Here is a 120,467-nt window from a genome sequence, read left to right on the forward strand (position 1 = left end):
TAAAATGTCCAAAATCCCTACATAGTAGAGTTTGATGTTGTTAACAGTAGAGTTAACAACATTAAAAATTATAAACACAATCGTTGCGTCCAAAATTGTGTACTGCCCAAGTAGGTACTACATTTGAATTTACTTTGTGACCGTTAAAAAAGTGCATTCTATATACTATGAATATGGGTAGTATAAACAATATTCAGACATACTAAATCAGGCAGATCCATGTTGTTACTGTCACGTGACCTATCAGCCTGTCAGTTGCGTCGCTTCACTTCCATTCATAAATTCTCTCCTGTGGCCTCGTGGGATAGTAAAGTGATCATCATATGCACACTTCAGAAGTAGTAGGTCATCCGATGTCTTTTCGCCTACTGTTTTTTCGAAAACTATGTATTTGCACATACTACTCTTCATATAGTACGGAAGTAGTATTTAATTTCAGACGTATTTTAATTTCATCTCACTGCTGGTTTTGCATTAATAGATATGTAAGTTAAATCTTAAAAAATGTGACTGTTGCATGACTATATTTCAATATGTCAGTAACTCTGGGGTGGAGGGGCATGCCAATTATTGTTCCAAAGAATGCTGTTATTAGAAACATAATATGGTATAAAAATGTTTTACACTCAGGTACACACATATGGTGACTCTGTGTTTACATTTATTGCAAGTGTCTCTGCCTTGACAAGTTGTGTATAAAATCTTGAAAATCTTAGAGTGGTTTTTCAGGAGGGGATTAGTTTAAGGCAAGTTTTTTAGTATCCATTGATTTATGTGAACCCAAGTTTGAGACTCAGTCAGTTAGGTCGCAAAATGAGTTAAAAATGACTTGTCTGCTTAGCATGTCAGCTTAGGGCTTGCAATTCAATGACCAGACCCAAATTACAACCCAAATGGCCTTGAACATATTTCAAGTGGGCCATCTTTTATTTTTGTTTATTTACCTCTATTCATTTTTTAAGTAAATGTGTAATGTACATATGTTCAGTTTTGCTTTCTGTTTTTACTGTGTTCTGTCCCTGTTTTGCCTACCTGTGTTCCCTAGTTAGTTTCCTTGGATGTTAATTAGTTTCACACACCTGTTTCTTTTCTGTTGATTACTCTCCCTGTGTATTTAAATCCTGAGTTCTTTTCTGTTCTGTGTTTGGTCTTGTTTATGTTAGACATTTATGTTTCCTGAGCTTTTTTTTCCATTACTTCTCCTATGTTCCTTGTTGAATTTATTAAAGGACACTTTGTGTGACCTCATTTGTGATCATGCACTTACTACAGTCATCATACGCTGACAAAATTATGATTACCTCTTTTATTTTTTTATTTTTTTAAAAAATGAATTAATATCAGGGGCCTCTTTTCTACCTCTCACACTTGTTTCAACACACGTATGCCTCTCTGCCTGTGCTCTAGAAGATGGCAAGCGACAGTTGAGGTCATTAGCAGAAGAGGGATGAAGGTAAACTTGACTGCAGTTTCCTCTTATCTTAATTCTTTACACTCACGCTTTTGTTTCAAGGGCTTTGTTTACACCTGGCCCATTAATCAACTACTGGGTCCTATCTTTTTCTCTGCAGGTAACAATAAGGACAGACCAAACACCCCCCTTGAGCACTTTAAGCCGACTATTTATGTTAAAACAATAACGCAGAAGAATTGCAGTGTAATTCTTTCCTTTGTTAGCTTTTGTTATATGACTGACAGTGAGGGTATTCAAAGGGTCTTGGGTATCTATTCATTGGATCTTACTAGTCAAAATAAAACTTTGAATGTTTTTCAAGAAATATAGTAATTTCCATTACTTTTGTTGTTGCTACTAGTATTGATACATGGAAACCTTTGCAAAGTACTCTGGTCACTGTTATTTAGTATGCAAGGGAAAATCATTTGAAGCACTTTGAGAAGTTGGCAAAAGCTTGATTTTTAATTAGCTGCTGGCAGTTTTTCATTTAGGTCTGGTACAGCATTGAAAATGAACTGAATGATCTGTCAGGCAGAACAAAGAGATGTGCTGTGAGTTTGTGTGCAATTTATCGCTACAGAACAGCAGCGGGTCTGGAATGTGTGTGTACATGCATGCCTCACAGTATTCAAGGAATAGTTCAACCAAAAAATTATATATATTTTTTAATTATTTACTCATCTGCAGACACTGCTGCTGGTTGTTCTTTTCCATGTAATTCCAATGATTATGGACTGAAGCTTTTATTTAAAAAAAAGATTGTAAAAGCACCATGATGGTGTTATAAAAAAGTCCACAAAAGTTATTCTCTATATTCCATGTCTTCTGAAGCTGTACAATAGAAGAACATACTAATATTTGAGACATTATTCTGTATGAAGTCTGAATACCAAAAACAACTTGAATATGAATATAACATGAAATCTTTCATCATGTTCATAAACATGAAGGAGATTTTATATTAGTCTGTGAGAATGACTTGTGAATGACATGCTCTTTGTTTGTTTGTTAATTAATTTATTTATTTTTTTATTTTTTTATTTTTTTTGTCTGCATCTTTAGGGAAAATGAAGACAAAAATGACTAATCATAATCCTAAGAAGTACCTACAGTACTGTGCAAAAGTCTTAAGCACGTTAGTATCAACAACATTAGTTATAGTAAATCTATAACAGTAAATTGAGAATTATAACTACATGTATCATAAATGTTTACTTTTTATCCATACTTTCATAAACTTGTTCATTATGCTCCTTTAAGCAGTAATCAATCTTCAAACAAGACATGTCCCACAACTTTGGCATTTGCTATTAATAAATCCAGACACACAAATAATCTCAGTCGTCCAATATACAGCAAACATGTCAGTTCACATGGGCCACAGCTGGCTTACAAACAATGTCTGAACAACTTGAGCCTGTGGCAAGACAGACCTCTTCAGATGAATAGACACTGAACTTTATAAGCTTTTTGAAGTTCATATGGAAGTTTTTGACACGCTGAAACCAATTAAAGCCAATTCCACCCACTAAATTACAATAGATACAAAATAAAACCTTTAAACAAAGGGAATCCAGATATTAAAAGAAAGCGTTCAGTCACCATTTACTAAAGCAATAAGCCCTGTGAAGCCATGGTTTACAGTGAAATAAAAACAGCTAAGGGGTGTTGTTAGGCACGACACGGAGCAAGAAAAAATATAATTAGATTGATAACAAGTGTATTCTTCTGTTAAGCAATGTAGTTCTTCAGAAACAATTCAACAAAGTGGTTGCCAAGCAACACAGATGCAGCAACAAAGATACAGTGGAAAGCATGCTTAAAGATTGGGGTGATTATTAACATTTATCTGAATATTGCCATTAAATGTGTTAATAAAAAGTTAGTTATCCTCTTTGCTGGATGAGGAGTTTTTAACGCTGTACGGGTGTGCTTTAATTGTATATTGTGTGAAGTATGGGGGGGTCAACTGAGTAGTTTCCACCTGCTGTCTCAGCTGATTTATACTAACATGGCAGACAAAACAAATTTAAAGAAATGAAAAAAACAAAATGAAAAAAAAATCAGGTGCTCCAGAAGTACTTTAAAGGTGCCCTAGATTATGTTTTTAAAAGATGTAATATAAGTCTAAGGTGTCCCCTGAATGTGTCTGTGAAGTTTCAGATCAAAATACCCCATAGATTTTTTTTTATTAATTTTTTTAACTGCCTATTTTGGGGCATCATTATAAACGTGCCGATTTTATGCTGCGGCCCCTTTAAATCCCGTGGTCCACGCCCACAGAGCTCGCGCTTGCCTTGAACAGTGCCTTAACAAAGTTTACACAGCTAATATAACCCTCAAATGGATCTTTACAAAGTGTTCGTCATGCATGCGGCACGCATGCGTCGGATTATGTGAGTATTGTATACTGTTATATTGTTTACTTCTGATTTTGAATGATTTTGATAGTGCTCCGTGGCTAACGGCTAATGCTACTCTGTTGGAGAGATTTATAAAGAATGAAGTTGTGTTTGTGCATTATACAGACTGCAAGTGTTTAAAAATGAAAATAGCGACGACTCTCTTGTCTCCGTGAATACAGTAATAACCGATGGTAACTTTAACCACATTTAACAGTACATTAGCAACATGCTAACGAAACATTTAGAAAGACAGTTTACAAATATCACTAAAAATATCATGTTATCATGGATCATGTCAGTTATTATCGCTCCATCTGCCATTTTTCGCTATTGTTCTTGCTTGCTTACCTAGTCTGATGATTTGGTTGTGCACATCCAGACGTTAATACTCGCTGCCCTTGTCTAATGCCTTTTATAATGTTGGAAACGTGGGCTGGCATATGCAAATATTGGGGGCGTACACCCCGACTGTTACGTAACAGTCGGTGTTATGTTGAGATTCGCCTGTTCTTCGGAGGTCTTTTAAACAAATGAGATTTATATAAGAAGGAGGAAACAATGGAGTTTGAGACTCACTGTATGTCATTTCCATGTACTGAACTCTTGTTATTTAACAATGCCAAGATAAATTCAATTTTTCATTCGAGGGCACCTTTAAGCTTGATCTTAATCAAAAGTCTGATATGACAGAAATCAAGTATTCAATAAAAGTAAAAAAATATTTTATAGTACAATTCCAAATTTCGATATTAATATTTACATTTTAATTTCCTAATTTACAGACGTTAAACCAACCATCAAGCATATTGACATGACAGCATCACGCAGTTGCTGCAGATTTGTCGGCTGCACACCCATGATGCGAATCTCCTGTTCCACCACATCCCAAAGCTGCTCTATTGGATTGAGATCTGCTGACTGTGGAAGCCATTTGACTATAGTGAACTCATTTTCGTGCTCAAGAAACCAGTTTGAGATGATTTGAGCTTTGTGTGTTATTCTGCTGGAAGATGCCATCAGAAGATGGGTAAACTGGGAATGGACATGGTCAGCAACAGTACTCAGGTAAGCTGTGGCATTTAAAAGATGCTCAATTGGTACTAAGGAGCCCAAAGTGTGCCAAGAAAATATCCCTCACACAATTATACCACCATCACCAGCCTGAACCGTTGATACAAGGCAGGACGGATCAACGCTTTAATGTTGTTTATGCCAAATTCTGACCCTACAATCTGAATGTTACAACCTTTTTCCAATCTTCTGTTGTCCAATTTTGATGAGCCTGTGCAAATTGTAGCCTCAGTTTCCTGGTCTTAGCTGATAGGAGTGACACCGGTGTGTCTTCTGCTGCTGTAGCTCATCTGCTTCAAGGTTCGATGTATTTTAACAAAGATGTGTTGTAACCAGAAGCCTGGTTTCTCCCAAGGTTTTTTTCTCCATTTTAACACCTATTTGCCACTTGTTTGCCACCTGATGTCATCTGTTGGAGTTTGGGTTCCTTGCCGCTGTCGCCTTTGGCTTGCTTAGTTGGGGACACTTGACATTTGACTTGACATTGGATATTCAACAGTGCTTTGATCTGCCTGCATTGACACTATTCTTTAAGAGCTGCTGTGCAGCCAATATAATGTACCAGTTATCAATGTAAAGCTGCTTTGACACAATCTACATTGTAAAAAGCGCTATATAAATAAAGCTGAATTGACTTGACTTGTGCGTTCAGAGACACTCTTCTGCAGACCTCAGTTGTAACAAGTGGTGATTTGAGTTACTGTTGCCTTTCTAGCAGCTTGATCCAGTATGGTCATTCTCCTCTGACCTCTGGAATCAACTAGGCATTTTCGCCCACACAACTGCCACTAACTGTATATTTTCTCATTTTCTGACCATTCTCTGTACACCCTAGATATTTTGTGTGTGAAAGACCTTTAGATCAGCAGTTTCTGAAATATTCAGGCCAGCCTGTCTGGCACCAACAACGTTCAAAGTCACTTAAATCACCTTTCTGTCCAATTCTGATGCTCACTTTGAACTTTAGCAGATTGTCTGGACCTTGATGTCTACATGCATTGAGTTGCTGTCATGTGATTGACTGATTAGATATTTGCGTTAACAAGCAGTTGAACAGGCGTACCTAAAAAAAAGTGGCCAGTGAGTGTACAAGTTCTGTCAGTTCATGCATTCACTGGGAATTGAACCCATGACTTAGGTTTTGCTAACACCATGCTTTACTGTTTGGGCTACAGAAACACCGGAAATAAAACATTTTGACTATGTCCACAATCTATATAGCTTCTAACATAGTGGTTCTTAATCCTGGTCCTTGGGAACCCACTGCATTACACATTTTGTAGAGCAATTTTTAACACAACCTACTAGCATAAAAATATAGCACACAAAAGAATCATATTTTAATGAAATAACAGTCCTTTTGTACTCATTAACATTAATGGATGACTGGTATACTTCAAATTACATTTTTCTGGTCTTTCCTAGTGCACATCACAAATAGAATGTTGAATTTTTTTTACACAACTTTTTTCCATACAGGGTCAGTTTAATATAATTATGTCCATATGACACAATACTGTCATATGGCCTCCGAAGACTAGAAACATTGTAGTACAGAAGTCATGCAGTATTTATGGTGCCTTTCTAGTGGTTATAGAGTCCTATTTGGAGCTTGATAGCCTTTGCTCGCTGTTCTGAATTTTATGGAATACAGCGTCAATTGTGGAACAAAGTGTAACAATTCTTTTGTTATGTTTTATGAAAGATTAGGCCACATCAGTTTGGAATTATGTAAGGGTGAGTAAATGATGACAGAGTATTCATTTTAAGGTAAATTATTCCTTTAACTTTCTGCTTCCTTTTCAACAAACCTGACACACCTAAAATAAAATGATTGCAGTTCATGAACCCATGGTCTTTTCTGAAAGAAGACTCATGGGCTTTTCTTGTCCAAAAAAGAGACTGTAAATACCACTGCACTCAGCCTGAGCATGCTAAATAGATTATAATGATTTTGAGGGGAGACTTAAATTACACAAGCTAGTTACGAACAGTCCCAATGACAAATGAATTTACTTCTAATATTTCACTAATGAAAGTGTTATTAAAACTGTTCATAATTGCATATATCATCTCCGTAGATTTTTAGCACCACTTGTCTTGGCAAATGTCATAGAAAAAAAAAGCACACACAATGATATCTCTTATCTCAATTGTTTATATTTGACAGCAATGGAGAAGAAATCTATGCTCAGATTTTCTAAGTCTCCTCAAATATAAACTCTCTCTCTCTCACACACACACACACACAGAGAGAGAGAGAGAGAGAGAGAGAGAAACACACTGAGTGAAAAGATTGAATACACTTTGAGTTTTGCCAAACAAGCCATTTGCACACCAATTGTTTTTTTCTTTTCTGTGAAGGCAGAAAGACAGAAGGGGTCCGCCTCATTCCCCTCCTTCTATTTCTCTCTCCCTCACCCATTCTGCATGGATCACTTCTTTACTCCTCCCATTCAAGAACATGTGAATAGGGAGTTGGAATGAATTAATGAAAGAGTGAATGGACGTGAGAATCACACAGACAGCTTCAAAATGTTACAATAGTCTTTATTTAAGGGTAAATGTGAAACTTCAGTATATAATCACAATTTCAGTAACGTTTCCGCAGTACTACATTAAATTGCAGTACATTATAAGATGTGAGTGAAGGGCAAGTGAAAAGTAAACTATTTATAGCACTGAAGTTTAATATTTTGTTTAAAAAAAAATGGGCAAAACCATTTAACTGGTCCCATTCTGCTTGTAATTGTCAATGTATCCTCTGTAATAAACTCCTCCACAATTTCCAAGTCCCAAAATCATTAGACAACAGTAAAGGTAAAATGGAAAAACAAGCACAAAAATGTGGGGTGCTGGCCAAAGCAAATGCTGGTGCTGTCTTGGGATGCAGCGGGATGACAAGACCCTGGCTGGACTGTTACAGTTAGTCCTCTTTTCCACCTTGGGAGTATAGAGCATAGAGGAGCGTAGAAGCGTTAACGCTTTACCAGCCGATGATCTGAAACAACCAATGTACTGAAATATTTGATTTCTAAGACATTTGGTTGCACTGGGTTGCATGCAAGGACTGTACTAATGTTCACCCCAAACCCTAGTCTCTGCAATCTTCAAATAAAGACATTGCAGACTCCACTACACTTACCTGCTGTTTTCCCTCATTGATCTTCTTCACTGATTCTACATCACTGATTTCTCTTGTTGTTCTCTGGTTGTGTTGTCCTACATGTACTTCTTCCTCTCTTTAGATTTCCTAGAATACAAATTCTGCTACTAGTTAAAGTGGACCTATTATGCCCCTTTTTACAAGACGTAATATAAGTCTCTGGTGTCCCCAGAATGAGTCTGTGATGTTTCAGCTTAAAATACCCCACAGATAATTTATTTTACCATGTAGTAAATGCCCATTTTTGAGTAGAAGGAAAAACATGCTGTCTTCATGCATGTGTCTTTAAATGCAAATGAGCTGCTGATTCCCACCCAATTGTCTTCTTCATCGAAAAGAGCCTGTACAACTCATGCCTTGGATACTGTGCCAAAAACTAACAAAACATCTCTTTGGTTTTGATTATCATCTATACGATCATGTGACATTGCAGGTCTTCATCGTCATTAAATATAATTATTTGCATGTGTTTTAAAGCCATAACAGTTTAAACTTCTGATATTTTCTAAGCGGACACATCCAAAGCAAGCGCACAGAAAGCTGCCTGTCAGGCGGAGCATCCTGCGAGTATGAAACTGATTTCTCTTACGTGTCTTATTGCACTTAAAATGTCAAATACACACAAGGTTATGTCAAAAACACACAAAGTTCACAAACGCAGTCGGAATGTGTATATTAGATCTGTCTATTATAGTTTTTTTCAACTGCTTACACACAAAATCCTTACTTGTCACACAATTTCTGAAAGCTGACACCAGAACAACACACCAAATCTGCAAAATCATACACTAATTCTCGGCCTTCGACTTAGTTTTCAATTTCATAAAACACTGCAAAACACAACACACAATTCTCTATGTAACACAAAAATCTAACAGGAAGTATCTTGATTTCCTTTTTCAAACACAACCATTGTTTCTGTCCAACTACACATGGTTGATGTATTTCTTTTCTTTCATACTGTGTAATACTGTATTCACAACCACAAATGCTTACAATAAAAAATAAATAGTTTGGTTTCAGTCTTGCTTTCGTGTTTACCATGAATTTTTCAACATATCTCTGCCAATTACTTTCAGTCTTGTACAGAAATGTACATAGGAGCTCATGAAAGAAGAGCTTTAGGTTTTGAATAATTGTGTGTATATGATATATCCGAAAACAGAATATTATGGGTAAGGTGTTTGCAATGTAAGACAAAAGCGACGAGAATACTTTTTGTGCACCATCCACTGATTCGAAACAAAAGATTAGTAAAGCTTTGAAGCAATGTTTTGAAATCAGCCATCCCTAGATATTGTTGAAAAGTCATGTTTTTTTTTGTTTTTTGTTTTTTTTTGGCACACAAAATGTATTCTCTTCGCTTTATAATGTTATGGTTGAACCACTGTACTCACAATGAACTGTTTTAAATATGTTTTGAGTACCTTTCTGGATCTTGAGATGTTCTGTGATATTGCTGGCAATAGAGGCCTCACTGAGCCATCGGATTTCATCAAAAATATCTTAATTTGTGTTCCGAAGATGAACGAAGGTCTTACGGGTGTAGGACGACATGAGGGTGAGTAATAAATTACATAATTAACCCTTTAAATGCTCTGTTGAGGAGATAAACATGGCGGACTGTGTACACTCAATCAGGGGAGGAGCTAAGCTAATAGGACAGATCATCATCAGTCATGGGCAGGGCTTCCCCTTATTGTTACATAAGAGTAGGGGGAAATCTGGAACGGTTCATTTGGGGAAACTGTTTACGATTTATAGGGATTATAAAAAAGTAGTGGGTGGATTTGTACCATTATAGGCTGGTTGTTTACACACACTGTGGACACACATCTGTGTTCAAACACCTTAAAAAAGTTAATTTTGCATAATAGGTCCCTTTTAGCTTAAAACTGTTTATATACAGATTGTATCACATTTTATCACAAACCAGTAATAAATCCCTGCAAGTGTTTTCACTCATATCTACAAGTCTGTGATTCCCTGACGGAAGACAACACTGCCATTATGAATTCAGGGAGGACTTCATCATCTTTCAATTTATGATCCCATTGAGGAAACGGTGGACCAGCTTTGTCAGGTACTCACTGCTCCAGCCAGCTTTGAAGCACATGATTTTAGTTCCTCATTCACTTCTATGCAGACACCATACACATGAGTTACCGGCATCACGCACAATGCCAGCCCCATGGTGTCATCCTAGGCTGAGATATGCAGCCGAAGAGGCTGAGATATGTAAGTTGTCAAAAGGGCTGACTCGTCCCATCCAAAACTGGAGTTCAAAACTGGAGTGCATAATTAGTAATAGACCGCTTGCCTTAGTGGTGATTGAGCTGTTACATTTATAGAAGAATCTCTAGCAAGATGACAAAATACCTCATGGAAGTGAGAGAGGAATTTGTTCAAGGATTACGTGACTGAGTTGGCCTGCTCCCAGATGGTGTTAGCTCACTGCAGTGCCTGTCCAGAGAGTAGAGAGATTATTATTATCTTAGCTGTATCCATGGAAAAGCCCTGCTGCTGCATCTCTAACATGAGTGAACAAGGCAACAGGAAACCATTACAATGCTCCGCTAAGGCCAGGGGGCTTGAATGATTCATACAACTCTCCATCCAGGTTTCTCGTCGCATGAAATCATATCTGCATGGTCATTCAACACTGCAGTTCCCGCCGATCAACCACAATGGATGGACTCACCAAGAATCTCTTTCTGGTGGGCTCCACAGCAGACATCATCCTCGGACATCTCTGGTTCCTCCAACACTCTCCAGTCATTTGGTCCACCGAAGTGCTATAGCTTCGGGAGATAACTGCTTCCAGGAGTGTCTTCATCAACCGTGCATAAGCTTCTTGGAAGCCCCACCAGGAGGACACTTCCTGCTGACATTCTGTCACAAACATCAGCACAGCTGGAGCCAATTCCTGCCCTGGGGTGAAAATGCAAAGAACTCCTTCCATCAACCAGCCACCAGACTGACTGCCTCTGTTTCCCTGGACAGCCATTGGAGGTTCCAACCTTTTTCCCTCATTGATTTCTATTATTGATTCTCCATCTTTTATCTCACTTGTTGACTCTTCATCATTGATCTCCTTCACTGATTCTCCATAGTTGATCTCATGTTGTGTTCTCCTATATATAACTGTCCCTTTGATAATCTCCTGCAAGACAAACAGTTACCCTTTAGTTCACCCAAAAATGAAAATTATCCCATAATTTATTCAATGGCTATCCTAGGTGTATATGAATTTCTTATTTCAGTCAAACACAATTGGAGTTATATTTCAAAATATTCTGCCTCTTCCAAGCTTTGTAATGGGAGTAAATAGTAACCAAGATTTTGAAGACAAAAAACAAAAAAACATCCATCCATCATAAAAGTAATCCATACAGCTCCAAGGGGTTAATAAAGGCCTTCTGAAGCAAAGCGATGCATTTTTGTAAGAAAAATAACCATATTTATAACTTTATAAACTAATCATAGCTTCCGGTATCGTCCGTTCACGCATTCACGAGACAGTCGAGTTCTGGCGTATGACGTTGGATGTAGGAGTAGAGTAGGCTTAAGAGTAGACACCTCTCGTGGTTCACACAAATAGAGCTGGGCAACAAACTCAAGCTCCTCTGACATTTCTCTTTAAAAATTCTCATTTTAGATTTCTAATTTGTTACCAGTGTTCTGTTTTGCTCTATCTTCTGCACTTCAGCATTCGTCAATATGTCATACATTCGCGTACGGAAGCCCAGTGATTCTAGTTTATAAAGTAATGAATATGAATATTTGCTGTTTTAAAGTTTCTTTTAGTCAGACAGGAGAGTTTGTTTACCTGCTTTACTAGTTTCGGCTTCTTCCTGTAGCCTTCGTCAGAAGCGTCACGTGATGTTGCTGTGACGTGTCTTGTAGGCTGCTTATGTTGTTTTGCCAGACAATAGGGAGAACTTGCGCCCCCTACTGTCTGACGCCTTCTCCAGGACCACATCCCAGGTGCGTGATAAGGTGTAGGCTCCCTCATCCCAGTTCATAGTCCTTGGTGCGCGTTTCCTAATCTCAATGGCCTCCCTGATCCAGCGGTGATACTTGTTACTGACCCTGGCATTATCCCAGTCCATGATGTGATTTTCCCTCTTGCAGTGGTCCGATATGGCTGATTTGAGATTTACCTGTTCTGCTTGTTCTTTTATTGCTCTTGTTTGTCTACTGGATGTTTCTTTTTCTTTTTCAGGAAGCTATTATAGGATAATTTTCATTTTTGGGTAAACTAACCCTTTAAGTGTCCTCTTTGATTCATCTATTCATCAGTTTACGTACCTGATTCCAGTGTATACAAAACTTGTAATAAAATTCCTTGACAGGAAACACGGATTTTGGACAGATAATTATGTTTCAGCATAGAACAAAGTTAAACTACGATTGAAATTGTAATCTATATCCATAACAATTTATAGATTGTGTTGTGTGTTATGTTTAATATGATTACAGCCATTGATTTGACAGAGGTATCGTTGATACGCTTCAAGTACATAAGCAAACAACCATTCTTTTTTTTTTTTTTTTTATGCTTCCATTTTACCTTGAGCCTTCAAAACTGTGTTGTTTGATAACTTTGCCTAAATGTGTCTGTGGTGACATAATGGTGACTTGTGCAGCAGAAAGGTTGCTCACTGCATCAAGGTTGTAAGGTGAGAAATGAAGAACAATACAAACTCTCATCAGGTGTTAATACATTTTTAGGACCACTTGAGCAGTGATCAACAGTAGAGACTGCCAAGTTATGGAATTTGTGAGTCAGCTTTGTTTCAAGTGCACTGCCAACGCACTGGTAGACTAATGAGTTGTAATGTGACTTGTTCAAATTTGTATGACCACTAGGGAACTAAGAGAAGATGTTTCCAAGGAATTGAGATACTGCCACAGACTGCCTTGCATTCAGAGAAAGAGAAATTCGGAAATGGCACACACACACAGACAAATACACACTGTTGACTTAGTGGCCAGACATGATAAATCATTGCCAGAGTAGTTGACGTGAAACAGTTTGTAAGCCTTAATGAGGCTCTTCCAATGGCCAGCTTGCTGTCATTCACTAATTAGGTTTGTTTATGCATTTGTGTTTGAGTGGGACTCATAGAGATGGATGGAGGGAAAGTGCGGAGGGAGGGGGTTGCTTGTCTTCTTCAGCAGCAGCAGCAGCCTGTGATGTCGTGACTGTGCAGTGACATGCATGTCATTCAGGAGAGGGAGAAATAAGAATAGAAGGATTTAGAGAGAAAAAGAATATTTTCCCAAAAGTATCACCCACCAGAGGCAAATAACACACAGGGAGAGAGAGAGAAAAACAGTGTGCATTTATCTGAGTTTTTTTTTTTCTTCTTTTCTTTTTTTCAAAAGTATCAGAGAAAGGAAAACAGGAAGGAAGGAAAATAAAAATATAAAATCAACAATAAATGGGTGTGTTTTGGTGATCATTTTTTACCGAAATGATCGGTTTGTACAAGAAACCGAACAGTATTTGTATCATTTTTTACCTCTAAAACACCACTATGTCCAACTGCGTTCAGCATTCGGTTAGTGAGGTCTGAATGCGCTCTGACAACTGAAGTGATGTCTTGTGCTTATACTTCAATGAGTGCGAGACATCACTGCCGTTGTCAGAGCGCGATCAGACCTCACTAACCGAGTGCTGAACGCAGTTGGACATAGTGGTGTTTTAGAGGTAAAAAATTATACAAATACTGTTCGGTTTCTTGTACAAACCGATCATTTCGTGTCTTAGGACATCAATGTGTCGTCACGACCTGCAGGGTTTCATTTGGATTTGAGTTTTTTTTTTATTATTGATAGAGTTCCCATTCACACGCATTATTTGACTGACAGACGGCAACGGTTGGAGTGAAATTCATCATTTGTGTTCTACTGAAGAAACAAAGTCACCTACATCTTGGATGCGCTGGGGGTAAGCAGATAAACATCAAATTGTCATTTTTGGGTGAACTATCCCTTTAATACTTAGATCACTTTTTCAAAACTCAGTCTCTACCTTTTTCAAAAATCTGTATCTAAAAGGCTTAGTATGATGCATTCAGCTAAACAAAACTGGCTTTCTTGTATAGCATATGCAGTCTGTGCCAATAAAGAAGTAGAACAAAAATGAAATTTGTATATAACAAACATTTCCAGGGTTGACTACCATGGTTGAAAAACTAAAATCTAAAATCAAGATGATGACAAAAATGTTGGTGGCATTGTCAAATTTACTAACACAATAGGCTTTAGGCTTTGAAGCACGTATTCATTGTTTTGGGTGCAGACCTGCAAAAAAGATTTATTTCGCATAAAACAGTATATACCACATTTGCTGCAAACAAGAGTTGAACAATAATTTGATTTAATCTGAAATTATTCAATTTAAATCTTCTCTCACTTAAATGTTGTCCCATTAAGTAAAATTAACACACTAAAACAGTTGTATGTATCTCTAGCTGTGTATTCCTTAGTTGCTGAGAACAATATTTTCAGGCATAACTACTTGCAATTGCATATAAATTTATTTAGACATGATCAAAACCTTGTTTTTGTCAAAGTTTACAGACAATTCTCTTGGAGAACCAGAGAATTGGAGAGCCAAGGCACAGTTAAAGTTTTGGAAAGCCAAGGTGGAGCCAGAGGATCAACAGACCAAGGCAGAGCCAAAAAGACGAGGGACCCTGATTTTTCGGATGAGGGACTCTGATGTTTTTCAATAGTATTACAGTACCCTTTGAGTGTATATTAACACCCTTTGTTGTTTGCTTTTGGAGCACTTGAACCCAGAAATGGATGGACATTCTAATGCATGCCATGGAGGGCAATTGAGAATGAATGGGTAACAAATGGAGAAAAGTCACATGAGAGGAGGGAATGCCTACATCACGCTTTGATTGACCTATTACATAGACTTTGTCTCCATGCCTCTGATCGTCACCTATAGTAAAAACCTGTCTGAATTTGAAGGAAAAACTTGGAAACTGGAAGGACAATAATATCTCAACTCCACACTGGACACATTGCGCTTAATCATACACTTTTTATTACTGGCAAACATGAATCTGGTAATTGTTGTAAATGTGGTTTACCAGAGACTGGAACATGCAATATTAAACTCTGTAGCTATGTAACAATGTACAAAAGAAAAATATTTAAAATCCTTGAAGTGCTTGTCACGAAATGAATAATGAATAATGCCCCAAAGCAATTTAGATCTTACAATGTACTTTTAAGTTATTTAAAATAAAGTCTGATCAATAGGATTTCTTTACATCAGTGTGTCACTACATATGTGTGTTTATGTATGTTTCAGACATACAGAAAATAATCAGATGATTTTTTTAAGCTGTATCTATGTGGCAAAGCACCTTTGTCTTGGTGCATTGGTTATGTGTTCTGAGTATGTGGTCCTTTATTGTTGTCTTGAGGCACATCAGGATGCATTAGCGTTTACACTACAAATGCAATGTTGCCATATGCATCCCTTAGCAGCGTCAAAGCTGGACATCTGATTAAGATCACAAATGCATTTGGAGGACACATTTGAACCCCTTTTACTTCTGTATTTAGCGCTGTCCATTTGTGATTGGATCCCAAAATTGATGTTGATACCACGTGTTATTGAAGTCACCAGGTCTGGACAATCTGCTTTTCCCTTGTGTGTGAAGGTGGTGTGTAAGATATAGTTCAGTCAATAGGCAGGGGAATAATTAGAAGAGAGTTAAACAGCCATTGTAGGTGCCAGATATGGTTTGATGTCTTTCATTTTGAAATTATCACTTCCAGTTTGTTACGTCACTTTGTATAGGTGCATATTACCTGTTAGTTTGCATGTGGATAGCATGGAGGAAGGGGGGTGAGTAGCTGGGACGCTCACTTTCTGTTGACCGTTTTGTTTTGTTTATTTCATTTTATTTGGTTTATTTTGTTTTCTATCTTACCGTCAACATGTGGTCATCAACATGTTGCTGTTCATTTCTACATTGTAATTAAGACCTTTTGCATCGAAACGCGTCATGGATGTATTCCCACTACTTAGCCTCTTTGTTGTTGAATACTATCCCCAGGCTGCTTGTAGTCCTGGTTGTTGTTAGTGTTGACCCCAGTTGCACAGTGATGTTGTGGTCAAATGACAGGTTTGCAGAGATGACAAGAAGCTCCATCTTCACAAAGTTGAGCTCATTCATCCAAGCAGAGATGTCTGGAAAGTAGGCAGATATATGATCCAAGGCAGTGTGATGATCAAGTTAGAATGACAGATATAGCTGTGAATCATCTGCATAGCAGTGGTAGGCCTTTATGATTGTTCCTGGTGAAGTTGTGTAAAGAGAGAACATAAAAGGAGCAAGCACTGAACCTTGAGGCATCCCAGTGATTAGCTGGTGTGACTAAGATACCCCTCCTCACCAAGAAACCTTGAAAGATCTGCCTGTGAGGTAAAACTAAAGCCACCAGAGTGTTGTATTGCAAAAGTAAGATTTAGTGTACAGGAGGATCTGGTGGTTTACAGTGTCATAGGCAGCAGACTGGTCCAGTACAATAAGAACAGATTATTTGGAGTCTGCTCTTGCCAGTCGAAGAGTTTCAGCAGAACAGACAGCAGGACAATCTCCATGGAGCGTCCACTTTTGAGGCCAAGTTTATTTAGACAGACTCTCAACCCCTCGATTTTGGCCGAGGGAGTGAGTCTACTCATATGTACACTTTAGGCAGATCCATAGACCACAATGCAACGTGACTGTGATATCACAACAGTTACACAACTTGCAGTGCTCGCAGTTAATTACCCACAAGTAATCAAGGGCTTAGCGTGTTCCATTTAGACCCATTGCAAGGGTTCCATCTGGGCTCTCATGCAGTGTAGGTGACGTACATCTGAGTGAACGAGATGGAGGGAAGTTAGCGAGGGAAGGGCATAAAAACAGTGGACTTAAAACCTATAGGGTCCTGCTTGAAGGGATGTAGTAGCTAGCACATAATGCCTGTTATTAAAATAAATAAATAAATAAATAAATAAATAAAAAAGTTTTCAACCGCATAGTATGCTGATGCCCTGTTAATTTATTGCCCTCTTTTTTGCCAATTACACTAAACTCATTTAGAATGGTGGCACGTATGCTGGTCAAAGGAATTATACTTCTGTTGGATGAAAATTATGAAAATAATTATATTTATCAGAAAGTGTGTTGGATGGTACAGATGGTGACCAATGAATTAAAATGGTTCAGAAAGCTTTGCATAAATCCGTCTCAGAAATCCCAGACAAACACACACAGACACCCAGGGGGCGGGCAGTCATCTTTGCTCAGTCAGACAGGGATGGCAACATGCCATGGGGTAGAAAGAGCACAAACCACCCCCATCCCACCGTAGAGCACTGTCTTACAACCTGGGGCTCCTTCCTGAATTAGCCCCCCACAGGGCAGAGAGATTTAGAGAAGAGGACTAGGACAGCTACACACACAACCACACTCTCACTGACCTGTGTCACCAGTACAATGTGTGGGTGTGTGTGTGTGTTGTCCTGGTAAACCTTACATTATGGGAACAAAATGTCCCCCACAAAAATGGCAATATCCGAAATCCTTGTCATTGTGGGGACATTTTTTGGTCCCCATGAGGAAAACAGCTTATATAAATGTAAAAATGCAGAAACTTTTCTGTAATGGGTAGGTTTAGGGGTAGGGTTAAGGGACATAGTAAACAGTTTATACTGTGCATGTGTGTGTGTGTGTGTGTGTGTGTGTGTGTGTGTGTGTGTGTTTCATATATTGACATATTTAGCCTATACAAATACAGTTGCGGCCATAAGTTTACCTTGTGGAATCTGCAAAATGTATGAAGTGAAAATAGTATCAGAACCTCCTACAAATGCATGCAGCTCTTACTGTGTTCCCTCACACATTCACCACCTGGCTTAATCAGGGCTTGAAATGGGAGCCATCTTGTTGTGAGGCAACAGTTCTATCCACTAAGCCACCCCTCTGCCCTATGTTTTTATGTCATATCAGAATCAGACCTACTGTTTTAATAGCCAAGTATGCAAGCATTCAAAGAAGGTGTCTTGGCATCGTGTCACGAGATCTCGCGAGACTAAAATGTGACGAGATTTCTCGTCGAGGCGAAAAGTAGTCTCATGATATTGCCATGACAGAGTGGTTAGGATGATTAGGAAAGGGAAATTAAACGGGAGCGTGCATTCGATGTCAATACCCCGCATTTTGAAAGCGGCTCCCTGCTGAATGCAAACATCTCCTAATATGTAAGCTATTTTAGGCTGGGCAGTGTAGTTGTAACCATCTCTTAGCTCTGTATCAAAGAAAAAATTGTTCTTACTTGCACTTTGAAAATTGAGAGAGTGTGATTATGGTTGCACTTATTGTAAAGTCTTACCATAAAAACGAATAACAGTTTTCTCTTAATCTTATTAAGCACAAACAATAAGGTTTCATTTGTTAACATTAGTTAATGCACTGTGAACTATCATGAACTAACAATGAATGACTATTTTTATTAACTAACATAAACAAAGATTAATAAATACTGTAGCAAAGATATTGCTCATTGTTAGTTGATGTTGGTTAATACATTAATGTTAATAAATGAAACCTTATTTTAAAGTGTTACCATTTTTATTCATACTGTTTTTATTTCTATGATCAGTTTGTGGAAAGGAGTTCAGTTAGGAGGTCAAAAGTTGTAGAAGCTCATAAATCATGTACAGTAAGGCCTGAAGAGACTGAAATCATACAGAAGAGAAGTCAGTCAGTTGAGTTTGTGGTAAAACCTTTTACAGTACTTGAGTATTGTTGTCTTTTACTGCATATGATAATTCATACTCAGAAAGTAGAACTGAAATGACATTCATTACAAAATGATTAGTTAAAACATTTCAAATACACCTGCAGAATATTTTTTCTAGTCATGTATTTTGCCATTGAGGATTTCTTAAAAATAATGTGTAAAAATCTTGTCTCGTGAGCTCAATCTCGAGTCTCGTCTCGTCTCGTGAGATACCTGTTTCGTCACACCCCTAATGGACAGTGATGACCCAACCACTCTTCCTTGATTAATGTTTACAAACAAAATCATTTCATAGCCATCCCCTTTTACTAATAATGAGACTAAAAACAGGAGACCTTAGGTAGGCTTTCAGTTGAAATTTGATTTAGCTATTTGGAATGATTATAATTTCACTTTAGTATAAAAATGATATAAGTTTCTGTTTATTTCAAAATAATTATTAGCATGTGTTTCTGTTTTTGAAAGCAGTGTGTTAGCGTTTAAAATTGTGCTGCAAATGCGGGCTGCATCCGAAAGCTTAAAAATGCTGTCTTCGGAGGATGCATTCCAAGGTAGGAAGGCATCAAGGCACGTCCAAATTCAATGTTTGCTTCATTTCCTGTCTCCTGAGCAGGGACGTGCACAGGGGGGTTGCTCAGGTTGCCCGGGCAACTGCCTATATGCCCTACTCACTTTGCCCTTCCGAGGTGGAAAAAAAAAAAAAAAAAAAATCGCAAAGCCTCATTCACTTCCATATTCGGGCACCCGTCCGAAAGTGAAAGTCAGTAGGGGAAGGGCAAACTCTGTTTATGTGGCTGCAGCGCTGCACGCGACCGGCACCTGAGCTGAGCCTGCATGAGCGGCACTAGAAGGAGATTGTCGCGGTTGTCAGGTGAGACGATTTAACGTTGTCGGAAGGTTATAATCGTTAACGAAAACGAACGAAAAAACGAAAACTAGGTGGGAAAAAACATCGTCATTAACTGAAATAAAAATAAAAACGAGGCATTACAAAAAAAAAAAAACGATAACTAACCAAAACTCTAATGTGTGTTTGGTAAAACTAACTAAACTAAAATAAAATTATAGATTAAATGTCCTTAGTTTTCGTCTTTGTCAATGTCTTTCATAGAGCAAACGTTCAGCTGCATTTCATTTCCCTGCGTCTCTCACTCACGCGTCTCTCTCACATCCTCGCGCGCGCACAGCCCCTCCCCTCCGTGCACACCACGCCTCCATGAGAACGAGTGTTGGAAGCAAGTTCGCGAAAGGTTGGTATCTCGTGAAAACCTTTACACAATCACACATTAAAAAGTGGTATAAAAATATTTTTAATTCTGAATATAATTTTGTCAATGTTAATGTCGACCCGAGAAGCGAATGCTACTTTAGAAAGTTAACTAGACGCAAGTTTGAGGTAAAATGCACTTGGGTTGGCGATGTCAAAACACTATTTAAGCTGTGATTCAAGTAAGGAATAATTGACGACGGGCCGTTGAATTATTAGAAAAATAATGCACACCTGAGGCGGTGATTCGGTCACGACTCGAAGCGGAGTCAATATACCACCACGGTTATTCTCAGTCCTTCCGGGTTGTGTAGGGGAGTGCCCTTTTTTTAAGTCAGAGCAACTGCCCCTCAAAATTCCTGTGCACGTCTCTGCTCCTGAGATATGGTTATCTCATCGATTTTTGTAGGCAGCATAGATGTATTCTTCACTGCCTTTGATATCCCACAATCCTGTGCTTTCCATTCTGTGGCAGTTGAGCTGAAAAAATAAAGATGGTGTCTTCTAAAAGTTGTGGTTAGTGGTCAGTTTGTGTAAATGTAAATTTTTGACCAACGTTTTCCACTTTTGATGTCATTTCTAGTGAGAGATTACTATTGTAGTAATTAAATATTTGCTTATGCCTTGTACACACCACAAGATAATCGGGCTGATTTTGGGCCGGTTTCTCTCCTTCCGAAAATCCTAGGTAATGTCCCGATTATCTTGATGGTTCTACAGATTATCTTATCAGATTTTACTGTGGTGTGAGGTGCACGAGTGTTTATACAATGTGTCCTGTAAAACATACCAAAATCATTCCAAACACTATCAACGCAATTTCTTCTTGCCTATCGTATGTCAATTTTATTCGGAAGTCTCGAGAGATTTTGCGAGGTTTCCTGTGTTCACAGTCGGGACTCCGGTTGAAAATCTGTTGGTGTGTGTTTGTCACATCATTATGGAAGAGGATTAGGGCCAAGCATTAATAAAAAAAAAATAAAACCATCTTGAGATTAAAGTTGTTAAATTACGAGAAAAAACTTGTTAAATTTCAAGAAAAAAGTCAAGATAAAATGTTGAGAATAAACTCGTTAAATTACGAGAAAAAACTCGTTAAATTTTGAGAAAAAAGTCAAGATAAAATGTTGAGAATAAAGTCATTAAATTACGAGAAAAAAGTTGTTAGATTATGAGAACAAATTCGTTAAATTATGAGAAAAAAGTTGTTAAATTTCGAGAAAAAAAGTCGAGATAAAATGTTGAGAATAAAGTCATTAAATTACGAGAAAAAAGTTGTTAAATTATGAGAACAAATTTGTAATTTAACGAATTTGTTCTTGTAATTTAACGACTTTATTCTCAACATTTTATCTTGACTTTTTTTCTCGAAATTTAACGGCTTTTTTCTCATAATTTAATGAGTTTATTCTCAACATTTTATCTCGACTTTTTTTCTCGAAATTTAACGACATTTTTCTCATCATTTAACGAATTTGTTCTCGTAATTTAACGAATTTGTTCTCGTAATTTAATGACTTTATTCTCAACATTTTATCTTGCCTTTTTTCTTGAAATTTAACGAGTTTTTTCTCGTAATTTAATGAGTTTATTCTCAACATTTTATTTCGACTTTTTTCTCAAAATTTAACGAGTTTTTTCTCTAAATTTAATAACTTTAATCTCGAGATGGTTTTATTTTTTTATTATTGCTTGGCCCTAATCCTCTTCCGTACATCATGGCACACCACACACTATAGGAGCAAAATGGTTAAATCCAGGATTTTTTTTGTCTTCTTGTTTAAGGTCTCTCACACTTTGAACATCTTATAAGTTTTCAGAAATCTTTTAGTGTTGTACCCAGCATTAATTATCACCAAGGCTCGCTCTATTTTGCTGTAGATCAATAAACCGTTACGCTGTCTTTAGTCTAAACTGTTAGTCTGTCTGAAATCAGTTTTGCCTACAGAGTCATTGCCTGATAAGGCAGTGAGGCAAGAAGTCAGCTGCCTATGTTTTTGAATGCATAGTGTTACACAGGTGGTGGAGTATGAATGACAAAAGAGTTCATGGATTTAGGAAGATATGGTCGTTGAATGCATTTTGTGTGAAAGCAATGAAATATTTCACAGTCTGGTCCACATGTGCACAGACTTCTGTTTCTCTGAATATGTTAAAAATTTTGGCAATATGACAAGTTTTGACCAATGCACGTTTGAGAAAAAAAATAAATAACTGCAAGACCACTGAATGTTCATGAGCCTGACCTCTACTAGGCTGCCAAACACATATATTCCCCTGTGGTTAACTGCTGGTTAAAAACCCCAAGCCAGCAGTAGGAAAAAAGAGTTCTTGTTGTGGAAAGTAGGAGATAAATGGCTTAGTGGCTTTTTTTGGGCCGTTTACATGACACTGTTTTCAACTAAAAACAGAAAACTTTTTATGCGCTTTGGCCATTTACTTATACAATAATGGCACTTTGGGAGGGCCTGAAAATGCAAACTTTTGAAAATGGGTTTTGTGCAAGTTTTGGAAAATTAAACTGTTATCGTCTCCGTGTAAACTACAAAAGCACGGATTTGTGAAAACTGTGACATCATGCGTGTTACGTGTTCAGTCTATAGGTGCTTTTCTTTACAAAGTGACATTGACAACTACTGGATTGGCAGCAGAATACAGCATTTTTAATCATTTAATCATGGATCCTTGTGAACGAGGATCATTTTGACAACGTTTTTGTCTGTACATTTTTACAATATCGTTGTCTTGTTAACATACCCTTAGACTTGCTTCCCATGTGTGTAGAAGTGCTTTGTATGTGAATGAGTCATAAGGGAAAGAAGAGTGTGAACACAGGATTTAATGGAGCTGCATATGTGGAAGTCTGGAGAAGTCTCAGACATAAAACATTAAAGAAACTTAAAAAAGAATTTATTATTATCACTTAAATATCAGTGTTGAACACTGAACCATTTAGACAGTGAAACTAGTTCTAAATGTAACTACGGTTTGAGAGGAAAAGATACACGCTGAGAGACATCCTGTCAAATGAGGCTTTAAGAGTGTATTTGGCACACATGTAAAAAAAAAAAAAAAAATGGGTAAAAGAATGCTTTGGAGCAGAGGTGAGAGTTAAGAGCATGTAAAGGAATGTGTGTATGTGCGTGTGTGTCTTTTGGGGAAGAATAAATGAAGGACTGCTGGGCTGTTGGCGGTACATTTTCCACTTTCTCACTTGCACACCAGCTGTAGATCATTAGCAATACTCAATAATCTTTAATCCATCTTCCAATATGATTTCAACTGGTAACTCTGGATTTGATTTATTTTTTAAATCTGTTCTTGAACAGAATAGACAAGTCTCAAAAACTGGAGAAAGAAACGGCAGACAAGTGTCCAAACAGAGGATAAAAGTTCTGTAGTATCTTTGGATCTCTACTAATCACTGCAGTACAAAACAACAAACCACGATTCTGCCAAGTAAGACATGTTCTTGGATCAACATATTTTGTTGATGCTGGAACAACATTCCTGCTTGTACATTTAGTCCTAACCATATCCCTACCCCTACACCTAACCCTACCGATAAGTTATCCCCAATATCAGAGGGGATTGATAGGTGAATAACACTGATGTAGAAGCACCTAACCCTGATTCTAAACTTGATATAAACTGTAAACCTGTCCCTCAAATCTGATTGGTTGATTGGAATGTTGTTCCAGGAACAACAAAGATGTTAATCCAGGAACATATTGTACTTGGTGAAATCACATTCACCAAATACAGCATTCAATCAGACACATTTATCTCAAGACAGTACTTAAAGTACACAAATATGCCTATAAATCATCAGCCATACATTATGAACAAATAGGTAAAAATGTAAGGTGCAATCAGCTAATTTGATTTCTTCTTCAGTAAAGTAAATCCAATGTGGCAGAAAAAGTGCAATTAACTTAGTTTACAAAAAAAAACACAATGCAACACTTTGATTTTACTTAAAAATTTCAAGCAGCAATTTTCAATTTTAGTGGGTTGAGTTTATTAGTTTTAACTGGACACTTTGATTTCTGATCTAAGCACAGTTTGAGACATTGTTTAGTTCTTTTATGAAACTGTAGAGTATTTTATTTTATTAAAATATACTGCCTATAGCCACAATCATACTGTAATTACAGTGCAAAAGATGCAGTGGCTGCAAATGGCATGTCATAAATCTGTAGTAGTAGGATATATATATATTTTTATTATAAATAAATATATTTAATTTTGGGGTCAACTATTCCTTTAGCTCTTCCAACCTTTTTCTGATATTTTGTGTAAACATTGTTATAGGCATCAGAATGTGTACAGCTTTCTCTGAATGAATACAGATGCGTTCACCCCCACTACTAGGCCTGCTGATAATCAAGTAATGTCATGTTGTCATATAATTTCAGTCATTTTTCTGCAGCTCAGTGTCTCAAGGCTTTGATAAACCTAGTCTCTCAAGGGTTAGATAAAGTGCAATCAAGGGATTACAACTACAACTATTCTTCAGTTTCTCTTGTGAAGTGGGCATAACTTTCATTCAGGGTTTAAGTATATTGGAGTACTCTGTGATTGTCTTTGTTGTTTTGAAACCTCTGAGTGCCTTAAAGGCTTTTTTGTAGCATTTATTTCAACTCTGATTTCTCTTCTTGGTCCTCTCTTTCTTCTGCCCACCCATTTTAAATGTAAAATTCAGTAAAATCAACCAAGAGAAAGGCAGCATGCACGAGTAAAGCAAATTCAGCACCTATGTTATTGACGCACATTCTTTTTTTCTCCCCTTTCTGAGACATTCACCTCTGGATCTTTGTAAAGCGTGGGTGGAGGGGTGCGTTCATAAGCAGGGTGGGTTGGGGGGGGGGGACTAAGGTCAACATTGTGGTATTTTCTCAAAGATGCATATCTGCCCTGAACAAACATGCTATGTATTTATAGGAATTCAGCATCCAGCTCAAGCAGCATGGGGCCAATTGGCTTTTTCGACAGTATTTGCCGTGCTGCAAAGCTCAGTGGGGTTTTTTTAATTAAATGGTTTACACTTAGACTTAATAGGAGATGTGCCTGTTGATAAAAATAACAACAGCTTACAGCTAAAGCATATGGGAAACACTTTATCATAAACTTCTTAAATGGGAGATAAACAAATTAGTAATTGACAGAGTAGTTCATTTCTGAGTATATATAAAAATATAGTAATGTTTAATGACAAAAAATATATTTTCATGATTTGTTATCACAACATTTTGTCAAATCAACTTCAATAATTAATGTGCTTCAGAAAACATAATATTTTGAGTTTCTGTTGATTAAAACAATCGCCTTCATTGTATTAACTCAAATTTTTTATTTCAATGAACTCAAAATTTTAAGGCAAGCAGGTAACTTACATTTTTTTAAGTTAAACTAACCATTCTTTTTTTACAGTGTAACTGTTAGAATTACCTTGACAAATGATGTCAATAATTATTTAATTTAATAATGTTTCCTAATATTGTTAATGTTATTATAAAATGTTATTTTTTTTCTTCTGTTTGACAGATGATGGCAAATGATAATCATAAAAACGTGTAAATAAGTGTTAAACAAGTAAAACCAAATGCCCAAATTAATTTGACAGTTATTAATAAATTTAAGTTTAAAAAATGAGCATTATTATATATATTATATATATGAGATATTACTATAATTTATTTCAAAAAAAAAAAGGCCAGTAAAATTCTACTTTATAGTAAAATTCTAATTTATAAAAAAAAGGCCAGTAAAATTCTACTTTTAAAAACTTAAGGTCATGTCAAGGTCAGTTAATGTATTTCTTTTGAGAATTAGTAAGTGGCACCTATAGTAAATACTAGAAATACTGGAATGTGCAAAAATATTTTATATAACTATAAATGTTACTTGCTACTCACAGCAAAAGTAAAACAAACAGAATTCTTCAAAGCGCAACCGTCACCATTAACATCATATTTATTGTTATTTAGTTACTCAATAAAACATATACATATATATACAATATGCAGGAAAACAGACAACTGCACTTTACATATTACTTTAAAAAATGAAAAGAAACAAAGAAAAAGGACCTCTGTAAATCTCCACATTGCCATTATGACCTTCCATCTAACCTTTTTCAGGTATTTAAGGTCAACTGTAACATTTTTCTAAAGAGTATAAGATTGCCTAAAAAAATTACATGTGCAATACCAATATTCTGGTTTCTATTTGATATCCATTTAACATCAAAAGGTTTCCTCTAGCTGTGTGGCATACCAGTGTTGAAGCATCCTTGGTGTTCAAGAAACAATCCGATGGGCTATGGGAATTTTGATTTAAAATGATACATGGAAAATGCTGTAAACCTAATATACAAGTAATGAGGGAATCCAGATTAGAGTAACCAAAAGCGTTGGAGAAAGGTGGGGGGGGGGGGGGGGGACATCATTGAATTTCTATGAATCACGTTCTAATAGGATTCCCCCTTTCGGTTCCAAAGAAGGCGAAGGCAGCAAGCAGCATGCCTGCAAGGACCAAATTTCAAAGCACTCTTGTGTCCCTTGATGACAATAGAATTACCTGCCCTGAGGGAAGGGGAGGTCTACCGTGTGGGCTAGAGGGTCAGGAAAAGACCCTAGATCTTATATAGAATCAGGGATTTTTAATAAGAAGAAGGAACAATAATTATTTCAAAGATGAAAAAAATGAGACCCCCAGAGAGGGCAAAAAAGTGGGCATGAGAGAAGCATAGAATACACAACAATGGATGAACAGAATAGCCATCAGAATGCATAGACATATGAAGAAATATTGAGGACTGGATCAGTACTGGTACACCATCATCTTGTCTTTTTATATACCATCCTACAGTAAGTTCAGTGTGACAGTCCTCATGTTTTTTCTTTTCTTTTTTTCTACAAAAAGGGCACAAATTCTCCTGACAAAGAAACACTGATTTATACTGCCTCCATATATAAAAAAAGGAAGTCCTGTTTCCTTATCCTCATCCTGGTAGTTGAAAGGTCTTCTTTTCTCCTGCTCTGTTTCTTCAAGTCAACGCAGCTACGAAGGTTCCGAAACGGTTTGAGATGTCCGAGTGAAGGGAACGCCAGGAAGGAACTGGTCCCCCGCGCCCCTTAGACTCCCCAAGTTCATCTGTGCAGTGGACGGACAGGCACTGGAGATGAGAACCCATACCTCCAGTGGTCCCCGAGGAACCTGCTCCTCCTGTGGTCTTACTTTGAGAAAGATCTACTTCTGAAAGAAAAACACAGGGGGAACAAATTCAATACGTTGATGTAACCATTACATTTTGTTAGTGAAATCTATGTAATAATTATATTATACAGCACTTTTAAAGTGTCTTGTGTTGTGATCAAATTTAAAGGATTAGTTCACTAGCCTCAATTTCCTGATAATTTACTCACATCCATGTCATCCAAGATGTTTATGTCTTTCTTTCTTCAGTTGAACAGAAATTAAGGTTTTTGAGGAAAACATTTTGGGATTTTTCTCCATATAGTGGACTTCAAGTTACCAATGGCCTGAAGGTCCAAATGTCAGTTTCAGTGCAGCTTCAAAGGGCTCTACATGTTCCCAGCTAAGGAATAAGGGTCTTATCTAGTGAAATGATCCTTTTTTACTGATATACCATGAAATTATATACTTTTTAACCACAAATGCTCATCTTGCACTGCCTCTGCGATGCGGCACACGTTACGTAATTATGTTGGAAAGGTCACGCGTGACGTAGGCAGAAGTACTGAGCAAGTGTTTACAAAGCGAGCATGCAAAGACTAAGTCAAACGGCCTTTACAAAAAAAAAGGTAAAACAACGATGTCGGACGATTTTGAAGTTGAAGGAGAAAATGAGATGGAGTACTACTACCGCGGTACTACTGCCTACGTCACATGTGACCTTTCCAACGTGATTACATAATGCATGCCGCATAGCAGTGCGGTGCAAGACGAGCATTTGTGGTTAAAAATTATATCTTTTTTTTTTTTTTTTTTTTTTTTTTTCAGAAAATGACCCTTATTCCTCGTATTGGATCATGTAGAGCCCTTTGAAGCTGCACTGAAACTGCAATTTGGACCTTGAAGCCGTTGGTAACTGCTGAAATCCACTATATGGAGAAAAATCCTGGAATGTTTTCCTCAAAAAATTTCTTTGACTGAAGAAAGAAAGACATAAACATCTTGGATGACATGGGGGTGAGTAAATTATCAGGAAATTTTAATTCTGAAGTGAACTAATCCTTTAAAGCCTTTAATGTACTTTTGAGGGAATGTTCAGTAAATATGGTGTACAGTAAGTCTTTTGATTTTAGGCATTTTGTGCACAGCTGATATATAAATGTAGGCCAATGGCACTGGTCAAAATTAAAAAATAAATAAAAACTGGATTGGCCGACCACTGGTGTCAGTGTAAGAAAGCCCTTGTCTTTTCCTGGCAATTGTGTGAATGATTTGAGAAGTGTGATCTTAAAAATCCATCAAACCACATGCATTAGCATTGGCTTTAGGACCTATTCCCCCCGTTCCACTGCACAAAAACAAAGTGACCCTTCAGTCAAGGAGTCACAAAGCTCTGGGAAAACTGACCTTTGACTCTGTTTGACCTAATTTACCTGCATAATGACCCTTCCAAAGCATTGACACACATGTCAACCCCCTGCCCCCATCTCATTTACTGCACAAAACAAAATCCATACAAAGGTTTATAAGGGGTTGTATTTGAAATGTCAATATGAGAGAAGAAGTGATTGATAGACAGAGAAATAGAGAAAATGGCATTTCAAAACACTATAATTGTATCAGTTTTGTACCCAATTAACATCCTTATTCAGATGTACATAAAAAGTGCAAGTAAAAACATCTTTAGAAATTTTTGTTTTTAATGTTGTGATTTTATTTTCAACCGTTCGAATCATATCTTTACGCAAATATGGACAAGTTCTTTTACATTTACTGTAAAAATTATCACATGCTTCCTTTATGCTACAGAATAAGTGTTAGGAATTAACATGGACTTCATGTACTTCCAGTTTAATGTTATCTGAACCGATTATGTTATACGTTTAACTGACATTAAAAATGAATGCTCACACACCAAAGACATTTGAGGTAAAATTTCAAATCTTTAGGCTAATCATTTTCTGAATAAATCTGCAAAACCCAAAATGTGTTACAATTATCCCTACAGACACAGACACACACACATGCATGCTATGTGTCAGCCATTTTGAGAGACGGGCGCCTGGTCTCGCCCTCGAGCCTGTCTGGACCAGTACTGCAGAAAAAAAAATGGTAAGGTGTAGGGAAAGGTCAATAACCCGACCCCATCCCCCAAACCCTGAGGATAGAGGAACAAAAATAAAGGGAAAAGGAATCCAGAGAGGAGGGAAAGACATTAGTGGTAAAAAACAGAGAAAAGACAGAGGTGGGACTGCATAAATGATGACACACAAATGAACATCATATCTTTATATGGTGTCTTAATCTATTATATGGTGTGAAATATATACACACACCCCACCCCCCACCCCACCTAACTTCACACGCCTAAGGCAATAACACACACACACACACACTTATGCACGCACTCAGTCCTTTTCTCTTGTCTTACGTCCTGCAGAGTTTGCCAATAGTCTGTGGTAGCTGGGCACAGCAGGCTGCACTACGGCCTGGATAAGCAACCAAGCATTCCTGACACAAACACACACACACACACACAGCCATCAAGCTGCCTGCTGCTACCCCCAACACACACACACATAGCAATGTGAGAACTGTGCAACCCCAAAACACAGTCACACACAAATGTATGTATTTAAGAGGCCCAGTGTCTATCCCAAAACACAGCTACATAGCAAACACAGCGCACACATAACCTGATACAGCACTTTCAACATTAAATCCACACATATCACAACCTTTAAAAAAGGAAAAACCTGTATGGCAAAAATAACTATTAGCCTTACAGAGATTGTGACTGGTCTTCTCTTCCTTACATCATTAGTCTCAAACAAAATGCCTAAAACTATTTTTACTGGTATTTCCATCACAGAATGCAAATCTAGTTAATGTTGTGTCTGTTAATATTGATCTAAAATATCACAGTTGTGAAAGATACATTTTAAATATCATTCAATTTCTGACAATGGCACTGGAAGAAAAGTCAGCGTCTGCCAACACATGTAAACTTTAGGTGCATCTAAATATTTTCTTCTTATTTCTATTCCTTTGTTGTTGTTGTTCAGAATTACTCCAGATTGTAAGTTTACTCATTTTCTTTGAAATATTACTCCCCACACATGGTCCCATTCATTTCTGATCAGGAAATACTACTTCTGTTCACAGCGTAATGCACTGATTCAAGGACCTTGGGATTCCACACAGAAAATATGCTAATTTTGATCTGCATGCTGGCTCTTTAATTGCTATCCACAAGAGAATTTGCAAAAGACTTATTTGAAGGTTTGAAAGCTAAAATTCCCCTTCCTGCAGGAGTCTGATGGGAGGTTTGAGTTCAGGTCTTCCTCTCTCTCTCTCTCTACCACCCTCCCCCTCCTCCAAAACACATACTTGGGAAACTAATATGTGATTTACTGCTGCAAGACACAAATCTTCAAGTCCGGCTTCTATCTCAATCCTCAGTAGAGGAAATGACAGAACTGTCTGATCTTATGTTTATATTTGAAAACATTTGTGGTCACACTTTATATTAGGTGTCTTTAACCACTACTATAACAATACTACATCAAATTAAAAAGAAAATTTGTTAGGTACAATGTACTTATGTTCATGATATATTGCAAAATACTTCTGTTGCTATAGAGGTGGGATACGGGTAGGTTAAGGGCGGGTTTGGTGGTATGATTCAGTTTAAGGGTGGGTTAAGCTGTAATTACATCTGTGTAATTACAGAAGATAATTACAGCTGTAATTGCAGGTATTTAAAAAAAAATAAGTACAATGTAAAAACATTAATTAATAATGTTTATAATTAAAATGTTAGTTTAGAAAGTTAAAGATACTTAATATAAAGTGGGACCACATTTATGTTAATAATACACAAAAATATTAAAATGACACTAAATATTTAAATAACATTTTAAATTATTTAAATACTTTTTTTTAATTAATATTACAAACGTAATTAAATTAATAATTATTATTAAAATTACAATTTATTTTACCATTATTTAAAGCAAATTTGATATACTTATTAATCTTTATAAACTTAATTAATAGTTGTACAGTTGTTCAAATTGACCAGCTCTATTTTCCTTTCCTTTCATTTTCAATTATTTAACAGCACAACATATATCAATTATCAATAGGCTTTAAATGTCTATAAGCAGAAAAGAGCATTGCATTTTTATAATTAGCCATTGCATCCTGATTAAACAGATTTCTTATTTTGGGTGCGTCTCAATCAGCTCCCTAGTTCAGTAGTCAGGGCACTGATCAGGGATTCGGCCATTTTAAGGGCTGTCACAATAGCAAAAATCAAATACAATAGCAAAAAAGTCCCACAATGCACCCTGAAAACCAGGGAGCATTGATGTTCACTATGTTTCTTTACCGGAAATTCTGAAACATAAATCACTCAAGCCAACTCAATACACATCATGACACAAGATAGATGTTTTACATAACAAATGTATAGACAGGTACAGAACAGTGCCTTATCACTGTCCCAAATTTGTGTACTATACTAATTCACGACCTAGGGAGTTGATTGAGATGCACCCTATGACCATTTATTCTTCCTCTCTCTTCTTCCTAACAATTAGCAGCTGTAAAATCACAACCCATTTGTTATTTTTCCCCCAAATTAATTATGATTCCGAGACAACAACCTGTGTCACAAATGACATAACTCACCCTGCCTGGTAACATTTTTACACACACACACATACAGTAAGAGGGCTGAAGTAAGAGAAACAAGTATTTGGAAAACACAATTTCAAAATAGAAGAAAACAAAATGTAAGCTTGTACAATGAAGATTCTTCTAGAAGCAAACTGAAGCATACAACTTGTTAAGGCAGGCTTTAAGTCTAACTGTCACGTTAAGTCAATATGTGCTCTGCTGTAGATATGTATGTGCACATCAGAAATCACATTTGTCAAACACATCCTCAAACATCTTTGCCTTTGGGAGAAAAAGGGGTGAATTTTTGGCTACATTATCATGGAAGCTTTAAAAAAAAACCTTAAAGGTATTTTTATCTATTTGTGTGTGTGTGTGTGTGTGTGTGTGTGTGTGTGTGTGTGTGTGTGTGTGTGTGTGTGTGTGTGTGTGTGTGTGTGTGTGTGTTACTCTCTCCTTTCCCATCTTAATTTTCAGAGACGAGAACAAGTAAATCATCTGAAGCTTAATCCCACCGTAGGGCTATAAAAGTATCGCTTGGCTTATTTGAGCTCTCCAACACCTGGAACTTTTTGTTATGTTTCTCAAACTATTCCTTAACTTTTTTTTTTTTTCGTAAAGTATGTTAATTGCTGATTTTTATTCAAATGTCTTATGTTCATGTATTTTAGAGCTTTTGTTTAAATGTGAAATATGTAAATGTATTTTCTTGCTTTGAAATATGGGCAAACATATTTGAAATGATTTTAAATATATTTATATTTATAAAATATATTTGCTAAAATATACAAAGAAATGGCCAAAAATGTATTTGTGGGAATATTTCTTGGATTTTGTTTTGTTTTGCTTTGCTGTGTTTTGTTTAAAAATATACTTGAAATGTATATACTTTTTGCCGTATGGGTTGTAATATTAGCAAAAATGCATTTCCAAATTCCAACCACTGATAAAATGATTGGTAAATTGGCGAATGTATACGTTCTGGAGGAAGTCAATAAGAAGCAAGCTAGTGACAGAATGAGAGCATGAGTTGCCCTGAGCTGTTTTTCCATTTTACACCAAATGTGAATCACAGCTTTGTTTTGGGTGTTAGGAATGGAATGAAAAAAAGAAACAAAAAAAAGCAAGGCAGGGAAAGTAATGAAAATCATTCATGTTTTGCAACTTGTCACAAATGAAGCATCAGTAAAGTGTTACGCTTATACGCTGTCATGAGTTAGAAAGGTTGTTTACAAAAATAAGTGTACTTTGAGTGTTTGGTCACCTGTCAGTACTCCCCACCATTATATTAAGGCATTCTTAGACACGTAAGGTGCACAAACCCAGCTGACATTAACTTTGAACTCAACCATTTAAACTGTCTACCTATCATGCAGGAGAATGCAGAAATATTGTCCGCATCTTAGACAGGCATAAAAAAACCCTGCGTAAGTTGCTCTGTCATTTATCATGTCCACAAAGAGTCCAGTGGGGGTCATTAGTACCATTTGCAGTAAACACTTCAGGGGGCCAGAAGGAAATCCTCAGCAGTGCAGCTACTGCAGTAATGACTGATGACAACCAAAAGCTCACACACAACAGTACAATGTATTCACACTTGCTGCTCAAGACATAAGAAAACCTGTCACAAAAAAACTTAAGTAATTCTAGAGTAATATTCCCCAGTATACAATCATTTTTTTTCTATAATAATTACCTATATATATATATATATATATATATATATACACAGTATAGGCAATTATTAATACAAGAAATACCACAGACCTCTTAGTTGTTTTTATATACTACTATAAATAAAGACTAATCCAATCTTAATGTGTTTATATATACCCAAATGGAGGTTTGTCAGATTTAACTCACAACGTGTAACTAATTATTTTACTGAAATATGAACCCAAAATGTAAATGTTATTCTCTGAAAAAAAAAAAAAAATAATTATAATAATAACAATAATAATTATAATTACACAGTACAAAACATACCCTGTGTTTTCAGTTCTCAGGAAGTGAAAGTTACATCAAACTAGCAAAGATCGCCTTTCAAAACTCTGCACTAAAAAGAAGGAGACTTGAGAGAGAAGCCAGAGAGAGGGCGACATTCACAGAAGCACAGGAACACCCGCTGGGAAACAAAACCATCCAAAAATAACTATGTAAGTATTTCTGTAAGTTTGTAAGTACTTCTGGAGTTTGTATACATAATAGTGACTAAGTTGAATTTTGTGATTTTGTGATCAGACGAGTCAACACTACTGGTGTTTGACAGTACACAGAACAAATATGAAAATCCTGCAACCCAGTCAAAGATGTACGATTTCAAATTCACACATCCAATCCAAAATCAAATCCAAAAAGTCTGCTGGTATGTGTTATGCATACTTGGCTATGAAAGGCTATGAAATTTCAGTGTGTGTGTGTGTGTTTGACGCCTGTAAGGACTGAGGATTTAAGAAAGTTTCAGTAGGATATTTTGCTTAGATAATTTTAACATAAAACAATATATTACGTGAAATAGAGTCATGCAGGATTTATTTTTAAATAAAAATCAAAAGATTTTATGTTAAAATTATTTTTTGCACATTATCAAAATTGATGTAACCTGTCAAGGTCTTCAAGTCAAACGGTACTTACAATTTCTAAATGTGTAGAAGTACAAATTGATGCACAAAACATTGCCGCATTGCGCTGCTAGAACTGACAGCTGAATCTGTGTATATTCCTAGGCATAATGTGATCTGTTATCTGTGGTTATTTTATGAAAACCTAAGAAAAAAACCCTAAGAAATATATATATATATATATATATATATATATATATATATATATATAATTAAAAATCTAAATATTATCAAGGATATATTCCTGAACAATACACTGTGAGCTAATACGTTTAATCATAGGAAATGTTTTTACTCATATATATATATATATATATATATATATATATATATATATATATATATATATATATATATATATATATATGCTAACTTGGGTAGCAAGTGCTTCAAGATTTAGCACTGAAATAAACTGGTTTTAACAAGTCAGAAATATTATTTAATATGACTCAATATACCTGACTACATTAGGTTACACCAAGCAAAATTTGTATTGGTCATATCTGCTAGAAATAGCTCCTTTAGTTCACAACTACACATTTTCACTTTGTACAGCAGAGTGCAATTAATTTCAAGGCGCCTTAATGATCTTGAGACTCATAAAATAAATTACTGCATCCTATAAATCCATATTAACAATGTCCTATAAGCACCTTAGTCACCTAATTAAAATTACTAGAAGCATTCATATGCTTTAAAAGTTAAGTGTTATAAAGGCCTATAAAAATTACGGTGTGAATGAACCTCTTATAGAATTTAACAGTCCCCTTGTGTGCTGGCGTGCAAAGCATCCGATGCAATTTCACAAGCCGCAAACACTTTGTAACCCTTCTCTCATCTCTGCTGTCTACGCCACTCAAATGAAAATCTGTCAAGGCTGGTGATTTGTGCTAACTAGCTATCGATCGCACCAGCACAACGTGCGTTTACAGCTCGGGGGGTTGAATGCGAGGAGGAGAGGGAAAAAAAAGGAGAGAAGGAGACTGCAAAATGAGGAGAGCAATGCACAGTTGGTGGGGGAAAAGAAAGGAGGGAAATACTGAGAGAAAAAGACAATGTTTTGCATTTGGTTTACACTGATTGCATGGACAGATGCGCAACAAATCCATTTGGCTGTGTGGTGGTGGATGCGTTTGCTAGTCTATAACACAAAATAAGTGCCAAGAGATGGGGATGGTGCACTTGACAACACTGAATGTTAAACAATGGACCTTGACTTAAGGTTGCCTTCTCTGAAAGCTCCCCCCTGCACCCTCCCACCTGCAGTTAGCCCAAACAAAGGGGCACATAATGCACACCGGGGGCGAACTATTAACACGTGTGAAAGCGCACTCCGGCTGTGGCGATTCAATTATGCGTGTCCGTCCCGCTGCCTTTTCAGTAAAGACAATTACCGTTTCATATACTGATTAAACTAAAGGACAAGTGCCAAAAGAAGGACGCACACATCAAATGTATGAGCTCATGGTTTACATAATTATGCTGCTTTATGTAAATGTGTAAGAAAGTATTATAAGTAGAGAGACATAATAGGTCGTTAAAGAAATAATCAAAAAAATAGAAGTTGCCATTAACCAGCTAACACAGAATGCATTAGAAAATGGCTTATTAAATTATTGTTATTGTTATTATTATTATTAACAGTAATCATCATCATCATCATCATCAGTAATAATAATTAGTATCAGTATTATTACACAGCTACAACCTTCATTAGTTGTTCTAACGGTCTGTAGGTTTAACACACATGGAACTTCATATGTACGTCAACGAAAATTTTTGCAAACATTTATGTAAATTATTGTTAAAATATTGGCACTTTGTGTATGTTTTATAAAGCATAACAACATTAAAGCCTTGAAAAGTTCTTAAACTATTCTACCCATCAAAGAGTGTATCAAAACAGTGGCCTAAAAAAACATACTAAGAACTCAATTATAGACATTTGAGCAGGTTTAATTTAATTAATTTAAAAATAATAATCATAATCATCATAATAACAATAACACACACACACACACATACATATATATATATATATATATATCCTTTGTTAGTTAATGTAGCGCAATATAACTGCCAATATCCTTAAATAAATGCTTAGCTTTTGCAAATGTTTAGAAAGCCACTTGCTTTTGATGTTTCTTTAAGAAAACAAAAAACAAAGGTAGGCTTGGTACTCTATTAAATTAAATGTATTTAATACATAGAAATCATTTTTGTATTGTATTTGTATTTTGTATTGTATTGCATCAATTATTTGTACTTTTTATGAAGTGTTAATATTTTTTTCCTCACAAAGCCATTTTACATGATACATTTTTTCAACTACCTTTGTTCTGTTAAATTTAGTTTAGAACATTTAAATTTAATAACATTTTTTTTTTTTTTCATTTTTCAAAGCCCTAACACAGTTATGACCTTAAATCATATCCGAACAATCTGAAAAACAAATAAATAGTTGCATCGCAAAGATCTGTATGTAATTTTCCTTTTAATGATAATGTAATGCAGAGAAAATGATATCATTGCTCTTGCTTAAAAATACTATCATGTAAAGGAGAGCATTTTGCATGTATGCCTACATGAGTATGTTTGTGTGTGTGTGCAAGACAGAGGGAGAAAGTGAAAATAAATTTTAAAAAAAGGCTATACATTTAAAAAATATTGCCACCTAACACATTTTATGGAGTATTTTACTGGCATATATAATAAAAAAATAATTCTGTACTGTAGTAAAATTTAAATATTTACCTTCTTTGATGGTTCCCTGGACTTTATTTTTTTCCCAAACAGACTTCTCCTCCTCTGAATCCTCAAGCAGAGACTTGTCACTGGGCACATACCAGGTGGCATGCTGCTCAGCCATGAGTGTGTCCAGATCAATGGTGCCCACGGAGCCCTTCCCGGCATCCGGGCTACAGCTAGAAAGCTCTCCATCTCCATTTTGACCACTGCAGTCACTGCTTTTTTTGTTATTTTTTACAGCTAAAGGCTGGTCTTCTGAAATGCTGAACTGCTGCCGTTGAAGCTGGATCTGAGCCTGCAATATTTCTAGTGGGTGAATTTCATCTTGGCCAGAGGTGCTAGAGGGTGTACGGGCTTGCTCCATACCTGGTGTACCCGGATGGCCCACTCCACCAAAGCCATCCGATGTTGAGGTAGTGTGGTTGGAGAGGCCCATGCCTTGCCCTTTCTGCCCACCTATTAGTCCGTTGTCTCTCTGCAACTTGGGCGAGCCTAACAAAGGGCTGCGGCCAGCCTTCACAGTGGACGGAGCATCTGAGCTTGATGATACCTCATCCTCATTGCTATAATGTGTGCCCACGTCATCTGTAAAATCCATGCGAGGTGAACAGACTTCAGACTTTGATACACTTTGGATGCCACTGTCAAGAGATGACATAAGGTCAGCCTGATCTCCCAGCAGCAGGTCACCCCCTTTCCCCCATGAGGGAGAGGTGTGGGGCTTCTCTTGAGGTGTGCCTGTACATCTCTCCCCGACACCAGCCGCTGAGGCCACCTGCTGGCTGGGACTTACAACAGGGTTACTGTTTTCAGAGGGGAAAAATATCCCAGGGCTCACATGGCCACTGTCTCTTTTTCTCCTCCCTCTCCCTCTCCCACTCCCTGTTGCTGCCTTCCCCTCACTGCAAGGAGTAGTGTCCATATTGTAATTTGGGGAGAGGGTGCTGGCTTCCCCCTGCACCGTATGATTTTGACCCGGTGGTTTAGTGTTGCTATTTCCAGCAGGAGGAACTTGCCCATTTTGGGGGGCAGCAATGCTTGGGAAATATTCAGTCCCAGCATTCCCAGTGCCATTAACCGCACTGTTATTCAGGTCCTGTTCTGTCTGACTCAGCTTTCGTTTCCCTTCTCCCTGAGTCTTCTTGTTGAATGTCACATTGAGGTTAGGGGCCCCCAGGCTGGCAATCATGTTCTGACAGGCAGTAGAGAGGGCTGCCAGGCAGCTCTGTCCAAAAACATTGTCCTTGCCACTCGTTTTGCTAAAATTCCCTAAGGAGAGTCCCCCAAGTTTGCTGACTGAGGAACGCTGGTTAGTGGGAAAGTCTGACTGGGATGTAAAACTCCCTGGTGAGGTGCTCACTCCTTGAGAGTTACAGAGAGAGGCTCCCTGTCGATTAGAGCCCCCATAGGGAAAAGAGGACGGACCGCCCATGGGTGGTCCCGGAAAGTCATTAGGGCGCCTTTCTGATGGTGTGTTGGGCAATCCAACACCTGTACTGGGCGACTGCATCTGTGAGAGGTTTCCCATGCCACTGTTGAATTGTGAGTGGATGTTGGGTGAAAGTAAGGGCTGCACGTGGCCCTCCCCCGGTATCCTCATAGGCTCCTGCATGCCCATTCCATTCACACCAGCTCTGAACATCATGCCAGGACCATTTTGCTGCATTTCATGAGCCCCCACCTCTCCACCTGGACCCATGCGATGGCCCAGCATTTCCCCAGGTGGATGTGGCCCAGGAAACCACCCACTCTCCAAAGCTATGTGTGGGTTCCGTCCATCAAAGTTCACCATCCTCCCACCGTTTTCTCTCTCGAAACTCGACTGAGGCATGCCTCCCACCGGGCCCCCATGCCCCAGGGGCCCTTGAGGAACATCACTGTGGTGACCCAGCTGCTGCAGATTCGGTTGTCTCATCCTCTGTTGCTGACTCCGTGAGGCCATTTGCTTGATCATCGATGCTGCATTTTGTTGCTGCTGCATTGACTGCTGCTCAGGCCCTGTAAGCTGCAGTGATGGGCCTGTTGAAAAGCCATCCGTCACAGGGGGGGTGAACTCTCCGGGCAGGCCAGGGTAGGCTGCTGGAGAGAGATTATTCTCCATTCCAGGCGGGTTATGCATACCACTGTTCCAACTGCTGCAACTCTCCCCGCCATGAGTGGCATTTGGAAAATCAAACCTGGGCCTCTTAGCCATATTTAAATAAGGAGAATCAAAGTGTTGCAGCCTCTGATTGGAAGGCTGCTGAGGAGGGGGTGGCTGCTGTTGCATGTTGAACATGGGGTCGCCATAACTATGCATCCGTCTGTTCTCTGGTCTGTGAATAGGGTATTCAAACTGATTATGCTGGCCAGGCATCATGACGCCTCCCTCCTGCATGCCGGCATTTGCGGAACCCGTCTCTGATTGTGGGGGCTGTGGGAGAGATGGTGGGCAAGTGTTCTGTCTGCCAATCAAGCCTGGCTGCTGCTGCAAGAGAGGATGCCTGGATCCAGGCTCTATCCCCACTGGTATTTTGCGTCCACCCCCAAAACGTTCAAAGAACACATTGTGCTGGGCTGAGGGCTGCTGCTGTTGAGGGGGGGCATGGGGGTGCTCTTTAGAGATGCCCTGCATTCCAGGAGCACGAGACAACCCTGGGTTTCCAGGAAAATTGGGCCCTGGCACCTGACGCCCAGGCCCAAAATGAGAAAGCTGAGAATCAGATTCAGAGGGGGAGTACACAGACACTTCAAAATGTCCAGATGAGGGCTCATTGGAATAGTTGTAGTCCAGTCCATCAACACCACCTGGTGGGGGCATTCGTCTGGGCTCTAGATTGTGACTTTCTGACGAAGAGGATGAGGAAGACAGGCCATGGAAGGAGGCAGCACGATTAGGTGATTGGTCCAAGGGAAGACATGGGGCAGGGACAGGGTGGTTTCCGCTGGGGGGTCCATGGTGCTGAAAATCAGGCATGGAGCCTGGCCTTTGCTGCTGCTGGGACTGCTGCTGAGAGAAGCCATCTGCTGACTGCCCCTCAGAGAGTGGGTCAAAACCCTCTGTGAATCCTTGCTGGAGCCCCATACCGCTGTTGTAACCCATTATCCTTCCGCTGTGTAAGCAAGAGGACCCAGGTTCAGGTCCAAAATTTCCACCAAAGTGTTGATGGTGTGAGTGTGTTTGATGTCCATGGGGATGATTATGAGGTCTTTGAGGGTTAAAAAATCCATGCATCGAGGCCTGTTGTTGCTGTTGGAGATTCCCCACATGCAATTCAGAATGTCCTCGCTGAAATCCACCATACTGTTCGCCTCCATTCATGTTAATGTTCATCTCAATCACAGGAGGCTCGTTAAGTGGGCCCATACCAGGCTCGACTGTCCCTTGTGGGCCTCCAGCATGAAAACCTGGGCTCTTGTAATGAGAGTTCATGCTCACTCTTGGCTGGTTAAAGTTTTTCTCAGTGTGGCCAAAATTTCTGTTATTAATCTGTGGACCAAACTGTTCCAGCCCAAACATACTTCCCACAATCAGTCCCGCATGACAACCAGCTTTCCTGGCTCCGCTGCACTGTCTACAGTCTACTTTATTTTCTTTCTTTGGCAAACTCAAGTAACATCAACAAGTTGTGAAATACAGGGGTAAATTTCAAATGTGATTTTGCCATTAATAAAAAAATACGCTTGTAGTGGCAAATCACAGTAATGTATAATTAATTACTGAGAAATTCTATGATATTGTAAATTAATTTTAAACTGTAATACGAAATGTTCTACAAAAAAATTAAAGTTCACGGTCTAGTCCATAATGTGTTCCATGTTTTTTCTTAACTGTTTTAAAAGTATTACATAAAATGTAAACAAAACAAAAAATTACGACGTGTAATATTTTCACAGAACAGAAAAAAAGGAAAAAAAGTTTTTTTTTTTTTTTTTGCCGAAATTTGCTCTACATAAGAGCAAAACAAGACTGCTATAAAAAACAACTCTCTTACCACAAAAACACCCTCACCTGACGATCTCACGACAGCTACAACACATATAGAAAAATATATAAAACATGTTCCATCAAATCATCCTCCACAGACTATTATTCCAATATGTTGTCAAATGTCCAGAGTGAGGTAAACATTCTATTTAAAAATCCATTTTGAACGCATATCACAACACTATCCAGAGTACCACAAAAATATCCATGTCCATATGAATCCAGAACAGCGTATTATTTGGTATCCACTTCTTTTAGAAATGGGTAAGCTTCTTTAAAATGGCATAAGTTGTAAAGAAATAGTTCCCTTGGGCTGAGCTGAACAAGCGATGACACCAAAGTAAAGGACAGGAGAAAGTCCCGTGTATGAGGGGGTAAACCCCGAACTCCCGTCTTTGTGCGCCCGTCTTTTGGAGCTCCGAGCGATAGGCAGCACATGCGCTATCCAAAGCCCGCCACCACAGAGCTGCTGGGCAACACAGTCCCATCGGTCCTGCTCATTTTCCGCGCAATCGAACAGCTTGACTGCAATTTCAATTACAGTCAACACTTGCACATTCAGGGAGTCCTCTTCTAATAGCACCAGTTTTGAGATTTGCTCCACTCCAGCTGGAAACGATTCACCGATAGATCACATACTGATGTCTGAGACGCTCAGCGCTGCGCGCAACGACCGCAAGAACCAGCAACAAGTTTTGCATTTCAGCAAGGTCCTCCGCTGCTAACATCAGCCAATGGCATACATGCCGAGGGAGGGACGAACTCTTAAGGTAGTCCAGGGTTCGTCTATTTGCGTTACGAGAAAGGGTTTTCAGGTGCTTCAGAGAAAAAATATCTGGTTTATTGGATCCAAATCCATTCAATGTAAAAACTCCTTTCAACGGAAAATAATGAAAAGTGCTACCATGCGTTTCATTTTACTGTATGTTTTTAGAAGTAAAAAGTATGATTATACATAGACGTACTTATATTTAAGAATAGGCCTGGAGTTATTTTTTTTTTATAATAATATAAGTATGATTAATAGAATTTGTGGATATTTGTGAAAACGAGGCCTATATTTAACAAGGCAATACCTAAGTTTGCTGTAAATTGTTTAAACAATTTTTTTCATAAGTAAAAATTCTGGATTGCCTTTTTTATGGAGAAAGGAGCATTCCAAAATACCCCCGATAACATCCATGCACTTTGTTGAGTTTTTTTTTTTTTTTTTTTTTTTTTTTTTTTTATTATTTTGTTTTAGTTAGGCTATGTAAATTTGAGTGCTTTATATCGGTTTTTATGTTGTTAGTGTATAGCAAAATAATAGCATTAGACTTACCGTATTTATGCACATTTTATAGCAATTATATATGGGCTAGGGTCAGTAAAACATACAGTTGCAAATAAATAAATGAATAAAAATACCATCTTATAATCAAAACATTGTCGACCCCAGCTATGATTCTTGTGCGTTTAATATCTTGATTTACGGCTGCTGATAACTGAACAGCTCCATGAGAGATTTGTGATGCTTTGACACTTATCGTAGACTTTTCGACAGTGAAAACCTAGATATTGTGGAATGAAAAAGCATGAAAAAAAATCCATTTGTAGGGAGCCTCAGTCCAGCCCCATGCAAATGCTTAACAAAAGCGCAAATGCGCGGCATAATTACCACCCGGAGTTTGCATTGTTAGCGCACTTCAAACTGCGAATTAACATTTCCATTCAGATTAATTGACCAATTAACATAATTCTGTTTACATTCGAAATGAATGCGATTTAGTTCAAAGGCAGCGACACATTTTCATCTATCTATCTATCTATCTATCTATCTATCTATCTATCTATCTATCTATCTATCTATCTATCTATCTATCCGAGTATGAAGTAAGCTTTGAATGTATCAAAGCGTCATGAACCCTATACAAAGCATTGCTGCCCACAGTAATGGATAAAGTGTGAAAACTGATTATCCTCTTTAAATGTAGCTACTAGCTACTGTCACGCTTGTGCGTAAAACTGCATGCATTTCAGTTACCCTAATAATGTTATTACGGGAGAGAAGAGAAAATCCGTCCGCATGCTGTTGTGAGTTACATCAACTGAATACATCACCATTAATAAAGATTTGAACGTACACCACTCATAGAATCAGATAGTGACTATTCAGAGTTGCTATTATTGTCTGTTTTTCTTGTTTTAATTACGAAATACACTAATAGGCCTAAATCAGTCTGAGCTTTTGAGCAACAGAGTTGTTTCTTACTTTAAGTGAACATATAAGGTATAGCATTATTTTTTCCCCATGTCCCTAGACGCATATTAAAACACAGCTGCTTTATAATAATAATAGGCTAATAAATTAAGGCAAACGATTTGCCGAGATGAAAAACCACCCATTTACTAAGCATTTGTTATTCTACACAACTCACAATGTAAATAAATGAGTGTTAAATATTAAAAACACCTTCTGTCTCTTCTAACATAACAATAATAATAATATAAGCAATTTTGCCGAGGTAAGTAGGCTATAGCCTAATCATTTACTACAAGCATTTGTTATTCTACCCAAAGGACCTTCACATTTAACTCTTAAATGAATCTTGCATGAGAAAACCACACACGATGTAAATAAATGAGGGTCAAGTGACAACAGTGACAATTTGAAACATCAGCTGTCCTTTCAAACATAACACAAATAAGAAATCTCGATGTAATGGCATTTAAGCATAGGCTACTCAACAACACATACTTGGGTTGAACAGACTGACTTTTCTAAAGTAATGCGTTTTTCTCCTATTTAGGAGGAGGCGCGTTTGAAAAGCAAATCCATTTTCCTTTGAACTGCTTTCACTGTGGAAATTCCGTGAAAAAGACACAGTGCCATCTAGCGATTAATAAACAACCTGCAAGTGTACAAAACAGTGTATAAGTGTACATTACAGTTTATGCTTGATAACAAAAAAGTAGGCTACTTTTAAACCAGCACTCATGATCCTTGAAACCCCCAAACACACCATTATTCTGCTGAATCTCTGAATATTAGCAGGTAATCCTTACTTCCTTCCATCCATCCATTCTTCAAACTGCTTATCCTCTGTAGGGTTGTGTGGATTTAGATAATGATAAAATACAAATATATATAGGCTATATATATTAAAATACTGTTACTTCATTTACTTTCATTTATTGTTTATATTTTTACAAAAACAGATGACTGAATCATTTAATTTAGGTCATTTATAGAGCATATCTAGTCTTGGAAACGTTGAGTAAAACTGCACACTGGGTTGTTAACGGAAATAATCATTTTTCCTTGCAACCCATAACACATTCTTTTGTTAAGTCTAGTGTCTTATTGCAATGTGAATACTATACAAAGTGGTTAAGTGAATGACCAAATACTACAATAAAAAATTCACTGTTTCATTTATTGTGTTTATATTTGTGTATTACTTATAAGTTTAGTCAGTACAGTGAGAATATTGTCAACGATTGAATCATAAATGCTATTTGGGTATTAGAAACAGCAGGTTATAGCAAAACAGAGAGATAAGAAATTCAAAAAAAAAAAAAAAAAAAAAAATCAAACTGGGCAAACAGGAGACAGACCTTAAATTATCACCACAAGTCTTCATTCGATGTCTGGAAGGGTACTTGGAATTGAGATTGTTGTTTTGTCCCAGAATTTAATCAGTGCCAAATGACAAGGCAGTCAAAGACAATGTTACAAGCTGTTGAGAACATAAAAAGGGAGGCAGGGGTGGGCGAGAGTGGGAGGGGTGTGGAAGAAAGACTTGAAGAGAACATGATGAAGTCAGAAACACTGGAACAACAGAACTACGCTTTTTTTTTTTTTTTTTCTTCACAGTCGACTGCAAGGAATTTGGCAAAATATGGGAAGCACAGAAAGAGTAAGACAATAGAATGAAGAAAAGCAGTGTACAAAAATGAAACGTTAACTGAAATGAAATAAAACAAAGTGGAATAGAATAGAATAGAATAGAATAGAATAGAATAGAATAGAATAGAATAGAATAGAATAGAATAATAGGACATTCCCTAACAATTTAATCATCATTAAAAAGAAAAAAAAAATACAGGTGGAAAACTGTTAGAAAATAATTGTATTGTAAATGTTTAATAGTAAAAGAGGAGAAACAATAGGTTTTGAGTCTAAGATCCATGATGGATTTTAGGTGAACATGATATTGGCTCCTAATAGGTGAAAGGAATCATCTTCAGTTATTGAATATGGACTGAAACGTTTAAACAGTTATCGCATGTTTTAGAATTGTTCTGTAAAATTAGTTTGATGTTGGATCTTACATTGAAAGCCTCCATGTCTCTTTGATCTAATCATTCTGAATTGATTCAGCACTATTTTTTATTATTATTTTGACAGTGAATAAGTTTATCATTTTTTAATTTTTTTGGATAACAAACATGCAGTTGTATAGAACTGGTTTGAAAAAAATGTGTGTATATTCTAATAAGAGGGACATGCCATGCTTAAAGGTGCCATCGAACTGAAAATTGAATTTACCTCGGCATAGTTGAATAACAAGAGTTCAGTACATGGAAATGACATACAGTGAGTCTCAAACACCATTGTTTCCTCCTTCTATAAATCTCATTTGTTTAAAAGACCTCCAAAGAACAGGCGAATCTCAACATAACATCGGCTGTTATGTAACAGTCGGGATCATTAATATGTACGACCCCAATATTTGCATATGCCAGCTCATGTTCAAGGCATTACACAAGGGCAGCCAGTATTAATGTCTGGATCTGTGCACAGCTGAATCACCAGACTAGGTAAGCAAGCAAGGACAACAGCGAAAAATGGCAGATGGAGCAATAATAACTGACATGATCCATGATAACATGATATTTTTAGTGACATTTGTAAACTGTCTTTCTAAATGTTTCGTTAGCATGTTGCTAATGTACTGTTAAATGTGGTTAAAGTTACCATCGTTTATTACTAAATTCACGGAGCCGTTGCTATTTTCATTTTTAAACACTTGCAGTCTGTATTATTCATAAACACAACTTCATTCTTTATAAATCTCTCCAACAGTGTGTAATGTTAGTTTTAGCCACGGAGCATAGCATCAAACTCATTCAGAATCAAATGTAAACATCCAAATAAATACTATACGTACACGATTAGATATGCTGCATGACGAACACTTTGTAAAGATCCATTTTGAGGGTTATATTAGCTGTGTGAACTTTTTTTATGCAGTGATAGAGTCGAGAGCTCGGGAGGGGGTGGAGAGCGCGTGATTTAAAGGGGCCGCAGCCTGAATCGGCACATTTCTAATTATGCCTCAAAATAGGCAGTTAAAAAAATTAATAAAACAAAATCTATGGGGTATTTTGAGCTGCAACTTCACAGACACATTCAGGGGACACCTTAGACTTATATTACATCTTGTAAAAAAAAAAACGTTCGATGGCACCTTTAATTTAACAGATAATAAAACTGGTGAAAGTCTGAGGGACACTATCAAGTAACCAGTGGTATAAAGTATTTGAGTAAATGAAATTAGTTACAGTATTTAAGTGTCTTTTTTTGCTACTTTACTTTGACTGAGTATCAAAGATATTAGCAACGTTTACTCTCTGCTTGACAATTTTAAATTAGTAACACATTTGTAACGAGTAATGCAATTACTCATCAAATTTTACATGGCACCTAACTTTTTCTGCAGCAGTTTATTTCTGCTAGAAAAGAAGTGATATCGCCATCTACAGTGCATTGAAGGTACTATATCTTGTGCGTTTTGCCCACAAGGCTACTTTATGGCTGCGTTCCAGTTCATTTTTTTATGCCCTTCCCTCGCTAATTTCCCTCAGTCTCATTGACTCGGACGTACGTCATTGTTTACGTTGCATGAGTGCCCACTACTGGCGAAACCTTTTTAATTGGCTGAATTGGAACGTCCTAAACCCTTGATCACTTGGAATCCGCTATGGATTTTTTTATATTTTTTTCCCTTACGAAATTGTTTAATGCAGCATTCTATATGTACATAGGTGTGTTAGGGGCTGTTTTAAATACTTAAAAAAAAAAATATATATATATATATATATATATCATAGAGTTGTTTGTGGTGGAGTAAATTAAACGCGATATGCAGTGACATCACAATCGTGTTGCATTCTGATATATGGTGCTGCCTGAAGTGTACATATGAAGTAGACTCACTCTCTCTGTTAAAATCGAGGGAGCGAGGGTCTATCCATAAACTTCCCTCGGCCACTTCAAGAAGTGGAATGCACTTCAAAATGCCGGCAGGGATTCCCCCGAGAGGAAGTGCTTAGGGAAGTTTGTGAGTGCGTGTCTAAAAGTGGAGTGGAATGCAATGCAAGTGCATTAGCAGGTAGTTGCTGAATCGCAGGTGTATCGAATATATGAAATGAGGACACGGATGCAGCCAGTAATGAGGCCGAAACCAGCACGTCCAGTGCAAGTAAGCTTTGACTATTTGATATTTAATAATATTTTATCTATCGTTATATTGAAGAGACGTTTTTGAAGGATATTGTTTTACTTATGCCATGTTTGAGCACTTGGGCTTAACTGAGACTTGACTGTTTGTAAATGTTTAAGAGGCTGTTTTGTGTCGACTTTGATTTATTGCAATATTGAGGTGTTCAGGTTTATTTCGTTTTTAGAAAATAAAAATGTGATTGCTCTTCTCACAAATCAACTGTTTCTTGTTTTTCAATGTCATGTCAGTTATAATCAGACTTGTAATGGAGTCATTTTCGCTGCAAGGTATACTTTTTCTTAAGTATAGTTTTCAGGTACTCTTTACACCTCTTCTAGTATAACAATGTGAACATTTAACTATAAGCAGGTCAATAGTCTATTCATATAGACTATTGCCTACCAGTAATTTCCTGAAATTATTTCTTGCAAAATTCACTTTCTTAAAATAACAAGACTCAAATATAAGCTGGTGAAAGAATTTGTCTCTGTGGCAGTTTGTACATGGGACCAGTAAAAATACAATTCTGAGTCTTAGAACAGAGAAGTTGGCAGTGGTATAAAGCAATGCTCATCATGACACTGTTTTGGAACTGCCTGTTTTTAAAACTGATGACATCCAAAAATCCTTTCTGTTTTTTATTATTATTTTGCTCAGAGTTGTCCTTCCTTTGCGGAGGGGAAGTAGTGCAATGCAACCCTTTCTCTGAAGAATATCCAATCCTGTCAGTCAGTAGTAGTCAGTTTAGAGCTGTAGGTCAAGGGTTTAAGTATCATCTGTCATCCAAAGGAAAGCAATTGTTCACAGAGAGAGCAACAAAAAAATGGAGAAAATGGAGGTGGAGCAAGAGTAATAGAACACTTAAGCTGCATTCGAAATAGCATCCTTCCCTACTATGTAGTACATCCAGATTACATTCATACTACACATAATTTTTTTATTGGTCGTGGAGTAATTGCCTATCCAAAACAAGTACCTACTCAAGAGAGTATGCGATTTCAGATGCAGCCTTAAGCCCGGGATACACTGCACGATTTTTGGCTGTCCCAGACGAAAGATTGCAATCGTGAAACAATCGTGGAGATTTCTGTGATCGTGGCTACTAATCGGTGGTCCTATGTCGTACAGTGAGAGAGATTCAAAGAACGGCTGTTTTCCTAGTCTTGCGACCAAAGATAGCCTACGATCATTTTCTGACAGTGTCAGAAATTCAGCATGATCATCGCACAGTGTGTTTGCTGCTACGACCTACGTCTACTGACCAGCCCTTCTCTTTTCCCTTCTTCTTTCGCCGCTTCCTTTTTATTTCCAGCACACATAAAAAACTACAACTGCCAAAGTATGATTCAACATGGTGTTTTGTTTACCACTAGCACATGCTGATGATGTTTTATTCTTCTATAGAAACTTGCACCATAGCCTGCGAGTCAACGGGTGTCATCATCGTACAGTCTACATGCATGTCGTACCCAAGTTTAAAAGATCCATGTCGCACAGTGTGATTTGTAATGACCTTACAGGATTGCTAAAATCGTGCAGTGTATATATATCTAGTTCAGTCATGAAACTCTAGAGGGCACAGGCTGATAGGTGCTTTACATGCAATCAAGCAATCACAATATTACCGCATGGCACAAACTGATTGGCCACTGCTGATCCTGCAGCCAATGAGATTGCTTGCTCAACATTTAAATAGTCTTGTTCATTGCTCGTTGTAGGCTAGTCCTGCAGCGTGCTGTCAGAGTTTCTTTCATAAGAAACCATAATCATTTAAGACATTTTGGTTTAATTAGATAGTCCGACATTCTACTAACTATAAGTAACTTTGCAACTAGCAGTCATTAGAGTATTAGTAGACTGTTTGCTTAAAATCTGCTAACTCTTTATTTTGATGCTCCACCAACAGACATTCTACTGACTATAAGTAATTTGCAACTACATGTCAACTTATTCTTCTAAACCGAACCCTAACAGTCTAATAATGCTCTAATGAGAGTTAATTGACATGTAGTTGCAAATTACTGAGAGTTAGTTGACATAGTTACTACTTTGTAGTAACAAAGTTACTCATAGTTAGAAGAATGTCTAAAGTGGGCCATTGAAATAAAGTAACATTTCTCCTTATATAGAACATTTTTGACATAAAGGGTTCTTAGGGTTCTAAAACCACACTGAACCTTCTAAGAGTGAACTGTTCAAATTTTTTTTTTGACACTTTGTAGTATTTCCTCATCTCATGTCATGCAGGAAATGTTCTCTGGGACCTGGGTTCATCCTGCATGGGACCGCAGGAAGTACATCACAGCTCTAATAGAAGGCCAAAATTAGCACAGTGGATTTGTTCATGTTAAGGGCTCGACCTTAGGACTGCAGTCAGTCAGAACCGCTATAGAGGCTTTAGTTCAGTTAATGACTGTTGTCATAGATCTATTTCCCACATAGCTGTGCTACAGTAGTTTCATTTCTCTGTATCATTATACGGTCTCTTCTGTCTCATTTAATGCAACAATTTCATGTTTATTGACATATAGTTTTTTTAAAATTAAGTAATCACACATAAAAGGATTTTGATCATGAAATTCAAGTGTTTTGAAATATCATGTGCCATGAAAAATCTCCATGAAGAGATTTTAAAGAAGTTCAATATTAAGAAGCAAGAGATTCATTTTACAAACTGTCAAGGCCTGTTTAAGGATTGTATGCAAAGGTTCCATCGAGGGGCGAGAGATCCAAATTCCAACACAAACCAGTCCTAAATGTTCCAGTTTGCACAGTGGACAGAACATGATTTCTGCTGTTGCTCATATACTACTTTAGAAACATTTTCAAACAATCTAAGGGACTGTTCTGCAGCTCAGTTTGTTTCTCTGTGACGCTCATCCAGTAAAGGGGAGATAGAGATGCAAGCCAAGAGATCTGTGGCCAGACTGAACATTCCTCCTGCTTGCTTTATGCCAACTCTTTCAGTTTTCCAAACTTATTGGATATGAGTGTTAAAATCTGACTTGATATGATCATCTAAATAATAATAATAATAAATATTCAACTGAGAATGTATATAAGAGCTGTTTAATTCGTATAAATTAATGTTTTTTTTTTTTATTATTATTATTATTTTCATATTAGCCCAATTTTCAGGAACATATTTTTAAACCGGTCATTTAAAACAAACAAATTCTCATTACTGTAACGAATGTAATCCAGTCCAGAAACAAAGAATGGAAATCAATATACACATTAATGAAATTCAGTACAACTGAACAAATACTCGGTTTACTACTATAATGTATACTTAGAATTGTACTTCACATTTAAAATAACTAAATAATGAATAATTAATGAAAAGGACTATAAACCCCACAAACCTTCAGTAGACCACTACTGAGGGGGGAAAAAAACTTACAATGAAAATAATATTTGCATAATTTTGCAAATATATTTGTTAGAAATTCTTTGTCCGGATTCTTTGTACAAATTTGTTTCAGGATGTTTTTTTTTTTTTTTTTTTTTTAAATAAATGAAAACTTTTTTTTTTAATAAATGGGCAAAATGTGAAGAATTTTAATCCTATTAATAAAAAGCTTCAATAAGCCAAAATTTGTTCAGAAATATTGGAATCTGCAACAGTCCGTCTAGATTCAATCAAATGATCCAGAAACCGTCTATACTACAGAACTGGTTTTGTGTGGTTTGATAAAGTCAAAAGCAATAATAGTGATGATTGGCTTCACAAAAATAACCAATGAGACGATGAGGCAAAATTATGTTGAAATTTAATCAACTATATTTCATTATCTTTAAACACACACAAAAAGAACATTCTCACTATTTTGAATTTCAGATGCATTTACACACATGCATTCAGAATCACATTTTAATTCCTATAAGCATTAAACAGTAGATTTCTGAACTAAACACTTGATTTGATATTGTCTATAACCAGTCCCAATATACTATTTCTTTCTCTCTCTCTCTCACTCTCTCTCTCTCTCTCTCTGATAACACATTTGTCTGAAGTCAGGAAATACAGTTAATGAGAGTAAAAGGTTACTGCTTATTCTCCCACCAGTAGAAATGTAAAAAAAAAACATCAACAAGCAGAAAAAAGATTATCCAAGCAGGTATACTTGACAGCATGTGTTTGCGAAATTTAAATATAACCATCGCATAGACAGTAACATTATAAAAGGTGCCCCTTCAGAACTCATTTAATCTTTATAACAATATTCAACTATATTTAAATGCAGTTTGCAAACACAAAGTATGGCAGATCATTATAGGATGTTAAACTATAGGCAGTTTTTAGATTTTTTTAAAAAATACTGCTTTTGTATTCTAAATGCATCCAGCATTACATTACAAAAATTTGATTTTTTGCCAGTTGGAAATTGACTAGTTTAAGAGTTTTCAATGAGGTAAAAGATACTTTTCATACACAGAGAAAAAAATAAAAAAACAAGGCAGGACAAGTCAGTACAAGCATGGAGGAACATATCTTGAAAACAGTGTAAAAGTACCTTGACAAATGTACTGTAACACTGGGTCTTTAATAACGTTCATGTAATACAGATTTACTTTTTTATTCACTTTAAGTCTTAAGATTTATTCACTCTTAAGTCATCCCAACCTCTCTGAAGTAAACGACAAAATGTTCATTTTTGGTTAATCAGTTTCTTTAGCATAGAACATAATCTTTGAACACTTTGAACACTATCTGTAATATTCCAAAAGGCCAGTGTTACAACAGATTTTGAAAAGAAGCATGCGATTAAACGCACTGAAAGCAATCTTCAACCTTAAACGTCTTAGGGGAAATCACCATACAGGAATTCGCACCTGGGAGTGTTTGCGCATCTGTGTGTATAAATATGCTTGTACAGTTGTGTTCTTTGGAGCGAAGAGTGTTTGGAAATGGGATGTTCCCAAAGTCAGCTCTTAATAAAGCCCAGGCAGGACAAGACAAGAGCGGAGGAAGTTAACGGTATGGCCTGGCCCTGCCCTGAGGGAAACGGCTGGAAAACTGCTTTAAATGATCAAGTGAATGAACAAGACCAAAAAAAAGTGCTTCAGCATTTGTGATAAAGGCACATGGGGGAGAGAAGTTTATATCTAAAATATCAGTAACAAATCTAAATGTAGAGCTCATGATTGAGTAAATCTAATGGGATTGGTTGAATTGCTTTGAGTTGGACAGGACAACGTTGTCTCTCTTCTTGAGGACAGGTTTATTATCCTCAGCCGTTGTGGTCGTGGTTGGTCTCATTCATCAGCTGCACTGGTTCCTCGCACTTGACCTTGTTTGCGAAGCTAAAAAAGAAATTGTAGAAAGAGATGTTTCTGTTTGGACAGAGTCATAGATTTTGGCTCATGGAGTCACCACAAAAACAAACATATAAAGTACATTACTTATCAAAATTTTGGAATAATTACGATGTTTAATGTTTTTGAAGGTCTCTTATGCTCAACAAGGTTGAGTGTTGATCAAATGCTGGGTTGTTTCAACCTGTTGTTTGGGTCAACCCTTGGGTTTAAAAAAACGGTTGAGTTTGTCCATATTTGACCCAAACATGGGTTGAAACAATCCAGCATTTTTAATATTGTGAAATATTAGTAGTTTAAAAAGTTTTCTATTTGAATATATATTAAAATGTAATTCTCAGCAGCCATTTTTCTAGACTTCAGTGTCGCATGATCTTTTAGAAATCATTGTAATATGCTGATTCGGTGCTCAAATATTATTGGTGCACAATTATTAATAATGGTTCTTATCAAGGTTGAAAACAGTTTTTGCTGCTTAATATTTTTGGGAACCATGATTTCTTTGATAAATAGAAAGTTCAATGTACAGCATTTATTTGAAAAAGAAAGTGTTTGTAACATTATAAATTACGGATGCATGATATATCGGCCACCATATCGGTATCGGCCGATATATATACACATGTTCATTTTTAATAAGAAAATATGGCCGATATATTAAAGCCGATTAATAATGGATTATTTCCTTCAGCTGAGACACTTCAGATGCGCACTGTTAACCATGATGGGTTTGAATTGCTTGAAATATGATTTGAGTCACTTCAAAAAGGAAAATACAGTTAAAGGATTAGTTCACTTTCAAATAAAATTTCTCATAATTTACCAAGATGTCCATGTCCTTCTTTCTTCAGTCTTCAAGGTTTTTGATGAAAACATTCAAGGATTATTCTCCTTATAGTGGACTTCAATGGCCTCCAAATGGTCTAAGGTCAAAATTACAGTTTCAGTGCAGCTTCAAAAGGGCTTTAAACACTTTAAAAAAAAAAAAAAAAAGATACAACTGTATATGCTTTATAAACACAAATGATTGCCTTAAGTGGTTCCACCAAAACCGCACTTTCATATTATTCAAAAAGCTTACGTTGTATGTTCTATGCCTTCCCTATTCTACTTGTGGAAAAAATGGAACTGGCACTGTGTTCGTTCCATAAGTAGCATAGGGAAGGCGTAGGACATACAGCGTAAGCTTTTTGAAGAATACGAAAGTGCGGTTTGGTGGAACCACTTGGAAGGCGATCATTTGTTTATATAAAGCATATACATTTACATTTTTTTTTTTTTTTTAAATGACCGAGCGTTTCGCTAGATAAGACCCTTATTCCTCGTCTGGTATCGTTTAAAGCCCTTTGAAGTTGCACTGAAACTGTCATTTTGACCTTCAACCGTTTGGAGAACATTGAAGTCCACTATAAGGAGAAAAATCCTGGAAGGTTTTCATCAAAAACCTTCATTTCTTTTCGACTGACGAAAGAAAGACATGAACATCTTGGATGACATGGGGGTGAGTAAATTATCAGGAAAATTTTATTTGAAAGTGAACTAATCCTTTAAGTGCAACATGTGCAGCACAAGTCTGTCATATAAGCTACATAAAATTATAATGAGAACATTATAATTGTGTGCTTGGGACATGGCTTTTAATGATGAAACTTTTATCTTTGTAATCAGGCTCTCAAAAATAATATAAAAATTTGGATTCAGATTTATCAGCCTATATATATATATTAGTTATCAGCTTTCAAATATAAATAATTATGAGTTATCAGTATCGGCAAAAATTTTCATATTGGTGCATCCCTATTATAAATGTCTTTACCGTCACTTTTGATCAATATAATGTGCAATTTAAAAGAATTTCTTTCTTTCTTTCTCCTTTTTTTTAACTCATACATACCCCAAACCTTTGGATGGTACAGTTTTCACCATAAATATTAAGCAGCACAACTGTTTTCAACATTGATATTAATAAGAAATGTTTCTTGAGCACCAAATCAGCATATTAGAATGATTTCTGAGGGAACACATGACACTGAAGAATACCAGGTTCTGTCATGAAACTCTAGATGATGCAGACTGATTTTGGCAGCAATCACATCACTATCCACATTGTGCAGCTGATTGGTTGCTGCTGCATCAGTGGCCAATGAGCTGCGGCTCAACATTCAAATACTGGTAGTGTTTGCTGTTAGCTGTCTGCAGTGCGCTTTCAGAAACCCTCCACCTTCCCCAGCTCCACCTGTATAGATCTGCTACAGGGGTTATTTCATGTATGTTATATGTGCAGCAGCAGCATGTCTTACATGCTCAAAGCAATGTTTTTGAATGTATTGGCAGCAGCAAGTCTCAGTACTTGCTCTGCAGCAGCAGCAGTGTAGCAGATCTATTCTGCTAAGACCAAATACATTAACATTGCCATATCCATTACCATGCCAATCTCTCTGAGAGTTGTCATGACAGAACTGGAGCAATGATGCTGAAAATTCAGCTTTGCATCACAGGAATAAATTACATTTTTAAAATATTCAAATAGAAAGCAGTTCCTAGAAATTGTAATAATATTTCACAGTATTACTGTTTTATTGTATTTTTTTTTATCAAATATATGCAGCCTTAATGAGCATAGAGACGTCTTTCAATACATTTTTGTGTGGGTGTGTATGTGTGTGTATTTCTGTGCAAATGACAGGAAGAACAGACTTGAGTTCAGGACCTTGAGCTCAAGTCGTAACAAAGCCAATTACTGGCTGAAATTGGTGGTGCTCGATAAGAATTCTTAAACAGACAAACGTTAATATCACCTGAGCAGAAAGCAGTGGGAACTAACCCGTCCATTCCTCATTTGGAATCATGGCACAGGTGCTTTTCAAGCACAGAAATCCATTTGTATGTTAATAAGTCCTCATGAAAGTTGAAGCATGCCACACATGCTCGACACACATCAAGCGCGCACAGACTGTTAGAGCCCCAGAAAACCACAGACATTCTGTTAGTGTCGCACAGAGGTTGGACTGAGTCACTGTTAGTCAATAACAGACATTCTTTTCCCAGGCAATGGACCAGATATTCTACCTTTTATCCATTCACCCTCTACAGACAACAAAAATTGCTCTCTGAAGGAATTCTATTACTTGGTAATGGGTGAGTGTCTTCTTGTTAAAAAACATGCTGCAGATACATTTCCACTGTGATAAACTAATGTCAAGATTAAAATGTGAAGTAAAGTATTATATACAGATTTTATTTATTTATTGACAATGCAATAAATAAATGTGAACTGGGGAAATTTACTGTGCATAAATATTTCTTGCTGACCTTGAAACTGTACTTTGCAGTTATTGCTTTTATTAAAAATATATTTTTGTCTGTAGGACAGTTGAATTTTTTAATTTTTTTCTTTACCTTGCATATTAGTGACAAGGATGAGCCATGGAGCCATTGTGATTTTGTTCCTCATTTATTTGTTTTGGTGACTTAATGTAAGAATTATAAAATATTTGTCAAAAAATCCTTTACGCATCCTAGATCATTTCTGATAGGAGATGATGTCGCACTGAGGTCACAACATAACAAATGTTTTCTTTTAGACAGTTTGATTTGACTGACTTGAAACAAACAAAATAAATGAATAAATATACAGTGGGTACGGAAAATATTCAGACCCCCTTAAATTTTTCACTCTTTGTTACATTGCAGCCATTTGCTAAAATCATTTAAGTTCATTTTTTTCCTCACCTCCACAGCACCCCATATTGACAGAAAAACACAGAATTGTTGACATTTTTGCAGATTAAAAAAGAAAAACTGAAATATCACATGGCCCTAAGTATTCAGACCCTTTGCTGTGACACTCATATATTTAACTCAGGTGCTGTCCATTTCTTCTGATCATCCTTGAGATGGTTCTACACCTTCATTTGAGTCCAGCTGTGTTTGATTATACTGATTGGACTTCATTAGGAAAGCCACACACCTGTCTATATAAGACCTTACAGCTCACAGTGCATGTCAGAGCAAATGAGAATCATGAGGTCAAAGGAACTGCCTGAAGAGCTCAGAGACAGAATTGTGGCAAGGCACAGATCTGGCCAAGGTTACAAAAAAAAATTCTGCTGCACTTAAGGTTCCTAAGAGCACAGTGGTCTCCATAATCCTTAAGTGGAAGACGTTTGGGATGACCAGAACCCATCCTAGAGCTGGCCGTCCGGCCAAATTGAGCTATCAGGGGAGAAGAGCCTTGGGGAGAAGAACCCAAAGATCACTGTGGCTGAGCTCCAGAGATGCAGTCGGGAGATGGGAGAAAGTTGTAGAAAGTCAACCCTCACTGCAGCCCTCCACCAGTCGGGGCTTTATGGCAGAGTGGCCCGGCGGAAGCCTCTCCTCAGTGCAAGACACATGAAAGCCCGCATGGAGTTTGCTAAAAAAAAAAAAAACACCTGAAGGACTCCAAGATGGTGAGAAATAAGATTCTCTGGTCTGATGAGACCAAGATAGAACTTTTTGGCCTTAATTCTAAGCGGTATGTGTGGAGAAAACCAGGCACTGCTCATCACCTGTCCAATACAGTCCCAACAGTGAAGCATGGTGGTGGCAGCATCATGCTGTGGGGGTGTTTTTCAGCTGCAGGGACAGGACGACTGGTTGCAATCGAGGGAAAGATGAATGCGGCCAAGTACAGGGATATCCTGGATGAAAACCTTCTCCAGAGTGCTCAGGACCTCAGATTGGGCCGAAGGTTTACCTTCCAACAAGACAATGACCCTAAGCACACAGCTAAAATAACGAAGGAGTGGCTTCACAACAAGTCTGTGACTGTTCTTGAATGGCCCAACCAGAGCCCTGACTTAAACCCAATTGAGCATCTCTGGAGAGACCTAAAAATGGCTGTCCACCAACGTTTACCATCCAACCTGACAGAACTGGAGAGGATCTGCAAGGAGGAATGGCAGAGGATCCCCAAATCCAGGTGTGAAAAACTTATTGCATCTTTCCCAAAAAGAATCATGGCTGTATTAGATCAAAAGGGTGCTTCTACTAAATACTGAGCAAAGGGTCTGAATACTTAGGACTAGGGGTGTGACGAGACGGGTATCTCACGAGACGAGACGAGACTCGAGATTGAGTTCACGAGACAAGATGAGACAAGATTTTTACACGCTATTTTTAAGAAATCCTCAATGGCGAAATACATGACTAGAAAAAATAGTCTGCAGGTGTATTTGAAATGTTTTAACTAATCATCTTGTAATGAATGTCATTTCAGTTCTACTTTCTGAGTATGAATTATCATATGCAGTAAAAGACAACAATACTCAATACTGTAAAAGGTTTTGCCACTAACTCAACTGACTGACTTCTCTCCTGTATGATTTCAGTCTCTTCAGACCTTACTGTACATGATTTGTGAGCTTCTACAACTTTTGACCTCCTAACTGAACTCCTTTCCACAAACTGATCATAGAAATAAAACAGTATGAATAAAAATGGTAACACTTTACAATAAGGTCTCATTTATTAACATTAATTAACCAACATCAACTAACAATGAGCAATATATTTGCTACAGTGTTTATTAATCTTTGTTTATGTTAGTTAATAAAAATAGTCATTCATTGTTAGTTCACAGTGCATTAACTAATGTTAACAAATGAAACCTTATTGTTTGTGCTTAATAAGATTAAGAGAAAACTGTTTTTTATGGTAACACTTTACAGTAAGTGCAACCATAATCACACTCTCTCAATATTCAAAGTGCAAATAAGACCAAATTTTTCTTTGATACAGAGCTAAGAGATGGTTACAACTACACTGCCCAGCCTAAAATAGCTTTCATATTGGAAGATATTTGCATTCATCAGGGAGCCGCTTTCGAAATGCGGGGTATTGAAATCGCGTTTGAATGCACGCTTGTGTTTACTTTCACTTTCAGCGATCGCGCGTAACTCTGTAAATATGGAGCGGCTGCGACCGTTATCCAACTGAATTAAAATGTTTTTCATTTAAATACAAAGCAAAACGACAGTGGATGCATAATGTAAATGTAGCGGTGGCATATTCTTTCCTAATCATCCTAACGACTCTGTCATGGCAACATCACGAGACTTCTTTTCCCCTCGACGAGAAATCTCGTCACCTTTTAGTCTCGTCACACCCCTACTTAGGACCATGTGATATTTCAGTTTTTCTTTTATAATAAATCTGCAAAAATGTCAACAATTCTGTGTTTTTCTGTCAATATGGGGTGCTGTGTGTACATTAATGAGGAAAAAAAAAATGAACTTAAATGATTTTAGCAAATGGCTGCAATATAACAAAGAGTGAAAAATTTAAGGGGGTCTGAATACTTTCCGTACCCACTGTACTTTGGCTACCTCTGCCAAAAACCATGTGTACATTTAACATGGAATATTTTAAAGGGATAGTTCACCCAAAAATGAAAATTATCCCATGATATACTCGCCCTCAAGCCATCCTAGGTGAATATGACTTTCTTCTTTCAGATGAATACAATCGGAGTTGGCTCTCCCAAGCTTTATAATGGCAGTAAATAGAGGATGAGATTTTGAAGCCCAAAAAAGTGCATCCATCCATTATAAAAGATAACCACACAGCTCCGGTGGGTTAATAAAGGTCTTCTGAAGCAAAGCAATGCATTTGTGTAAGAAAAACTGGCTTCCGGCAGACAGCAGTACACACGTCGACTTACGGCAAAAGAGTAACCCTTTATGCGATGTAGGAGTAGCGTAAGCTTTGATACCTCTCACTGTTCAAACAAACAGGGCTGGGCAACAAGTTCCTCTTCTCCTATATTGAAATTCTCAGACATTTCTCTTTAAATTTCTTGTTTTAGACTTTTAATTCGTGACCGGTGTTTTATTTTGCTCCATCCTCTGCACTTCCGCGTTTGTCAGTGCGTCATGCGTCAGGTCAGAGTTCACTCTTTCGCTGTAAAATGATGCATAAGGCTGTCTGTCAGAAGCTAATTATTTTAATTTTTAAAGTTTTAAATATGTATATTTTTCTTACATAAACACATCCTTTGCTTCAGAAGAACTTTATTAACCACCCGGAGCCGTGTGGTTATCTTCTATGAGGGATGGATGCACTTATTTTATGCTTCAAAATCTCATCTTCCATTTACCACCATTATAAAGCTTAGGAGAGCCAGGAAATTATTTCATATAACTCTGATTGTATTCATCTGAAAGAAGATAGTCATATACACCTAGGATGGCTTGAAGGTGAGTAAATCATGGGGTAATTTCCATTTTTGGGTGAACTAACCCCTTTAAAGTCTACACATTATCAGTCATAGATCAAATATTTTCCATCAAAATTCAACAACAAATTTGTTTATTTAGAATTTCCTTCTCACCAGTTTAATGGAGTGTGTTTGTGGGAGGATTGCTTTGAACTTAAAAAGGGACAAAATCACAAAACTATTACACCATGTTTTATTGTCCTTGTAAAAGTATCACATTTGGGGCTGGTCTCCCCAGGTCAATCTAAACTGTTTACTCTGTGCAAGTCTGAACAGAAACTCTGAATAAACATAAAAAGCCTAAACTAAATCTGTTTATCATATAAAGCGATTGTGTCTCTTTAGAAAATTTGGACTAAACTGGTCAATTCATAGTTTTTCCCTTTATTAACTTTTTGAAGTGTCAAAATGGTAGTTGCTAAGACTGTCAATGGAGAAGATATTTCATTTATGTTTCGAATATGAACAAAAGTCTTACGGTTTTGGAACGACATGAGGGTGAGTAAATGATGACAGAATTTTCATTTTTGGGTGAACAAACCCTTTAACAGTGGTCAATAACACACAATCACCAATTCCATCTGATGCATATTGCACAGACAAATGGAAAAAAGCTTTGCAAAAATTATAACTTTGTAAAAACAGCTTAAACACCATAGCACAATGCATTGTTGGAGAAACTAACTAGCTAGTCACAAATGTTTCCCGAAAACGTAGTAACTTTGTCACACATCCGTTGTTCGAACCACATTGGTTCAACAATATAGTTAATGACGTTACACAGGTGGTGGAGTAATAGAGTGGTGTATGTATGACATCAGAACCCAGAAGTTTAATTCGCCACTGGTTCGTTCGAGATTTTCCTTGGGGTTTTTCAATTTATAACCCATTATAAAACCCCATAGAAAAAAATCTCAAAGGAACCATAATTTCCATAATGACAAACGCAATATACCAAGAGCAGCGCAAATTTGCAACTGGTTTAAAACATGCTTTTTAAGCGTGGTAAATAATGGCGCAAATACCAGTAAATTGTCTAGCGCAAACTTTAGTAAATCACCTTGCATGATTCATTTATATATTCTCCTCCCATAAATTTTGCATCTGAAAGGGAAACTGCTACAAATGCATAAGCAATAAAGTAAGCCGCAAAAAAAAAAAAAAAACTGTCTATGCCTTTTCAGTGCTAATTTTGCACTGCATGTCTTCCTGGAAGTCATTTTTTAACGGCAAAAGAGGGTTTGCACTATTAGCAGATCTGGCCCTATGTTTCCAACCAAAGGTCGAGAGACTTAGTTCAAATCACACAACTTTGCGATGCGGTTTGCGAATGTTCATAGGAACTATGGTTTTGGGGAACACCAAATCTTTGAACCATGCTGGTAACGATGGAACTTGCGACCATAGTTAGCTAACAATGCCTTTGGGAAGCGCACCCCAGATTAGTTGTTTTTTTTAAACGCAATTTCCAAGAGTCAGACGTTACATCTGACAGAGTTTGAGGTTAATGAAAACGTAAAATCTTTGAAAGATATGCAAAGTTTGGGCCACTTTGAAGTAAATATTCATATACAAACACAATTACATATTTCAGATAGTTTTCAAGTTATGTCTGTGAAACTTTCAGATGGACAGAAATGCTGACTACGATGTGTACACACACCTCCCACAAATATATTTTGTAGACTTCTTTATAATGTGGACTAGGTAGGAGACTTTCAAGATATAGATATAGATCATATATAGTATTCCCACATTATATTAAAACAAGGTTTTCTAAAGGAACTGTGTACATTGTTTAATTTTTTGCCATTTTCAAAGTGAGTGACAGCATGTGCCACCAATTCTAGAATGACCCAACAATACATTGTGCAAAATCCTTTTATAGACACTACATACATAAATTTGAATAAATAAATACATTTTCAACATATATCTGAATATTGATACATCTGAAATTCAAAACAGAGTCTGTCAATCCTTTGGACAACTCCATCAAGGGTTATGAAAAACTAAATACCTCCATCTGCTCAATTTCATCTCATCTTTCTTTCCAGTTTCTTTTCTTTCCCTCTCCCTTCTGCTTTCATCTAGCCATTATTCGTCAGTGTATGGCAGAAGAACTGCATTTGGACTGCACTCCAAAGAAACTCAGCAAGCATGCTAGGTTTGGAAGCGCCACAAGACAATGCTATTTTTGTTCTGTCTGGATTCATACTGAAGGGTGGGTGGTCTCTAGGCAAACGATTACAGGCCAGTGCACAAAATCTGGCTTTTTACAAGCTTCATATGGATTCAAAGCCAAGTACGATGCGGTTACAGTTTGCAGATGCATTCAAAAGACTAACTAGTACACTAATAGTTACAAGTTTTGACATGCTGGAGTGAATTTAAAAACCTTTAAATCTACAATCTAATGCTGAAGTTCAATTTGCAGAAAAAACAAACTTTCTTTAAAAAAAGTGGATAGTTAAAGGATTAGTTCACCCAAAAATGAAAATAATGTCATTTATTACTCACCCTCATGTCGTCCTAAACTCATAAGACTTTTGTTAATCTTCGGAACAAAAATGAAGATATTTTTGATGAAATCAGTGAGGCCTCTATTGCCAGCAATGTCACCGAACTTCTCAAGGTCAAGAAAGGTACATATTTAAAACAGTTCATGTGAGTACACTGGTTCTACTTTAATATTATAAAGTGACGAGAATACTTTATGTGCTCCAAAAAAACAAATTAACGACTTTTCATCAATATCTGTCAGGGAGCGGACAGAGGACCCAAACGCAAGGTACAGAAAACAGAAAAGGTTTATTCGGTTCAATAAATAACTCAGGCAGTCTGCCGTCCAAAGGCAGAAAGGATGAAGCAGGATGCAGAACTGGTAATTAACTCATGAAAAGGCTTGGTAACTCAGGAAAAGTCTCTTGTCACAGACAGCGTACTTGAACTCGCAGCAGACAGGTAGTGAGCGGACAGCCCCAGCTGAGACACACAGCACCTCAGTCAGCGTCCCAACAGAAACACTGTCTCGACAAGACAGACTTGACTCGACTTTACTGACAGACTTCTTGAACTGCAGATAAACAGCAATAATTCCGTGAGCATAACGCGTCCAACAATAAACTGGCAAAGAGGCCAGAAACAGGGCGACATTAAGTGAAGTTCCTAAAAGTAATTTAGGGAGGAGCGAGCCCATCTAATCTTCCAATCAACAGCCAGAGTATATAGGCAGCTGCTTACCTCTCTTCAGTCTCAGCTGTTCCAGCATCCCTCCACCTCCCCAAACTCCACCTTCATCTCAGGTACCTTGTCCTATGTAATCATATCCTATATTTATTCACTGTGGGGGTATATCAGAGCTCGAGTTGAAGCTGCTTCATCAAGCCCCTCATCAGTGGACAGCAAGCCAAACTAGCTAACCTAATACCTTTAAGATTATATGGGCAAACAAACTTGTTAAATAGCACAGGAGAGGAGAACAAAGAGAAACAGGTGCAATTGCAATCAGCGAGCGCGCTGACTGCGATTGCGAACAGGTAGACCAAGTGAAGGAACGAAGCAAGGGAAAAAGAAAGGGAGAGCTGGCCGATTAAAAAAAAAAAAAGAGGTAACTAAATCGAGGCAAATTTGAATGCAAGTTTACTGTCAGTTGTGCAAGAAATATAGTCCCACCCTCTGCCGAGACATATGTCACAAAGACATCGTTGTTGTGAGGGGGAGGTTAACATTTTTGATTAAAGATTACGAGTGCACATGCAAAAAAAAAAAAATAATAATAATAAGGATGTGCACAGATAAATCATTAAAAAAAAACAAAAAAAACAACAACATTGCAACATTCTGGAAAAAAAAAAAAAAAGAATTTTCTATTTTATTTCATGGTAACTTTAACGACTGTGACACCTGTCAAAATGTGAGCATTGCGTCATGTTAAAGGCACAATCTGCAAGATTTTTGGATGAAAGTTTCCAAAAACCACTAGAACAATGTTATATATTTTGTTGACTTGTGTACTTACATTATCTCAAATATTTCCAAGAATGTTTAAATCATGAGAAATAAGCAATTTTAACCAAGAAACGGACTGTGTCCATGCGTTGTTACCCCACATACGCTCACTGCGTTACCCAACATATGCCGGAAGATGACCATATTACCATATGACCGGAAGAAGCGGAAGCAGCGACTGTGGCATAATAAAAGCTCCACTGCTCTCGAGACGTGTGTCGTGCTCGTCTCTCATTAGCAATCGCTCCTTTCAATCCTCTCTTCCATTTCGACTGCAGTCACACCTTTTCCATTAAGGGACAATATTTGCCCCCTAAATTGATTTTCCAGTGCATTTTTTTTTACCTTTATGAATAATTTTATAAAATAAATAAAGTTTTAAATAAACACTGTTAAATAGAGAAATATGCAATGATGGTAAAATTAAGTAAAACTTTTAAACATTAAACTAAAACCGCCAGCAGGTGGCAGCAAGTCACTGTTTTTATGAGTGAGTCATTGAGTCATTCATTCAGTAATGAAGCAAGTGGCTGTGAATGAATCATTGAATCATTGACTCTCACGATTTGTTAAACGTGTGTTGTAGTTCTGCTGTGGTTTTCGTTAAAACTATTATTTCATTGCAAAATACAGTAAATAGACTACTACTGTGTTTAAAATGTATGTTTTATTTTTTGACCTGTTGTATAATAATGTCACGTTTGCAGTCATGTGGATGTTTGGGAACAATTGCATTCTTGCTCGTTATCAATATTAAATACAAGAACTCATACAAGGTATGTTTTTGTATCGAAGAAAGTTTGAGTCTTAAATCGATATCAATCCACTATCTGTGTCTATATTTGTTCTTCATGCGAGTAAGTGCTAAATCTCCACTTTTACAAAGGTGCATTGTCGAGAACGACAGTAATTTAGCGTGATTTAAGGCAGCAGAATCTGCACGCAATCTATCATATCCATGCTGCTTCTGTGGATACAGTCGTTTTTGAATGCAAATGATGAGGTAATTTGATTAAATGTACTGGATTTACGACATTTTGGCATTTAGAAATACATGCTCGACTTTAATATTATTTTAAGGTAGAATTAAATTAACTACTCAGCATTTTGTTTGTGTACCGCCCCGGGGGGCGAGGATACTTTTTCCAAAGCAATAATGTTAAACAATCATAACAGTGGCTGTTTACTGACAAGTCTTAAAGGTGCCCTAGAACCAGTTTTTACAAGATGTAATATAAGTCTAAGGTGTCCCCTGAATGTGTCTGTGAAGTTTCAGCTCAAAATACCCCATAGATTATTTTTAATAATTTTTTTTAACTGCTTATTTTGGGGCATCATTAACTATGCACCGATTCAGGCTGCGGCCCCTTTAAATCACGCGCTCCCTGCCCCCCCGAGCTCTCAACTATGATACAGTGCATTTACAAAGTTCACACAGCTAATATAACCCTCAAATGGATCTTTACAAGATGTTCGTCATGCATGCTGCATGCATGCGTCGGATCATGTGAGTATAGTATTTATTTGGATGTTTACATTTGATTCTGAATGAGTTTGAGGCTGTGCTTCGTGGCTAAAGCTAACATTACACACTGTTGGAGAGATTTATAAAGAATGAAGTTGTGTTTATGAATTATACAGACTGCAAGTGTTTAAAAATGAAAATAGCGACGGCGCTCTTGTCTCTGTGAATACAGTAAGAAACGATGGTAACTTTAACCACATTTAACAGTACATTAGCAACATGCTAACGAAACATTTATAAAGACAATTTACAAATATCACTAAAAATATCATGTTATCATGGATAGATGGATCAGTTATTATCGCTCCATCTGCCATTTTTTCGCTATTGTTCTTGCTTGCTTACCTAGTCTGATGATTCAGCTGTGCACAGATCCAGACGGTAATACTGGCTGCCCTTGTCTAATGCCTTGAACATGGGCTGGCATATGCAAATATTGGGGGCGTACATATTAATGATCCCAACTGTTACGTAACAGTCGGTGTTATGTTGAGATTCGCCTGTTCTTCGGAGGTCTTTTAAACAAATGAGATTTATATAAGAAGCAGGAAACAATGGAGTTTGAGACTCACTGTATGTCATTTCCATGTACTGAACTCTTGTTATTCAACTATGCCGAGGTAAATTCAATTTTTGATTCTAGAGCACCTTTAAAGGAGCTGCTCGTTAAAAAAAAGCATATCATTCTGACAGAGGCTCAGAATGAGGGTTGAAAATAATCATTTTTCTGCATATATGTTTTTTTGTGTGTGTGATAAAAATGTTATTAACATTATAAGTGATCCTCAAGGAACAGCATTTTATGCTACGTTTTATGTTATTAAATTATTATATTTAAAAAAAAAAAAATGCTTATTATGGTAGATGTATCGTACACCCCTACAAAAGTTATTAACCCTGAAAAGAATTCTGGGAGAAAATATCTCCTAAAACAACATTACTTATCTGGATAAAACACAAACTAAAATGAAAAAAAAAAAAAAAAAATCATACTAACCAGCGCTTTTCTACATGACAGCTAACTACAGATTTGATTACAGATTTAGCACAATCTGTGCAATGTGTGAATGTGTATGAGTATACACACCTCCTCCAGCTCTTTCTGTGTCTCCTCTTCCATCCTTCTGATATCCTCCATGTTGAGCTCTACCCACTTATCAATCCAGCAGAACAGCTGCCGGTGGAAGTTGGTGAAGATTCTCTTCTCTTGCTTAGTAAATGACCAAAAAACAAAACACATAAATCCCAAACTATTCCACAGAATTATAACCCAATCCAGACAAATAGTACATTTACATGATAGAATTACACTTACTCTAAATACATAGTAAAATTTTAAGTAGGAATGTCAACATTAAAAGGATAGTTCAGAATGATTGTAACCAAGCAGAACTAGCCCCCCACTGACTACCATAATATTATTTTGTCCTACTATGGTAGTCAATGGGGGGGGGGGGGTGCAAGATCTGCTTGGTTACAAACATATATAGAATATCGTCCTTTGTGTACAGCAGAACAAATAAATTTATACACGTTTGAAACAACTTGAGGGGAGAAAATAATGACAGAATTTTCATTTTTGGGTGAACTATCCCTTTAAAATGTTAAAATTATTTACAACAAATATCTCAGAAAAGTGAAATTTGGCAGAGTTTTATTCCTAATATACAATAATAATTCACTTTAGATGGTATTAAATTAAAACCACTTCTAATATATATGAGTTAATGCATTTCTGGAGATCTTACCTTGTGAATGAAGCTTTCTACCCTGTTCTGCAGGCCCCACCATTTAAACTTGACCGTGACAAGCTTGTAAGCACACATTCGTGGGCAGTCAGGGTTATTAACCAGTTCTTTCTGTGAGGTTTCAAACATAAATTAATGAAACTCTGTCGACCATGCAGAAATTCAATTTTAACTTAAACACTTTTACAGTACATATTCTAAAAGTTTCTAAAATCAAATAATTACAGTATAGAGAGACATTATGCGGATGCTTTTCTTAGAAGATCTCCAGAATTGATGAGGTAATAATTGGGGGTAAAAACACATAGATGCTCCACAATCTAACAAGCCTTGTGAAGATTAATCTAATCTTCAGTACACAGAAGTGAAGACGGCTCTTATTCATATTCATGTGGACACGCACATGTCTTAGTTTGTGCCAATCACTGTGATGCCTTTTACGGTCCATCAAAGCGGAGTGATTCATCTTCATTAGTTCTTAACTGCAAAACACTTCCACTAATACACTCATTGGTAATTTACACAGGGGTCATTGCAGAAATAGCACTGTACATTCTTACTGAACTATTATTTTAGATTGCACTGCTGTTTAAATTCACAAGACCAGGAAGAAAACCATGCAAATTAAGTTAACTTAAAAAAAAAAAAAAAAAGTGGCCCATACAACCCGCCTGTGTGCTATATGTGTATAAGTGTGATAGCTTTATTTGAAGAATGAACTGAAATCATTATTCACTGAAAATCTTGACATTCAGCCCATCTCTCCCTGCTGTGTGTGCACATGCGCATGTGTGTGTGTTTGTGTCAGGGGTGTTTCCTCTGAAGGAGGCAAGGGAGGCAGAGCCTCCTCAAAAAAGTGGATGAGAAAATAATCCATATTACAAAGATAACAACACAAATATTACAAAATGTGACATTAAAATGATATAAATCTCTTGTTTTTCTAAAGTAACACTGTCCGACACCCTCAGGTAAAGTTATAGCAACGGGCCAATCCGCGCACGTCTCTCACAAGGAACGTCACGGCAGTGATTGACAAGCCAGAGGGCCAATCGTTTACGCGATTGGCTGATGTTTTTAAGGCCCTACCTCGTGCACAGATGATGTATATTATAGGGGTGGGAATCGGAGGGTACCTCACGATACGATACGATCACGATAAATGGCTCACGATAACGATAATATCGCGAGTCAGCGATTCTGCGATAATCGATATATCGCTAGACAATCCTATAATGATACATCGCGATATTGGTCTTAATATGAAAACAAAATGCTCGTGAAAAGGTTAAGTGCAGGTTAACGGATAAATCCGATCTTTTATGTACATTTAATAGAGTTCACGTCACCGAAAGCAAGAAATATGAGGTGCATTTTATTGACCATCAGTTAATTTCAAAATCAAAGACTGCAATAGGAGAGAGCGGCAACAGCACTGGTATAAGGTCTCATTACTTTTAATGAAGATAATTGTGTGTTATGCGTCTGCGACTTACTTTCACTTTCATATGCGGCAGTTTGCGCGTCAGCTTGCTGAAGAGATCTGCGGCGATGTGTGATGCAGTAGCGTTGTCATATCTGACTCTCACATGTTTCAGTTTTAGTATTTTTGGGAGAAGTAAAATTTACATATGTAGTTTCAACAACCAGATGCATTTAGACTGAGCATAGACAGTTTTGACTGGAATGCGTCCCAGACCATCTCCTGAAGTGGTTTGAGCGATCGGATTTAAATCCGTCTCAAATGCGTTTTTAGGCATTTAGGCATTTAGACCTGGTCTTTTCACGATCGGATAGCTATCCGATCAGAGAAAATGCATGAAGTCACCAGGTGCAAACAGACCCTTTGACGTTCTTCAAGCGCTTAGATATACACGGGAGCGTTCGAAAGCATGCAGGCATCTATCAGAGGATCCCTAATATATGCTTTCAAATGCTCCCGTGTATATCTAAGCGCTCGGTGAAGAACGTCAAAGATGTCTACGACTGTCACATCAATGGTATAAAAGTGCGTCAAGACTTTGAACTTAAACGTGGCTGGGGCATCTATTTTACTCACACTGCTGTCCGCCATCCTGTTAATAACCTCTTTGGCTAGTTAACTTAAGTTCACGTTTCCCTCATTCATGTGTCGAGCGCCGCCTTGAAGTAGGACACTTTGAGCAAAGAAATCTATATATAGCGCTTTATTTTTTTAAATTAAAATATCGATATTTGGCGCAGCGATACGATTCTCGTATCGCACAGAGAAGGATGACGATATATCGCCATATCGATATTTTGTCCCACCCCTAGTATATTAATATTATTACTTTCAGTGCACCTAATAAATAGTCTTTTATCAGTTAGTAAAGACAGTTTCAAGTAATATTGCAAAAATGTATAAAACAAAACATCCTCTTTAGCACCTTTAAGTGTGGACTTTGCCTCCTAATTTTTAGAACACCACTGCATGCTACTGTGCGTAAATATATATATATATGTATATATATGGTTGCGCTGCATTTCCCAAAAGCATTGTAAGCTAAGCACATTGTATTAAAGAACCATTTACACCAATGGTCTCTACGATCAACTTAGCTCACAATGATTTTGGGAAGCGCAGCCCGATTCAGATTCATTGTTTAACAGGCCACAAAAAGGGAAAGTTATCAGTAAATAACGACATAAATTTCACCTGGTTTATATATATAGTTTTAGTACAGAGGTCTATATTATATATATAAAATAATATATAAAATAATAAATATAAAATAATATATAATAATATATAATATAAAATAAAAAAAATAAAATAAATAAATAAAAATAAATAAATAGAGTCATATGGTTTTAAAATGAAGGGTGAGAAAAGGGGTCCCTACCATCCAATTGGGTCCCAATGGTCCTCTGCCGGTCTTGACTGATTTAAAAATAGCTGGATCCTCATCTGCCTTGTAGTCCTGCATATAACAGATGACAATCGATCTAGGCTTAGTTTATGTATCTAAAATTTTGTGAATTAGACTTGATCATCAACATCAGTGAATTAACTATAAACCTTCATTTTGTGGATACTCACACTCTTAATCAATATAGCATTTGGAAAGCTGCTGCACTTTTTTTGAAGAGCTTATTTACTCTTCAAAACTGCAAAATTTAAACTCTTAGTAAGCAGATTCATCAGGGAATATATGTCAAAACTTGAGTCAAGTACGCCCATATAGACTTAGGTTATGCCTAATAGAGCCCAAGTCATTAAAAAGTATTCAAGGACAGATGCAGTGAAGCAAGAAGTTAAGAAAAAACAGGGAACAAAAAAACAGACTTAATAAACCTGAGAGGGTGGAAACTGGGAGAGATGGTGAGAAAAACAGCTGCTGGTAAAATAAATGGACGAAAAGCATTTAATTTTAACTGGACCTCCAGGGTCTCGCAATTGTAAATAAATCATGATACGCCTCCGGCAAAATAACAACTTCTCAGTTTCTGTACAGTTAGAGAGGCAAACAGGCATTGAGGGTTTGTGCACACACACACACACACACACACACTGTCACACTGAGAACAAACCGACCTGTTTAATACCAAGTGTGCTGTCTGGAGGCCAAAGCATGATGATACGGTAACAATGCTTGGTGTGAATTCATGTAAAGCAGAGGTTTGTTTGTGTGCCAGGCTATATAAGCCCTTAATTACTCGAACCAAACTCACGGTTCTCAGCACAATGCCTGCAGCCATGCCTGAGGCCAGAGTCTGATAGGGCCCAAAGACACGGACAGCCAGGACACCAGAGAAAACTGCTTCATTAGACCATAATCCCTCTTTCCCCTCACACAAACACTCTTAACTAGCTAATCAATGGCAGAGAGGGCATTACATTAAAGTTATTTTCCACCCTCTCACATATACGCATGATTCTTGAAACCGAAGACCTTGTTAAATTGGTCTTGCTTTCTTATATTTGTCATTAACTTTACTTAATAAAATTATTAGTTAGAAGCAAAATCTAAAGTAATAAAATTGCATAAAAGAAATTATATATATATATATATATATATATATATATATCACACACACACACACACACATGCAGCACTTGCAGAGATGGAGTTTGTGTGGAGCACCACTAATGCAAACTGAGCCATTTTGAGACGCTGAAAACAAGATCAGGAGCTTCTCGCAAGTAAAAAGAAAACAGTGCCTTGCTTCAAGCACAAGCATTTTTGACAGCTTTTGGCATGCCTTTCATTGAATCCCCCATGGCTTATTGCAGACTCCTGTCGGACATCTGCATGCAGATAAACTGATGTCAGATTATCTGCCACTTCCGTGTGCTACCTTTTGTCAGGACTCTGATGTGTGTGAAAAAATCTCATGAGTTTTTGAGCAGGTTAAGGGCCTCAAAAGCCTCTGAAACCTTGAAAAAAAGTATAATAAATATAGTTGGAAGCAGCGATGAGGAGCCCAAGCACTACAGTACCACCCGGTGGATTTAGGAAAACAATGCACGATAGACACATGGATTTAACCTCTAGTAGAACTTTGGTTGTTAGCTGCCAAATTTGGAGATTAATTTTGTTGCACTTGATGTTATGTGAATGAAAATTGGGAAAACAAGATTGGGAAAGGCTAAATGGTCCCAAAAAAGTCATACTTGTATTCATGCATAGTAAACAAATTGGAAATACGGAAATAAAGAAGTGGGGAGGGGGGATACAATGTACAAATCAGCCTGCTAGCAATGTCATGTTTTTTTTTTTTCCCAGGGAATGCATGAACTGATAAAATGTATATCTTCAATGCAATAAGTCGCTTTGAATAAAAAGGTCTGCCAAATGCATACATGTAAATAATACACTATAGTACTTTATCTACTGGACTAATTCAAAACATTTGAACACTAATAAGACAAAAACATCTTGATATTTGAAGATGTCCCATTGGAAACCATTATGACATTTTTTCCACCTGATGAGTCTGTTACGCTCAACAGACTGACTGATGTTATCATGCTGGCTGGCTTGCAAGCAAGTTTCACTGTAGTCTATAATATTTCATCATCTACAGAGTATTCTTTGTAATATGTTTATAAAGAATAGAGAATTTATTCATTTTGACAACTTTTTCAGGAAATCACACCTGTAAAATTTCTTGTTAATACCAGGTTTTCTTGCTCATGGGAACCCTGATGATAAAATATGTAATAGATGTTCAAATAGGAAGTTTTATTTCTGTTTTGTAATTATATTGAGTGTAGCAGCTCAATAAAACAGGGTACTTACACCAGGGGCTACTTGTTCTTTGTCTGCAATGTCAATAGGTGTGACCTCCACAGACTTCCATGTAGAACTGTCCAATTTGTGAACCTGTTATTCATTGTTTAGAGGAAGAAGAGGAGAAGGTATAGGATAAGTTTAGAGGAGAAGCTATCCAAATAATAATCAATATAAACAATAATCCAAAATTTATATGTCAATTTTCTACTAGTTTATCGTGTATTGTTCACCCTAATGATAACATTTAAAATGGAATTTGATCTTGATATAATTTACATTGACCCTTACCCAACCTCAGGACGTAACCAGTTTAATAAGTATTCCCTCTCATGAGCCCACTGAATTCACAGATTGCATGTTTCATGAAAACATAGAATACATTTTCGAATATATACAAAAGCACTCACATTCTCTAGTGTTCCGAGGTCAGGTTTGTGCCATGTCTCAATCTTGATGAAAAAATCATCCTTCATGTACTCATTCTGGGAGAACAAAAATCAAAATATTTTATTGTCTTTACAGTAAATAACCATATGGTAGGTCTATGTGCATACAATATGAAATAATATATAGGCTAATATTTCAAAACAGATAAATTCCTAAAAGATTTCTTAATTTGATTCAGTCGCAAAGAATCATGTTTGCAGATTCAATTTCAAATGGGGTGAATTAATGAGATCTATATCAGCTATCATTCAAAAGGTTGGGGTCAGTAAGATTTTATTTATTTCTAATCAGTCTAATATCACAGGATCATGTGACACTGAAGACTGGAGTTATGGCTGCTGAAAATTCAGCTTTGAAAAATAAAATTACATTTTAAAACATACTAAAATAGAAATGTAATATATTAATTAATAATATTAATTTAAATCACATTTACACCATTACACACCATTACATTTTTACTGTGTTTTTAATCAAATAAATGCAGTCTTGTGGAGTACAGGAAAGATCAAGGTTACGTAACCCTCGTTCCTAAAAGGAGTGGTGGGAACTTAGGGCACATATCCAGGCAGGGGTCTCAAGATAATGTGAGAGTTGGCCAGCCTGAATTCCATGCATGCTTCATCAACTGATAATGCCTGCAGGTCCCCGACCCTCTTAACAGAAGCTCATGCCGTCAGGAGCACCGTTTTTAAAGAAAGAATCTTCAGTTCTACTGAGAGCAAAGGCTCAAATGGAGCTCTCTGAAGCACAAATAGAACCACTGCAAGGTCTCAAGAGGGCCCCTCTCAGGTACCTGATGATCAGGTCGTGTTTCCCAATAGACTTACCGTCAATGAGATCATGGTGAGCCGCAATGGCAGCCAACATAGACCTTCAGGGTGGAAGGAGACAGCCTTCGTTCCAACCCATCTAGAAGGAAGGAGAGCACTGACCTGATCGGCATTTCCAGGGGTCATCTTGATGAGAAGAACACGAAGTGACAAAGAGGTTCCACTTCAAAGCGTAGGCCTGTCTAGTAGATGAGGCTCTAACCGAAGTGATGGTAGCTAACACTTGAGGTGGCAGGGTACCTAAACCTTCCACGTCCCATCCAAAACCCACATATGCAGGTTCCAAAGATCGTGATGCGGGTGCCAGAGGGTGCCCCCTCTCTGAGAAAGAAGGTCCTTCCTCAAAGGAATTGACCAGGAGGGGCTGTCATGAGGAGTACAAGTTTGGAGAACAAGGTCCAGCCGGGCCAATAAGGCACAACTATGAGGACCTGCTCCTCGTCCTCCCTGATCTTGCACAATGTCTTTGCGAGAAGGCTCACTGGGGGAAATGCATACTTCCATAGGCCCTGTGGTCAGATGTGTGCCAGAGCCTCCATGCCGAGGGTGCCCTCAGTCAGGGAGTAAAACAACTGGCAGTGGGAAGTGTCTGGAGAGGCAAACAGGTCTACCTGAGCATCTCCGAAGCATTCTCAAATCAGCTAAACCTTCATGAAGACACGGGGAGACAGGGACAACCCGAATGGAAGAACCTTGTATTGTTATGCCTGCCCCCCGAAAGCAAACCACAGGAACGGTCTGTGTTGAGAAAGAGTGGAAACATAAAAGTATGCGTCTTTCAGGTCGATCGCTGCAAACCAATCCATAGGACGAATGCACAATCGTATGATCAAATTGCCCATGATCGTAGCGCGAACACCCTGAAACCAGGGGGGATGCCGGGTGAGCTGAATCGCATTGATCGATTGGATGAGCCAGCGGGGCGGACTGGGGAGCTCTAGCCAGGCCCCCAGAAACCAAGCCAGTGGGGTCAGAGGAACTACAGGCGTACCTATGGTGGGACAGCAAGGTGGAACAGAAGGCCCTGAGATGGGAGGCATAGCATCCCTTAGTGAGGGCGAAGTGTGTACACACGTCTGATTCCACATAATGGCAGAGGGGACGTGAGAAGGCTGGGCATTCTCGGGCCGGCTCTTACTGGTTACTGGCGACAAAGGAAGAGGGGGATGAGAGCTGCGAGGTGTTATGTCGCCTGCTGTCATCCGTGCCCTTTCGAGCCACGGAGGTAGAAAAAACAGCTCTTTTATTGAGAATTCGGGCGGAACAGAAAGAAAATGAGAACAAAAGATTCTCTCCCGGCCCTCCTCCAGGGGAAGGAATGGTCCTGCTACCATCTCCTGGAGAGCTGACATCTCTAACTCCTGTTCGCCTGTCTCAGGATCACCACTTCGCCTGGCGCTTGGCAGGTTTGGGAGGGGTGGAGACGGGCTGTGGCGACTTCCTGCGGCCATCTCCTCACTGCGGCTTGGGTGGAAGCTGCTGCTGTGAACGAGCGGGAGTGCAGGAGGCCGCTGGGGGGTGCCCTCATCGCCGAGCAGAGGCAGCAGCGGTGTGAAGGCATCAGCAGGCCACCAGGGCAGAATATGTTTGATCCCCTTCAGACTGCTTCTGAGCAGCTGAGAATTCTGGGCAAAACTCTTGAAGGCATCGCCGAAGAGGCGAATTGGGGAGTTGAGGAGCTGAGTCCGATCAAACTCCCTCATGTCTGACAGGTTTAGCCATAGCATTAAGCAACCTTGGTCTGATGTACTTGCAGGATGGCCATGGTGTGCAAGGCGGAAGCGGCCTGACCCGCAGCTCTGTAAGCCTTGCCCACAAGCATGGACGAGAACTTACAGGCCTTGGACCGGTGCTTGCAATCGCCACGCCAGGTGGGGGCGCTCTGAGGAAACAGCTGTATCTCAACAGAGCACTCCACTGGGGGGATCCCCACATACCTCTTGGCCACTCCCCCATCGAGGGCAGTGAAGGTAGAGGTAGCCCCAGAATGGTTTCGGAAAGTTAAAGGTGCCTTCCACAAACTGGTGACTTCCTGATGCACCTCCAGGAAGAATGGAACTGGTGGGGGTCACTGGTGATCAGCACGTACATCCCCCAGGAACCAATCATCCAGCCTTGAGCGCTCGGGACACGGTGGAGGGTTCCACTCGAGCCCAATGCTCTCAGCTGCCCGGGAAAGCATGGCCGTCAGCTCGGGATTAGAATCGGGCAACGCTGGCATCCCAGAGGGAGGCAGCGCAGCCAAATCCTCATCTCCCAAGGACTCAAGCCCGCCTTGTGGTACGGCGATCGACATCTGGTTGTCTGCCGGAGCCCTGAATGAGATGCTCAGACGAGAGGGATCAGTGAACTCAGCCAGAAGCTCCACAGCTTGTGGTGTTTGCTAGGGGGGTGTGGCCCGAGGAGGCTGTCTCATCACGGAAGCCCACACCTTCACCTTCAGATCACCCTGACCACCAGCCAAAGTAGCCTTCTTACGAGAAGAGGAACTAGATTGGGGTGTGGCAGAGGGGACTCTACCTCATTTGAATGGTCATGTTCCCACAGTGGGAACATGAGTCATCCACGAACGCAGCCACAGCGTGCTGAAAGCCCAGACACGTGAGACTTGAAGCGCCCAGGGGAGACACAGAGCTGGAACAGAAGCAGGAAGCTCTTCCAACAATCTCCGCTGAACCGCGCTGTCACACCAACACCACTGAAGACTCGTAGATGCACACTCCGGTGAAAGCACAGCAACAATGAAGTGCTCAGCTCCGAAGTGAAAGCTTGAATGAGAGCATGTTCGCACTGCTCCTTATATACCCACAGAGTGGTGCAGAGATTGTGATGCAAATTCCGCAGACCAAGGTACTCAGCGTACCATTGGCTCGCTTTGTTACCACTCAAAGGTGATTGGGCTCTCGGGCGAGACCCCATTCGTCAGTATGTTCTGATGTCAAGGGTGACCGACTGAAAGAGAACCATAGTTACTATACCATTGGGCATTAAAGACCCAGTGAAATCAAGATCCTTTTTTTTTTTTTTTAGTCAATATCTATTAACTTTGTGGCATGCTTTCTAAATGTTAATGCACTCCTAAAAGTTGACTAAAACTTGTTGCAAATATAAAACTTACAGTCTTTCAGGAAAGTGATCAAATAATATTAATGAATCATCTTGTATGCGTGTATGCAATTTTTTTGTCCAATAAAATGCCTTTTGGAATGACCACTGTCATAGCAATAGCAAACAGCAAAATATGGTTATGTCATGCAATGACATTTACTTAAGCACTTAAAGAAATTTCAAGAAAACTGTGTTTGTCAAACCATTTAACAGGGTTTTGAAATCTGGCATTTCTTACACATGATAAACAAAAAGAGGCCATTTAATTTAATACAACCAACAAACAGTTTTCAGTGCACTTACCGTTACAACTGTGGCAAACATGTATTGCAAAAAAGAGAAAAAACAGATATGATTAGAGGTTACACCAATGAATTAGAATTAAAACCGGTTATCTTAATTAAGTATCTATATATTAAAAGTAAACTTCATATGAATATAAATTCTTAAAACCTAAAAAACTGAAACATGATTGATCATACATAAAGAAAGTGCAACTTACTTAAGGTTGAATGTTTAGAATAGAAATTAACTGATGAAGCCAAAAAAAAAAAAAATGTATGATATGACTTTATAATTAACCAATTTAAAGCATAGATTTCACTGGGTGGTGCATATCTTTACTGTGCACATCTCTAACCTGACAGTCTGTGATGCATAACCGATAAGCTTGTATCAAAGTTTTCCACCCACTTGTTCTGCAGTAAGGGTAGGCATTCCAGGCCTTTTCATGGAACACAAGTGAGCCTTCAGGAGCAATCACCTTTACAAAGCCTGGTACTTTGCTGGGCAGCAGAACATACAGAATGAAAAACACAAATGATGTTCAAATTAATATGTTGTCAAATTGTACTGAAAGCCAGGCTTCTTGTGAAGTCATCACTGGTATGCATACAGGTACACCCACATCTTCATATGTATATACCTTTTGAGATGGTATATTTTGTGCGTGTACTGTCCTTTCTCGCCAGCCTTTTCATAGGGCTCATTCTTCAATATCTCTATGCCCTCTCCTCCGCCGGTCTCATTCTTGCTGGCTTCTGCCACAGAGTACAGCTGCCCTACTTGATACTGAAACAAACCATAACAACCAACAACATTTAGGCTATGTTCAGAATGGATTCTACCATACTGCTTACTGAATCTGGTGACTGTGGAGGCCATTTGAGTATAGTGAACTCATTGTCATGTTCAAGAGACCAGTTTGAGATGATTTGAGCTTTGTGACATGGTGCTGGAAGATGTCATCAGAAGATCATAAAGGGATGGTCATAAAGGGATGGACATGGTCAGCAACAATACTCAGGTAGGCTGTGGCATTTAAATGATGTTCAGTTGGTACTAAGGGATCCCCCTCATCATTACACCACCATCACCAGCCTGAACTGTTGATGCAAGGCAGAATGGATCCATGCTTTAATGTTTTTTACACCAAATTCTGACCCTACCACCCGAATGTCACAGCAGAAATTGAGACTCATCAAACCAGGCAACGATTTTTTGTAATCTTCTATTGTCCTATTTCGGTGAGCCCATGTGAATTGTAGCCTCAGCTTCCTGTTCTTAGCTGACAGGAGTGGCCTTCTGCTGCTGTAGCCCATCTGCTTCAAGATTCGATGTGTTGTGCGTTCAGAGATGCTCTTCTGAACCTCGGTTGTAACAAGTGGTTATTTGAGTTACTGTTGCCTTTCTAGCAGCTTGAACCAGTATGGCCATTCTCCTCTGACCTCTGGAATCAACAAGGCATTTTTGCCCACAGAACTGCCACTCACTGGACATACTCTGAAAACCGTAGAGATGGATGTGCGTGAAAATCCCAGTAGAACAGCAGTTTCTGAAATACTGAAACCAGGCCGTCTGGCACCAACAACCATGCCACATTCAAAGTCACTTAAAGCTGCTGTAGGGAGTTTTTAGAAAACGTTGACTTAGCCTGAAAATTTGAACAAGCACAACTCACAGGTCACTCCCCCTTGCTCTACACTGCGCTACAGCCCTCCCTCCACAGCTCCTCCCCCATCACAACGGAGCCTGCCGTGAACGCACAGGCTAGTAAGGTGGATAAACCTTTATGGCACATTCACTGGTACAGACGAAACATCAACAATATGATTTACATGGACTATGGTCTGCCCATACTTTGACTACAAACTTGGTCCTCAAAACATTACGGATTTTGCAATACATGTAATGTAACTATATGACGTTGCACTATTTCTATAAGTAATAAATAGCTAGTATGATAATATAACGGTAACTAACGTTACAGTATGCAAGTAATTATTCTATCGACATGTAATGCTAAATAAGGTTTGCTAGTACATTATTTCAGCAACATGACAAGCCAGTGAATTAGTAGGTTTCAATAGTTGCTTTAAACAGTCCGTGACATTTTATCTGTATGTTATGCGGCTAGAGTTTTGACACCGAGTCAATGGGCTCCGACGAGGAATTCACACCCACAGCGACTTCGAGGAGTCAACGGGCGGGGAGAAGAGGAAGCCGTGGTGTGCCCAGAGCATCAGGCAAGGGACGGGCAGGCCTGTTTTGAAATTATCTTAGTTGTGTAGTTCTTAAAAAATGAAACAAATCAAGCAGGGATACTTACTTGTCAAGCAGAAATGTCTCTGCATCGGTTTTTAATCCTTTCAGGACACGTAGCTCCCTCCACCTCGGAAAAGCCACTCCGATATTTACCCTCGTTTTATTTCGGGCTCTATCTAATTCTTTCTTTTTGGCTTTTTTATCATCGTCATCTGTCTTTTTCCGTTAACCGTCTTTATTTTATGAGCAGGTGCCACTCGAGGAATTGGCAGTTTGGATTGTTTGTCCGCCATAGGCAAAGCTGCAGCACACCGGTAATCTTGAATTTGAATGCCTGTACATGCTGTGCATGAGAGGGGTGTGATCAGCGCGCACACGAGCTTGATTGACACTGCTAAGACACTCCTCCTGGCTCTGATTGGTTGTTTCTTACCGGGAGCGGTGTATTTCTGCAAATGGCAATAGGACCACTGGGAGGAGCCAGAGGAGCTTGATTTTTTTCACAGTTTATCTGTCTCATATTCTACTGTCAGGACATAATGACAGGTTTAACAAATATGTAAAAAATACATTTTTACAAAAGTTACCTACTGCAGCTTTAAATCACCTTTCTTCCCCATTCTGATGCTCAGTTTGAACTTCACCATATCATCTTGACCATGTGTTAATGGGCAGCTGAACAGGTGTGCCTAATAAAGTGGCCAGCATGTGTACAGTGATAATAAAAAGTATTCACACCCCTGTTAAAATTGCAGCTTTTTTAGATGTAAAAAAAGTAGCTGATGCTATGGGGAAACCTTCTTACACCACCATACTAAAGCCTTATTGAATCACACCATTGTAAGTATGCTGGCCAATGGCGTTCAAATAGTATTAATAAAAGAGTAGGTCTCCAGACTTTTGACTGTATGCTACTGTAAATACTTCAATATGCTACTGTAGTAAAACTATAACCTATGTTCACAGTCTTTCACGGAGGCATGAGTTAAAGAATTTATAAATGAACTTGACAGTATAGATTTATATTTAACTGCACTATTTAAAAATAAAAGCAATAATAAACTCACCTCTTCAACAGTGCATGGCAAAACAATGTGGCTGAAACACACCGAGAGATACTGAAATGAGACTTACATACAGACAAAAAGACAATGCAATACAATTTACACATAGCATTCTTGGTGAGTCAAGAACATGACAGGCACAGGGGATATTGTAGCTCACCCAAAATGAAAATTCTGTCATTTACTCATGTTGTTTAAAACCTGTATGTTCTTTCTTCTCACACAAAGGAATGACTCATCAGTATATATATATATATATTATATATACTGCTGCACAGTATACAGAAGATATCAAAAGTGTATGCTATATATAGAAATATTATAATATAGACCACACTTTTCTGTTTGTCTGCACTTTCAGTTTGTTGATGCTAATTTATTCATTCTTGAAGTGAACTTTTGCCCGTATGACTGCATGAAGATTGTGTGCAATACCAGTAGCTGTATCTCATATTGAAGGCTGGTTCTCCGGAGGTCACATTTCTCGGCAGTATACGTCATCGAGAATGTCTCATTTCAGAAAAGTAACCATTATAAAATTAACTGTTATTCTTTGCGAGTCGTAATTTCAGTAATTTCTTTCTTACTTAAGATTTTAATGGTTACTTTCCTGAAATGACAAAGCCTGCATTTTGGGGGGCTGAAATTCGACATATTTAAGCTGTGAATATTTCAAGTGAAAACATTTCACACACAATTTCATTATTAAAAAAATTCAATAATCCACATTCACCTTTCAAACTTAATTTACAAAATGTTCTGTTTTTAAAAAAATACCACCTCTAATATTCAGAGGGCAATTTTTGGTCCATTTTATTTTGGCTTTACAGTAGAAATAAAATGGGATGGCATAAATGAGAGAATTTTTCAATTTTGGGTGGACTATCCCTTTAAGGAACAAAAATGTACAAAGTGTTTATATGTGTACATATGCCTTGTAATGTACTTTACAAGGCAACTTCAGATGTTCTCACTCAGTTGCTTTTTTATTGTTAACTTATCCAAGTGCTATTATTTTAAAAAATATTATTATTATTATTCAGAATTCATAAAAAATCTAATTTAAGAGTTTTACACACACATTATATATAACCACTGCTAGAGAAAAAAGCATTTGCAGACTATTGACTCAAACCATCATAGCCTATAGTCCCTGTGACAACTAGCCCCGGTCTACCTTTAAAACAAAACTTCCAAGCAGACAAAGTTACAAATGAGCTACTATTATTTAAAAAAATATTATTATTATTATTCAGAATTCATAAAAAATCTAATTTAAGAGTTTTACACACACATTATATATAACCACTGCTAGAGAAAAAAGCATTTGCAGACTATTGACTCAAACCATCATAGCCTATAGTCCCTGTGACAACTAGCCCCGGTCTACCTTTAAAACAAAACTTCCAAGCAGACAAAGTTACAAATGAGCTACTATTATTTAAAAAAATATTATTATTATTATTCAGAATTCATAAAAAATCTAATTTAAGAGTTTTACACACACATTATATATAACCACTGCTAGAGAAAAAAGCATTTGCAGACTATTGACTCAAACCATCATAGCCTATAGTCCCTGTGACAACTAGCCCCGGTCTACCTTTAAAACAAAACTTCCAAGCAGACAAAGTTACAAATGAGCTACTAATAACTCGTTTTTTGAGATAATTTACGTCATGTAATAGAGGAAAGCAACAGTAAAGGTGATGACCAACTGCATGTGTTTAGTTGCTGTCAGAGCCGGTAGGCCAGACCTGAGTTCACCGGCATCACACACACACACACATTATCACACAAACGCACAACATCTAAAAGTCACGCAAACTATGTAGAGACTCTAGCAGCATAGGTAAAGTGCAATACAAACTATTCACTGTGTAATAATAACGAAACAGAAACGTCCATAAAATAAATTTAAAAAAAAAACTGAAATGTAACACTTACTATTCTTTGATGAGCACCATCTTCACCTCCGCGGCTGCGCCACTATACTGACGTCACATGCGCTTATAAAGGCGCTGCCTCTCTCTCTCTCTCTCTCTCTCTCTCTCTCTCTCTCTCTCTCTCTCTCCCACTGAACAGCGCTTTCTTCATTACGTCAAATTCTTCTCATAATAGCCGCTTATCATCCTTTATTACAACGTTTTGACTTAAAAATGTTGACAATTAAGAGTACAGGTAGACATATGCCAGCAATATATAGGCTATATATATATATATATATATATATATAGGCTATATACACACACACACACACATAAAGATCATTATACAATGTTTCTTTTTATTTCAATAAAAAGAATGTCACAGAGATTGTTATTAATTCATTTTTAAAAAAATACTTTTTGTTATATGAAGGTCAAAAACTAACTGTCATGGAAACCATTTTTACCATGTTTTTAATCATTTTTGCTACTTTTCAAATGCCTTTAAAGCATATATTTGACTATTTCCCCCCTTGTCACACACTCAGACATGCTACCTTAAAATATTAAATGAATCATACAAATCTGAATGGTACATGTTTAAAACAAAAAAAAAATAAACATTAAACATTTCAATGATTATTATGTGAAATTTATTTACATCAACCATATATCAGTTACACTAACATTTCAGCAACAACCAACAATTTTGCCCCAAATAAAGTTTTTTGTTTGTTTGTTTAACGTTTACTTAGGAGACAGTGTCAGTGAAGATGTTAAACTTGAGATGATATATGAGATATGTGAACCAAATATTTTTATTGTGTTATTAACAATCAAGCTGAAATTTGTATAAATATTAACCTTAGCAAAATTAAGGAAATGAGTCTGTCATTTTATTCCTTGTTTTTATGTCATTTCCACCACTAATACTTCCACCTCAAGAAAAGTTTATGATTTAGAGAACAAAAAATGACAGTATTGTCTTGTGATGTATGTATATGCATTGTTGGACATTGTTAGGAGACAAATTAAATAAACTAGCAAGAGTGTGTGTGAAAAAAAAATCAATATACATATTATTGATATTATTAATATGAATATATAATATAAAAAAAATGTAATATATATATTACATGTATAGAAAGAAAACTAAATGCACAAATATCATAACCAAAATACTGTATAGGTTTACTATAAATATTCAAGTTCTCAGGAAAAAAGTAGGATACTATTAAATATAATTATTTAACATTATTAAATATTGTCCTGTATTGTGACAGACAATTCTAAGGAATATTTTGTTATCAAAGATAACAGCTAGTTGAAGTCCTTTAAAGCATGTGTTTGGAAGTCTGTTGGATGTGGAACTCTGGCGAACAAGCCGCTGTTTTTAAGAAGATTACTGTGAGCATGAAACAGAGATGCCTTTGTGAACGGACACGTCACTGTTTTTTTCTTTCTCTTTTCTTTTCATCATACAATTCATGGAGGAAAACAGTGCCTATACCTTTGACAGGACAAAATACTGCACTGTTTAGTATAACAGTTATGAAAATGATAGCCTATGTTATGAGACTTAAGTGAACTTAATGAAACTTGAATTACTGTTGATACATTTTAAGATGGAACAAAACAAACCAAGTCCTCTTTTGTGGTTATAAGAGAAAACTGTGAAATCACCTGGTAGTCACTTTAGTCCTGAGGATAATGAACTCTCGACAGTGAGTCTAGACGGTAACATCTTTTGAGCTTGTTCTCAGCAGCATCACGACAGTCTAAAACAGTGTTGTAAAAAGGACTCTTAACTCCATGAGGTTGTGTAAGGACAGAGCTATTGCAACTCTGGTATTAACAGAATTAACAGCTTTTCTGATTCTGTGTATTAACATCTTAAACATTCACAGTAGGATTTACTGTTACTACACAGGCAGTGGAGACTTACACTTATGTAAGTTAAAGGAATAGCTCACCCAAAAATATGTGGGAATGATAATCCATTCTAACTTAAGTGGATATAATGTGTTTGTGTGTTATAATCATCATACTGTTAAAAGTTATAACCACACAATGCAAAGTTTTATAATGTATGAACTGTTGGTGTGATTATGCATGAGATTATACAAGATATGTGAAGATTTTTTTAAGGCTTTTTGCATTATAAAGGCTTCATAGAAAGTGTTACCAAAGGGAATTTAAAGTAGTTTAGCATAAGGCATAACAAAATGTGAAAAATGCAGGGGTCTGAATACTTTTGCAAGGCACTCTAAATAGTCAAAATGAAGAAAAAAGTATTGTGCCATTTGGTTATCTGTGTATCTCTTATATATTTGAGATTTATTAAGTCAGCAGGTTTGCGGTAAGATGGCTGAGTAGGCAAGACAGTGTTGTAGTTGAGACCAGTGTCCAGTTGCATGAAGCTAGCTGAACAAACTCTAATCCCCAGTTTCACAGACAAGGCTTAAGCTAGTCCCAGACTACAATGCATGTTTGAGCTGTTGTAACTGAAAGCAAATTGCACTGACATATCTTAAAACATCTCAGTGCCATTGTTTTGTCTCAAGATGCACACCAGTAGTATTATATTGTTTAAGCCACTTAAACACCCTAATTCAACTAAGTTCTAATTCTGGCTTAATCTAAGCCCCGTCTGTGAAACCGGGCCTGAGTTTTAAGAGTAGGTTTGACAAAAAAAAAACTATACATGTACAACCTGGTTTAGATCAGGTTCACTCGTTAGTGTTACAAGGTCTCAGGTGTGAATGGGGAGCAGGTGTGTTAAATTTGGTGTTATCGCTCTCACTCTCTCATACTGGTCACTGGAAGTTCAACATGGCACCTCATGGCAAAGAACTCTCTAAGGATCTGAAAAAAAAGAATTGTTGCTCTACATAAAGATGGCATAGGCTATAAGATTGTCAAGACCCTGAAACTGAGCTGCAGCACAGTGGCCAAAACCATACAGCGGTTTAACAGGACAGGTTCCACTCAGAACAGGCCTCGCCATGGTCGACCAAAGAAGATGAGTGCACGTGTTCAGCGTCATATCCAGAGGTTGGGTTTGGGAAATAGATGTATGAGTGCTGCCAGCATTTGTGCAGAGGTTGAAGGGGTGGAGGGTCAGCCTGTCAGTGTTCAGACCATATGCCGCACACTGCATCAAATTGGTCTGCATGGCTGTCGTCCCAGAAGGAAGCCTCTTCTAAAGATGATGCACAAGAAAGCCCACAATCAGTTTGCTGAAGACCAGCAGACTAAGGACATGGATTACTGGAACCATGTCTTTTGGTCTGATGAGACCAAAATAAACTTATTTGGTTCAGATGCTGTCAAGCGTGTGTGGCGGCAACCAGGTGAGGAGGACAAAGACAAGTGTGTCTTGCCTACAGTCAAGCATGGTGGTGGAAGTGTCATGGTCTGGGGCTGCATGAGTGCTGCCGGCACTGGGGAGCTACAGTTCATTGACGGAACCATGAATGCTAACATGTACTGTGACATACTGAAGCAGAGCCTGATCCCTTCTCTTCGGAGACTGGACCGCGGGGCAATGTTCCAACATGATAACGACCCCAAACACACCTCCAAGACGACCACTGCCTTGCTAAAGAAGCTGAGGGTAAAGCATGTCTCCAGACCTAAACCCTATTGAGCATCTGTGGAGCATCCTCAAATGGAAGGTGGAGGAGCGCAAGGTCTCTAACATCCACCAGCTCCGTGATGTCGTCATGGAAGAGTGGAAGAGGACTCCAGTGGAAACCAGTGAAGCTCTGATGAACTCCATGCCCAAGAGGGTTAAGGCAGTGCTGGAAAATAATGGTGGCCACACAAAATATTGACACTTTGGGCCCAATTTGGACATTTTCACTTAGGGGTGTACTCACTTTTTTGGCCAGCGGTTTAGACATTAATGGCTGTGTGTTGAGTAATTTTGAGGGGAAAGCAAATTTACACTCTTATACAAGCTGTACTTTACATTGTAGCAAAGTGTCATTTCTTCAGTGTTGTCACATGAAAAGATATATTTACTTCTGTGAAATACTGTATGTAAATTTCACAAGCTTATTTTGTCCATTAGATCGAAAGATCTGAAAAAGCCCATACGTTTACCCACCCATAGACCCTCCCCTCGAAGAAATCAGAACAGAAGAGGTTGAAAGTGGACAAGACGGATTAAAACACCAGGTGTAGATGGGAATGTGTCTCCCTCATCTACTTCTGATCCGATCGACAAAAACGCATCTTAATACCAGGTGTAAACAGGGCCAATAAATGTGTGTGAGAGCAGCTGTGGCTATTTTGCACTCTTGATATTTTAGAATTCATTGTAGATTATTTGTAGATTTGAATAATTGCTCTGTATTTTCACATTTTTTCATATTTCCAATTAATTTCCTATCACAGTTCTTTTTGACTGAAAAGTGCAAATGACATAAGACCATTTAGTGTTCCGTCCACCACTTTTTTTGTTTAAATAGCAAGTACAAGTCACAAAAAAACAGAGGGTTATACAAATTTTAAAATGACAGAAAATGACTTTATAAATACTTTAGAGCTACTATTTCTAACAATACACAAGATTTACATTTTTTATTATAATTTACCTAAAAGACAACAATTTTGTGCAGTGTTTGCTGGTTTACATTCAGAAAAAAAAAAAAAAAAAAAAAAAAAAAAAAAAGTAATAAATGTGCAGGTATTCAAAGACATCCATGTGCATTTGACCCTAGACACATATAATACCAGTATAAAAAAGACATTTATTTTAAGTGTAGTATATTATGTACAGACACAATGACACTGTAACGCCCCATTTAAGCCCTGTTCACTCCACCAGCGACATGCAATAAAGCGACATGATTGGATTCATTTTCAATGGAGAGCTGCCGACTTCCAGCGTTGATGTAGGCATGCACAGCTAAGCAAAGCTGAGTAAAGTTTAACTTTATGCAAACAAACAGCGACTTTCATTTGTCAGCAAAACAAAGAAGTTAAACTACTGCATATGTTTAATTTAAAAAAATATATATTGCCAGGTGTATCAGAAATGGCTCTGTGCTTGTTTTGGCCGCATAGTCATAGCGGCAATGGCAAAGGGTGCAAATTGTTTATCTTTTTTATATTTTATATTATTTATGCACAGAATCCATCCAAATAACCCTTTCCCTCCAGAATGGTTTTTCTTTAGGGGAAAGAAAACTAATTCCATGTCAACAACATCTGTGAATGCCATTCATAACCATTACTACAAGTGACACTGGCTGACAATTATAGTAGGTCACTAGTGGGCATTTCCACTATTGATTGCCCAATAACATTTAAGGCTTTAACAGATTTCCATGTTGTTGAAATCAAATCAGTTTTCTTTCTCCTAAAAGACTTTCCGGAGGAAAATAATATTTAAAATCTAATCATAATCTAAAAAACAACATGTGCCCTTTGCCATTGCAAGTCGAGGGCTATCCGGATCCAAGAGATCATTCAGGCTGGTAGCCTGCGAGGCGAGTATGTCTGTATGTGCTGTGTAGCCTTGATTTAACATTAAAGCTTTATTTAAACAACTACATAAGCCAACTGATATGATTAACTTCTCTGTCTTGACACACATTACAGTATCTGGCATGTGATGATCACATGTGCACTGACTTCACTGCCATGTAGTTGCTCCTGAAAACCACTGCTTATTTACATAAAGTTTCTTTTAACTTTGTCGCATAGCTGGGTACACCTACATTTTGTACCAACGGTTTGAATCGCCAGAAGTAAACAGCTCACCAATGAAAACGAATAAGGTCATGTCTCCAGAGCGCTGATAATTGTGTGCAGAATACTGTTGTTGGTCAAAGTAATAAAACATGGCATGGACCATAAATATAGGAATCTTTTGAAATGGTGGGAGAAAAGTACATTAAAAACACATTCTTCCATTCTCACATACAGCCAATTAACAGACTAACATGAATTTCACAGAATATGAAATTTGTAAAACTAGGTCACATAACATGCAGATGTGGACAGTGGAATCTTTAACAACATTACACTGTTTTTGTTTTTCAAGTCAAGTCTGTTTGTGGAACAAATACAGTCTCTTGATTTGAATTCCTTGAGCGGGATGTGGCATGTTAGCTGGATGCTAGCAGTCATCATTGTCTTTACCACTTGCCCCTCTTGCTCCAGTCTTTAGGAGTGAAATGCAAACATTTGGGGTCAATACGGAGGTGACGCTTCTGCATGGCCCGCTCGTGGCCTTCCACTATGTCCTCTGATAGGGTGAGGATATACTGACCCTGCAAGGAGATCAATGAAGCTGAACTCAACTTAAGCAAAAATTAGAAGACCACCAATTGTAATGCTATATTAACATGCTACATCAAATTAGGGTGGATGGGAAATCTGAGAATGAGGAAGCAAACATCCCAAGCGATCGCTTACCTTATAATAATTGATGAGGTTGAGGTATTGAAGAGTTGATATCACATCCTCTTTCTTGACACTGGTAATCTCACTGATTTCACTGAGAGAATCAAAAATGTGTCATAACGTTAAAAACAAAACAACTACAAATTGATTTCTTTAAACGCTTCATTAAAACTGAGCCGTCAAAATGGATATGATTAAGAAGAAAGTGAGTCGGGAAGAAAATTCTGGTTCGTATTTGACAAAAGATTTTTTTTTCTCCTTACAGTAATGAAAATTGGGGGTGGGGTGGTGTCACAATACTAGAATTTCTTTGGTACAATATCTTGAAAAATATTCAAATTTAATACCATTTTTTTTTTTTCCCACAGGGGAAATTGCCACAATATTAAGACCAAATAATTTGAACAATATCTAAGCTAATTTATTTTTGACCATGATCAAAGTACTTTCTTATCTGAAACTCTGCTGTCAGATTCCTCAGGCCCAGTAGTTGTGGGATTGTAATAATTTTAATAATAATGATAATAACATTATTAATAATATTATTACTGTAGTAATAATAATAATAATAAGACAGAAATATATTACTATTGTAATACAACTGCACTGTAAAATTAGAAAAATAATATTTCATAACTATATTATTATTACTACTTTAATTAGTAAAATTACAATACTTATGACTTAATTTTTACACTTGCAAGACTTAAACCCCCAAGCTTTTATATTGGCAGAAAACTGCAGGGAGATCTTTAAGTGTCTGAGATAAGTTTACGCCCACTTCTCATTACAAATCTCTGCTATAATCATCTGCCCTCAAAAAAAGTTGGAAATCATGCAAATGAAAACTGCCACACATTACACTCCCCAATGCATGTTAAACTCAGCACTTGCAGAGTTGGAGTGTGATACATTTACTGTGAACCGGTCTGAGATTCTGAAAACACCACATCATAATCTGCTCGCTTCTAAGAATACAGTGACGCTGTACAACTGTCACACAGCTCAACAGACTATATACCTCTTTAATTAAAACACACTGCAGTGCGTTTCAACTAGAAGCCAGAGAAAGCTAGGGTGTACGCCAATTGCCAATAAAATAATGTTATAATGCCAAAAATATTAATGTAAATTTCTTTATGAAAAAAGGAAAAGAAAAGAGTGAGATTAAGTAAAACTCACCCACATACACTTTTTGGTTGTGATTTTTGATAGTGAGGTTAAAGAAGAAGATACTAACTTGATGGTGATCTGTGGCCGTTCTCCATTCTCTGATTTGAGGTTCATGAGGATCTCCAGAATTGTTTGAGACCAGTAAGAGCGATAGGAGAGCAGACCCAGATCAGACAGAGGCTTCTCTGGAGTACCTGTTTTTCCTTCCACTTTTGAGAGCTCATAACCTGACAGATGCGAACAAGGCCCAAACATTTAAGGTTTGCTTGTACTACCTTACTCATTATTCTGAGATGGCAAGCGATAACTTTGAACGCATAGTAAAAATACAATAATATAAAAATGTGATCACATTCTATGTTCCTTAGTAAAAAGACATAACTATATGATTACTCACTAAACTCAATTAGTAGTTTGCCATAGCCTCTTCTCTGGTACGGTGGTAAAGTCAAAATGCAGGCCACATTATAGTCTTCTGTTGATTCCTTTTCCTTTAATGGGAGGAAAAAGCAAAGACAAAGGAAACACAATGTAAGCAAGCCAATCATACAAAAAACAAAAACAAAAAAAACAAAAAAACAAATGGGACTAGCCATGTAAAACAATTAGAATATCAGTGCATTGATGCAAGCAAATCTACAGTTGTGGTCAGAATTATTGGCACCCTTGGTAAATATGATCAAAGATGACTGTAAAAATATATCTGCATTGTTCATCCATTTGATCTTTAATTCATAAAATTAGCAAAAAATATAACCTTTCATTGAAGGAAAAGAACTGAAAGTGTGTGTGTGTGTGTTTAAGTGTGTTTAAGTATATACATGAGGAAGCACAAAGGCCAAATTCACATAATCATTCATCACAAGGAGTAAAACCAAAGAATATAGTTCTGATGTGCAGCAAAAGATTGTTGAGCTTCACAAAATAGAAAGTGGCTGTAAGAAAACAGCTAAAGCATTGAAAATCCCCATTTCCACTATCAGGGGAATAATTAAGAAGTTCCAATAAACTAAAGATGTTACAAATCTGCCTGGAAGAGGACGTGTGTCTAAATCGTCCTAATGCACGATGAGGAGGAAAGTTTGAGTGGCCAAAGACTCTCCAAGGATCACAGATGGAGAATTGCAGAGATTAGTTGAGTCTTGAGTCTCAGGAAGCCTAAAAAATTATCAAACAGCACCTACAAGTTGTTTGGGAGGGTTTCAAGAAAAATCCTCTGCTCTCATCCGGAAACAATCTCCAGCATATTCAGTTGTCAGACAAGACTGAAACTTCAAAACGGGACCAGCTTCTATGGTCAGATGAAACTTCTGCTAGAAATCCAATAATGGGCTGTGGTTGGATCTTCCATTCAGGACAATGAACCAAACATCAAAACATATTGTATTTATTTATATTATAATGTGTATTTCACAATGTGAAATATTTATTTCATAATGTGATTTTCCCCTACTTTCAATTCTTTTCCTTCAATGAAAGGTTAGGTTTTTGCTAATTTTATGAATTAAAGATCAAAAGGATAAACAATGCAGATTTATTTTAACAGTCATCTTTGATCATATTTACCAAGGGTGCCAATAATTCTGACCACAACTGTATACTGTACCTTGGAGAAGTAGCCGACTATGTGGAATCCCTTTGAGTCATACTCTGTCATAACATAGAAGAGGAAAGGATCTGTGTCATAGTACAGGGTCTTGTGGTCCAGGAAGCATTTGGCCAGTAAACACAAATTTTGGGAATATGTCTGTGCAATAAAAAAGAAAAAAACAACAGATTTAACATGCCATCATGAAATGTATTTCCACAAACATGTCCCTCACAACCCTAACTCTCTAAATCAACATGTTCAGTTTAACCATGTGCTACGGTAAAGTAAGTGCTGGTCTGGATGCTATAGTTTGTAGGACTTGGCAATTTCAGATGACCTAGATTTTATATAAAATAGCAATTGTCTCATATTCATGAATATATTCCTATTTCCTGGAATTTATGTGTTCAGTTAAAAGGGTGATTTTTCCACCCATTCAAAATAGAAATACAAAAAAAAAAAAAAAAAAATCAAATACACTGTATACATACATATATACACACACACTTTAATCATTTCAAACTAGAAGTTACCCACCTTGTTTTTCCTGCCATCTATTTCAAAAAAGGATATAGTTCCTTTGCGATAGATCTCATTTCCTGGCGGGTGTCGAAGGTTGCATTTTGTCTGTAACAGTTATACGGATGACAGTTATCTGAGGGCATGTTGCTCAAGCCAAGTGCACACTAAAGCTTGACGTTTTAAGTGTGTCTGTGCTCAGGTGCTTGCTAACCCAAATAAGAAGTGCAAGTGGCAAACATAAAAAGGTAAATTTTCAAAAAATTAAACTGATTATGGTAATATATATTTAGAATAATATTGGGCTTTGATTGGAATCTCATTAGACTGAATTTAATTTTTATACCTGTAATGAAATCAGCTAAATAATGTAAGAACATCACCAGATGCAAGTAGACCTTGACAAATTGAACTGTAAGAATAGTTTGACCTGCACAAATAAAGGACATGAGCAATTCAAATATAGTACAGTCTATAAAACATCTGTTATATCAACTGCACCTTAGAAGCAAATTTGGTAGGCTATATACCTCAGGGTTTTTTGTTTGTTTGTACATTCTTGTGCAATATTGCTTGCAGTAAACCCTCAAAACAAAAATATGAAGAAAAAAAAAAAAATCACAACAGATACACTACTGTTCAAAAGATCTTTAAATGTATTTGTAAGGTTTGTCTGCTCTCAAAGGCTGCATTTATTTGATCAAAAAAAAAAAAAGTTAAACATATTGTGAAATATTATTAGAATTTAAAATAGATATTTTCTTTTTGAATACATTTTAAAATACTATTTATTCCTGTGATGCGTAGCATAATTACTCCAGGTTTCAGTGTCACATGTTCCTTCAGAAATCATTCTAATATGCTGATTTGCTGCTCAAGAAACATTGATTATCAATGTTGAAAATAGTTGTGCTGCTTCATATTTTTTGGAAATTATACTTTTTTTTCAGGATTATTTGATGAATAGAAAGTTCAAAAGAAAAGCATTTATTTGAAACAGAAATCTTTTCTAATATTATAAATGTCTTTATTACTTTTGATCAATTTAATGCATTCTTGCGGAAAAAAAGTATTTTCATTAAAAAAAAAAAATTCTTTACTGAACTTTAGAACAGTAGTGTACGTCATTTTTGGTACTTGTTTTACTGAGACAGAGCCAGACTCTCATATGACGCTGTGAGAGGGTTTGACATTTTTTCTAAAGCCGTCTAACATCAGTCCTTAGGTTCTTACCAGATGCCTCTGGAGACACTTGAGGCTCTTGAGGTACTTAAGACAAAATTCACAAAGGTAGAGGATGGGGAGGGTGGTGAGCTCCTGTGGGTATGGAGAAAAGTACCACGGCTTTAGCCTGTGGCGGCCCAGCTCAATACAGTCTATGTTCTTCATTCGCGTGACGATGTCATCGTGACTGCGGTCCGACACCAAACTACCAGTCATGCGAGGGGCAGAGGGGATACCATCAGAACTGTCCTGGGAATCCTGAGAGCAGACAGTAGAGTTAGAGAGATGGTGGGACGGCATCTAACAGCAGTGAACGTCCTGTGCATTAAAAAAAAAAAAAAACATCTCTGAACTTTATTATATTGCTAGGGCAATTGGTTACACACTTGCTATCACACCTGTAAATATCAGGAATTACTCATTTATTATTACCCAATTACCTGAAAAAGAAAATGAAATACTATAATCTTCCATAGCCAAAGAACAACTGACTCTTGCAATTATGAGATCCAATGACTTTTTAGCTGAACTTCTAAAGTTTGAGTTTCATACTTTTCTCTAAAAGCCTCTCCTAAATGCCTCCACTTTAACAGACACACAATCAAGGCAATGGGAAGTAAAGTAGCCGGACCTCTCCTGGCGGCAAATAGACGGTGGAGCAGCGAGGGTTGTTATTCTGGAACACCTTTACCATCTAACAGAAAAACACAAGTGGATGCAAAGCTTTGGGACATTTTACTTGAGAGTGGAGGAAAACAGGTGATAGCAAAAAAAAAAAAAAAAAAAAATCAGATAATTATGAGTAGGGAAAAAAACAAAACATTTTAAATATTTGATGATTAGGGGACGATGGGACTTGCGGCCTCATGTTTTAATTGTCTTTTAACAGCCCAGAAATGTAGTGTTTAAAATGTTAAGTAGAAAGAAAAAGAACCAAAACCTTACATTCAATGTTTTTTGATCACTTTATATTTTCTTTTATACCTTCTTTTGAAGATACACACACCCACTTTAAACACATTTATGCTACAAGATATGATAACTTTATGGCAGCCACTTTTAGGCAAATAACAATGAAAAATGTGATATTTGATCGTAAGCATGTATTTAAAAATGAGTGATAATCAATACATGTGATTCAGAAATTTTAAGATTCAATAGATTAAAAAAAAAAGTGCATCATGTAGTGCTAAGAAACATCTGTAAATCAAGTTGCAGATCCTACCTCATCAGTCCCTCCGCAATTTTTCCTTTTTCTCCCTGGCTGCGAAGGAATAAGTCGACGTGCTGTGCCATTCTTCAAGAATAAAAAAAAGCAAAAAGGGGAAAAAAGTCCAAATTAAATTTATATAGTTAGGTTTTATTTTTTCAAATAATGTAAAAAAAGAAAAAGAAAAAAAGAAACGTTCTTTGTATTCTGATAATTAAATAACAGCTATTTAACTATTGCGACATATTAAACTACCAGAGACCATGTTTTATTCGTTTCATTTCAAATTTTTTTTTACCGTGGTGAGAGAGGCGAGTGGTTCATGTTCTTCTCTGGATTTAATGCTGAAGGAAGTGTCCCTCATGGCTGGATAGACCGAGGCCTGACTTGCTTCTGCAGAACTAGGAAGTGAAGGCACTGGAGTTGCTGCAGTAACTTGTGTTGCCAAAGACACAGATTCTGCTTTTCTCTTCTGAAAGAGCAATCAGAAAGACAAATAACTTTTTCTTTGCAAAGAAAAATCACATAATTCTTAAAATAACTCCATAACAACAAATTCAAATGTCTTCATTACAACAAAATAAAAGTTTGGTCTAACTTGAAATTATTTCAGAAATTGCACAGTAAAAACATACTTATCAATTACATTAAACAATTACATTTTCAATTGATTACATTTAAATCTAAATGTATTTACTTATTTGATTACCACCATTTTTTAAATTAATTTGTACTTGTCCTTACATATTTATTTCCTGTGCTCCTGACAGTAAAATAAGATATAATAAAAGGTTCAATAAAAAAAAAAAGTGATATACGTGAATTTTAAAGTTTACTTAAGTTTATGGATTTGAACAAACCCCTAAACCCAAGTATGAGTAACAATAATCACCACTAAAAGCTGATGAATAATAATTGAGTGAATTCCAGTCACTTACCTCATGTTCTAAAATAGATATTACAGGGAGTAAACGAGTATGTTGGTAATGAATGATGAAACTATATTATGATCAATATGGAAAATGCTTTCATATTCACTACCAGTGAAAAATTTGAAATCTTTTTTTTTAATATTGTTCAAAGAAGCCTCTTATGTTCACCAACAAATATTGTATAATCAGTAATATTGTTAAATAATTTTACAATTTCAAATATAAAACTATTTTTGAAAAATTTTAAAAATAACTAATTTTTATTTAAATATATTATAAAATGTAATTTATTCCTGTGATGACAAAGCTGAATTTTCTGCAGCTTTGTCATCCAGTTGTTAGTTTCACATTATATTCTTATATGCTGTTTTGGTGCTCAAAAACATTTCTTATTATTATCAAGGTTGAAAAAGTTTTTTTTTGCTGCTTAATACTTTATAACCAAACTGTTTTTGACACTGATAATAAGAAGCATTATTAATAACTGAGCACCATATCAGTATATTAGAATGATTTCTGAAGGATCATGTGACACTGAAGACTGAAGTAATGATGCTGAAAATTCAGCTTTGCACCACAGGAATAAAATGCAAACTAAAACACATTAAAATAAGATTTTTAAAAAATATATATTTCACAATATTACTGTTTTTACTGTATTTTTGATCAAACAAATGCAGGTTTAGCGAGCAGAAGAGACTTCTTTCAAAAATATTAAAATTATTCCAAACTTTTGACTGTTGTTGTACATACATTTTGGAAAACAGCACTGAACTGATTTGCTTTAGGAGGGGAAAAAACAACAAGATACTATGAATTGAAACAGATACTATGACTATATCTTACATATAGAACTGTCTGGCATGGAAACTATTACCTTATTAAAATGACAGATCACCCCAAAATGAAAATTCTGTTATCATTTATGCTCATGTTGTTCCTAACCTGTAAGACTTTCTTCTGTGGAAGATCTTATAAAGAAAACACAAAAGAATCTTGTCCATACAGAAAGTCAATGAAGATCCAAAACAACAATGATCTCCACTGACTTTCATTGTATGGACACAAAAAAAACAACAAAAAAACAACCTTCTTTTATGTTCCACAGAAAAAAAGTTCGAAAAAACAACATGAGGTTGAGTAACTGATGACAGAAATTTTATTTCTTTGCGAACTAATCCTTTAACAGGGGTAACATTATCATTACATAAAATGTTCAAGCTGCTTGACAATCAGCAAATGTAAATTGAGTCGAGGCAAAAATTGCATCCCTCACACTTGTTGGAAAGTGTGATGAGCTTTTTCGAACTAAACTCAGCCCATTGATTAAAAGCTCTCGCTTGACAGATTGAGTTTTATTAGTGTACAATGGGCGGGTTTGTCTGTACCGGTGTGGGGAGGGTTTTGCCTCTTGATGGAGCTGAAGCAGACTGAACGTTGAGATCTAGACTCTTCCTCTGAATTTGAACAGAAAGGAAGAGAGGATGGAAAAGGATTACATGGCACGTAAACAACTGTTTGTGACACAATGTTTCAAAACAAAGGGCAACCACTGATGTGGGGGCGTGTCACATTTCATCACAGAAATCCTAACATTCTTACCACATCTCTCTCTGGGGAGCTGGGGCGAGACCCTGGCAGGCCGTTCTTCGTAGGGGTCTTTGCCTCCTTTTTGGGAAACTGGAGCTTTTTCAAGTCCAGCCGGTCTGGAGTCACCCATTCATCCAATCGCTTATTAACTTTCCAAAAAATTAGAAAGTAAATAAATGTTATTTTCTTTGCAGTTAGCAAACAGTATTAGTGAGATAAGTATTATTAATCTATCTAATTGTCAGGCAAATGGTTAATACTCACAGTCAATGTAGTGGACATAGTAGAGCTTTCTCCCAGGAATGTCTTTGACACTGAGAATTTCAGCCAACGCTTTGAAGGAATAAAAGGATAAAGGAGCATTCAAACAGGTGAAAGCTTAAAGGATTAGTTAAAAGATAGAAAAGTTACTTTCAAATAAAATTTTCCTGATAATATACTCACCCCCATGTCATCCAAGATGTTCATGTCTTTCTTTCTTCAGTTGAAAAGAAATTAAGGTTTCTGATGAAAACATTCCAGGATTATTCTCCTTATAGTGGACTTCAATGGTCTCCAAATGGTTGAAGGTCAAAATTACAGTTTCAGTGCAGCTTCAAAGGGCTTTAAACGATACCAGACAAGGAATAAGGGTCTTATCTAGAGAAACGATCGGTCATTTCCGAAAAAATACACATATGCTTTATAAACACAAATGATCACCTTGCACGGGCTTCCGCTTTCCGTATTCTTCAAAAAAGCTTGCGCTGTATGTCCTACGCCTTCACTATTCTACTTACGGAACGAATGCAGCGCCAGTTCTATTTTTTCCGTAAGTAGAATAGGGAAGGTGTAGGACATACAGCGTAAGCTTTTTGAAGAATACGGAAATGCGGTTTTGATGGAACCACTGGGAATATGTTTATACAAAGCATAAACATTTTTTAAAAAAAATTCGAAAATGACTGATCGTTTCTCTAGATAAGACCCTTATTCCTCGTCTGGTATCGTTTAAAGCCCTTTGAAGCTGCACTGAAACTGTAATTTTGACCTTCGACAGTGGAGACCATTGAAGTCCACTATAAGGAGAATAATCCTGGAAGGTTTTCATCAAAAACCTTAATTTCTTATCGACTGAAGAAAGAAGGACATGAACATCTTGAATGACATGGGGTGAGTAAATTATCAGGAAAAATTTTATTTGAAAGTGAACTAATCCTTTAATAATAAGGAATTAAACACTGCCACGTGTTCACATCACCAGCAGACCACAAAAAAAGCCAGTCTGCCATCTCTCTAACAAAATGTACTATAGTACAGCAATGGTGTTTTGTATGTGAATCTTGGAATATGTAAATCACACATCATTCAGCTGCATATCACATACAGTAAAGCATCACCTGACACCATCAAAACATTGCGTTTTATAACAATTTTATACCAAGTGATTAACGTTCAAGAGAAATAGTGCCTTATTAAATAAACCGGCAGAAGAGTTTAGCCTAATATACACTGCGAGTCCTTTGTTTACATTCTGAACGGATCCCTGAGGCTGATACTCACGCCACTCGTCTTCATTTTCTTGATTTTTTCGCAGCACGGGAAGACGACAGCCTTCAATGATTTCGACCTATTGGGACACAACGGCAACAGAGCAAGCATGTTTTAAAACAGCATTCAGACGACATAAAACCACACTGACTGAAGATGCTTACCGAGGAGTCCGCCATCTTAGTCACAGAACACCTCCAGCGCATAGAACTGTGGGTAAAAAGAGAGCGCCGGATTGTTGCTCCAGGGGGCGCGCTTGACGCAAGCCGTTTGTAGTCGAGACATCCGTATGCTGAAATGTATCGTCGTTTAAACGTATTAGCTACAATGATTTTTATAATGACAATAAAGTAAAAAGAAATGGATCCTGCAATATTTACAAACTTATTTATTTAAGCAGTGATCACAAACGATTGTGATTGGTCCATCATAGCCAGCGCGGAGAAAAGTAGCAAGTATCACGTGATAGCAAACTGTAACGTTGCTGTAGCCAGATTTCTGAAAGAAAATACGGTTTGTAGTCCAGTGGTGTAATATCATTGAAATCTCACTTGTTAGTATGCATTAAAAGACGGGCCATTCCACTGAAAGGGTGACATTTGCTTGTTGAAACCTATGGTTGAAACTCTTCAAAATTAAATTTTAAATTTTTCAACACTGAATCTAATACTACACATATTTAACTATTCAAAATGTGTATTGGTCAATCTCAGGCAACTTTATTTAATTTTTTACAAGGTTTTTTCAAAGCAGAAGATGGATGCATGTTTTCTCAGTCCTGTTACCAATACTCATGTGCTGTTTAAAAAGCATGTTAATTAATTCCTTTGCATTCACCTCAAGAAAGTGTTTGTTTTGAAGAAATTGTTGGTTATTTGTTCAAATAATTGATATTTGTGACCAAAAAAAAAAAAAAAAAAAAAAAAAAAAAAAAATCACTTTATATTAAGGCATAGTATAATGTGGGTTCGATTCTCAATGCTGGCATGAAACGAATGAGGTGCCCTTGAGCAAGGCACCTAACCCCCAATCACTCCCTAGGTGCCGCAGTGAATGGCTGATTACTACTATCTAGTTGTTTATTATCATGCATATTACTAGGATATTGGCTGTTTATTAGTAAAGCACATACTGTATTAATGCCTTATTCTGCATACTCTACATTTCTTAATCCTTCCAATACATAAACTTAACAACTATAGGCCTACCTAACTATTAATAAGCAATAATTAGGAGTTTAGTGAGGCAAAACAAAGCCATAGTTAATAGTTTTAATAGTGAGAATTCAACCCTAATAAAAAATGTGACCGTTTTATTTATCAATATTCCTGAGTAAATAACAGCAGAAGCATATGTTGAAAAATAATAAGCATTTCATTTTACAAGGCATGTCATTAATCGTGCAACCTGAAAAACAAACATAACAAACCCCCTTATAATGAACAATGGACAAAGGTTGTGTAGCAAAAATGTACATTTTTCAAATCTCTTGACCAGCAGGTGGTGCTGTGTCGAAACTGCACGTACCATCAAGTCATGATTGTGATGACAGGTACCAAGATTTGTCACAATATGTCATATCATTGCTGAATTTGTTGATGCACTATATTGAACAACTTCTTGCCAGCACGTCTGAAGATGATCAGAGCCAATTCTGGTGAAAATCAGACTAAATAGGGCAAGTTAAAAAAAGTAGGGTTTCCAGAAGATCCATATGTTTGACTCGGCTTGAGCTGAGGAATCAGAAAAAAAATAGTTTCTAGCCCTTATGGTTCAAAAGTTATTAGCATAAACACAGGTGCAACTTTGAGAAGTTGGTGGCACTAGAGGGTTTAAGTTAGACACTCCAAATTTGCTGTAGATCATGATGAGACAGTCCTCTATCTCATCTGTGTGCCAAATTTTATAATTATTCCGCAAGTGGTTCTATGGGCTGCCATAGACTCAAGAGTGGAAGAAAAAGAGGATGACTAACGGATACAATATGTGCCTTTTCACCTTCTGTGCTTGGCCCCTAATAATAATAATAATAACAATTAACAATAATAAAACAAAAAAGAACACTAACACCCTATGATGTAATTTTCCATCATAAAAATTTAACAAAATGTATGCATTACAAAAATGCATTACAATATTAATATTTATAAAGTTCAACATATTTATCAGTGTTAAACATCTCTCATTTATCTGAAATATAAATAAGATGCTAAAATTGTTATCTATACAGAAATACTGTAATTCATTGTAACGGATGACACTGTGGTGTAACAGAGAATTTGCAATACAGCGAATGACAAAAACATTACCCTGAATGATGAAACTTCTACTTCAGCTTATATTGCAGGCTATCGACTGGCCACTTATATGACAAATATTTAAAAGCTATAAACTCACTTTGCTGCAGTACCACACGGTCTTCAGGGCGTATTTTGATTATGTCACAGACTGTCGAATGGCTTAGGCTGCATCTGAAATCTTGTACTCTCTTGAGTAGGTACTTATTTTGAATAAGTAATTACTTTGTGACTGCTAAGAAAGTACATTCTATATAGTATGAATGCGTTTATGAATGTAATCTGGATGTACTACATTCCCTAGAGCTGCACGATTCTGGATAAATTAAAAATCACATTTTTTGTTTTTAAATAGCATTCACGATTCTCCCACAATTCTGAACAGACATCTAAACAAAATAAGTAATTTACCAGAGGTCCTAACAAAATGTTAATTGCTGCAGTCTATTCAAAATGTTTAACTAATTTGAATGAACAAAGAATAATAGGTTTGAATGAATGATTCAATGACTCACTCATACTTTACAGTCTTGTTATTGTTTGAAAAAATCTCTTGAATGAATGATTCACTGACAAATACATTTTATAACAGTCATTTGTCGCCACCTACTGGTGTAAGGATGTAATCGATACAATCATTATATGAAGCACCAAGTTACCTTCAAAAGGTGATTTGCCCTATTTTGATCACTAGAGTAGACATCAGTGTTCATATCTGAACTAGAAACTTTTATGCCAGTACTTCTGTGATAATTTGAATATTTGTAACACAGAAATAAAGATACTGTGTGATTGAAAAGACTGTTTGTGAAGCTGTTTTATACCTATGACAACTGCTCTCTCTGGGTCAAAGAGGAGACGTCCCCTCCCCATTTTGTGTGTGCATCAAATTACATTTACAAAAGTGATTTTATATACATAGAAAACATATTACGTCCAAGTAAAGTGTATACTTTAATGTTTTAAATAATGTTTTAAAATAAAATGTCAAAATATGGGTGAAATAATGCTCCAAACTGCAAAATTGTAATGGTCCTCACTTTGATTTTACTATTTAAATAAACATATAAAATACCAGTTTAAAAATATATATTTGTTTTCGTGGCATGCACAAATAAGTGTTGGCTGTGATATAGATTCAAAAATTGAATTTACCTCGGCATAGTTAAATAACAAGAGTTCAGTACATGGAAATGACATACAGTGAGTCTCAAACTCCATTGTTTCCTCCTTCTTATATAAATCTCATTTGTTTAAAAGACCTCCGAGGAACAGGCGAATCTCAACATAACACCGACTGTTACGTAACAGTCGGGGTGTACGCCCCCAATATTTGCATATGCCAGCCCATGTTCCCAACATTATGAAAGGCATTAGACAAGGGCAGACCGTCTGGATGTGCACAGCTGAATCATCAGACTAGGTAAGCAAGCAAGGACAATAGCAAAAAATGGCAGATGGAGCAATAATAACTGACATGATCCATGATAACATGATATTTTTAGTGATATTTGTAAATTGTCTTTCTAAATGTTTCGTTAGCATGTTGCTAATGTACTGTTAAATGTGGTTAAAGTTACCATCGTTTCTTACTGTATTCACGGAGACAAGAGCCGTCGCTATTTTCATTTTTAAACACTTGCAGTCTGTATAATGCATAAACACAACTTCATTCTTTATAAATCTCTCCAACAGTGTAGCATTAGCCGTTAGCCACGGAGCATAGCCTCAAACTCATTCAGAATCAATTTAAACATCAAAATAAACACTGTACTTACGCAATTAGACATGCTGCATGACGAACACTTTGTAAAGATCCATTTTGAGGGTTATATTAGCTGTTTGAACTTTTTTATGTTGTTTAAGGCAAGCGCGAGCTCTTGGGGCCTGGAGCACGAGATTTAAAGGGCCACACACCCTGAATCGGCTCATTTCTAATTATGCCCCAAAATAGGCAGTTAAAAAAATTAATTAAAAAAAATCTATGGGATATTTTGAGCTGAAACTTCACAGACACATTCAGGGGACACCTTAGACTTATATTACATCTTTAAAAAAAAGTTTTAAAGGACTATGTCTTACTGTTTTTCTTAACGACCGAAATGACCAAGGGACTTTTGTCCCATATGCAGTTTTTTAGAGGTCATTCAGTGTAACAGGATCAAGAAGCCATGTTGAAATCATATAAAAAACTGATAGGCTGCATCTGAAATCGTATACTTCCCTACTATATAGCAGTACTATTCACAGTACTCATAAAAGAGTGGGCAAAAACTACCCGGATGACCTACTACTCCCAGCAAGATTCTAAAGTGTGCATTGAATGAACACTTTACTATCCCATAAGGTGGACTCAGTAGTATTTCAAATCCACTGTTTGGGAGATAGTCGGGTGATACCAACAACAAACCTCTAACCAAATCAGCATTAGGGGGCGAAAAAAAAAAAAAAACTGCAGAACGAGAAATGGGACATAATACAAAAGAGCTCAAAAGAATATCACTGGAATGAATGTTTGGGCAAAATGCTCTAGGACCCGCGTTTATATTAGAAAAGCTTTCCAGCGCTGGAGAGAGCTAAGTGGGAAGGCCTGAAAACAGATGCGGAGGCTGCTTTGATCCCGCTTCTCATGTGAGTAACACTGGGTTTTGATTGTCTGGAGCTGCTTGTGCTGTTTGTGACTAACGACGAACACTTTCTATTTACTCTTGTGTACTGTATGTTCATTTTTTGTGCATCCTTGTCATTCGTTCATCATCTGCGCTTTTTTCGTGAAGCATTTTCTTGTGTGTCAGCTGTGATAAACAGACATCCACTCGCATTGTGTGTGTAACAGAGGCCAGATAGTGGGAGTTATGCAGTTAAACTATACTGCACACTGACGATAGTTACAGAATGCGGTGCTTAGCGTCATTGTTAGTGCATTTGCCTCGCATGCCAGCAGTGATCGGGTCAGGGTTCGAGACCGACTCTGAGCAGGGTGGTTAGGATTGGAGGGTGAGTTTTGGAGGCAGAGCAATGAAGAGAGGGGTGGGTTTGTTTGGGTTGATTTCAAATATCAACAATGTCCAACAGCGTAGTTCAAGATCTACTTACAGAATTTATAAATGGTAAATTCCTAATGAAGAACCAGGTAATTCTTTGCCCATAATTCTGAAAGATGTAACAAATTAATATCAGTAGAGTGGTGTATATTATAAAATATATTAAATGTAGCAAATTAATACATTTTATATTTGTATATTTTATGTATTTACAATATAATATATTGTATATAAATAAATACTAATTGTATTAGTATAATATATTCACCATTTTATAATAATATACATATATAATTGCAATTCGAGTCTCCATCGTTTAAGCATACTTGATTAAGAATAAATTTTAGTGCACAGGATGCTGTTTTTCATCGTCTGCTCTACGCAGTGCTTGTGAAACTTGCATTGCGGTTTCCTGCGCCAAATTATGTTGCCACAACATATCCTTTTTAACACTTGAGCTGCAAAGTCGATCATTGTATCCTGGCCTGGCACCACTGAACACCATGGCCTTTCATTGATGCTTAATACAAGAACCCAAAAGCTGGAACTCTGAAGTTGACCTATTGAGCTCAATTGAGAGAGATATACTCTCTCTCTCTCTCACTCTCTCTCTTTCTCACTCTCTCTCTCTCTCTGTCTACCAATTTAAATATAATAGAAAGCCAACAATAAGAATCAGATGCATCAGAAACTAAACTTTAAAAAAGTAAATACCTGACAAGGTTTGATAACTACAAAAAAATGTTAAATTTAATAACTACAATAGACAGAATAACACTGAAAATAACCTACCGTAAGAATGATCAAAGCTAAATGAGACAAAAACAGAGAAATCCTACATAGCTAAATGTCACAAAATGAAACACCTCAGGTCTCACAAACCAGTCAAGACACAATAGTGTTGTTGTTTTTTTCAGGTACATATTCATGAATGGTTATATCAGTATGTGGATTTATGCTTTGGTGGTTATTAATAAACATTTCTCAGTTTTTGTTTGTTTTTTTGGCAGATTTCTCTTCATTTTGTATTTCATCAGTCCATAGATGCACAGATTTTTTTCCCCCTCATAGAGCTTCATGGCCGCCTGTCAGTTTGTGAAACAGCTCCTCGTTCAGGGTGTCGCTCTGCTCTCGACCTCGTGTGGACATGAAGATGTAGCCGCCGATGTACTCGTGGACAATCTTACAATCTGCAGTTACACAGCTAAAGGCGATGTTCACATTCCCATCAAACTCAATGGCAACCTGGTACAGATATGGAAGGGATTTATTATTTGACATAGTGACATTATCAATCCGAGAACTTGGAAGAAGCTTTTGCACTTCAAAAATGGACCAATCTCAAAATATAGGCAGATTACCTGTTTGATGTCCCAGTTGACATTCCATTGCCTCATGGTGTTGTATCTCCAGGTTTTCACAACATCTCCAACACTCAGGTCAATACGGATTAAACGATTATTGGCAATGCCAAGCACCTCATCCTTGCGGCAACCCTTAAACCTGCATTTATGCGGACAGAAATTGTACATGTTGTTTCTGATGTCACTTACAACCTGATTGTAATTGATTATTTTGCTTAGATTCTTTTGGTAGCAATATCGTTATTATTAATAATACAATTTAAACCCTGTTTCAACCTGGTATTAAGATGTGTTTTGGTTGATCGGATCACAAGTGGACGATGCTAAATGCTGGTGTAAACGGGGTCTAAAATGTTTTAAGCTTGTCCACTTTCAACCACTTCCAGAGGTAGTCGAAAACGCATTGGACCGGATTGCTTTCGTAGTGTACGTCATGTGGTCAAATGTGTTCAATCAGCCATAAAAGAACACCTACTCTCTGCCTACTGACCTAACCCGTAAACAGTATGGGAAGCGCTGTGGCCAGATGGGATTTAAACTTTGTCGACTGAAAACCCAAGTTTGGTTTGATGAAAGATGAAAAACGTATGAAAAAGATGAAAAATGTACCAAGCACAATGTTCTCTCACCATTCCTGATTTCTACACACTCACCGTATCCATGGGACTCCAGTAGTATGCACATTGGAGACTAATATTTTGTAAATAAAATGGTAAATTAAGTTTTTTTTTGCGCAAAGCACTGGTTTCATTCAAATTGAGGTTAAACAACCGGAGTCACATGGATTACTTTAATGATGTCTTTACTGCCTTTCTGGGGATTGAAAGTGTTAGTTGTGTAGGCTGTCAATGGAGGGACAGAAAACTCTCTGATTTCATTAAAACGATCTTCATTTGTGTTCTGAAGATTATGTGGGTGAGTGATTACTAATTAATGACAGAAATTTCTTCTTTTTTTAGCCCTTTAACGATTAAATGTTTCAAGACAGACCTACCTTAAGGTTATAAATCAATGGTACATGTTTCTGTTAAAGCCATTAGTCAGCGGGATTATAAATGTCAAATTATTTTTGTACATTATATCAGGATTTAAACCCATCCCCCATGCATAATAAAAAATTATACCACTAGACTACCATGAGTCACAGTCTTAAAAAAAAGTGCATGTCAGTAGTGCATGACAGGCTCAGCCTACAAACAAGTTTTACTAAACTCACCTGACTACAATATAAGAGAGGCCAAAGTCAGGCAGAGCCTGCCAGATCTGAAGGAATTTCTGAATGGCATCTGTTAATGAGAGTTGAGCTACATTCTGATAGGCCTCCAGGATCCTCGGCGCGAGCTGAACAATTGGAGAGAAAGGGAAAGAGAAATAAAGTTCAAGAGGAACAAAAAAGCAGAAATGAAATGCCACACTAAAGACTAATAATGTAGTAATTAACCAGTTCAAGTGTATGCCAATGACCCAGAAACGTGGTACCTGTTTGGGTTTGTACTTCTTCTGGTAGCGTGGAGAGACAAGGCTGTGTGTATTAATACTTTCATCTGTTTGAGCTGTGTTATTACTAGGTGTGGTTTTCTGCATGGCCAAGAATGACTGGATGCTCTGCACTTCACTAGAGAATGAGCTGTCAGCCAAAGTCTTGCCTTTTGAGGCCAAACGACATGCTGCCATCCATCGGCTGTACTGTTGCTCCTAAGAACAAAACAGAGTCAGAGTTTTTTCTTGGTTTTTGGTACCAGACAAAAAGGATATCTTCTGATGGGATTTGGAAGAGACTGGATACAATATTCATGGAATGTCATAAGGATTTAATATTTTTGGCATAGTTGGCAGGATCTAACAAAGCCACTGGCACCAAAGCTCTACAATCTAATTAGGCTTACAATGCTTTTATATATATATACAGTACAGTCCAAAAGTTTGGAACCACTAAGATTTTTAATGTTTTTAAAAGAAGTTTCGTCTGCTCACCAAGGCTACATTTATTTAATTAAAAATACAGTAAAAAACAGTAATATTGTGAAATATTATTACAATTTAAAATAACTGTGTACTATTTAAATATATTTGACAAAGTAATTTATTCCTGTGATCAAAGCTGAATTTTCAGCATCGTTACTCCAGTCTTCAGTGTCACATGATCCTTCAGAAATCATTTTAATATGCTGATTTGCTACTCAATAAACATTTATGATTATTTTCAATGTTGAAAACAGTTGTGTACTTTTTTTTTCAGGATTCCTTGATGAATAGAAAGTTCAAAAGAACAGCATTTATCTGAAATACAAAGCTTCTGTAGCATTATACACTACCGTTCAAAAGTTTGGGGTCAGTAAGAATTTTTATTTTTATTTTTTTGAAAAGAAATTAAAGAAATGAATACTTTTATTCAGCAAGGATGCATTAAATCAATCAAAAGTGGCAGTAAAGACATTTATAATGTTACAAAAGATCAGATTTCAGATAAACACTGTTCTTTTGAACTTTCTATTCATCAAATAATCCTGAAAAAAAATATTGTACACAAATATTTTGTACAATTGTACACATTAAATGTTTCTTGAGCAGCAGATCAGCATATTAGAATGATTTCTGAAGGATCATGTGACACTGAAGACTGGAGTAATGATGCTGAAAATTCAGCTTTGCCATCACGGGAATAAATTACTTTGTGAAATATATTCAAATAGAAAACAGTTATTTTAAATTGTAATAATATTTCACAATATTACTGTATAAACAGCTCTGGCCATTTTCTACTATGAAAACCCACAGAACACAGACAGAACACAGAACTGCAGCTCACAGGAGGTTTTTTTTTTTTAATTTTTTTTTTTTTACGCAATTCTTTGTAAACTCTAGAATGCTGGAAAGTGAAAACCAGCAATATTAATGGTTGATTTATTGTACACTGATTAATGGTACACACTTGGGGAACATATTTCAGTGGAAACTAAGCAATTTAACATTTACATTAGAAAAACATTTGTTTAATTTTTATATCGAATATATTTATATGTGGGATAAGTGGGTTACACTTAAGACTTAAGATTTACAGATAGAATTTATATTTGACATTTAGATTTAAATTGAAGATTTAGATTTTGAGATTTGGGCTATTTTGGTTCCTTAACTTCTTTATGACTTCTTCATTTTTCAGAATAGTTTTTTTTTGTCTATGTGCATCTGTAGATTTCAGTTATAATACATAAAAGAAGTTTTCTCAAAAAAAAAAAAAAAAAAAAAAAAAAATTATCCCCCCCCCTGCACTGAGCCAGAAATATCCACTTAAGTACATTTACTCCCGGTTTCAAAGACTAAAGCCTAGTCCCAGACTAAATGCATGTTTGAGATGTTTTAACTGAAAACAACTTGCACTGACAAATCTTAAAATATGTCAGTGCCGTTGTTTTGTCTCAAGATGCACACCAGTAATGTTTTTTTGTTATTGTTGTTCTAAGGCACATTTATAAAAGCTATTTAAAAGCCCTAATTAAACTAAGGCCTAATCTAGCCAGGCCACACTCTTAGAAGAGGTTTCAATGGGGTTCTATATTGAACCATAGGGTTATTGACTCGATTCTTCTATTAATAAAGTTTATGAGCTAAAAAAGTTTTTTTAATTCATAAAAAAATATATATATAAGAGATTTAATTAATTAAAACTAAATCCACAAAATCATCCTATGATGGAAACCCTAAAAGATTCTATATATGAAATGCCTGACAGAACCCTTATATATAGAACTTTTAAATTACACTTAAGATCACCAGGTCTGAAAGCCTTTGTGCTGCCATTGATTAATAATACTGATGTCATAGCTGAGCTGTTGTACACAGATAATCATTGACTTACCTGCTCACAGCGCAAGTAGACCTCATTCATGCCTTCTGGCCCGGGTATTAGCAACCTGATACAAAACTTCTGCCCAGCAACACTCACATCAGGGGCCACCTCACAACCTGTGTTGATGAAAGACTTGTTGTTCATCTGTGTGACGTGTACATACATGTTTTAATTGATGAGTGTGTGATTACCTTTAAGGTTCATCTGTTGAATTGGTTCTTTAATGCTTTCCTCTTTACTCTTGTAGTAGGAGATGGTCGTATCCTTAAATGTAAACCAGTATTGTTTATATCCTTTCAGTGTCAGCCTCTTCGGTCTGAGAAAAACACAGGGATATTTTAAAGAGTCAGGGTTGTTTGTATGGAACTTTTCACAATACACATTGTGAAATACACACTGTGACAAGGAAGAAAAAACTTCATTGGATGCAGGAGGAGGGGCCAGTTCTTCTCTGGCTACACAGTTTAAGCATAATATCAGCATTAGCTAGCTATGTTACTATATTGTTCAAAAGGTAAGAATTTTTAGTCTTTGAGTTTTGTCCCAGATTTAATAATATGAAAATTGAGGTATGTATATTGGAGGGAGGCTGGGATTTGTGTCTTACCTGAATATTTTCAAGTAGTCATGTAGTTCTGGTGCTGTCATTGTTTCCTGTATGGACATTTGAGATGTTAGAGATGCCAACAGTCATTTCAGATGACCCATACATGTAAGTGACTGAGTGACTATCACCAAAATAGTGTAATATGAAACATCCAATATCATCAAATTTTATGATAAAAATAAAATAAAATAAATAAAAATAAGACCACACTGGCGAAGCAAGAGTCAACCATAAAATGCATGGTTTTAGCTGAAGGTTGAACTGTGTTCTCATGATAAGAGTATTGTTCATGAATATCAGTTTTGGGCAAGTTTTCAAATCTGTTTTAAATGTTATTTTTAATTAATTTCCTGAAAAATATTTTTACTTTTTTTTTTACTTTTTGTTGTTTCATAAATAGTTTTGTTTTCATAATTGCTTAAATTATGCTAAAAAGTAATCTAAAAGTCAATAATTGTCAGGACTTCACTGCCTTCTCTACCTTTTCTTAGCTTTGTTTTTGTTTTCCTTTCTCCACATGGTGGCAGAACACAGCTGATTCTCACCATCAGTCAGCACAGCCGACTCACGAGTTCACACTTACAAATAATCAGATAAAAAATAGTATGCATATTTGGCTTGCTGTCTGAGGAAAGTATTTGGCCCGAACCCAGAGTACTCCCCACGTATATATATATATATATATATATATATATATATATATATATATATATATATATATATATGTCTCCACTCATGCTGATTGGGTAGACATGTTGATTGCTGATTGATGATTGGAGTGATGTGATGATTAGTTAGATCATTTGAATGTGTTCCTCCCGGACTTTGTTAATAAAACATCATTTTGTGAACTTCCCTGGTGTTTATCGTGATCCTGTCTGTCCATTCTGTCACCTGTCAGTCTGTTATCACAAGCTCGTGCTGTGTCCCTGCTCAGTTCACTGGTGGTATCCTAGTCTCCTGACCGTCCTGCCTGGTGTCATCCTCTGATCATCCCTTGTATTCGGTCACACTGGTGGACTGTTTTCTGGTATGGATCTCTGCCTGTTTATGACCCTGATTCTGACTCTTACTTGGTTCCTTCACTTGATTAAACTGTCTTCCCGATACTGACCTTGGCCCATTTCAACTCTCTTTCATTCCTCTGCCTAGCCAGCTGGAGCTCAGCTCAAGAACTTAGCGACTCACTGTTCTGTTTTCAAGTGACTCCCAATAAAGTCTCTATACAGTATCTATCTGCTTCTGTGTCCTCTCTCACAGAACGGACTTCACACACTGGCTATTATGGATCCAGCTGAGGGATCTCCTGCCCACTCAGCGGTGGAATCCCATGCTGAGCTGTAATGAGGAGGAGATTACTTCTGCACATCTGACTGGTGATACTTGGGGCGCCAGCCCCTTTGATTTTTTTTCCACCGCCGATCGTTCTTCCCACGAGTCTCAGATTAACAACTCTCCTGTTCATCCCGGTGAGCCTGCTGGTCAGTCCTATCTTATTATCTGCAGATGGTCTTCAGTCAGTCCCAAGCCGCCTCTCTTGGCCCACACATGACTGTGCCATCTATCTTCTCCCTGGCACCTTGAGTGCACCACTTTTCCATGTTTGCTCCTGAAATTGTGGCCATTGCAGCCGGTATCATCTGTCACTCTGTCCCCAGTTGGGTTCTACTTTGCATACCTAGATGATATTCTCATCCTTCTCCCTCTCTCCAGGTGCACATCCAGCACGTGAGGTTGGTGTTCCAGAGGCTGCTGGAAGTACTCATTTCATGCCCAGTCAGTTCTGATCCTGCTTCTCCAAGATGGCCCACTTCATAACCTATTCCAAACTCCTGTATGCTAGAGCAGTGGTTCTTAAATCTGGTCCTGGGGACCCAGTGAACTACACAGAACTATGTCAAAGCTTTTGAACATTTCCCTCATAATTGCCCAGGAAATGCAAATATAGGTCATTTAACACACAGAATGACAATATAGCATGATATTTTGTTAAAGAGAAGACTTGCCCCAAATGATAACTATAGGAGAGAAAAACAACTGAGCTACCCAGCATGAAATATATTTACTGAGTAATTATTGAGTTTTTTAGTATCTGTGTTTAACTCTTTCCCTGCCATTGATTGAATTTTCTTTTATTTATGAGACAAACACTTTCTGTGTTTTCACTGTTACATGGTAGGGAGTGCTATTACACAACTTCTGAAGGAGTAGAAAAGCACATGTCTTTAAAGGTGCCCTGGAATTAAAAATGGCAACTTTTATTTATATATAAAAAATAATAGTAATGCTGGGGGGGGGGAAGTTAAAATATGAAAAAAAAAAAAAAATTATTTTAGCTAGTCTGTAGAAGCCAGTTGAAGACTGGAACAATGCAGCGAAAGTAAGGAATATAAAAACATTAGCATGCAACCGGTTTGGTGTAGTCTTGTCCTTTTGGTTTGCATTTATTTTTTGTGAATATGTAAATATGTGCCTGTGCTCTAAAAACTTTGTTCACAGTTTTGTTGAAGTGGTGTGTATATGTCATGAAACTGACCAGCATGTCATCAGCACTGCTCTCTCCTTCCATTTTCACCTCTAGGCACTGTAGAGCTGAATCTAGATCGTCCATAGCAGGACAAGATGCCACAAACTGCTCTGTTAGAGACACTTTCCCAATGTGGTACTGATGTAATCACACACACAAAGATCACAAAAACAGATTATTAGATAGATCATTGTTCATGTGTATGATGAATTGATATCTGCTCTCCATCACCTATACCTGTAAGGCAGCAAAGACCATCATCTCCTCTTCAGTGCATTCAATTTCCTCCAGCAGGAGGGCCCACCTCGCCTGCTCATACAGCTGTGTCAGACGCACCGCATCTGCCTGGCAGGTACATTCATGTTTTTCATCATTTTTTTTTGGGGGGGGGGAGAAAAAGACAAAAGAATCATTATTTAGATTTTACTGTTTATAAAAAGATTTTTTGCTAAAAAACCAGCATTGCTGTTTTTACTGTCTATAAGATTATGCATTTTATGAAAAATACTATTTAAAAAACAATGTTTATTTCTGAGGTGGTGGCATCATCAAAGTCTGACCACTTTAAGTTCAAGCAGAAGTAAATTTCTGCAACAATATTTTCAGCATTTTATTAAGTGTATTCTTATATTTACATTGTCAAATTCTGTTGTTGGTGACATCAAAGTAATCACTTTTTTAAAGATTACTGTACTAAAATATTATTCTGAATAATGTGAAGTGTTGTAATGATATTTAATGGTTAAGGTTGTTATTTGCTCATTTTGCACTTATTTTATGCTTATTTAGCCAAACATTATAAGACTAAACAATAAATAAAAAATACAGTTCGTCAAGAAAAACCTTACATACTAAAAATGTAAATCTGTTTTCTAATTGAGAAACACATCAAGAACAGAGTCATGCCTACCTGTGGTATGATGTCGTGAAAGCTATAGTATTTGAAACGCAGAATGAGTTTATCATTCTCTTTGACTCCCTGTTGTAGGAGAGAACGGGACGAATCCAACCACCTGAGCAGAGATTATATCACCATTACAGCAGATTCTCTCTGATTTTCACAGCAGTCTCACAATGCATTGTATGCAACTGTAGCTGGGGTCATTAATGTACTGATAAAATCCTAAATGTGCAGGTACTGTGTGATGGTATCAGATTGGTATCACACTGATGGTATCACACTGATGAAGAGAATGAATGAATGTCCCACTGTATTTACATGTTACTAATAATACCTTAAAAAAAAAGTAAATGTCCAAAAAATATCATTTTTTATTTTTTTGCTTATAGTAAAATGGTGAACAGTTCCCGTTTGGAGAATGTACAGTGGATTCAGGAAGTATTCAGACCTCACTATGTTGCAGTCTAATACCGAAATGATTTCCGAATGATGATGCAAAGATCTTGGACTAAAACAAATTCTGCTGCATTGGTTTCAAAAAGCACAGTGGTATCACTAATTCAGGGTGGTTGATTATGATTTCAATTTTTATGATTTCAAACTTTAGTTAGTGTGTAATGTTGTTATTTGAGCATAAACAACATCTGCAAAGTTTCAATCAACAACGCTCAAAGTTTAATGCAAAGGGAGATATTTTCTAAAGAATTCTCTGTTTAAGGACTACAACAAATGGCTGGTAGGGACTACAACAAGATTCTTCCTAATATTTACATAAACCCCGGCCCCGAGCACCTAACAATTACTGACAATCCTCATTTTGGCTGTGTGAGATTCTCCAGCGTTGTTGTTGTTGTTGTTGAGCAACCGAAGCACGGGCTGTTAAAGCTCCACCCTCTTTTGGAAAGGAGGTGGGAATCAGCAGTTCATTAGCATTTAAAGGGACACAAACAAAAACAGCGTGTTTCCGCTCACACCCACATAGGTGCAAATTTGACAAACTATAAAAAATACTGGTTCTTTATTGGCATTTTTTTTTTCTTCAAAATAAATTTGTTACCACAAATCTGTTTTTGCTTTGTGATTATGGGGTATAGTGTGTTTTAGCATAAGCCTGCAACAAAACAAAATTTGAAAAAAAAAAAAAAAAGGTTCTGAATACTTTCTAAATGCACTGTCTAGAACCTTTTCACACACAGTATTCAGTATTGTGTGTTTAGTGGCCCTGTATACTTGATGTTGCCTTTAGCGTATTAACCTTACCTGCCGTTAATTTGTGCTTTCTCCGTTACATTAGTTGTCCGGTACATCTTAGCAATGGTCTCTGGGGCCGGGGCAGGCTGACTGACTGCCAGCATCTTGTACACAGCCTCAGTTTCAGGTGATTCAGCATAGAAGGCAGGCATGCCATTGGCAAGCTTCAGGATGGTGGCTGCAATTGCACAAATTAGCAAATATCTAAAATATTTCTATATAACTAAACATATACAAAATGTTAAATTTTAGACCAGTTTTACATGACCTTTACTTGTGTTAATAAATATATTGTGCCGGTATTATATTGATGAAAGGTGTTTGGATTGTAAAAAGCATTATACAGTATACATAAAATGTAATTATTTTATTATCTGTGTCTTTCTTTTACTGGAAACTCCTGTCACCATGTCAAAATCCTTTTGTGTGTGGTCATTATGTTTCCATTTCTGATTCTAGCAACAGTTAAGTAGGCTAGATAAGGCCATGTTTATACCTGGTGTTAAGATGTTTATACCTGGTGTTTTGGTCGATCAGATCACAATTAGACGCTGCTAAATACAGTTGTAAAAGGGGTCTAAAACATTTTGAGCTTTTCCACTTTCAACCAATTCCAGAGGTAGTCAAAAACGCATTCGATCAGATTGTTTTCGTAGTGTAGACGCTCATGTGGTTGAATGTGTTCAAACAGACACAAAAGACCGCCTACTCTCCACCTACTGACCTAATGCGTAAAAAATATGGGAAGTGTGCTAACCAGATGGGATTTAAACATCGTTGGCAGAAGACCCAAGTTTGGTTTGAAGGTGAAAAATGTCCCAAGCACAATGTTCTCACACCATTCCTGATTTCTAACACACACACTCACAGCGTTTGCTGTGGTCTCACAGCTGTCAGAGCAGAAACGAAAGCTGATGTTGTCGATGTATTTTTCTGTCATCTCTGGTCGCGTTTATTTATAAATTGCACAAGCTTATTTTGTGCATTAGATCGAAAGATCTAAAAAAACATACATTTACCCGCCCCATAGAAGCTCCCCTCGAAGAAATTAGGACAGAAGTGGTTGAAAGTGGACAACAGAGACGGATTAAAACACCAGGTGTGAACGGGAATGTGTCTCCCTCGTCCAATTTTGATCCGATTGACCAAAAGCATCTTAATACTAGGTGGAAACAGAGCCTAACATTGGGTCTTATGTTTGTGTGAATTGGTTGAATTGGAATTAATATTTTCTGTATATGTATTGCTCACTTGAAGGAAGCGGTGCACATGTGATGTCATACACCTCTTCCTCAACATCTTTATCTTTCTTTTTCTTCTTCCCTTCTACTGGCCAAAGTAGGGATAGTTCCTCTGGGCGGCGAATATCTAAAGAAGAGAAAACAAACGGTAATGTACAGGTACAAAGCAATGTACATAATGTTAGGCAAAGTTGATGTTCTCAAATGATCTCAAAGCCAGAAGCTAGAAGAGCTAAAACTCACTCAAGAGTTTGCAAATGCCCATGACAGTGCGGAACACAGGGCTGGAGAAGCAGACCCTCAGGCGGAGGGTGGTGCCATTGGGTATTAGCAGGCGCAGGGGCTTGTGCTGGGGCGTGAGGCAGAGTCGGGCGTCTGCGTGAATTCCACATTTATCCAGCGTCCAGGACGGTTTCAGCAACCACTGCTGCTTCTGTTCCCACCACAGAGCATGATCGGACCAATCCTTCTTTATTTCTACAGAAGAGAAGACAATTCTGTCATCACCCTCATCTCGATTCAAACACATATGGGTTTATTTGTTTGTGGAACACAAAAGAAGATGAAGAATATCTCTGAAAATCGCTCTGTATGCTTTTCATTGAACAGGGTTGTGTGAAAATTGACTTTGACTTTGCTTGTAAAGACTTGATTTAGACTCAACAATCCTAATGCCCTTTGCAAAAGAAAATACAACATATTTTAATAAATCAGACATCAAAAACTCACGTGACTTTTCCACAACTTTAAGGATGACTCCACCAATATGTAGATCCGAAGTGACACTGATTTTAAGAGGTGGGGCCTCTGGTCCCAGTTCCTCTACACTGATGGACAGGTCCCACACTGCCATTCTGATATGAATAGAAATGCCATATGATATTATGCTTCCACAATCTCAGCTATTTCCCTTTTCTATAGTTTTGCATGTAATCTGTTTAACCTGCTTTCAGTTTGGGCTTGCTTTAAATAGCACAATTACATACAACTGGGTGATTGTCAAATTCATGATTCATTTTTTTAACATCAAGAATTTACGGATATACGGATTTTTATATATATATATATATATATATATATATATATATATATATATATATATAAGTTTAAAAATTAAAAAAATGTGTGTGTGTATATATATATATATATATATATATATATATATATATATATATATATATATATATATATATATATATATATTAAACTATTCAAATCTAATTTAAATTTTGACGTGTGTGTGTGTGTATATATATATCTATTTAAATTTTGATCTGTGTGAAAGTACTTTGCATAGGGCCTTTTTTAACTTTCTCAGCACTCTTGTTCTTCTCTAAAATTTGCTTGATAGTTTTATTCTGTGTGCTAAGAAATAAAGTCAACTTTACATCACATAAAGTTATATAATTTTCAAAAACATTAATTAGTGAAAAAAGAAAAATGAAAAAAACATGCTGTGTGGATTTAATGTGATCAGTGACTTTAGCTATTCGATTCAATATACACACAAGATCTACAAAAAAAATGAATAAATAAATATCTTGGTTAATGTAGCAAGGTGCACCAATTGACACTTAGATATTTAAAAAACAAAAAAACTTAAGAAAGAATCATGTCAAATGAAATCCATCTAGTCCTGAAGGCCCATGCGTGTCCACCCCTCTCTTCATTTCTAAAACTCACAACAGCCGTCAGACAAAACATCCCACCCTTCCTTTCTGTTCAGTTTCTTTTTTTCTGTTTCTTACCTCGTTTAGTTGTGGTTCCAAAAATCTTAAGCGATGTACGGGCTACGCCCTTGGTCTCTAGCACTTTCTATCTCTCTGTCTCTCAAGAAATTTGTGAGACATGTGCTGTCACTTCCTCCCCTCTCTTTCTCTGTGGAGGTTTCACCTCGTCTGTGTTGCTGTGCAAGTGAATAGCTGTTCTCTTTTTTAGACTGATTTCTTAAGGGTTCAGCTGACCATAAATAGGTTTCTCTTCCTCTTCCTGCGACGGAGACTGGAGATGCTCTTCTGAAATGAAACAAAGCCAATTATTAGTCTCCTTTCTGCACTCGTACTCGCATTGATATAATGGTAACACTTTACAATAAGGTTTCATTTGTTAACTACATTAGAACTAACAACGAACATTACTTCTAGAGCATTTATTATTCTTAGTTAATGCTAATCTCAACATTTACCAATACATTTCAAGATCAAAAGTTGTATATGTTAACACTAGTTAACAAATGAGACCTTATTGTAAAGTGTTAACGATTACATGGCTGTCAGTGGGATCTTGAAAACTTCTGCTCCCTCAAAGTTGAATAAATGTGACTTTTCTTAAGATTACTGCACTTATATGGCAGCAGTTCTAGCATGCTGGTAACTAGTATATAGTGCTCCCTGCTGGGTAGATTTTGAAGCACTGCAATAAAAATAGATGATCAGATTAATGTTGGCTTCACTTTGAATGTGCACCATTTTTTCTGCTTGAAAGTTGAGATGACTTGACTGTTTTGCAATCTGAGTTAATAAACATTATTTGAACCGTGTAAATAGCTATAAAAAACACCACTATTGTGGCATAAATTGTTCAGCAAGACGAATAAGATCCAGCAAAAGGTTTTAAAAATACTGTACCTTTAAAGCTACAAAACAATTGGCTTCTGGCAGTAAAAATTAAAACTTGCATTAGAACATTGTTTTGGTTCGGCTCTCTGGATGAATGTGTTTCGAGGCGTGTACACAGATACAGCCAGGACATTTTATCACGGCGATTTTTTTCTTTTTTTAACTCTCAAATTCCCTGGAGGTTTGCCGTGAATGATTCGTTTTCTTACTAGTTCTGACAACAAACCTTCAGGTACTTTTCTCCGTGTATGGATATGATTTGACACGCGCAGGCGACTGTCATCAATGCAATTTCCCGCGAAATCCGTCCCGACAGCTCTAAAATGTAAATCATTATTATAGTGTCATTAATAACATTTTATTAAAGAACTACTTAACCTTCATAGCTTTAATTATCCTAAATGTAATGTAAAGTTCAAAGAACCTGTGAAGCGTTTTGTTCTACAGTCATTTCCTTTTTTAAGTAAACTAATGCCTGGATTGCCCACAATATGTTGCTTCTACCTGTTTTGTTTAGAATAGTTAAAGTGTTAGTTCACCCAAAAATGAAAATTCTGTCATTTATTACTCACGCTCATGTCGTTCCACACCCAATCTTCGGAACGCAAATTGAGATATTTTTGTTGAAATCCGATGACTCTGTGAAGCCTGCATAGGGAGCAATGACGTTTCCTCTCTCAAGATCCATTAATGTACTAAAAACATATTTAAATCGGTTCATGTGAGTACAGTGGTTCAATATTAACATTATAAAGCGACGAGAATATTTTTGATGCGCCAAAAAAACAAAAACAAAATAACGACTTATTTAGTGATTTCCAAACACTTCTTCAGGAAGCTTTGGAGCATTATGAATCTTTTGTGTCGAATCAACGGTTCGGAGCGCCAAAGTCACGTGATTTCAGCAGTTTGGCGGTTTGACACGCGATCCGAATCATGATTCGATACACTGATTCATTATGCTCCGAATCTTCATGAAGCAGTGTTTTGAAATCGGCCATCACTAATAAAATAATATACTAAAAACGTAATACTGAAGACTGGAGTAATGATTAATAATTCAAAAATAACATTTTAAAACATTAATTCTAAAAAAGTTAGTTGTTATAGTACAGTAAGTTATAGTATAGTAAAAAGTTATTTTACATTGAAGTAATATTTCACAATATTACGGTCTTTACTGTATTTTTCATTAGGTGCAGGTTGACCCAACTGGTATACCAGGATGGTCCCACTCTATTAAGAACAACAACAAAACTTACACCTGTTATGGTGGACAGTTTACAGTCTTGCAAATTAGTACTACCACTAATTAGTACACTACCTACAAGCAGGGCTCGATTTGAGGGGGGATGGCACCCCCTTGTTGAAAAAAAAAAAAAAAAAAAAAAGAGGTTTGTGTGTTCACTACTCACTGCAAACTGTGGACATGCTCTGGGCAATGTTCTGCTGGAAAACCATGGGTTTGGCCATTCACGTGGATGTAAATTTGACACGTGCCAACCACTTAAACATTGTTGCAGACCAGGTACATCCCTTCATATCGTGGCGGAAGAAGCCTCTTTCAGACGGATAATGCACCCTGCACACATTGTTCGGTAATGGTTTGAGGAACATGATGAAGAATTCAAGGTGT

General features: G+C 37.1%; 4 protein-coding genes across 10 annotated transcripts; all 4 read right to left on the bottom strand.

The window, feature by feature from the left end:
• Positions 1 to 26,155: 26,155 nt before the first annotated feature.
• On the bottom strand, positions 26,156 to 42,150 carry mn1b (meningioma 1b). Its single transcript, XM_048189669.1, has 2 exons — positions 37,454 to 42,150; positions 26,156 to 27,455 (listed from the first exon to the last, which is right to left on the bottom strand). The coding sequence occupies exons 1-2, from the start codon at positions 40,944 to 40,946 to the stop codon at positions 27,247 to 27,249; spliced, it is 3,702 nt and encodes a 1,233-aa protein (XP_048045626.1). The 5' UTR covers positions 40,947 to 42,150; the 3' UTR covers positions 26,156 to 27,246.
• Positions 27,324 to 83,013, bottom strand: LOC125267751 (phosphatidylinositol transfer protein beta isoform). 6 transcript variants are annotated; one of them, XM_048189673.1, is made up of 11 exons: positions 82,965 to 83,013; positions 81,021 to 81,051; positions 78,335 to 78,480; positions 78,103 to 78,194; positions 77,713 to 77,720; positions 73,429 to 73,503; positions 73,028 to 73,111; positions 70,628 to 70,705; positions 67,764 to 67,874; positions 67,103 to 67,225; positions 27,324 to 27,455 (listed from the first exon to the last, which is right to left on the bottom strand). In XM_048189673.1, the coding sequence occupies exons 1-11, from the start codon at positions 82,982 to 82,984 to the stop codon at positions 27,450 to 27,452; spliced, it is 774 nt and encodes a 257-aa protein (XP_048045630.1). In that variant the 5' UTR covers positions 82,985 to 83,013; the 3' UTR covers positions 27,324 to 27,449. The 6 variants fall into 6 exon arrangements, 4 of the variants coding, with proteins under 4 accessions (XP_048045630.1, XP_048045629.1, XP_048045628.1 ...); XR_007184716.1 differs by lacking the exon at positions 27,324 to 27,455 and adding an exon at positions 51,659 to 53,209 and having other exon boundaries at positions 67,103 to 67,221; XM_048189672.1 differs by lacking the exon at positions 27,324 to 27,455 and adding an exon at positions 51,659 to 53,209.
• A 4,567-nt stretch (positions 83,014 to 87,580) lies between these two features.
• kat5b (K(lysine) acetyltransferase 5b) lies at positions 87,581 to 99,435 on the bottom strand. 2 transcript variants are annotated; one of them, XM_048189675.1, is made up of 15 exons: positions 99,296 to 99,434; positions 99,144 to 99,210; positions 97,866 to 97,934; positions 97,614 to 97,750; positions 97,400 to 97,468; positions 95,378 to 95,551; positions 95,095 to 95,166; positions 94,501 to 94,563; positions 93,879 to 94,127; positions 92,664 to 92,753; positions 92,142 to 92,282; positions 90,933 to 91,026; positions 90,603 to 90,762; positions 89,375 to 89,456; positions 87,581 to 89,229 (listed from the first exon to the last, which is right to left on the bottom strand). In XM_048189675.1, the coding sequence occupies exons 1-15, from the start codon at positions 99,335 to 99,337 to the stop codon at positions 89,095 to 89,097; spliced, it is 1,644 nt and encodes a 547-aa protein (XP_048045632.1). In that variant the 5' UTR covers positions 99,338 to 99,434; the 3' UTR covers positions 87,581 to 89,094. The 2 variants fall into 2 exon arrangements, with proteins under 2 accessions (XP_048045632.1, XP_048045633.1); XM_048189676.1 differs by lacking the exon at positions 94,501 to 94,563 and having other exon boundaries at positions 99,296 to 99,435.
• A 5,760-nt stretch (positions 99,436 to 105,195) lies between these two features.
• Positions 105,196 to 118,233, bottom strand: im:7154036 (fermitin family homolog 3). The gene is made up of 15 exons (XM_048189677.1): positions 117,962 to 118,233; positions 116,943 to 117,067; positions 116,457 to 116,690; positions 116,224 to 116,340; positions 114,982 to 115,150; positions 113,731 to 113,833; positions 113,058 to 113,165; positions 112,830 to 112,958; positions 110,294 to 110,340; positions 109,878 to 110,002; positions 109,696 to 109,802; positions 107,316 to 107,531; positions 107,053 to 107,177; positions 105,834 to 105,975; positions 105,196 to 105,717 (listed from the first exon to the last, which is right to left on the bottom strand). The coding sequence occupies exons 2-15, from the start codon at positions 117,064 to 117,066 to the stop codon at positions 105,538 to 105,540; spliced, it is 1,926 nt and encodes a 641-aa protein (XP_048045634.1). The 5' UTR covers position 117,067; positions 117,962 to 118,233; the 3' UTR covers positions 105,196 to 105,537.
• Positions 118,234 to 120,467: the final 2,234 nt, after the last annotated feature.

The sequence above is a fragment of the Megalobrama amblycephala genome, linkage group LG4, assembly GCF_018812025.1.
Source record: "Megalobrama amblycephala isolate DHTTF-2021 linkage group LG4, ASM1881202v1, whole genome shotgun sequence".
NCBI lineage: Eukaryota > Metazoa > Chordata > Actinopteri > Cypriniformes > Xenocyprididae > Megalobrama > Megalobrama amblycephala.

Coding starts and splice junctions, on each gene's coding strand:
- mn1b (XM_048189669.1), bottom strand. CDS start 40,946: ATGTTTGGGCTGGAACAGTTTGGTCCACAGATTAATAACAGAAATTTT. Junction 27,456..37,453: donor CCAGGGAACCATCAAAGAAG/GTAAATATTTAA, acceptor TTTTTCTTTCAG/AAGTAGATCTTTCTCAAAGT.
- LOC125267751 (XM_048189671.1), bottom strand. CDS start 82,984: ATGGTGCTCATCAAAGAATA. Junction 78,481..81,020: donor TGCCATGCACTGTTGAAGAG/GTGAGTTTATTA, acceptor GGTTTGTTTCAG/TATCAAGTAGGGCAGCTGTA. Junction 67,875..70,627: donor CATTGGGACCCAATTGGATG/GTAGGGACCCCT, acceptor GAAACCTCACAG/AAAGAACTGGTTAATAACCC.
- kat5b (XM_048189675.1), bottom strand. CDS start 99,337: ATGCGCTGGAGGTGTTCTGTGACTAAGATGGCGGACTCCTCG. Junction 97,935..99,143: donor AGAAAATGAAGACGAGTGGC/GTGAGTATCAGC, acceptor ATTCCTTCAAAG/CGTTGGCTGAAATTCTCAGT. Junction 92,754..93,878: donor AGTGTCTCCAGAGGCATCTG/GTAAGAACCTAA, acceptor TAACTGTTACAG/ACAAAATGCAACCTTCGACA.
- im:7154036 (XM_048189677.1), bottom strand. CDS start 117,066: ATGGCAGTGTGGGACCTGTCCATCAGTGTAGAGGAACTGGGACCAGAG. Junction 116,341..116,456: donor GGGCATTTGCAAACTCTTGA/GTGAGTTTTAGC, acceptor TCTCTTCTTTAG/ATATTCGCCGCCCAGAGGAA. Junction 105,976..107,052: donor CTCTCTTATATTGTAGTCAG/GTGAGTTTAGTA, acceptor GCATAAATGCAG/GTTTAAGGGTTGCCGCAAGG.